Source organism: Panicum hallii, chromosome 4, assembly GCF_002211085.1.
Source record: "Panicum hallii strain FIL2 chromosome 4, PHallii_v3.1, whole genome shotgun sequence".
In the NCBI taxonomy this organism is placed as follows: Eukaryota; Viridiplantae; Streptophyta; class Magnoliopsida; order Poales; family Poaceae; genus Panicum; species Panicum hallii.
The window spans coordinates 38982747-39092559 of record NC_038045.1 but is presented as its reverse complement, the minus strand read 5'-3'; the positions used below and the strand labels follow the sequence as shown (position 1 = coordinate 39092559).

Genomic DNA, 109813 nt, shown 5'->3' with positions numbered 1-109813 from the left:
CATCGGGGATCTTCATATATATGTCTGAATCTAGTGAACCATATAAATATGCGGTCACGACATCCATCAACTGCATAGATAGACGCTTTTAAATTGCCAGTGATATTAAATATCGAAACATAATTCCACTTATGATCGGAGAATATGTTTCATTAAAATCAATGCCGGATATCTGCGTGAACCCTTGTGCTACAAGCCTCGCCTTATATCTCACCACCTCATTGTTCTCATTCCGCTTCCGGATGAAAACCCATTTGAAACCCACAGGGAAGGTTTTTGGAGGTGTAGGTATCACTTATGAAAAACCTCTCTTTTATTTAGGGAGGCTAACTCTGCTTCAATTGCTTCCTTCCATTTGTTCCAGTCTGAGCGCTTTTTGCACGCTACCATGGATTTTGGATCTGGATCATTTTGGATGGTTTCTGCAACTGATAAGGCAAAGTATATGTTGACAATTATAGTCTTACGATCGAATGATTCTCCAGAATCAATATAGTTTATGGAAATTTCATGTACCCTACTTGACGGGTCGGAGCGTCGGGGCGTTCCAATATCCCATCATCAGAAATTGAGTGCACTGTGGATGTGGGAGGTGGATTGGATAAATCCACTTGGTGTCTCTCAACTTGAGCTTGAGTTTCATTTAAAGGATTCTTTCCTCTGTTTCCTCGTGCGCTTGCGAGGATTTGCCGTACTTCTCCCACTTTCTTTTGAGGTATGGAGTTGAATAGTTTTGTTTGGTACCTCTATTCTTTCCGGCACATTCCTTGCAGGAACGTATGATTTTGGGACACTCTTACTCACAGTAAATGAGTCTGGCAAATTGTTTGCAGCAATATGCAAATCAATGGCCCTCTGAACTTGAAGTTCAGATTTTGTGGTACGAGGATCCTCCTTTAGGGTGTCTAAGGCATTCCAATTTATTTCCAAGCATTCTACGTGATACTTGAATTCTCCCCCTGATGCCGGGAAATGTTCTTCATTGAAGATACAATCGGCGTACTGGGCTGTGAATAGATCCCCTATAAGAGGCTCCAGGTATTTAATGATCGACGGAGATAAATGCTCCATGAAGATCCCCATTTTCCTGTGAGGGCCCATTGATGTATGCTTTGGTGGTGAGATCAGTACGTATACAGCGCAACTGAATTTCTGCAGATAGGAAATAGTAGGAGGATCACCACGAACCAATTGCAGCGGGGAAGCTGTATGGTATGCAGTTGGGTGCAATTGTATTAAGTCACCAGCGTGTAAGACTGCGTGACCCTAACATGAGGTTGGTAGGTTACAATTTTGCAATAGTGGTCTTGCAATGAGCTTAATTCTCTTGATAAGAGATTCAGCTAAACCATTCTGAGCATGAACATATGATACAAAATGTTGAACTTCAATTCCTAAGGCCATACAATAATCATTGAAAGCTTTGGAAGAAAATTCTGCAGCATTGTCCAGTCTGATTGATTTTATCTGGTGTTCAGGTTGACTTGTTCTAAGTCTGATGACTTGTGCAATCAATTTTGCAAAGGCACGGTTCCGTGTCGATAATAGACATACATGAGACCATCTTGTGGATGCGTCTATTAGGACCATGAAGTACCTGAATGGTCCAGATAATAGTTGAACAGGACCACAAATATCACCTTAAATGCGTTCAAGAAACTTTAGTGGTTCAGCCTTTATTTTGAGATGTGAGGGTCTCAAAATTAATTTCCCAGTTGCACATAATGTGCACACAAAATCTGAGAATTTTGGGAATTTTCTGTCGCTCATATCATGTCCACTTGAATTGCTCATGATTTTTCTCATCATTCGGATGCCGGGATGGCCAAGGCATTCATGCCAAGTTTTGAATATATTGACATTCTGAAAAATCACTTTGTATGCAATATGTGGTACGGTTTTGATGTATGTATAGTACAATCCAGACGGGAGAGAAGGCACCTTTTCAAGTGTCTGTTTGCCATATCCAATATCTTTGGTGAAGAGGAGGAACTCATTGTTTTCTTCATATGTTTCCACATGAATTCCATTTTTTGGATATCTCTATAACTTAGTAGGGTACATGTTGAATCGGGATACAATAATGCCTCCTCGATATGTATTTGTGTACCCATTGGAAGTATGATAGTAGCCATTCCAGAACCAACAATCATAGCATCGCGTCCCGCGATGGTCAAAACTTGTCCTTCTCTCTTTGTGAGAGTTTGGAAAAATTTGACTTCCCTAAGTATAGTATTAGTGGTACAACTATCCACTAGGCACATCCCTTCTTCTATTGGATTGACTCCCGTAACAATCTATATAATGCAGAATTAAATTCATAAGAATAAATGCAAAATATAAAAAAACACATATGAATATATTAAGATAGCACGTGCAATATTACAACTGATAAAAAGGGTAGCAACATCATGTCTTTATTACAAGGAATAGTTTTGCAAATTTAAACACTAAAGCCATGGAGCCTATCTGAGGTCTCCAAAAATGTCGTTGGAAGCGTATTCCATGAGCATGTTGTCGATGTTCATAGAGCCTTCCTCTTCACTTGGCAGAGTCTTGGTGTTGCTCGGTCCTGCTCCTTCAGGGTTGGGGTCCATAGCTCCAGTCTCCAGCACTTGAGAGGCAAAGTGTGCTTCATACTTCTAGGTGTTCTGTGTACGACTCATGGACTTCATGTATAGATCAACAAGATGCTTCGGGGTCCTGCACTTCTTAGCAATATGATTATAGCAACCACACCTAAAGCAGGCAGTCTTGTTGCTACTATCATTTTTGGGCTTAGAAATGCCTTTTCCCTTTTGGATGTTCCCATGTGGCTTTTTGGCTCTCTTGCGCTTGCCCTTGCCTGAGGAATTTCTAGTCTGTGTGTTCCCATTGGGACCATATTTCTTCGCGTTCGCATGTACTTTAGGTAGTGGTGCAGTGCCCCATGAGCGCTGGTTTGAGTTCCACACAGTGAGCTCATGGCTCTTTTCTGCTTGTTTCAATGTGTGAATGAGCGAAGAATAGACTGTGAATTTCTTCTTCCGATATTATTGAGTAATGATCCTTTTTTTATAGGAGCATTGTAGACAAAGTCTTTTCAATTTTCTCCGCTTCAGAAGGTTCTTTCTCACAAAATCGGAGCTTAGAGCATATCTTATGAACAGCATGGTTGAACTTGTTTACAGTTTTGACTTCCTGTAGGCATAAGTGGTTCCACTCATGTGTTGCCTCTGGAAGGATAATAGCTTTATATTGTTCATATCTATTTTTAAGAGCTGTCCACAAAGCACGTGGGTCCTCCTCATACATGTACTCCATTTTCAAATCCGGATGGATATGATCCCTCATCACTTTTAAGGTGGAATAATTGGACATGTTGGAGGGGGTAACAGTCCCAGTAGTTGTTTCATCTATACATTTGTATAGTCCAAGTGTTGAAAGATTCACTTTGACATCCATCGCCCAAGAAGGGAAATTGGAACCATCAAGAGCAAGGATATCAAACTCTTTGGTTGCCATCTCACCTACATTGTAATTGCCAACAATTTTGAGAAATTATGGCATTTTTATGCAATTTTATGGGAATTCAAAATGAACTCAAACAAAGAAGTAAATCCTCTATTTTTAGTAGAAAAATTCTGAGTTGGAGGGAAAGTCGCAATGCTGAGGCATGCGTAGATCCATATGATCTCAAACTTCAAAGAATTCTTCCACTTTAGAGGGTAGTATTGCATTGAATTAAATTAGGGTGAGAATATAAATTTGCAAAGTACTTATAAAAGTAAAGGATATGGGAATACATAAAGTGCTGAAACAAACTCATATATATAATAACAAAGAGTTACAGGGTGCTAATAGCAAATATATTCTCTCTGATTATTTGCGGAATGTAAATATATCAAAGTCTAGGGGCTGGAATGTAAATTTCTACTAAAATTAAAATTCTGAAAAATATAGTAAGATAACTGGGCGGTGGGCCGAGACAATCTCGGTTTCAGCCCACCGCCGCTTTGGGTCCAGGAGGCCAGGTGGGGGGGTGGGGCGTGCGGGCCGGCGTAGGCAGTTGGGCCGATGAAACCGGCCCATGCTAGTCGTGGCCGCCGTGGCCTAAAGGTCCAGGTCGAGTGGGAGTTAGGGTTCATCCTAACCCTCACTCGCCGCCGCCCCAGCGCCTTGCAGCCACCGCCACCGCCACCGCCGCCGCTGTTGCGCGTGCCGCCATCGGTGCGTAGCTACCGCGTGCCGCGGCGCCAACACCGCCCACTGCTTCCGCCGCCGGTCCGCCGTCGCCGCCGCGCGCGCATCGGTCTGGCGCCGCCGCCAATGTGTTGTCGCGTGGGCCAATGCCGTGTGGTCCCCCACCAACCTGACCTCGTCTCCCCCTTTCCCCGCGCTCAGGCCTCCCCCTCACCTGAGGGTGGGGGGTGGCGGGCCTCGCCGCCGTCGCTCATCTCGGTCGGAACATGCCCGGTCTTGATGATGCGGCGAAGGCCGGGGCACGCGTTGGCCTCCACGGCTACGGTCAGGCGGCCAGGGAACCAAGGCGCTGGTGGTGGGGATGGAGGTGCGAGTTCGGGCTCGGCGAAGCCGTCCATCGCCGGCGCGGCCATGCTGCTGGATTCACCCGCGGCCATGTAGAAGGGCGGGACGCCACGGCGCGCGGCGATGGTGCCTCTAAGGAGGAGCTCCGGCGGCGTAGCCGGTGTTGGAGAGTATAGAGGCGTTGTCGGCATGTAGCCCGGCAAGATGGCGCGGCGCGGCGAAGCCATGCTCTGTTGATGAAGGACCGGCGTCGCAGCGAGCGTAGTTTGTCCAGCCATGGCGAGGATAGTACGACGTCACCATGTCCAGCACCTCTTGCGGCAGCCCTGTCGGGCTGCAGCCGCACCCTTGCAGTCCACCCATGGGACTCGCAGTGGCGCGGCGACTCCACCAGAATGCGTTCTGGTGCAGTGCATGTGTCGGGCATCACTGGAGGTCCTCGATGAGTCGCGAGGGTGCTCGAGTCGCTGCTAGCAGCTCTGGTGGTTCTGCGGGCAGTGATGCCGTCGGTCACGGCGTCATCCTCCATGGCTAGTGAAGCCAACAGGAGGAGAACGGGGGCCACGGCCCCTGCCACGTCGAAGACGGCGCACTGGAGCCCGGAGAAGTTCGGCGTGTTGCTAATGCATGAGGCGACAAAGATGGCAAGCACGAATGTTGCAAGGAATAGAAGAACCAGCATCAAGGGAAATCGGCAAATTGCGAGCCATCTTACCCTTCAAAGTGGTGATCTCTTCACCTCTTTGTCTCTTTAGTTCAGTGTTTAGACTGTGAAATAGAATTGTAGAGATAGAGAGACAGAGAGAATAGGGAGTTGGTATTTCTTATTAATCTCAAGGTTTCCTTATATAGGGAGATTATAAGTCTAGTTAATCCTAGGCATTAGTACATCAGTTTCTCATTCTAATGGCGGCAATAAAGTTGATCCATAACCTAACAATAAGATCAATTTATGTTCTTAAACCATGGCTGTTACCATGGCCTTGAATCCCTTGTGGCTGCATTGACGAGGTTAAATAAAGATATTTTGTAACAGGCGCAACGTGCAGAGTCAGCCAGCCTGCTCGGTTGGTCTTTGTCGCGGCCTCGCTACTATTCTGGCAACTGGTGAGTACCGGTGATGGAGTGGTACTATTACACAATAATTTGCGTTGCCCCCAGGCTTCATTAGCAGGGCCAGCTTGGTGTGGTATTACTATTAAGAAAGGGGGTATTATGTGTTTGTTCAGCCAGTTGTACCTTGCGATTCCGTTTACTAATAATACCGGACATTCGATTAGTTTGTTTCTTGATGCTCCAACCCCCGGCGGTCCTACAATATTTTCTTTTCAGAAAATGGAAACAAATCAACTCTGAATTCGACTAGTCTAGCTCCATGTCACCAACTTGTTGTCTCTTCTTTTTTATTATTAAAAAAAGAGTGCTCTTAGATTTTAGCTGGGGCAGTAGCATATTAGCCATATACCCTTCTTTTAAGAAAAAAACACGCTTGCAAATCAAAATACAGCTCATTCTTGGTCAGTCAATGGCAACAGCTAATGGACATTCATACTTAAATGGCATGGTTGGTGGCTGGTCATGGTGGGGTCTAGGGAGCACCGTTCCCTTTTGCGTCACTTTGTGGGGGCATTGACTTCACCCGGTCTTCTCCCTTTGCCAAATTCGTTTTCTCTGCTTTCTCTTGTTCACACATTGCACGGTTCTTCAGTGGCTGAGCTTCTTGGAGTCCTTACAAGTGTGCTCGCCAGTCCGAGCAGCCATCTGTCTCTGTGTATGCGATCTTAAATTTGCATCCTCAGCTACGAATTGATCATATCATATAGCTGCTGGGGGACTTTGTCCGTGTAACTTTTTGATGGGCGGTGCAATGTCTTCCCCGTCGGTATGTCCTCCTTTTCCTTCCTGCGTGTTTTACTTAATTTGATTTGTAAACCTGGATGTAGCTTAGCATTGCCAATAGCCTACAGTTTCCGGTTAACATCTTTCATGATTGTGATATGTACAGTAAAAATTCTAAATTTTTTTCTTACAATATGCTATTAGAGAACTATTGTGGTATACATACACAGTAGAACTTCTAAAGATTTTGGCAATATGATCTTTTTTTTTGACACAACCCCAGTACGGATTCTAATTATGGACTGGGCCTCACTTGTACTAATCTCACTCTTTTATTTCTTAGCTACTGAAGCATACACAATAATTCATTGCTACTGTTTACTTTCTTTATGTTGGTGAGAGTGACTTCACTCTTCACCAAGTTTTCTCTTCCTCCCTGCACCCATTCTTTTACATTGTTCTTCTTCCAGAAATCAGAAAAATCCTTGAGTAATCTGTGACTCTCAATCTTCCAGATATCTTCTCACATCCAAAGAGCTGTTTCATGCAGCTACAAATGCAAGAGTAGAGGGTGGCTGAGACTTGCAGTATCAGTTGTGGAACTACCATATGGCTACTGCTGCACAAACAGAGCACGCCGTTGCTCCAACTGGCACCACAACTACTCCAGGAGCAAGCAGTGATGAGATTGAAGCCAGCAACGCCCATGGAAACAACAATAATCAGAATTCCATGGTCAGTGGCCTTGGTGATGGTAGTGGCAAGGGGCAGGATTCCATGGATGATTCATCCCGGAGGTTTTTGTTAGTTGATAGCATCGATGATGATTTTGTTTTCTTGTGGAAACTGCAGAAGTATTTTGTACTGCTTGGAATCCTAGCTGTTGGTATGACATACAATTCTGGATTAACACCACCTGGGGGATTTTGGAATAAAAACAAGGATGGCTATAAAGCTGGTGACCCTGTCCTTCATGTTGAGTTCTCTCAACGGTATGAGGTATTCTTCTACTGCAATGCAACAGCCTTTGCTGCATCTCTTGTCTTAATAATCTTGCTTCTAAGCAAGAATGTGACCAGGCAGAAGTTATGGCTTCGTTCAATGCAATTTACAATGCTAGTGGACCTATTCAGTCTGATGGGGGCCTATGCTTCTGGGAGCTGCAGGGCTCTTAAGTCATCCATCTACACATGGGTCCTAGTCATTATTGTTTTTGCATATGTTTTGATTCATATCCTAGTATCCACAAGGTTTGTTCCAGAAACATTCAAAACAACGGTGAAGGAGATGGTAAATCGAACTCTATCCAAGTTGGGTATATATGATGTGGAAACAAGTAGTCATGGAGAGAAAAGAAACCTTGAGGAGGCTCGGAAGTTTATTCTGATGCTTGTAACTTTTGCTGCCAGTGTCACATACCAAGCAGGGTTGAGTCCACCAGGTGGCTTTTGGGCTGAAAATGATCATATCTCAGAGCAGCGTCCAGCTACTCCTGTTCTTCGCAGTCACTACCTACACCGTTATAATATCTTTGTTAGTTGCAATTCAACCTCCTTTGTGGCATCTTTGGTTACAATTATATTGCTTCTGAGTCCAGAACTGAGCAGGCATGGAATAAGGACCAAAGCAGTGCTTGTTTGTGTGGTGGCTGACCTGTTATGCCTAATTGGTGCCTATGCTGCTGGATGCTGTAGGGATGTAGCAACATCATTCTTTGTCATCTTTATTATAGTCATAGTTTTGATCTGCATTGGGTTTTTAGCTGGGATATTTGTTTACAAACCTGTAGCAGACTTGCTAGAGAAGATCAAAGCACAAATTATGCAGTGCATGGGTGTACTAGTTCGAGCACTCTCACTGAAATCTAGGAGTAACAGATCAATCAATTCAAAGCGAGAGAGTTCTCTTGGAAGTCATCAGAAAGAATCAATCCATGCATCTGTTGCACCAGCAGAAGACAGTGCATGTGAACCAGGACTCCAGACTGCAGTCAATCAGCAAGTTTCAAATGCCACAGAAGTGGAATCCAGTGGGGAGCATCCACCTGAAGACAATCAGAAGACAGAAAATACAGAGTCACTCTCCAACTCTCAGAATCCATCAGACAGTAGTTCACAATCAACAAACACCAAGTATCTTATGTCCAATCTGGAGTGTGAACTAACCGACTCCAAGCTAGGTGCAAACACGACACAGTCTCTGTCCAGCCCAGAACATCCATCATTCAGCTGTCAGCAAAGGGATGGTATGTTTGCAGACAGCCAGCTAGTTTCAGGTATGGAGCAATCTTCAACTGATAACATCAGGACTATTGATATGCCAGAAGAGGGCTCATCTGAACCAAATGTGTTAGCTGGTGACTCCATTGAGGATGGAATGCCTTCTTTGCCTACGGAAGTCAGTGACACTGTGGAATCTGCAGAAGAACACAATTTGATTAGACATAATAACCGTGACATTGAAAATGGTGGCATTGATAACAATGCAGAACATGAGAATGTCTGTATAGACTGCTATCAAGAATCGCGTGAACTAAATTATTCTCGCAATTCAATTGAAGAGCATCTGGAGAAGACCCGCACATATTTGCTACTCCTTGCCATTCTTGCAATATCACTGACATACCAATCAGGTCTGAACCCACCAGGTGGCTTCTGGTCAAGAAGTGAGAATAATCATTCTGCTGGTGATCGCATCCTTGAGGACAGTGACCATCCACGCTTCATTGCTTTCTTCTATCTCAATGCAGTTGCATTTGTGGCATCTATTGTGATCATCCTTATGCTCCTGAACAAGAGTATGAGCAAGAAGGTTACAAAACACCGTGTCTTGCATATAGTTATGATAGTTGACTTACTTTCCCTAACCGGTGCCTTTGTCATGGGAAGCAGCAGGGATGCAAAGAAGTCTATTTCCATATCAGTGTTACTGTGTCTTGTTCTTGCTTATGTTGCTCTGCATGTTCTGATAGCAATTCATGTAATCCCTCCAGAGTGCAAAAGGCAGCTTTCAGATAAACTAAAGAACTTCTCTTGTGGAAATGTGTGGTCAGCTTTGCCTCAGTTATGCCACAAGCAGACAGGGAAGCAAACTAGTCCAAAGGAATTGGAACGCAGACGTATTCTACTACTGACACTTGCTATTCTAGCTGCAACTGTCACATACCAAGCTGGCATCAACCCTCCAGGTGGTGTATGGTCTGATGACAAAGATGTCAGTGGCACACCAGGAAACCCAGTCCTTCAGGACAACCATCGAAGGAGATATGATCTGTTCTACTACTCAAATTCAATCTCATTTGTGTCATCTGTTGCTATCACAATATTACTTGTGAATAAGGAATCCTGTGAGCATGGAATCAAATCTTACGCACTGCGAGTGTGTTTGGTGGTGGGTTTACTTGGCCTCTTGATTGCATATGCCGCAGGAAGCTGCAGGAATAGAAAGCAATCCATCTTTGTCATCGTCATTGCCGTGGCTGTTCTCATATCCCTTGTGATTCAAGTCCTGCTATCTTCCATGTATGAAACGCTAAGAAGACCATTGGCTAAACTTATGGAACGTCTGCAGAAACTTGTGGAATATCTCCAGAACTGGGTTTTTGGAACCGAGACGGTTAGACGAGAAATTACTTCCGAGTCACCGGAAACTAAAGATTGTGATGAACAAAAAGCAAGAAAGAGGCATAAGTATCTCATGCTTTGCCACTTTATTAGCAGCCTCAATCACATACCAAGCTGGTCTGAACCCGCCTGGTGGCTTCTGGTCCGACGACGACATCCATTTTGCCGGCGATCCACTTCTCCTTGATATTAACCACCTACGCTACAAGACATTCTTCTGCTTCAATGCTATCTCCTTCATGGCATCTATTGTTGTGATAATGCTTCTGCTGAGTAAATCTATTAGGAAGAAAGTTGTCCCACTTAAGGTATTGCTCTTGATTATGATACTGGACCTGCTATCTCTCATGACAGCTTTTGCTGCAGGAAGCTGCCGGAAACTAAGTACCTCAGTCTATGTCTTTGTACTAGTAGCTGGTGTAGTGATATATCTTGTGGTTCTTATTGTTTTGTCAAGGGCTATTAAAAAATATCTGAGAAAGTGGAAGATAAGTGGGATTTTCTGCTCGAGATATATTAGATGTGTTTCAAGCACAAACACAACAAGGGTACAAAGAGAGCAAGTTTGAAGAAACCATCCCTGCTGTTATTAAGTCAGTATATCTTCTTTTTCTGAGCGCGGTGCAGAAAAGCCTCACCACTCTTTATGTGTTCAAATTTACTTGCAGGATGGTGGTGTTCTATGTTACTATACAGTCGTTTACGAAAGTCGAATTTGGACTAAACCATGTTAATATTTTTGTAAGTGTCATGTAATCCGCTGGATACTTCATGAAAGTGTTATCACCATAATTTGACTGGGCCAAGGGATGGGCCGAGAGCAACATGAGCTGAAGGAAATCATCGTAATAGTCTGCAAATCGGCTGCTGAGCGAACGTGTCGAGGGCTAGGATGGCCGTATATCTAAAGATAGTTTAAATATAGTAAGTTAGAGATTGTACCGTAATCAGATAGGATTAGTTAGAAAAGATTAAGTCTCCGGACTATAAATATGTATCGTGAGATCCAATAAAAGAAGAATCAATCATCCACAACAAACTCTCGGCGCATCGCCACCCCTTTCCAAGGGCTTTCTCCAGCTAATTGACATGCTGCTCCGATCATGTCCTGCATGGTCGGAGCAGCATAGCGTTTATCTGTTTATCCTTGTGTTATTCGTACTGAAGCGTTTTTGATGGCGAGTAGCACTAGTTATCTTAAGCGATTATGATGCTGCAATAATTCTGAACAGTAAATCTATGCTTTGCTTGCTGCTTGTAATCATTTAGCTGTCCTTATGTTCGATTTCGGGCGCAGGGGCAGCGCTTTGCTCTGTTTTTGCTTAGTAGATCTAATCTGTTATGGTAATTCTTTGTGTTACAAAGAATTGGTTTAATATCCGTATGATTAGGCCCTTCAAACGGGTTAAATATTCCGGCTGCATGTTTGGTGCCTTATGATAACCTGACGAGGGATTGTTCCGGGAATCGACTTGTTAGTTGGTTTTTAGGCCTCTTTTGGGTTAGCATACTGTTATCTTTCATGTTCGTTAGGCTTAACCACGCGTAGGATGTTCCAGTTGTACGGTGAAAGCTTTCACCATCGCAGATTGAATTAGCTTGGTAATTACAGAGCATGTTTCTATCCTTTCTATCGGATTTGTGCAAACATTCATATGTCTAGTAGATCCGATCTGTTAAACATGGCAATCGGCTTCTTCTAGCCGATTCTGATAAGTACCCGAAGGTCCAACCTGGTATGAAGACAGGTCCGACCTAGTACAGTGACTCCGTCGGCTTCTTTGGCTGATCTTGGGAGTCATTGTAAGAGCCGATCACGGCTCGGACTAACGTTTAACATGTCTGTGCATGCAGGAAGATAGCTGACAAACGACTTCTACACCTTCCTGATCAGGTATAGGTCAGGTGGCACGCCTAGCACTTCACCAAGCCAGTGCGTGTGTCGGACTCTTGGGCCGTTGACCGAGGGACTGGGGCCCACCAGCAGTCCCGGAAGCCTCCCGGCTCCTCGTGTTGCCTGTCGCTGCTCGCCGGTGGGTTTTGACCGACAACACATTCTGGCACGCCCGATGAGACCACATCGACTACTTCATCGACTTCACTGATTACATCGACTACTGCATCGACTACATCGACTACTTTAATGACTACTTCGACTACATCGACTGCAATCGGCTACATCATCTTGTTTGGCTTCATCGACTTCCATTGTCAAGATGCCGAATGAGAACCCGATTACTTATGAAGAGTTGTCTGAAGAGCAGAAGCAAAGGTATAATGAAATAAAAAATGCTTTTGAAGCCGATCTCATCGGCTCGTTTGAAAGAACTCGACACCACGGCATCAGATGGAAGGGGTTTTCATCTGAGGGTGCATTAGATGAAGTGGATCTGTCTACTCCTACGGAAGAACGTACGCGAGCTCTTCGCCAGGAAGTCAACTACATGGTGGCTCACTCATTGCATCGACATTCTGAGAGTCTGGTGAACACCCTTGAGCGCGTTGCGCTGCGCGTGGTGCAGGAAATCATGAAACACCAGTACTCTCCAACAGGACCTGCTTTAGGGAGTCACAGGGGGGAGTTGCCTTCTCAAGCCAGGCCACCAGTGCCTTATGCATTTGCTGCCCCAGAGCAACAGAATTCTCCAGCATATGTCATATACAAGGTGGGAGGTGACACTGCTGATCACCAATTCTTCAGCGAACCCCCCAAGGAGGTGCCGCACGGATATGTTTGTGCGTATATACCAGATGGTGGTCACCCGGCGCAACCTACGCAGAGAGCAACTGGAGGAACATCTGTAGTCGATGCCGACAAACAGGCATGGCTGGCTACTTATGCGACGAGGCCGAGTCATGAAGGTACGCACTCGGCCCCAGGAATTCATTCTGTAGATCAGATTAGTACCATTTTGAGAGATCAATTTGGCATTCTCCCAAGAAGGCGAGCGATCGGCTACACCAAGCCGTATCCAAGTGACTACGACTTGATTTCTCTGCTGCCCAAGTATCGGCTACCTGAGTTCACTAAATTCAGCGGAGCATAAGGATCCAGCTCCATAGAACACATAAGCCGATATCTAGCGCAGTTGGGAATGATTTCGGTATTAGATCCGTTGCGAGTAAGGTTCTTCTCGCAGTCTCTCACAGGGCCGGCTTTTGGATGGTACACATCATTGGGTCCTAACTCTATCCGCACTTGGAAGCAGCTAGAGGAGCAGTTCCATATACAATATCATTCAGAAGCTGCAGAAGCTGGGATTGTTGATTTGGCACAGGTCCGCCAGAAATGAGGAGAAACAGTGGCGGAGTACATTCAGCATTTCAGAGAAGTCAAGAATCGATGCTACTCGATTCGAATTTCAGAGAAAAAAGCTGTTGAATTGGCAATCTTGGGATTGGTAAAACCAGTCAGGGATTTGGTTTTCCAGCTGGAGTTCAACTCTTTGGCACATCTGGTACAAAAGATGACAATATACGAGCAACGCCATCCAGAGTTGTACCAAGACAAGTTCAAGCGTCAAGTGGTAATGGTTGATGCTGAAGACTCTGAAGACTCTGAGGATGACCCGGAGATTGCAGTTGTGGAGTGGGCACGGGGGGCAAAGCCTGTGCCCTGCAAGTGGGTGAAACAACAGGGCCCTCTAAAAGGTTTTGATTTTGATGTAAGTAAAGTCGAGCAGATATTCGACTTACTCCTGAAAGAGAAGCAATTGAAGTTCCCTGAAGGTTTCAAGATCCCAACAGCCCAGGAGCTTCAGGGGAGATTATACTGCAAGTGGCATAATTCTTTCACCCACAGTACCGGCGACTGCAAAAAACTCCGGCGACAGATACAATCGGCCATTGAGCAAGGCCGATTAATCTTGGGGCAGTATGCCATGAAGGTTGATACCCAGCCGTTTCCAAATGTAAATATGGTAGAAGGGTATGACCGATCAACGTGTCGGCAGCTTGATTTTACGCTTGGTATTAACATGGCAGGACAGACGTCATGACAACATTCAAGGAGGCAAGAGGCCGATTCCCGCAATCGGCCCAAAAAGAAGAAAGAGGCTATATCACCGAAGAATAGGTCAGGCATGTCAGGAATCAACGGCCGATTTCTTCTCATCTCCTGAGAAAATACCAGTATCAGTATCAACAGCGTCTCCAATACGAGACTGAAGAAGAAGAATATGAGCGACGCACTGGGAAACGCCTCAGAAGGCGAGAGGATACACGGGATCATTGGCATTGCCCGTTCTTCATATTCTGCTGGGATTCTGGTATGAAAAGACTATCTACCCTTGAAGATTGCCCAGAATGCAATTCTCAGAAACAAGATACGAGAAGCACCTCAGTTTTTCAGTGCTTGGGACCAGGGCAATCTCGCCGTGAACAAGACAAGTCGACATATACGGTGGGAAATTCAGAAGATGAGGAGGACAAGTATCACCGGCCACGCTGGTGTCCTGATGGGCTCAACCGGTCCCAGAAGCGAAGGGTGCAGCGGCTGCGCAGCTTGGAAGAAGCCGAGGCCCAGTACTTGGAAACATTAAGGAAGGCGCGGCCAGATTTGGCAGAAAAGGTCCACAATCTTCGAAAAGTAGAGAGTTCTTCCAAGAAGGTATGGCGGCCCAAGAAGTCGAAAACCGATGAGAACACATCGGCTAATGCACACATGGTGTTTGTTCTCCCTGCAGAGTTCCATGTACCAGGCCGTGAAGAAGTACCAGTGGCTCAGCTTGACTTGGGGCCACGACCAGTTATATTCGAGAAGCCCCGAGAAAAGAATTATAGGCACCTGAAAGCTTTATATCTAAAAGGATACATCAACGGCCAACCTGTCAGCAGGATGTTAGTCGATATGGGAGCAGCGGTCAATATAATGCCGTATTCAGTGCTGTGCAAGTTGGGGCATTCTGTTGGGGACTTAATCAAAACCAACATCACGCTAAGTGATTTCAACGGACAAACATCAGAGGCGCAAGGAGTCCTCAGTGTGGATCTGACGGTGGGAGGTAAAACTGTCCCTACGTCGTTTTTTGTGGTCAACAGCAAGGGCTCGTACACCGTTCTACTTGGGAGAGATTGGATTCATGCCAATTGCTGTATTCCTTCTACAATGCACCAATGTCTAATTCAATGGGATGGAGATGAAGTAGAAGTAGTCCACGCGGACGATTCTGCCGAAGTTTCACATGTTGCCATGAGTGTCTAGGACGCAGAGGATCAGGAACCAATCTCAGGGATCAGCTTGGAGGGCTGAGACCGTGTGGAGGCTATAAAAAACGGGGTGAGGCTAGTCTTATCCACTGGCCTTATAGAGTAGATGGGGTGCCAAAGCCAGTTTGCACCAAAGAAATAGGAGAGGCCGATCCCCGCGATCGGCCCCAAAAAATAGAACTCGAGTTGTTTTTGTCATCCATGCTACATTATTATTCAGTTCACAAAGAGGCCCACTCGAGCAGCTGGCCATGTGTTGATTGTAAAGAAGCACAAGTTAATGAAAAGAACAAGTCGGCCGATCCCTGCGATCGGCCAAATACTTTTACATCATATTCATTGTTTATTTATAGTATCGACTTGATGGATGACGGAAAACTAGGATATGGATTTACATCTGCTGACGAGCTGGAAGAAGTCGACATTGGTCCTGGGGATAAGCCACGGCCAACAGTTATCAGTAAGAAGTTAAATCTAGAGTTAAGAGAGACGATGATATTATTGCTAAAAGAATATGCAGATTATTTTGCCTGGGACTATACAGAGATGCCTGGGTTGGACAGAAGTATTGTTGAGCATCGGCTCCCTCTCAAGCCAGGATTTCGGCCGTTCCAGCAACGAGCGCGGCAAATGAAGGCCGAAATCCTGGAAGAAGTCAAGAAAGAAGTCGAAATGATGATAGAAGTAGGCTTCATCAGGACTTGCAGGTATGCTGAATGAATTTCCATTGTTGTACCTGTACAGAAGAAGGATGGCCGGTGGAGAGTCTGTGTAGACCTTAGAGATCTCAACAGAGCGACACCAAAAGATGAGTACCCGATGCCGGTTGCGGAAACGTTGATTAATGCGGCCGCTGGTCATAAGATGTTGAGTTTCATGGATGGCAATGCTGGTTATAACCAGATTTTTATGTCTCCAGAAGATATTCATAAGACCGCATTCAGAGTACCAGGTGCAGTGGGGTTATTCGAGTACGTGGTCATGACTTTTGGGCTCAAAAATGCCGGTGCTACATATCAACAGGCCATGAACTACATGTTTCATGATTTAATCGGCAAGCTGGTGAAAATCTATATTGATGATGTGGTGGTGAAATCTGCATCAGCTGAGGGGCATTTAGGAGATCTACGGCGAGTTTTGGAACGAACTAGGAAGTTCAGGCTTAGAATGAATCCTAAGAAGTGTGCATTTGGTGTATCGGCCGGTCAGTTCCTGGGTTTTCTGGTTCACGAACGGGGAATTGAGATCAGCCTAAAAAGTCAAGAAGCTGTAAAATCAATGGTGCCACCTACTACGAAGAAGGAGCTCCAACAACTCATTGGTAAGATAAACTTTGTTAGGAGATTCATTTCCAATCTGTCAGGAAGAATCGAGCCATTCATGGAGTTGTTAAAAGTTAAAGCAAATGACGAGTTCCGCTGGGGGGCAGAGCAACAACAGGCGTTCGACGAAATCAAAGAATACTTATCCAAACCGCCTATGTTAGTCCCACCCTAGCACGGTAAGCCATTCTATGTTTACGTGTCAGTAGGTGCCACTTCCATTGCTTCAGTCATCATACAAGTGCAGGATGGCAAGGAAAGAGTTATTTTTTATCTCAGCAGGAGGATGCTAGATGCAGAGACAAGGTATCCTGAAATTGAAAAATTATGCCTTTGTCTATTCTTTACCTATACAAAGCTCCATCATATCCTGCTTTCTGCCGAGACAATTGTCATCTGCAAATCAGATGTTATCAAGCATGTGCTGTCGGCCCCGGTGTTGAAAGGCCGACTCGGTAAATGGATGTTCGCTCTATCGGAATTTGATATCCGGTACCAGCCTGCGAAAGCAGTCAAAGGGCAGGCGCTGGCTGACCTCGTTGCTGAAAGAACCAGCTCAGACATAGCGGCGCTTTCCATCCATGCATGGGCAATGTATTTTGATGGGTCGGTCTGTGGAGATGGTTCTGGCATAGGTATCTTGCTCGTATCGCCTCGGGGGGCAGCATATTCCTTTTCAATCAGATTGCCAACACCTTGCACCAATAATCTAGCCGAGTATGAAGCGGTGCACAGAGGTATGGAGTTACTTCTCGAAGCTGGAGCAGAAGCAGTAGAAGTTTTTGGGGACTCCAAACTGGTTATCTCTCAGCTCACGGAGACATACCGATGTGAGAGCGAGTTGTTGTTTCCCTTGTGGAGACAATGTCAGGAGCTAATGGCCCAGTTCAGATATATAAACTTCTACTGGATACTAAGGGTGCAAAATTCTGAGGCCAATGATCTTGCCCAGATGGCTTCCGGTTACAAGGACACGGCGGATGAAGCTTGTTTTCCAATAAACCTGCATGATCAGGGGGATTGGAGAGCTGATATCTTCAATTATTTGAAGGATCCGGCTCGGGGGGCACCTAAGAAGATATGTTACAGAGCTATGAAGTACGTCCTGATAGGGGACGACTTGTTCTACAGGACGCTGGAACGGCTATTACTTAAGTGCTTGGGACCGATTGAATCCAATCGGCTTTTACATGAAGTCCATGAAGATACGTGTGGTACTCATCAATCAGCTCACAAGATGAAATGGTTGATCAGGCACTCGGGATATTATTGGCCTGATGTGCTGGAAGATTGCTTCAAGTATTATAAGGGATGCCAGGCCTGTCAGAGGTTTGGAAAAATACAAATAGTACCAGCATCAGCAATGAATCATATCATTAAACCTTGGCCATTCAAGGGCTGGGGTATGGACATGATCGGTAAGATTAATCCTCCATCAAGTAAAGGCCACCAGTTTATCTTGGCCATCACAGATTATTTCACCAAATGGGTAGAGGCTGTGCCTATGAAGTCGGTAACATCAAGGGACGTCATCAATTTCGTCAGAGAACATGTTATTCATAGGTTTGGAATCTCTCAGACCATTACAAAAGATAGAGGGTCGGTGTTTATATCTGATGAATTCAAAAAGTTCGCTGCCGACATGGGGATTAAATTAATCAGGTCATCTCCATATTATGCTCAAGCAAATGGACAAGCCGAAGCGTCCAATCAAAGCTTGATCAAGTTAATCAAGAGGAAGATTGATGAATATCCACGGCGTTGGCATGAGGTATTGTCAGAAGCGTTATGGGCTTATCGTGTTTCATGCCATGGGGCAACAAGAACTTCACCATATCATCTGGTATATGGGCAGGAGGCCGTATTGCCATGGGAAATTACGGCCGGTTCAAGACGAATAGAGTTTCAGAATGAGCTGACTGCTGAAGAATATGCAGCGCTAATGAGCGACAATGTGGAAGACATTACAGAACTCAGGCTTTGGTCGTTGGAAAAGATCAAGGAAAATAAGACCAAGGTAGCCCGCGCGTACAACAAGAAAGTTAAACCGAAGGAATTCCAAGTTGGGGATTTAGTATGGGAAGCGGTGTTACCATTGGGGACTAAGGATGCGGCGTATGGTAAATGGTCTCCAAATTGGCATGGGCCTTATAGAGTTGATCAAGTTTTGCCAGGGAATGCATACATGCTTGAAGAATTAGATTGCGTTAGATTTCCAGTGGCTGTCAATGGTCAACATCTCAAGAAGTATTTCCCGAGCATGTGGGAGGATGAGTGATGAAGCCGATGTAATGCATCAGGCTATGGACTAGTATAATTAGGGTATTTGCTAGGATATAATCGAGTACTTTGCAGTACATCGAGTTGATCTAATCGGGTACCTTGTAGGCTGCAGGACAGCATCTGTCGGGTACTTTGGAAGCCGGTGCAATGCATCAGGCTGCAAGGTGGAACGAGATGAGCAAGTCAGATCTGTGGAGAAAAAGTAGCGCCGGTCCATACACAGAATTGAAGGTTGAACAGCCAGTGTTAAACCATCGACTTTAGAAGGAGTACTTGGGCCTTGCCAATTCTGGGTCTTGATAAAAGCAGAGAGGATGATTGCAAGAGTCCCTTGATCTTAAAAGAATAGGTTCGACTTCTTCGTGGGGTTTTCCTGGTACTCATATTGTTTGACCCGATTGAGGAATGGGATCCAACAATAAGCAAAGAAGTCGACTGCAGAGTACTCAACAAGCAAAGAAGTCGACTGCAGAGTACTCTTGTTATTGGCAAGATCATTTGAAAGGTACTCGAGTTCTTGGGATTTTTCGACACGGAATAAAAGAAAAGGCTTGAGATTGGATCAGATAATTCAAGGGAAAGGGCCGATGCGATGCCATCGGACTTTAATATTAAATGTCAGACATTGGCTTGCTGAAATAAAAGGATTTATTCACAAAAGATGATTACAAAAGAAAGCCGATCTACCAGCTCTGCGCTCAATGGCGGAAGATCCTATGAACTACCACCAGTAAGTTCCTAAGATCTTGCGGCGCTTGTACGGGGGGGACGCGCTGGTGTCGTTGTCGCTGCTGCCATTGCTGCCGCCGGTGCTGCTGCTGTCGCAGCCATCATCGCTGGTGCCGTCGCTGGTGTCCCCGTCGTCTTCTGAAGTCGACGATCCACCGCACAGGAACCCTCCTGCTGCTGAGTCGTCGTTGGTGGAAGTGTCCTCGGCATCTTCTCCTGAGAAAGAGGAGAAATCATCATCCCAGGAATCTTCGTCGTCGCTTTCTTCTAGACCCCCATGAAGGAGAGGCTGGAGGTCCTCATCGTCGGTCAGGGGTTCATCGTCCTCTGACCAAGTGCTGAAGTCCCACTCCTCCGCGTCCCAATGCAGAGGAGCGAGAGCTTTGTATGAAGCTATTGGATCGAATTCCAGCGTTGCCTCTTTGGAGGTTTCGGAGTTAGGGGAAGTGATGGAGATGATGGAAGAAGACGAAGGAGAGTTGGAAGAGGCAGAGGAAGAGGAAGCCATTGTCAGGGGATGCAGAGTGTGCTAGTGCGGCTAATACGTAGAAGAAGAAGATGGATGGAGGTAAATCCGCTGATGCCGGTTTATAAAGGCAGAGATGGAAGGCGAAGCGGCATTATCGCGATTCCCGAGGGAGAAGTCGAAGGGTCGCGCCCAATGGGATTGGAAGGCGGCGCGTGTGTACAGGCCTTGGAAGTCGAAGGGCCGCGTCTAACGGCATTGGGAGCAGTATGTGCGTGCACAAGTCCAAGAAGTCGAAGAAGCAATGGTTTTGGAATTATCATTGCCAAAACCAGGAGGGCATGTGTTATTGCCTTAATTTGACTGGGCCAAGGGATGGACCGAGAGCAACATGGGCTGAAGGAAATCATCGTAATAGTCTGCAAATCGGCTGCTGAGCGAACCTGTCGAGGGCCAGGATGGCCGTGTATCTAAGGATAGTTTAAATATAGTAAGTTAGAGATTGTACCGTAATCAGATAGGATTAGTTAGAAAAGATTAAGTCTCCGGACTATAAATATGTATCGTGAGATCCAATAAAAGAAGAATCAATCATCCACAACAAACTCTCGGCGCATCGCCACCCCTTTCCAAGGGCTTTCTCCAGGTAATTGACATGCTGCTCCGATCATGTCCTGCATGGTCGGAGCAGCATCGTGTTTATCTGTTTATCCTTGTGTTATTCGTACTGAAGCATTTTTGATGGGGAATAGCACTAGTTACCTTAAGCGATTATGATGCTGCAATAATTCTGAACAGTAAATCTATGCTTTGCTTGCTGCTTGTAATCGTTTAGCTGTCCTTATGTTCGATTTCGGGCGCAGGGGCAGCGCCTTGCTCTGTTTTTGCTTAGTAGATCTAATCTGTTATGGTAGTTCTTTGTGTTACAAAGAATTGGTTTAATATCCGTATGATTAGGCCCTTCAAACGGGTTAAATATTCCGGCTGCATGTTTGGTGCCTTATGATAACCTGACGAGGGATTGTTCCGGGAATCGACTTGTTAGTTGGTTTTTAGGCCTCTTTTGGGTTAGCATACTGTTATCTTTCATGTTCGTTAGGCTTAACCACGCGTAGGATGTTCCAGTTGTACGGTGAAAGCTTTCACCATCGCAGATTGAATTAGCTTGGTAATTACAGAGCATGTTTCTATCCTTTCTATCGGATTTGTGCAAACATTCATATGTCTAGTAGATCCGATCTGTTAAACATGGCAATCGGCTTCTTCTAGCCGATTCTGATAAGTACCCGAAGGTCCAACCTGGTATGAAGACAGGTCCGACCTAGTACAGTGACTCCGTCGGCTTCTTTGGCTGATCTTGGGAGTCATTGTAAGAGCCGATCACGGCTCGGACTAATGTTTAACATGTCTGTGCATGCAGGAAGATAGCTGACAAACGACTTCTACACCTTCCTGATCAGGTATAGGTCAGGTGGCACGCCTAGCACTTCACCAAGCCAGTGCGTGTGCCGGACTCTTGGGCCGTTGACCGAGGGACCGGGGCCCACCAGCAGTCCCGGAAGCCTCCCGGCTCCTCGTGTTGCCTGTCGCTGCTCGCCGGTGGGTTTTGACCGACAACACATTCTGGCACGCTCGATGAGACCACATCGACTACTTCATCGACTTCACTGATTACATCGACTACTGCATCGACTACATCGACTACTTTAGTGACTACTTCGACTACATCGACTGCAATCGGCTACATCATCTTGTTTGGCTTCATCGACTTCCATTGTCAAGATGCCGAATGAGAACCCGATTACTTATGAAGAGTTGTCTGAAGAGCAGAAGCAAAGGTATAATGAAATAAAAAATGCTTTTGAAGCCGATCTCATCGGCTCGTTTGAAAGAACTCGACACCACGGCATCAGATGGAAGGGGTTTTCATCTGAGGGTGCATTAGATGAAGTGGATCTGTCTACTCCTACGGAAGAACGTACGCGAGCTCTTCGCCAGGAAGTCAACTACATGGTGGCTCACTCATTGCATCGACATTCTGAGAGTCTGGTGAACACCCTTGAGCGCGTTGCGCTGCGCGTGGTGTAGGAAATCATGAAACACCAGTACTCTCCAACAGGACCTGCTTTAGGGAGTCACAGGGGGGAGTTGCCTTCTCAAGCCAGGCCACCAGTGCCTTATGCATTTGCTGCCCCAGAGCAATAGAATTCTCCAGCATATGTCATATACAAGGTGGGAGGTGACACTGCTGATCACCAATTCTTCAGCGAACCCCCCAAGGAGGTGCCGCACGGATATGTCTGTGCGTATATACCAGCAGTCCCGGAAGCCTCCGGCTCCTCGTGTTGCCTGTCGCTGCTCGCCGGTGGGTTTTGACCGACAACAGAAAGATCGTGGATTTTGTTTTTCATTATATGTTTCTGTGCTTTGTGTTTTTTTTTTCTATGGTAAAGCCGGATCACCAAGATACTGAAAGGTTTATAGTGGCTTTAGAAACTAATAGTATACATTTTCTCATCTTAACTAATGTTGTAGCGCCATTTGTTTCTTTCTCAACAAAGGTTTTTTCTGTTGCATTATTCACCATCATATGGGATGAAGATGTCAAACTTTAAATATTTGATGAATGCAGCCAGTGCTTCAAACCTTGTATGTCCCTTTTTTTCTCTTTGCACAGATAATCATCTAAAAGAAGGTGATAGTGTCTCGATCAGGTTTTGTAATTTTCTCATTCATACTTGTTTCTAAAACAAACTGTAAAATATGTCTACTTCATTACCACGATCATGCGTGACGAAGATGTAGAGTTTGCATTGCCTACCTCACATGAGAGTATGACACTACTATTATTATGGAAGTTACTCTCTTAATCCCTTGTGGTCGTTGAACAACTTTTAATCCAAGTATAGAAGAACCTGCGTGAACTTTCTGAAACTAGCTCCGCTCCATACGTTTTGGATTGTTGAAGAATATGTATTCTTTTTTACAGTGAGGCATTCCCTTCCTCGAATTGCACAATAGACTTCATGCATCTATTTCTCTAATGGCATGGTGATGTTCAAGAGAACTTGTGGTTTGAGTGTTTGACAGTTTGCCATTTCTAAGCCTTGTAGTCGGTTTTTGCTGTGATTGCAACTTTTTTGTGCTGAGAGGCATCGCAAGGGGTTGGCCGCGCTGCGTGTGATAAAGACCTGCAGACACGGTATGGTCCGGCAGGGTGCAGCCGTGGCCGCCCGGTGTATGTGTGTGGTGGGCGCATAGTTACCCGGAACGTGGTACGGTGCTATATTTCTCGTTCCGGGAACGTCATTCCCGTACAGAAAACGTGGGTACATTTTTATTCTAATAGTATTAAAATCACTCTTAAACAAGATACCACGTTCCTCGATCTATCGATCCGGAAATTTATATGACCGTGGATGGACTGCGGCCGGGGCAGCATCCTCCATCCATCGGACCTGATCAACTTCGTCCGAGGTACTGGGCTGTGGCGCCGTGCCACTGGCCTGAATCTCTGGGCCAGTGGTTCGCACAAGGGCTCCCATCGAAGCGGCCAACTCTTCCTGCCCACCCGGCGTTCGACGAAATGCCGGCTCAGGTCCCGGGGAACCTCACCGTCTCATCCGTGCAAGGGTGTCGCAGGCGCGGTCCCATGTTGCGCAGCAGAAACGTCAATGCGGCGCAAGAGGACGTCCTCTGCTTATCGCAGCCAACAAATGGGACGACCTGCGATGCGTGCCGGTCGCGCTCGCGCACCAGCCAGTCGGCCGGGACATGGCAATCGACCGTCCGCCGATTGGTTTTGTCTCGACGCCGTGCTGCTGGTGTGTGCCGATCCGCTGGAGGCGCCTCCGCATTGCCTATCCGGTACTAAGATACTTACCACCAACTAAAGATGTCAACGGGTACCCGATACCCGAAACCCGACGGGTAAAAACCCTATTAGGGGCCGGGTTTGGGTAAGATTTTGTACCCATGGGTATGCAAACGGGGAAAAACTCATGCCCATCGGGTACAACGGGTATGGGTATGGTAACTAAGAACCCATCCCCGTTTACCCCTACCCGATTAAGGGCATGAATCTCACAACAAATAGCCCATTAAGAAGCAAGCCCAAGAAGCCCATTAAGAAGCGAACCCTAACCGAGCACCTCAACTCCTTCCCAGCTGTACGAATGTTGACATTTTGAATCTCTGTTGAATGCTGAATTTTAATCTCTATTTAATGCTAAATTTTAATCTTTTGAATGTAAAATCCGCGGGTATAGAAAACCCGCGGGTACCCGTTACCCATGTGGATATGGGTACGGGACGAACTCCTACCCGCAGGCGGGTATGGGGATGGGTACAGGTACAGGTTTGCCCTGATAGGTATGGGTATAGGTTGGCAAAACCCGCGGGTATTATACCCGTTGACATCTCTACCACCAACTCATGTCCATATCTATGCGTTCTTTTCTGAAACTAAGGTATCTATGCCCATATGGTATTAAGTTATTTAACGATGGAATGCATGTTAGTGCAAGTTGTTTATTTCACTGTTGCTTTCTTCAGATTTATTTGACGTCAAGCGATTGTCGGACTGAAATCCGTCAAGCGAATCTGTGGATGTTTTACTCATATAAGAAAAGTGTTCCTTGTTCAATAGAAATATTCTGCAAACTGATCTGGACGGCCCAATTGTAGATCTAATGGCGCAAAAAAGTAACCAGCCCAGAGTTGTTTTTGACTTGATGCTCTCTGGATTTGAGGTGGCCCTGCCATGTTCCGTATTTAAAAATCTGGATGCCAACGAGTGTGGATGAACTAGGCCAAGTACGAGTAGCTTTTTTAAAAAAAATGGAACCAGCAAGATAGCTGCCCGTTGTATTATTATTAATAAAAGAGGGAGACTTTAGCTAGTTAGCACAAAGCAAGAAAGTGCGGAGCACTTAAAACATGTACGTGAGCTCACACTCTACCAATAAAACTGTGCCAGATGCTTCGTGCCGGCCACAGTCCGCAACGATACCACAGGCCGAGGGTGTTTATGTACAATTGAAAATGCGAGCATTGCGCTCCAACCACACTTCTTAGCCTACAAGGATGACTAGAGATTTTAGACCTTTGCGCACAACTTTTTGTGTCCCGGCTAATGCCGACCACCACTCATGGAGTGAGGCTGTTTGTTCCAGTTTGTTGGGTGCAGCGACAGTTCTGCCAACCAAGTAGAAATATCATCCCAAATACGTCTGGTGAACCTACGCTTGGAGAAAAGGTACATTCCAGTCTTAGAGTCTTAGAAACCTGCGGCAAAAAGAACATAAGCCGGGTTATGCGTCCAACCTCTCGCCTCTTACAGTGGCGGAGCTAGGATTCCAGAGTTGGGTATTCCCAGCCCCTATCTCCAAAAAAGAAAAGTTTAATTTTTTTCCCGTATGTCAATACTGATAATCAAAGAAATAAAGGTACGAGTTCTTCAATTAATCAATTCTAAGATATCCATAAAACGAAAAGAACTTACAAAATGTATAAATAAAATTACATAGTAGCTCTAACTTTCTGTTGCTTCATGGCTTCTAAGGGTAGCTTTAACTTTTCTAAACCTTTCATCTCTACGCATCTAAGTAAGGAAGAGTCTAAGTGCAGATGGAAGATGGTTCATCTCTGAGCTTGAGAAATCACTAGGATAAAACTGAGCAAGCTTAATCAACTTATCTTTGTCCCAATTAGCAAAGTTATCAAACATTTCATTAAGCTCATGTAGTTGTCTATCAATGACACTTAAAAACATATCGATTTCTTCTTCATTTTGCAACTTCTTCATTTTGCAACTTTCTAAGATCTACATAAAGACATACACTGATTCTATCATTGTTTGAAGGAAGGACATGTCCAGATAGGTCATACGCATAGAGGATTGATGTGCTCACCACACCTGGGCGTTGGCCCTCCGCTGGTCGGCCGCTCGCCGCTCGGCCCCTCCTGGCCTCCACCCTCGGCCCTCGCGAGTCGCGGCCTCGGCGCCTCGCCTAGTCCTCAAGCCCTCCTGGCCGCAGCCAGCCGCCGGCGGCCGGCCTTCCGCGGGCGCGGCAGGACTGGGACTGGGGCGCGGACGCAGGGAGCAGGACGGCGGCCGCTGGGCGCCTTTGCGCCGCGCGCCAGCCTCTAGGGTTCTTGATTTGGGGAGGGGTTCCAATTTTGCGATTTGGGGGCAGTGCAGCAGGGAGAGTTCCGTGCATGCGTTACGCGAATCGAGAGGGAGAGAGGTTTCGTGGGCGCCAGGGCTATACGTCGCTTGTGCGACAAAACTGCGATCCGTCACCTGAAGCATGGCAGACGGGCCACCACGGGGAGTTGGCCCAATAAATTTCTGCCAGCCCAGCCCAGCTTGTAGGTCCGCTTAGATGCATATGCATGTCAACCTCGCTGCGCTGTCCACGCAGCATGCATGCATGTGGATATTTTGGCCCAATAAAATAGATGGGGCTCCTAAAATAAATTTCTGCCAGCATGCATGCACGCATGCTCGGCCCAATAAATCTTTGCATGCATGCAGCATGCATGCAAAGCTTTAGCTTTTTTTCTCTTTCCTTTATTTTTTTCTTCTCTATGTTTTGTACTTTTCCAATTTTTTCTTCCTTCTTTACTTTATTTCTAATCTAATCATAGATAATTCTTCGATAGTCTGTCTTTCTTTCTTTCTTTCCTCTTCTTCTCTTGGTTTGTTTTTCTTTCTCTATTCTTTTTCTTATGTCTATTCCTTTTCCTTATTGTTTCTTTATAAGTTTGTGGATATTTTTTCTTGGTACAGTAGCTAGCAACAATTACTGATAAATTTTATATTTTAAATTACTCTACCACTACTTGTTGCTAATGACTCATTTATTTACTATGATGACTCATTTATTCATTATGCATTTCTTCTTCATGTAAAATATTTGTCTGCGTGTAACTAATTTGTTCGCAACACCAAATTATTTGTTCGCTTTGTAGATTAAATTGTTCCGTAATATTGACTCATTTGTTCGCAATATTTATTTTTTTTTATTTTATACAATCAAATGTTCGCGATGCATAATATTTTTTTATTGTATACTATTATTTGTTCGTTTAAATTTTTGTTCATAAAAAATAATTATTTATTCGTGTCGTTAAAATATTTATTCCCAGTAGCCGAAATTCATTATTGAATACTAAAAAAATATTTTTTAAAATACCATGCAAACATAAGCAAGTGTGGTCTTATTTTAAAGATCTTGTCATAAGAAAAATAATGGTGCAATTAGAATTTAATTTGAATGCTCTGTTTAATACTTATAGCTTTTTTTAGTTTCAAATTTGCATGGGTGACGTCATCATCCCTGTCCTCTTTTGCATGCATAGAATGTTTCCTCTTTAGATGGAAATATAGCACACAAACAGTCAATCATAAATGGGCTTAATTGCAGCCCAAAATACCATCCGCCGGTGCGCTTGAGCCTTCGGGTGATGGTTTGGGAACCATCACCTCAAGCTATATAATCGCACCCTTTCGTGGGGGTTGGTGGGATGTGTAGCCCTTTGATGGGCTAGTTTTGCCATTAAGTTGCAGTGGCCTCGCCTGGTAGGGAGTAGGAGATGAGTTAATTTGGAGCGATGGGCTACATTTAACCCAAGGAATGAAGAAACATGCCCAACTTTATGTATATATGTGTATAAACTTGAAGTATACTTAATTTTTTTAAAGAAAGTTGAGTATTCCTAGGAATACCCAGGCATCACCGTAGCTCCGCCCCTGATAGTCTGTCCGCAGTTCAGATTCTATCTTGAACCGCTAGCCAAGTGAAGAATTTGCATTTTGGAGGTGTCCAAACCGACCAGATGATTTAGTTGCCCCTATGAATTGCGCATGGTAAGCTGAGCTTGTCGAGAACTGACCGGACTTGTTAAGATTCCATGAGATTTTACCCTGGATGTGCAGCCTCAAGTTCACCTGTTGAATATTCTTCCAAAGTTGCATGAATTCCGCAAATAGCCTTTGCGGAGAAAGACGGGTGCAGGAGGTCCAAATCCTTGATCCATGTGTTGCCTGTTAATGCCTCCTATAGCATTCTATTCTTTTTCTTTGAGATTGTGTAGACAGATGGTGCCAGTTCCTTTGGATGGAGGCCCTGAATCCATGCGTTGTTCAAAAAAATATTTTCTCTCCATTTCCAATTGTGATGGTTATTGCTGCCGTAAAAAGATGCTGGTTCGTTTCATTGCAAGGAAGCTCGTTGCCGACCCAAGACTTGTCCTCCGGATTCCAAGCTCCATAGCCACCTGAGGCGAAGGTCTCTCATGAATTTACCTAGATGTAAAATATCTAGACCTCCATTTTTCTTTGATCTCGCAGCCCATGTCCAATTCACCTTGCATTTGGCCCCTGTAATTCTTTCGGTGCCGACCCAAAGAAACTGTTTGCGCCTTGCGTCGATGTCTTGCAAGGTTTCCTTTGGTGCTCGCAGCGCTGTCAAGAAGTAAACAACCTGTGATGTGAGGACTGCTTTGACCAATGTGAGCCGTCCACTGTAGTTGTAGTTTAGGTTCCGGCCATTCCAACTATTCTTTGCCACCATTTTATCGACGAGCGGTTGAAAATCCACCCTTCGTAGGCGAACGGTGGTTAGGGGGAGGCCCAAATACTTGATTGGGAATTGTGTCCTTTTTGCCGGCAAATCCATAAAAATAGACGTGATGTTGAAGCCATTGCAATGGATGGGCACCGCTGTTGATATCTGAAAATTTATCTTCAGCCCTGTTGCCTCTCCAAACAGCGTCAGCAGCTCTGCAAGGGTGGACACTTCTTCTTTAATCGGTGCTACAAAAAGTGCGGCGTCATTAGTATATAGGGAAATTCGGATACCCGGTGTTCGGCCTCTGATTTTACTGAATAGCCCCCTTTCTATTCCCAAGTCGAGGAGCTTTTGCAGAAGGTCAATGGCAATGACAAATAACAGTGGTGAGAGAGGATCGCCTTGACGCAGACCGCGGCCATGACGAATTGGCCTTGTTGGAATTCCATTTAGCAGTACTCGTGATCAAGAGGTTGAGAGGAGGTGGGCTATCATCTCCCTCCATCGGGCAGGAAAACCCAACTTCTGCATTAGAGTTAGCAGGAAGTCCCATCTCACATAATCAAAAGCCTTGGCGATATCCAGCTTGAAGAAAAGGGTTGGGGTTTGATTTCTATGAAAGCATCTTGCCGTGTTCCTAACTGACAAAAAGTTGTCATGGATACTTCTCTTCTTGATAAAAGCGCTTTGATTAATTGCAAGACGAGAGCAAGTGCCTTTGTGATTATCTTGACAAAGGAGTGAATTAAGCTGATTGGTTGAAACTTCGTTATCGCAGCATTACCCTCTTTCTTTGGTAACAGGACAATGTTGGCTGAATTGATGATTTGTAAGCTGGAACATTTGAGGGAGTAGATCGAGTTTGCTGCAACAATGATGTCATTTTTTATGATGTCCTAGCATGACTTGATAAAGGACCCCATGAATCCATCCGATCCTGGTGCCTTGTCCGATGGCATTTGGTTGATCACATTTTTTAACTCGTCTTCCGTAAAAGGCACATCTAATCCCCTTAGATCATGTTGTGCAATGCCGAGGGAATCCTATTTGAGGTTGGTGGTTCGTTGCGGCGGGCGTCCCATGATTTCATCAAAATGTGTTTGGATTACCGACACCTTCTCCTCATGTGTGACCGTCCGGCCTTTCCTATTTTTTAGCCTTTGTATATGATTTTTCCTTCTTCTCATGTTTACCCTCCTGTTGAAAAAACTTGGGGTTTGCATCTCCCGGTTTGAGATTAGCTATTCTGGACGCTTGCTTTTTCCGAGCTCTTTCAACTGCCGCCAAGCCTAGAACGCGGGTCTTCAGTTTCTCTCAGGTGTAATACTCCTTCAGACAATTGCCAGCGTTCTTGCGCCAAGTCTAGCCTTAGAATGATCTCAAGTGCTATGTGCAGCTGTAGCTTTGCATCTGAAATAATAAAGTTACTCCACTTTCTTAGGGCCTTAGCTGTTTCTCCCGGTTTGTGATAAAGTTTGTGGAAGGGCTCATGGTGTTCTGAGTTTACTGTCCCATGCAGCAGCCACGACTTCGCGGAAGTCCGGCAACTTGGTCTAGAAGTTTTCAAACTTGAAGGAACGAGGCCGTCGCGGTCCACTTTGGCTAGACAGGAGAATTGGGCAATAATCTGATAGGGAGGTGGACAGAGCGTGGAGCACATGCGTATCGAAGACTGTGTCCCACTTGGCATTGCAGAAGACACGATCCAACTTCGCCAAGGTGGGGTTTCTCCTCTTGTTGCTCCAAGTGATTTTCCGGTTTTGTAATCTGATTTCCCTAAGATCACACTCCTCAAGGGCGTCATGAAATTGTCCCATTAGCCTGCGATTTAGGTTGCAGTTGTTCTTGTGGCTCGTATTGTAGATCATGTTAAAGTCACCTAGGATTAGCCACTGTATCCCCCCATCGGTTTGGTATTGGTAATCTCCTGGAGGAAAGCTTGTTTTCTTGTGTATCTTGACGGCCCATAAACAACAGTGAGGAGGAAGGAATTTGAATTTTCTCACAAGATGATCGTTGCGGAGATATGGAACACCTGAATGACTATGTTCCTCAGGTCTACATAGTTTTCATTCCACAACAACAAAATTCCTCCTTGTGTCCCACTCAGTCCGCCAGCAGGTTTGTACGCAAAGTTGTTAAGACGATGCCCTCCCTAGTATGATGCTGTGAACTGATCAACGGTGCTCAACTTTGTTTCTTGAAGACATGCAACGTGACCGAGTGTTGCAGCTAGCAATTTATGAACAGCATCACGACGTGCAGGCCGATTTAATCCTCTAACGTTCCAGCACAAAATGTCAATATTTAGTGCTATCATTTTGAAATATGCAGAGGCACAGTAGGCAGGCACGCCCAAACAGAGAGCACGGGCGTGGCCGGTGATTGTTGCGGAACAACAGCGCCAGACGGAGTGGAGCGACACAATAATTTGTAGAGTCTGGAAATACTGGTTTGTATACAGCTCGATTTACGTCTCCCTAAGCTCGAGTACATGGCATGGTTATCGCTATTGGGACTAGCGAGGTAACGGTTAATTACCTTGTATCTGTGTTGCTGCTCTTTGGGGAGTTGACATTGACTTCACCAAGTATCCTCCCTTTGTCATCTTCTTCAGACTCCCGCACCAATAGCAGCTTCGCGAAGTCTTTACAATCGTGTTCACTGGTCTGATCTTTGCAGCCAAGCCATCTGTCGCCCTGGATGCAAACTCAAACTTCCAACCTCAGCTTGGAGCAAGAGCAACCATATCATACAGCTTCATGAGCATTCTGATGTCTTCCCCGTAGGTACCATCTCCTTATTCATCTTGTCTGTTTACTTGTTTGGTTGATAGACATGGATGTAACTTAACACCTCCAACACCCTAATATGCTTCGGTTAAGGTCAAGAACTATCATGCGGGATCTGGTGTGACTTGACCGACTAATGATCCTATATATGTATCCTTTTAACCTGTTTTGGTATATACGATGGGATTTATCTAGTAAAAGACTTTATTACTACTTTCACTTAGTTCGTTCCTCAGCCAGCAGAAGCATACACAATAATTCATTGCCACTGTTTTCTTTCCTTTTATTGTCGGATACTCTTTCGCCATTCTTCACTTTGTGAGCCGTTCTTGTCCAGGAATCAGAACAAACCTTGAATAACCTTTGAACCTTTCAGATACCTTCTCGCATCAAAAGAGCTATTTTTTCCTCTACTGCACGTGCAAGGATAGAGAGGGCAGCTAGGACTTGTACTTCGTTGGGAGCCTGCCATATGCCATATGGCAATCGTGCAACACTCACCAGGACTAGGCAATGGCACCAACAAATGAGACAGGTAACACCCATATTGGTTACGAGCACCTGTGGAAACTGAGGAAGTATTTGGTACTCCTGGGAACCTTAGCAATTAGAGGCTGTTTCAATCCAGAGACTAATTTTTAGTCCGGATCACATTGAATATTTGGATGCCAATTAGAGGGACTAAACATGAGCTAACTATAAAACTAATTATATAAATGAAGATTAATTCACGAGATGAATCTATTAAGCCTAATTAATCCATCATTAGCACATGTTTACTGTAGCACAATATTATCAAATCATGGACTAATTAGGTTTAATGGATTCGTCTCGCGAATTAGTCTCTATTTATACAATTGGTTTTATAATTACCCTATATTTAATGCTCCTAATTGATATCCAAACATTCAATGTGACGGGGACTAAAGTTTACTGTGGGAATCCAAACGGCCCCTCAGTGTGACATACAATTCTGGACTAACACCACCAGGGGGGATTTTGGTATAAAAACAAGGATGGTCATAAAGCTGGTGACCCTACCCTTCATGCTGAGTTCTCTCAGCGGTATGAGGTATTCTTTTACTGCAACGCAACAGCCTTTGCTGCATCTCTTGTCTTAATCATCTTGCTTCTAAGCAAGAGTGTGAGCAGGCAGGAGTTATGGCTTCGTTTGATGCAATTTACAATGCTGGTTGACCTATTCAGTCTGATGGGAGCCTATGCTTCTGGAAGCTGCAGGGCACTTAAGTCATCCATCTACACATGGGTTCTAGTCTTCGCTGTATTCGTATACCTTTGGATTCATATCCTAGTATCCACAAGGGTAGTTCCAGAAATACTTAAAAAGGAAGTGAAGAAGGTGGTAACTCTAATTCTATCCAAATACGTTTTCAATGTTGGGCAAGCGAGCAGCCCTCAAGAAAAAGATACGGAGGAGGCTCGCAAGTTTATTTTGATACTTGTAACTTTTGCTGCTACTGTTAGATACCAAGCGGGGCTGAGTCCACCTGGTGGCTTTTGGGCTGAAAATGACTATGCCTCAGGATCTTCTCCTTCTTACAAGAATCGTCCAGCTACTTCTGTTCTTCGTAGTCACTACCTGCGCCGTTATAACAGATTTGTCTGTTGCAACTCGGCTTCTTTGTGGCATCTTTGGTCACAATTATACTCCTTCTGAGCCCAGAATTGAGCAGGCATGGAATAAGGTCCAAAGCAGTCTCTGTTTGTGTGGTAGCTGACTTATTGTGCTTAATTGGTGCCTATGCTGCAGGATGCTCTCGGGATTTGGCAACATCATTATATGTCATGTTTATTATTGTCATATTGTTGATCTGCATTGCAGTTTTAGCAAGGATCTTTGCTTACAAACCTGTAGCAGAGCGGCTACAAAAGATAAATAAAGGCACTGCGTGGTATGTCGGTAAAGTGGTTAGGGCACTCTTTTGCAAGTCATCATCAAGACTCAGTCCACACTTCTGTTGTACCACCACAAGACAGTGCAAGCAATTAGCAAATACCAAATACCACAACGAGAGTCCAGTAGAGAGTGTCCACCTGCAAACGAAGACAAAGAAACTAGTACTAAGGAGGCTTTGTCCAGTTCTTGGCATCCATCAAAGTCAGAAAATACCAAGGATTTCATGTCCAACCAGGAGAATCAGTCTACAGACTGCCAGCTAGATGCAAACACAATGGAGGCTCTGCTCAGCACAGAGCAATCTTCAACCGACGACGTCAGAACTACTGATATTCCAGTGCAGGGCTCTTCTAACCACAGCAAAGCCAGGAACAATCTCAACAAAGTAGGTAATGATGCAGAAGATACTGAGGACCTGTTTGGTTTGGTTCCAGGGACTAAAAATAAGTCCCCATCACATCTGATATTTGGACACCAATTAGAACTATTAAATATAGGCTAATTACAAAACCAATTGCATGAATGGAGGCTAATTCGTGAGATGAATCTATTAAGCCTAATTAGTCCATAATTTAATAATATTATGCTACTGTAAACATGTACTAATGATTGATTAATTAGGTTTAATAGATTCATCTCGTGAATTAGTCTTTATTTATGCAATTAGTTTTATAGTTAGATCATATTTAGTCCCTTTAATTGGTATCCAAATATCTGATATGACACGGAGTAGAAATAAGTCACTGCATCTAAACACCCCCTGAGAATGGCCATACTCAAAGCAGTCCAGATGCATCAGACCAAAATGCTCTTTGCAAACAACCTGAGAAGCATCTGAAGAAGACCTGTACCTGTTTGCTTCTTCTTGCCATTCTTGCAGTATCCCTGACATATCAATCAGGTCTGAATCCACCAGGTGGTTTCTGGTCGTGTCACACCCAGTTTAGAAAAGCTAACCGAATGCATCCCATATGTGTGCCAGGATCAAGTTCCGCACATACAGTAGACGTCATAAGCGAATATCCGAAGCAATGCATTAACGAAATAGAGTATAATAGTACTTTATTACATGACCGGCAGTCTTAAGCTTAAGCGAATAAGTAAACGTCGATAGATAGCAGCGGACTTCAACTTCACAGGCAGTTGACTGGGAGACATACGCCTAGTATTCTTCGAAATCTTCAAGAAACGCCGGACAATTATCTTGTTCTGAGCAGCATTATTTTTAATGAAGCAAGTGTGAGTACACTTATGGTTGGTACTCAGCAAGTGGAGTAAATTATATGACATGCAAGGCTATAACCAAGGAAAAGCTGACATGGTTTGACTGCGATACGCATTTTTAGTTGGTTAAGTTTTAATTATGCAGGCATTAGCTAAGTGTAAGTATATACCAACCCTTAAATAAACTATCTGAGGTGAATCAATCCATAATACAGAGATAAATAAACAGAACTAACAATTTAGATCATCTTTAAGTTTAATTATCATGTGAGGGTCCAAGCCGCTCTTAACCGTGAGCACGGCTGATATATCAGTTTTCACTCTGCAGAGGTTGTACACTTCACCCACAACTCGTGTTTCCCTTGATGCCCGGGTTTGTAAGCCCCTTAAACACTTCCAAGGTGAGTGGCAGAGATTCACTACGAGGCCTTTACAAAGATTCCCTAACTTCATTGGTCCGCTAAGGTTTCAAGCTGTAGTGGTCATAACCCTCCCTAATGAGGAAGACGCCTTACCCAGGATCATATCTACACCTCAAGAGAACCGAGCTATACCCCATCAATGCACTCCCCTCTTGCCCTTTCGGTAAGACCTTTACAAGCCAAGGTTTCTAATTAATTAGCCAAAACCAGAGCCATGTAGTAATTGTGGTTGTACTGTTTTCCTGGGTGGTTCTCCATGTTCCAATTAATTCAATAATCTTATTTATCACCAAACAGTATTCCAGAATAGGTAAAATATTATCATGATATCCAGGTTATCCAACCAAAATCTATATAGAAGCAATTAGCGTAGCTACAACAGAAATATAGATCCCCAGGTTTAATCAAGAAGGTTCAATTGAAACTAGGCATGTCCTTAACTTGGGATCCATCATATTCTAGACACATGCATGCATATAAAGTAAAAGTATAATTGTAATATTAATAGGGCTGCAACATGATCAAGAACCACTTGCCTTCGTTAGCAAACTGCTGCTGTTCAGGAAATTCTTCAAAGCTCGGCTCTTGCGGACCCTCGAACTGCGTATCGTCTATCGTCGTACACAGTCACATACAAGCAAACAAGTGCAAATAATAAGAAACAGTACACCAATCAATATAAATAGAACAAAATAATATAATAAAACTAGTGCTCATGCCGTAAGGATCGCATGAGCGCAAGAATCGATGAAAACGGACTTAAAACGGAAGAATTAGGGCTAAAACAGGATTCCAGGGGCTTATTTGTGATGGTTTTAAATCTAAAAGGGCTCTGACAGAAGAAACCAAGGGCTAGATTTAAATTAAACCCTAGACAGAGAGGTTAGACTGCAAAACAGAAAGGTCTGGACGGCGGGTTCTATTTTGGAAAAGTACAGGGGCTTAAACAGAAGAATAAGGACCTAAACACGATTACTTTTGAACTGAGGTGGACTGCGGGTTGATTTCCAGAAATCTTAAGGGCTAAACTGCAAAACCGCCTTGGTTGACCGGTACTCAGATCTGTTGACTCGGGTCTAGTTTAGATCTGTTGACTCGGGTCTAGTTGACGCGGGGGAGGGCTCGAGCGGCGGCAGCTCCGGACGGCGGCGCGCGGCCGAACTTCGCCGGAGAAACGCGATATCGTATTCCCGGACTCGGGTTTGGCTTGGGTTTTGCCCAGGGGATAGAGCGCGCGAAGGAGGACCCAATTAGGGGGTCACGAAGGACCACCGGGGGCCGTAGGAGGCGGCCGGCGGCGAGAGGCGGCGCGAACACGACGGTGAGGCCGTGCGGGCGTGGGGAAACAGGAGAGGGGAAAAGAAGCAGTGGCCGGAGGTCCTCACCACCGCGCGGTGCTCCTGGAGGACTGGCTCGGCGACGGGGAGCGGCCAAACAGCGGCGCGGCGGCGGCCTGAGGCGCGAGGCGGCAAAGGTGGCGGTGGGAGCGGGCGCTAGGGTTTTTGAGGGCAAGGCGGCGGCTGCGGCTAGGGGAGCGGGTTGGGGTACGGGCGGCGCTTAAATAGGGGCGGCTGCGCTCCTGGGCGTGCGGGCCCGAGGCGGAGCGCGGCCGGGAGGGCGCCGTGTCCTACCCGGCCTCGAGCCCGAGCCTGGCTCGAGGTCGGGGACGACCCTGGCGGGCGGGCCCCACTGGTCGGAGAGCGAGAGAGAGAGCGGGGCGCAGGGGGGGTGGTAACGGGCCGAGGCGAGTGGCCGGCCCAGGAAGGAGAAAGGAAGCGGGGGAGAGGGAAAAGGAGGGGGCGCGCGCGGCTGGTGGGCTGAGCGCCGACTGGTGGGCCGCGTGCGGGAGAGGAGGGAGAGGGAAAGGAAAGGAGAAGAGAGAAAAGAAATGGGCCTCGCGAGAAGACTGGGCTGCGCAGTGGGGGAGGAAAAGAGAAAGGGACAGGGAGATGGGCCAGCCCGAGAGAGAAAGAGAGAGAAAGAAAGAAAGGTAAAATTGCAAATTCAAATGCTTTTGAACTTTGAATTCAAATTTGAATTCAATGAACCACATCCAATGAAATAATGCAAAAGGGCATGAAATGCACATATCCTATTTGTTCCTTATATTTCTTTTTATAGATAAATAAAAATATTTTTAATTCACGATAACCATTCTGAATTCAAAGGATTTAAATTAAATATTGTGAATTCTAAATAAAATTTAACCAAGTTTATTTTAAACTGCTGGTTTGAAATTTAGGGTGTTACAAACCTACCCCCTTAAAAGGAATCTCGACCTCGAGATTCGGTTGGGCTAGCAAAAAGCTAGGGAAAATCTACCTGTAACTCGTCCTCTCGTTCCCAAGTAGCCTCATCCTCTGCACGGTGATTCCACTGAACCCTGCACATCCGTATTCTCTTACTCCGGGTAATTCTCTCTGCTGTGTCCAGTATTTTGATCGGGTGCTCCTCATAAGTCAAGTCCTCCTGCACATCCAGTTCTTCTAGTGGCAACTGCTCTTCGGGTACCCTCAAACATTTCTTCAATTGTGAGATATGGAACACATTATGCACGTCTGACAACCGTGCAGGTAACTCTAGTTGGTAAGCCACCTCGCCCTTTAGTTCTAGGATCTTGAACAGGCCAATGTAACGAGGCGATAGCTTCCCTTTGACCTTGAACCTGCGCAAACCTCTGATAGGTGACACCTTCAGATACACATAATCTCCTTCCTCAAAGGTCAACTCTCGTCGTCGAGTATCCGTATAGCTTTTCTGCCTCGACTGAGCCACCTTCAAGTTCTCACAAACAACCTGTACCTGTCTTTCAGCCTCTTTAATGATCTCAAGCCCGAACAACTGACTTTCACCTGTCTCACTCCAATACAACGGAGTCCTGCACTTCCTGCCAGATAATGCCTCGAACGGTGCCATCTTTAAACTGGCCTGATAACTGTGGTTGTAAGAGAACTCTGCGAACGGTAAGCTCTTATCCCAACTACCTCCATATTTTAGGGCATAAGCCCTAAGCATATCTTCCAACACTTGGTTGGTACTTTCTGTCTGTCCATCAGTTTGCGGATGATAAGCGAAGCTGAAGTTCAATTTCGTGTCCATTGACTCATGAAACTTTTGCCAAAACCGAGACGTGAACTGAATGCCTCGATCGGACACTATCTTCTTGGGTACCCCATGCAAACACACGATCCGGGAGATATACAAGTCCGCTAATCGTGCCCCAGTGTAGGTAGTCTTCACTGGTATAAAGTGAGCCACCTTGGTCAATCGATCCACTATAACCCATATAGAATCATAACCATCTCGGGTACGTGGCAATCCCACGACGAAATCCACACCGATTTCTTCCCACTTCCATTCTGGCACCTTCAATGGTTGTAACAAACCGGCTGGTCTCTGATGTTCTGCCTTGACCCTCTAACACACATCACAAAGCATGAGCTGCAACATCACGTTTCATACCGTACCACTAATACTTCTCCTTTAAATCCTGATACATCTTAGTACTATCAAGATGGATAGAATAAGCCGAGTCATGAGCTTCCTGCAAAATTTTCTCTCGGAGGTGATCCACATCGGGCACACATATCCTCTTTCTAAACCATACTGTTCCATGTTCATCTTCGGTAAAGTCTAGTGCCTTGCCTGCTTCTATCATCTCCCTTATCTCCTGTACCTTAGGATCCTCAAGCTGACCCTTTCGTATATCTTGCTCGAGGGTCGGCTCTACTTCTATAGTGATTCCTTCCGTATGAGCGACGAACCCTAGATTGAGCTGTTCAAACTCTTCGCACAATTCCTGAGGCATCTGGCTAACCATGATCGCATTCACATAACTCTTGCGACTCAAGGCATCAGCAACCATATTTGCCTTCCTTGGGTGATAGTGTACCTCCAAATCATAATCCTTGATGAGCTCTAACCATCTTTGCTGTCTCAGGTTGAGGTCATTCTGAGTGAAGATATACTTCGGTCTCTTATGGTCGGTGTATATCTGACATTTGTGACCTAACAAATAATGCCTCCATATCTTCAGAGCATGTACTGTCGGTGTTTAACCGGCTGCCCACCGAGGGATATACCCAAGGTGGTAAGTTTTGGGTGAGGAGACGCCGAGATCAGGAACTCGAAGGTGCAAGGAACACAAAGCTTAGATAGGTTCAGGCCGCAAGACGCGTAATACCCTACGTCTTGTGTAGTGGTTTCTATTGCCTTTTGTGTGAATGATCTAGAGATCTTCTGTTTTGAGAGGGGTCCCTATCCTCCCTTATATATCCGAGAGGCCAGGGTTACAAAGATACTAACCAACACCAGCTAAGGATTATATCTCGAGTAGATTCCTCCTGTATCGGTTAGCTCTATCTCCTACTTAAACGGGATAAATAGGAGATAAACAAGATGAATAAGAGATAAGACGGACTTAATCTCTTAAATCTCTTTAAACTACGTTATGTACACAGTCCCATGGCCCCGGGTCTGACAAGCCCCCGAGCTCTTCGTAGCTGAGTACTGCAGGCTTATCGAGTACTTTCAAAGTAGTCTTCGGCTTCTTTGAAGCTTCATCTTGAAGTCCTTCTTCGAGTACCTGTTTGGCTGCATCGAAGCTATGAGGTGCTCATGCCCCGAATTATATTTTTAGTATGGTGTGCGATTGAAAAATTGCACTCCATATGCAGTAGCCCCCGAGCCTTAGGTTGAATCGGAGAATCAGGCTAAGGGTCAAATTAATCTTGAATCCTCCTTACTCACTTTTCAAATAAATTTGAAAAAATAAGTAGTCGATGCCACGTATCCCGCAGCCCCCGAGCCTTGAATCCAAATCCTTCATATTTAGAGATAAGGATCCAAAAGTCATGGCGTACGGTGCAGAAATATACACACAGCAAAGTACCAGCATGATGACACAAATGATGGAAGTTAGATCTGAACTTCGAAAACCCCCTTCTTTCAGGCTAATTAACCCTGAAAAAATGATTAATTGAATATTTAATCCAAACAGTCCACCAAATGACCCCTCATCTTCGGAATATTCCCAAAAACGACTCTTCCACTTCGAAACAGTAAACTTTTTCCCAACTGCTGGTTATTTAACCCCACGATAGCAATAAGAAAAGACTGTGCTTCCGATCTGCAATTCGCCAAGAACCGCAAAAATTCCCTAATAGAGCCACACTCCGCCATCTTCTTCCCGAAGAAATCCCAACCCCCCAGATCTCCCCGCCCCTCTCCCCGTAGCCCCCGAGCAACTCGTGGCGAGCGGATAAGGAGATGGCGCCCAAGAAATCTGAGAAAGAAGAGAAGAAGAAGAAGGCCGTCAAAAAGAAGTCTGCGCTATAAGTTTGCACCTGGTTGTACAATGAAAATTCTGCTCTTTTCGACTTGTATGATGACTGTCTCGACTTCATTAGGGCTGCAAGCACCGTGAACCTCCAGCTGAAACCAGCCACAACTACTCCAGCCCCCGGGTCATCGACCCAAGAAGAGTCTACAAGTGCAGGGCCAGTCATGGCTGCGACAGCCCCCGAGCCGTCAGCCCCCGTAGGGCCGACGCCCGCGGGGCCAGCCCCCGAGGCGGACGCGACGCTGCCCGACTTGCCGCCCCTTGAGCTCCAAGAAGGCGAAGCTGGAGCCGGTGGCAAGGAACAAGTCAAGGCCCCTGTTGCCGCTCCTACGGATGGCGCAGGTAAGCATCTGACCACCCACGGCTAGCTGCCAAGACCCAGGCGCAATGTGCTGAAGACATTTGTACTTGTAGGTGCCCAGCATCCGCCACCTGAAGAAGCCGCGAGGACCTCGGGGGATCCTCGTGAAATACTGAAGGCTGGGCCCGGGTACAAGAATGTCATCAACACCGACCTGGTGGATGACCCCATGCTGACGGCCGAGAACATAAAGACCTTCAAGAGGACCTTCAAGGAACTGTACAATTTTGCCATGGTAAGACCTGAGTATTGTTCTGCTTGTACGTACTTGACAAGCTATTTTGACTCAATCTCCGCCGTTACGTAGAATGTGATCACTTACTCCCAGAAGAAATCGGAGAAGCTGAACGCGGTTGTGAGTGGTCACCAAGAGCTAGCTGCCCTGGACAAACGCATATCCGAGGAGCTTACGAAGAACGGCCTGCTAGAGAGGAAGCTCCAGATGTTGGAGCACGAAAGGACTCGGGAGACATAGCTCCTCAAGAATGATCTGCGAAACCTCGAGAAAGCCAATGCCGAGCTCCAACAGCAACTCGAAGAACAAAAGAGGGCGCTCGAGGAGCAGAAGAACGCGCACCAGGAGCAGCTCAAAGAGCAAAAGAAAGCGCACCAAGGTAAGCTATTGCTTCCCTCGAGTACTTTCCTCGATCAATTTATCCTGAATTCTGAAAAACTCTTCACCACAGAACTTAGGAAAATCTTAATGTGTAAAGGAGAGCTACTTACTGATGTGAAGAACCTGTTGTATCACCATACAGATGACATCGAGAGGTTGCAGAAGGTGATCGTCGACTGCCTTCAGCAAGTCAAGACGCTGAGCGAGAAGGACGAGCAGCGACAGAAGGAGCTGGAGGACCTCAGGGGGGCCGCCCAGGAGCTGGTGGACATGGTGGGTCCACCAGAAGAAGGTGAAGCGAGCCGGCGGCCCTTGCTAGAGCGACTTCGCAAAGCCCCGAAGAAGGTGCTCAAATTCCTCTCAGAAGCTCCGGTTGCGTGCGTCAGCAACACCCTCGCGTTTGTGAAGTCCTTCTTGCCAGACGCGCAGCTGGAAATATTTGCTCAAGGAATGGCAGCGGACTGCACCGAGGGACAATTCGATGAGTACCTCCAAGAAGCCCAACCTGTAGCAGAACAAATAGTACAAAGTGTGCTGCAGGATTAGGGTGTAAGAAACAAGTACTCATTCTCCTGTATATATATTGTATTCGATGTCTCTACTTGTATGTGTGTGTCTTGACTGAATTGGAATCTAGGCTTAAAGGCTAAGTAGTAGACACTACCCTGGGTGCAGCGACCCGGAAGGTTGCCATAGCTCCAAGTAGGAACTCATCTAACAAGTTAGCCATAACCCGATCGAGCGGGTCTAAACTGTTAGGAAGGAACGCGAGCATCGTCGCGGGAATGCCGTGCTTAAGGCAGAAAAACAAAACTACCCCGAGTGCATCGACTCTGGATGTAGTCAAGGTCGCTTCTCATATGAGCGCGCTCCACAAGTTAGGTAGGACCCGGACGAACGGATCGAACTTGTTGGGAGTGAGTGCGGGCATCGCCGTGGGTCTGCCGTGCTTTTGGCAGAAAGCGAGACTACTCTGAGTATAACGACTCAGGATGTAGTCGAGGTTGCTCTTCATGCGAGCCCATCCAACAAGCTGGGTGTGAACCAGTCGAACGGATCGATTTTGTTGGAATATATGCCGTAGCGAGCGACCATCCAAGGTCGCGGCGGAAGTCGATTTGTAGAAAGTAAGAACGGAGGCGAGGCTTCCATCAAAACATGAAGTCGATAAGATACAAATGTGGCCATAGCCTCCGTATAATTCATGACATGAAGTCAATTTATGTAAATACTGCCCGTGGCCGTAGCCTCCGTATGTTCATGAAGGATTTTACAGCCTGAATCTTGTGGCGCACAGCATCCAAATTGATTCGATAAAGAGAGACCGCCTAAGCCCCCCGAGATTCAGCTATCTTCGGAAATCTTCTCATGGATAAAACTTGCGCAGGTTCTGGATGTTCCAAGAATTCGGAACATCTTGACCCTCGGGATATTGTAGTCGATATGACCCCGGTCTTGTAACCTGTTTGACGATGAACGGGCCCTCCCACCTTGAGTTGAGCTTGTGTGGGCCGGATTCGTCCTGAAAGCGACGTAGGACCAAGTCACCGATGCTGAATGACCGTTCCCTCACGTTGCGATTATGATATCGCCAAATCCCCTGCAGGTATCGGGCTGACTGAACAAGAGCGATGCAGTGAGCCTCTTCAACAGAATCGAGCTCTAACTGCCTCACCTCGTCCACCTCGCCTTCGTTGTACATTTCAACCTTTGGGGATTTCCACATGATATCAGCCGGCAAGACAGCTTCAGATCCGTACACGAGAAAGAAAGGGGTCTGTCCTATGGCTTTGGACAACTGAGTCCGAAGCCCCAGACGACATGTGGCACCTCATGTATCCATTTGCCTCCCTTCTTGCTGTTTTCATCATAGAGTCTCTTCTTGAGGCCATCGATTATCATGCCGTTCGCCCGCTCGACTAGTCCATTGGCCCTTGGGTGTGCAACAGAGACATATTTAACCTCAATGCATGCATTCTCACAGAACTCCCAGAACTGGGTGGCCGTGAAATTTGATCCCAAGTCCATGATGATGGTGTTCGAGAAGCCGAAGCGATGCAAGATGTCGGAGATGAAATCAATAACCCGATCTGGTGTGAGCTTGGCTATCAGCTTGTACTCGATCCACTTGGTAAACTTGTTGATAGCCACCAACACATGAGTAAAACCGCCTGGCGCCATTGTGAAGGGCCCAATCATGTCAAGGCTCCAGCAAGCAAAGGGCCAGGATGGTGGTATGGTGATGAGGCTGTGGGCTGGGACATGAGACTGCTTGCCGAAGAACTGGCAGTTTTGGCACCTGCGCACCAGATCCTCAGCGTCAGATATTGCAGTGGGCCACCAGAAACCGGCCATGTATGCTTTCCCCACCAGCGTCCTCGAGGCTGCGTGGTTGCCGCAGACACCTTCGTGTATTTCCCGCAGTATATCATAACCATCTTCCTTTGTGACGCACTTCATGAGAACGTCTGACCGGGCACCGCGCCGATAGAGCTTGCTGTCAACTAGGACGAAACCCTTACTTCTGCGCATGACGCGTGCCGCCTCGGCGCTCCTTGCATCGATTCCTGCCGGTAGCCTTTGATCCCGGATAAAGTCGATAAAAGCCTCTCTCCAGTTCTCGCCCAGCATCATGACCTCCCGATCGGGTTGTTGAGGACCCGCATCGGTGGACATCTGGGGCGAAGACTTGATGGATGGCTGCTTGAGCTCCTGGACAAAGACTCCCGGTGGGACCTGAGCACGTGTTAACCCCAGTTTGGATAAGATATCTGCACCAACATTGTGCTCCCGTAGCACATGATGAACTTCCAGGCCGGAAAATTTATATTCCAACTTACGCACTTCCTGTACATAGGCGTCCATCGTCTCCTTGTTGCAATCCCACTCTTTGTTGACTTGCTGTACGACAAGAAGAGAGTTGCCATACACAAGTAGTCGCTTGATCCCTAGTGATATTGCCAAACGAAACCCGTGAAGCAAGGCTTCATACTCGGCTTCATTATTGGATACCGCCCACAGGAGCCTTTGTCGTTGCGGTTGTCATTTGGGCGCCTAAGATTGCTATCTTGGTGCCGCGAGAACCGCTCCCGCATCTTCTCCTCCTGTTCGGACCAATCATGCATCATATCACGAAGGCTCGCAACAGTCTTCGGCCTGTTCCGCCCAAAATCCCTGTAGATGCCTGGGTCGGTGATGCCGTTGTAGAAACAGTCGATGATGTCGTAACAGAGCCACTACTGAGGAGCCTGCTTGCCATCGTACTTAGTGATGCTGATCGACTTGATGCCCTCTGGGTACTTGTAGCTACTGAAACGTACGGAGAAAGCTGAGAAACGGTCGCTACAGTCAGTACCTTCGGTTTCGACTTCTTCGCGGACCTTGCGCCTGGAGGAGATCACGGACCGCGCGTCGCGGCCTTCATTAATGTGCTGGCGCAAGTCCTCTGGAGGAGGTCGATGAGTGGCCTGTCGCGGGTTACCCCCTGGAGGTGGCTGCTGCCTCCCGCCAGGGGCCTGGCTTCCGTGAGCGTTGTCGTTGTTGTGGCCGGACTAATGTCGAGGACGACCGCCAGCTGTTCGGCTGTGAGCCTGGCTCCGACTCTCACCCACGCGCTCCTCCCTGAAGGTGGACGCCGGGTTTTGCTGATCCAGCTGGATCTAGGCCCTCTGCGCATAAAGAAGTGCTTGATGCACGTCAGGATCATTACTGCGCTCGAGTATGGCCGTCACCCTGGCAATGTTGGCCACCGGGGTCCTAAAACCCCGTTCGCTTACGGCGGCAAACTCAAGGTCAAGCTCGCGATGCATAGATCGCCTACGCTCGTTGGCCCTCCTCCGCCGGATTGTGCGGGCCCTGTTCCTGGCTCGCTGCACCTCACGATCGGCGTCGTTCTCGTCGTCGGTGTTGGCTGTGGCCTCGTCTTCGGAGACCGCTTCAAAATCGTCGATGGGGAAACCACCATCGTCCTCGCCTTCTTCAGCCATTAGCACCTGACGGGAGACGAGCTCATCAGAGCTCGCATCGACTAGCTCAGTCGACCCCTCCGCCATAGTGACTAGCGGCCTTCCCTCTTGAAAAGGCAAAGGTTCGAGGTGGGCCACAAGCCGACCCTCAGCCTCGAGTAGATCGGAGAGCTCCATGCCCTTCCAATGTATGAAGCGTCCCTCCAGTACGGAGGTGATCATCAGATCACTGGCGCCAAAACAACCCGAAGCCCCCCGACACGCAGTGGCTTCAGGCCTTCCAACCTAGAGTAGAGAGTCCAGGTCTTCTTCTAATGCAGAGAAGAACTCGGACAAGTTGGCCCCCTGAAGATCAGTGGCCAAGTTGCGTGAACCAAGTCGAGATCGGTTATGCGAGTCCTTAGATTGAAATGAGTCCAACCCAAGGGAAGTTGCCGCACTACTTGATGAAGTCGAGCCTGGAGCAGACTCCACCTCGATCTTTGTTGCAGAAGCATGGGTCGACAAGTCGTCGAGATCATCGATGAACTTGTCGAGGTCGCTGCGGGGATCCGCAGCGGAGGTCTTTGGCTTCATGTCGACGAGGAATCGCCGGAAATCGTCTACACCATCTGCGATGCAGACCCATGAGCCAAAAACGAATGTCGTACCCCGAGAGGGAACTGACTTGGAGAATTTGAAAGATGCCATCGAGCTCGCCGGTGGATCTTCGACGCGCTCCCCTACCTGGCGCGCCAGCTGTCGGTGTTTAACTGGCTGCCCACTGAGGGATATACCCAAGGTGGTAAGTTTTGGGTGAGGAGACGCCGAGATCAGGAACTCGAAGGTGCAAGGAACACAAAGCTTAGACAGGTTCGGGCCGCAAGACGCGTAATACCCTACGTCCTGTGTAGTGGTTTCTATTGCCTTTTGTGTGAATGATCTAGAGATCTTCTGTTTTGAGAGGGGTCCCTATCCTCCCTTATATATCCGAGAGGCCAGGGTTACAAAGATACTAACCAACACCAGCTAAGGATTATATCTCGAGTAGATTCCTCCTGTATCGGTTAGCTCTATCTCCTACTTAAACGGGATAAATAGGAGATAAACAAGATGAATAAGAAATAAGACGGACTTAATCTCTTAAACCTCTTTAAACTACGTTATGTACACAGTCCCGTGGCCCCGGGTCTGACATATACCACTGCTGCTAGCTCCAAGTCGTGTGTAGGATAGTTCTGCTCATGTTTTCTCAACTGACGGGACGCATATGCAATCACATGTCCTTCTTGCATCAACACACAGCCAAGACCCTGCTTAGAGGCATCACAATAGATGTCAAAACTCTTGTGAATATCGGGCATAGCCAACACCGGTGCGGTCGTCAGCCTTTTTCTCAATTCATCAAAACTGTTTTGGCATGCCTCTGACCATTCAAACTTCTTGTCTTTCTCTAGTAGCGAAGTAAGAGGTTTCACTATCTTAGAGAAGCCTTCTATAAACCTCCGATAATATCCCGCGAGTCCCAAGAAACTCCGGATTTCCGACACTGTCGTAGGCGGCTTCCAATTCAGCACATCTCTGACCTTCCCTGGGTCTACTGCAATACCTCCCCTGGTGATAACATGACCAAGGAACGAGACCTCCTCCAACCAGAATTCACATTTGCTGAGCTTCGCATACAACTGGTTATTCCTGAGTTTTTGCAAAACAAGTCTCAAATACCCCTCATGTTCCTCCTCATTCCTGGAGTACACCAGAATATCATCGATGAACACCACCACAAACTTATCAAGATACTCCATGAACACCTTATTCATTAGATACATGAAGTAAGCTGGAGCATTAGTCAACCCAAATGACATGACTGTGTACTCATATAGCCCATATCTGGTAGTGAAAGCTGTCTTGGCAATATCTGAAGGTCGTATCCTCAGCTGGTGATACCCTGACCTCAAATCAATCTTGGAGAATACCTTAGCTCCCTTCAACTGATCAAACAAGTCTTCTATGCGAGGCAATGGATACTTGTTCTTGATAGTCACCTCATTCAAGGCTGTGTAGTCAACACACATTCGCTGTGTACCGTCTTTCTTGTCCACGAATATCACTGGTGCTCCCCAAGGTGAAGAACTAGGATGAATGTACTGTTTATCTAACAATTCTTTCAACTGTTTCTTAAGTTCTTCTAATTCACCGACTGACATTCTATATGGCCTTTTAGCAATAGGTGCAGTACCAGGTAGAAGATCTATGATGAATTCTATGTCACATTCAGGGGGCATACCTGGCAAATCATCAAGAAAGACATCCGGGTACTCGCAGACAACTCTGATGTCCTCAATCGAAGTTGCCTTCAACTGATTTACTGCACAATCTGCTGCTGATGGGAGTGTTGCAACGAACTCGAATCTTTCACCTTCTGGACTAGTGAGAACCACTGATCGCTTGGAACAGTGAATCACTACGTCGTACTTCATCAACCATCCCATTCCGAGAATAATATCAATACCACTTGATGGCAAGACTATCGGGTTTGCACAGAACTCCTTGCCCATGATCTATATTTTTACCCCGAGACATCGATACACAGCCCTCATATTTCCCCCAGGTGAATTTACTAACATGGAACTAGGCATGGTGCATAGGGGAATAGAGTACTTGGCAACGTACTCAGCAGAGATGAATGTATACGATGCTCCAGAATCGAATAAAACTGATGCAGGGGCTGAGTTGATAAGAAACATACCGAACACAACGTCCTGAGCCTCCTGGGTTGTCTTTGCGGCGACATGATTTACACGCCCGTGGACGAAGTTCTACTGACCCTTGCTGCTCTGCGGCGTCTGGTTGTTGTTTCTAGGTTGTTGTTGTGGGGTCTGCCTCTGTCCGTTGTTGTTGAACTGGCCTGGAGTGTTCTGGCCATTTTCCTTCGGACAACGGTTGGCATAGTGTCCCGCTTCACCACATCTGAAGCAAGTATTACCACCGGCGGGAGCAGGGGCATTGTTTCTCATCGGTGTGCCCGTAGGAGTGCCCTGGCGATTCTGCGGAAAGTTGGAACGCTGCACTAACTGTCCGGCATGCTGAACTTGCTACTGCTGTTGGCCCTATTGGTTGAAGCGCTGGTACTGACTCTGCCCGAAGTTGACGTTCTGTCCTCCTAGGCGAAAAGGTGTTCCTTGCGGGGGCGTGTAACGAGGGCGGGTATTGTTGTTGATCTGCCCTGAGGGCTCAAACTTCCTTTTCTGCTCACCCATCTCCTGGCGAGCACGCTCCACTAGGATGGCATTGTCCACCATTTTCTGGAAGTTCTCGAAGGTATGCACCATCAGCTGATACTTGATAGGACCGATCAGACCCTCCCTGAAATGATCCTGCTTTTCTTCGTCATCGGGTACATCTGCGGGAGCGTAGCGAGACAATTGGATGAACTTGTCTCGGTACTCACTCACAGACATAGACCCCTGTTTTAGTGCAAGGAACTCCTTCTTCTTGAGCTTCATCAGACCCTTCGGTATGTGGTGTTCCTGGAACCGATTCCTGAACTCCTGCCAGGTGATGGTGTTGGGAGTGTCGTGGGCTGCGGTGTAAGCATCCCACCAATCTACTGCGGTCCCTTCCAACCTGCCCGAGGCGTAAAGGACCTTCTCTCTGTCAGTGCACTGAGCGATGTTCAACATTTTCTCCGCTGTCTTGATCCAGTCATCAGCTTCAAGAGGATCAGATGAGTGAGAGAACGAGGGAGGTTTGTGGCTCATGAACTCCCTATGTCTGTCCCTTGCTGGTGGTGGTGGAGGTGGTGGAGCTTGGTTCATCTGAGCCTGCATGTTGGCGATGGTGCTCGCCATTTGGGTAAGCAGCTGAGTCTGGGCGGCGAGAAACTGCTCCATCCCGGCGGGTGGCGCCTGGTGTGGTTGACTTGGTTGCGGATCGGGGTTGGTGTTGTTGTGCGTCCTCCATCACGGCACTGCAGGCTGATCAACTCCTGACCCGGACCTGGTGTTCACCATCTGATTGGGTTAGAAAAAGGAGGCTCATGAAATCAATCATGGAAAAAGGGTAGAAACAAGGGTAAGATAAAGATAGTAAAGAAGTAGACATCCCCAAAATTTTACTAAACTATCTATTTGTATTAATAGCTTGATATGATTGTGGTCATCACTCCACAATCTATCGCAATCATTACAAAGATCCAAATCACACCATTTTCACAAAACCAAGCACACCTTCACATTAATCTAATTTAACACACTATTAAGATCGTTCGAACTAGCAATTACAAAAGACTCTTAGAAACTTCTATCTAGAAGAAAATACACTCCTATCTTAATTCCTAAATCTATCCTCTCTAACGATAGCTGGTGCGGTAGCCGGGCTCTCCATAGTGAACACGCTTGCGAGGGGGTGACTCAGGCAAGTACTCCCTCGGCTCGTCGTTGTCGTACTCCGGGGATAACACTGGATCTCCTCTCAGCCGAGCCTCTAGAATTGCCTTCTCCCTGATGGTCTTCATCAGCTTTTTCTTGACCTCCTGGATCTCTGCCCCGGCTGCGTCTAGATCCGTGCTGAGAGCGGCGACCAGCTCCTGCGTAGTGTCCATGAGCAGACTCCCTTCCCCAGGGGGTGGGGCAGGAATCTGTGCACAAGTAGCTCCCCTCTTGCGCCGTGGAAACTGATGAAACTCAGTGCCCTGGAGCTCATCCTTATAAGCATGGCAGAGGTAGTAGAGTGCTCTCTTGGCAGCTTCACTAGTCCCTGCGGCCAAGGTCCTCCTGGGCACCTCGTCAATGTGTTTGGAGTACTCCACCCAGCAGCCAGGTCTCTCATCCGGGACACAGATCACCACTGCCACCAACCACTCTTCCTCCTGCTGTGCATTCCTGAACAAGTGGGCCTCATAACGCGGCTTCCGCGGAAAGCCAATCCTCTGCATGGCCCTCCAGAGAAGCGCGGGGAATGGACCCTCAGCAGAGTCCAAGTGAAGTATCTGCTTCTCATAGTGAGGCTCAGGTGGTGGTGGGTTTGTGGCGGCGGCTGGCTCTGGATCATCATCTGGATCGTCGTCGTCATCTCCTGGCGCACCTGAGTCATCATCACCATTCTCATCCTCATCTCCATCTGCGGCACCTGAATCACCACCATCTCCTCCTGCAGGGCCCTCATTGCTACCACTTGAGACCTCAGGATGGTCCTCTGGCAACTCCATGGGCTCCTCCTTAGTGTCGGTGTCCACCCATCCCCCATTAAGATGGTTGTAGTAATAGTAGTCGTCCTCTAGGTCAGACACCTCCTGTGAGTGATGGATCGGATGCGGTGGTCCACGGGTGCTCTTACGAGCAGTCTGCTTGTTTCTGGCCATCTGTAATAAAAGTGAGGGCAGCGTAAGATAGAGGACATTTAGAAAAATGCTATGGATGACCTTAAAGCAAGATGGTATTTTTGTAAAAACATCAACACACTTGAGAGACAAGCATGAATTCAACGGGAAAAAGGTAGTGACTTAATCAAGAAATAAGCAGTTTTCAAAAGCAAGCATGCAGAAGCTTGGTTACTAAGCGAGATAAGACTTAAAATTCGACCATTACTAACTAGGCTAACGTCCTACAGTTAACACGGCTCTGATATCACTTCTGTCACACCCGGTTTAGAAAAGTTAACTGAATGCATCCCATATATGCGCCAGGATCAAATTCCGCACATACAGTAGGCGTCACAAGCGAATATCCGAAGCAATGCATTAACGAAATAGAGTATAATAGTACTTTATTACATGACCGGCAGTCTTAAGCTTAAGCGAATAAGTAAACGTCGATAGATAGCAGCGGACTTCAACTTCACAGGCAGTTGACTGGGAGACATACGCCTAGTATTCTTCGAAATCTTCAAGAAACGCCGGTGAAGCGTCCCCCCATCAGGGAAGACTTAAAAGTGTCACTTTATCAGTCCCAGGAGGCTGATAACACTTTTATTTCATCAGATGGTACATCACCGTACAACTCTATGCGGTAATGGGCAGTGAAGCGCCACTATCGCGAGGATTACAACCAGAACCCACACAACTACACTAGCTACGAACAAAGGATCATCGGAGTCTTGCGCCATGCGGAGCTCCAACGGTGACCTCACCCACAGGCAAGACTGGGTGCAGGACGGAATCCTACTCGTCGTTCTCGGGGACGTAGTCGGGATCCTCCACTGTAAAGTAAGAACGGGGTGAGTACAAACGTACTCAGCAAGTCCAATCACACCCATGGGGGGGGTTATAACAGAATTAGATGCACAGGATAATCCAAGGATAAAGTTACGGTTCTTTTGCGGAAACACAATTATATGCAGGGGTTCGTTTTAAAAGCATTTTTCAAAACAAGTCTTCAAGTGTCTAAGAACACACGATGTCAACCTGTACGGATCCAAGTTTCAAGCCGCTACCGGACTCCCCGTCCATTGTAGCACACGGCACCAATGCCGGATACTTTTCAAACAACTCACACCAGTCCAACCCTCCCAGAGAGAAACACTAGTTATGTGACCACACCGTAACATGCTCAATGCCGTGAGCACGGCTATTCGAATAGGTTTTAACTCTGCAGAGGTGTGCAACTTTACCCACAGGTGGGGTACCACAGCACGAACACCTTAGTGCCGGTGCAGATCCCATCGAGGCCCTTACCCATCGTAGCTAGACCTGACTAGCCATCACGGGATCTATCAAGGGGTCATTCGACCTGTCACCGAGGTTTAACCGGGGCATAAGTCACACAGAGCTTATCCCGTCCCCTTGATCACCCGTTGCTCCCAGCTCTCCTGATGGCTATCAGACTAACCAGTGGGGTTAGGCCAAGCCGTTGCCCATACAACGGTCAAGTGGTTCGCACTACGAGAAGCTAGGTGAGATGTCACATCAACTCGGTCCTTAGGGGTGACAAGATGGATATCTCCCATCCACGCTCAACCACACAGGTACGAGCACACCAACGGCAATTCACACAGAAATGCCATCCATCTCATCTAACTCGCTTTTCAAAACCACATTTTATCCCTTCCCACACACACGCATTTTCTTTATAAATCAGGCAGTCAAAGTATGGTTATTTCAAACAAGGGTGGCTATCCTACCGGGTTTCCAGCACGCAAAACAATGCAATTTTATAAAACAGGCCATTGGGTCGTGTTTATAAAAACTAGGACAGAAATATGCATCAAAGGGCGGAATTGAACTTGCCATCGTCAAACCCTTGCGGAAAGTCCTGATCGGAGCACTGTCCTTCGGGTTCGGGGTCGCAGTACTGGTCCTCAGTTGCTTGGTCGCGGTCGGGAACCTCGTCGTTCACTCCGTGTCCTACGACGCAAACAAACAGACACACAATCAAGCGAAAGAACTAAAAGCTTTTATCGTTGGGCTTGAATCGGAAATAATTTAGTTACGGAGTTAGGGGTGGTATCTCTAGGTGGTATCTTAATGGCATGGCTGAAAACTATACTAGAAAGGGTGTGGTAAAGTTTCGGGTCAATCGGAGGTCGTTTCGCACATAAAATGACGCGCTAAAGGTGGTTTCCGGGCTCAAACGGGGGTTCGAGGGCTTGTTCATAAATATCAGAAAAGAGTAGGGATCTATTTGCGAATCTTAAAAATATTCTAGGCATGCTAAAAGGTTGTCAAGTATATCTAGATGTATGCATTGGAGGGTTTGAATTGAAATACAAAACAGGCGAGGTTTCATTTGTAAAACGGGAACGGATAAGGGTACTCTTAGAGAGGGGGGGGTTTTCTTTGGAAAACAGAAAAACAGCAGGGGGGTTTTGGGCAAAATGGTTTCTTCCTCCTCTCCTCCCCCGTGACAGAAACAGAGGAGGGATTGGGGGGGCGCCGGCGGCCCAATCCCGGCCGGCAGGGCACGGCGGCGGTCCGGGGGGTGGGGGAAAAGAGGGAGGGGGGCGCGGGGAACCCATCCCCGGCCTCACCTTGGCTCGGGCTGCAGCGGGGGGGGCTGCCCACGGGGGCTTGCGGCGGCGGGCAGAGGCGTCCGTGGGGGCGGCGCCGGGCTGGGGGATGCGAGGGGCCGGGTGGTGGAGGTGGTCGTGGTGGTGGTGAGCCACGCGGGCGGCCTATTTATAGGCCGAGGGGAGGGGCGGCGAGGTGGGGGAATTGAGGCGGCCGGCGGGCGGTGCGGGCGCCATTAATGGCGTCCCGGCCGCTTTCTTTCGTCGTGGCGTGGCGTGCGGGCGAGCACGGGGCTGTGGCGGCGTGCGGCGCGTCGGGGCGGGTGCGGCAGCGGCGGACGGCCCGGCCCGGCGCGGCAGCGGCGGCGGCTCAGCGGGCGGCGCGGCATAGCGGCGCCGGGTGCGGGCGTGTGCGCGTACGGCACGCGCGGCGCGGGCCAGGGGCGAGGCACGGGCGACGGGCGCCGCGGCGCGCGGCGCGTGAGCACGCGGGGCACGCGGGGCGCGCGGGCGGGTGCGTGCGCGTGCACGCGGCACGGCCGGGGGTAGCGCGGGCGCGGCGCACAGGGCCGGCGCACGGCTGTGCCGTGCTCGGGAGCAGGGGGGAAAAGGGAAACAGGAAGGAAGGGAGGAGAAAGGAAAGGGAGGAAAGGGAAAAAAAAGAAAGAAAAGAAAAGGGGAGAAAAGGAAAAAGGAAAGGGGAAAAGAGAGAAAAGAAAAAGAGGGAGGGAGAAGGGCCGGCGCCGGTCGCGGCGGTGACCGCGGCCGGTCGGCCACGCGGGGAAGCGCGCGGTGCGAGGGAAAAGAAAGACGCGTCGGCGCCAATCGCGGCGGCGACCGCGGCTGGTCGGCCACGCGTGCGCGGCATTCGTGCGCCGAATCGTGCCGGCGCTAATCGAGGAAAGCGGTCGCGCAAGCTACCGAGCGGTGGAGGACCTGGTTAGGGTTAGGGTTTCGTCGTCGGGTGGTCTCTGAATGAAGCACCCTAGCGCGTGTTTTAATTTGGTGGATTTTCAGGGCGTTACAAACCTACCCCACTTAAATGAATCTCGTCCTCGAGATTCGACTGGCTTCTAAACAAATGGGGAAATTCCTTCTTCATGTCTGCTCCATTGAACCCTGCATATCCGTACTTCGGAGTTTCTTGTCCTTCTTGTGACAGTGTCTAGAATCTTGACCGGTACTTCTTGGTATCGCAAATCCGGCTGCAGATCTATTGTTTCCGCCAGCACGTGTTCTCCCTCGGGTACTCTCAAACACCTTCGTAATTGCGATACATGGAATACTGGGTGTATATCTGACATTTCTCTTGGCAACTCCAGCTGGTATGCTACGGCTCCGACTCTCTTCCGAATTTGATACGGTCCAATGTATCGGGGGGCCAATTTTCCTTGTACTTGAAACCTTCGCGTTCCTCGAATGGGTGAGACTTTGAGATAAACAAAATCTCCTGGGTGGAAACTTATCTCTCGCCTCTTTCTGTCTGCGTAACTCTTTTGTCGGGACTGAGCTGCTTTCAATTTCTCGCGGATCTCCGCTACTTTTTCTTCTGCCTCTTTTATAAAGTCGGGTCCTTCTAGGGCACGTTCTCCGACTTCCGACCACATTAGGGGAGTTTTGCACTTTCTTCCGTAGAGAGCTTCGAACGGCGACATGCCCAGGCTGGCTTGGTAGCTATTGTTGTACGAGAATTCCGCGTAGGGCAGACTCTGTTCCCAATCATTCCCGTAGGTTAGTACACATGCTCTCAGCATATCTTCCATGATCTGATTCACCCTTTCGGTCTGACCATCCGTCTGTGGGTGGTATGCGGAGCTAAAATCTAACTTAGTGTCCATGGCTTTATGTAGGCTTTTCCAAAACCTAGATGTAAATTGGGTCCCTCTATCCGAGACGATTCTGCTGGGCACTCCATGTAACTTCACTATATTTTCCACGTAAAGTTTTGCCAGCTTTTCTCCGCCATAAGTGGTCCTTACGGGTATGAAATGTGCTGATTTAGTGAGTCGATCCACAATTACCCATATGGAATCGTGTCCTTTCTGTGTTCTGGGCAGTCCCACTACAAAGTCCATGCCTATCTCATCCCATTTCCAAACTGGAATGGGTAGGGGTTGCAATAATCCTGCCGGCTTTTGATGTTCGGCCTTGATCCTTTGGCAAGTATCACACTGCGCCACAAATCGCGCAATATCCGCTTTCATTCCATTCCACCAATATTTTTGTCTTATGTCCATATACATTTTAGTGGATCCTGGGTGGATGGAGTAGGCCGAGTTATGGGCTTCGTCCATGATCATCTGCCGGAAATCTCCATTTTGGGGTACGCAAATCCTATCCTTGTACCATAATGTCCCCTTATCGTCTACTCTGAAACCTGGCGCTTTGTTTTCTCCAGTTTGCTTGCAGATCTTTACTAACTCCTGATCCGAGCTTTGAGCCTCTCTAACTCTATCCTCTAGGGTTGATTGGACGCTTAACACATGGCTGGAACCTCGAGGAACAATGTGCACATTTAATCGTGCCATTTCCTCGCGCAGGTTGACATCCTTGGGCCCATAGGATTTCCGGCTTAAGGCGTCGGCTACCACATTCGCTTTTCCGGGGTGATACTGAATTTCCAAATTATAGTCCTTGACCAACTCCAACCATCTTCTCTGCCTCAAATTTAAATCCGGCTGGGTAAAGATATACTTCAGACTCTTGTGGTCGGTGTAAACCTCACACTTATTCCCGATCAGGTAATGCCTCCAAATCTTAAGGGCATGCACTACGGCTGCTAGTTCCAAATCGTGGGTCGGATAGTTCTGCTCATGAGTCTTGAGTTGGCGGGAGGCATATGCAACGACTTTCCCATCTTGCATCAGTACGCATCCTAAACCTTGTCGGGATGCGTCACAATAAATGACAAAGTCCCGATGAATATCCGGTAGGGTCAGCACTGGGGCGGTTGTCAACCTTTGCTTTAATTCTTGAAAACTTCTCTCACAGGACTCTGTCCAAGCGAACTTTTTCTCCTTCTTAAGAAGTTCCGTCATGGGTCGGGCTATCTTGGAGAATCCCTCGATAAATCTCCGATAGTACCCAGCTAACCCAAGAAAACTCCTGATTTCACTAACATTAGTCGGTTGTTGCCAGTTGGATACTGCCTCGACCTTTTCTGGGTCCACTGCTACACCTTCCGCGGTTAGAATGTGACCAAGGAAAGCTACTCTCTCCAGCCAGAATTCGCATTTGCTGAATTTTGCATATAGTTTGTGTATCCTTAATTTTTCCAACACTACCTGCAGATGTTGTTCATGTTCCTGAACACTCTTGGAGTAAATAAGTATGTCGTCGATAAAGACCACGACAAACTTATCCAGCTCGTCCATAAACACTTTGTTCATGAGGTTCATAAAGTAAGCAGGGGCATTGGTTAGTCCGAAGGACATTACAGTGAACTCAAACTGCCCGTAGCGGGTGACAAAGGCTGTTTTAGGGATGTCACTTTCTCTAATCTTGAGCTGGAAGTATCCTGACCTTAGATCGATCTTGGAAAAGTACTTGGCTCCCTTTAGCTGATCGAACAGGTCATCAATCCTGTGAAGAGGGTACTTGTTCTTAATGGTAACCTCATTCAGTGCTCGGTAGTCCACGCACAACCTCATACTCCCATCTTTCTTCTTGACAAACAGCACTGGGGCTCCCCATGGCGATGAGCTTGGTCTGATGAAGCCAGTCCTCTGCAGTTCCTCTAGTTGCTTCTTTAATTCTGTCAATTCAGAGGCGGCCATCCTATAGGGTCTCTTGGCTATCGGAGAGGTTCCGGGAATAAGGTCTATGACGAATTCTATATCCCTGTCCGGCGGCATACCAGGAAGCTCTTCAGGAAATACATCTGGGTATTCGTTTACTACCGGGACTCCTTCTAAGGGCTTGGTTTCCATGCTAAATACCATTGGGTCATATTTACTATCCCGGGTACGGCAGATCACTTGTACTCCTTCGTGGTTGGTTAGGTGGACCACTTTATCAGAGCAGCCTATGAGACCATTGTGTCGGCTTAACCAATCCATCCCAAGGATCACGTCTATTCCCCCAGGCTTAAGTACCACCAAATCTGCTAGGAAGTCTACCCCACTTAAATTGATCTTAACCCGTGAACACCCTAATTGGCAGTTGATGTCGCCTCCAGGCGTCCGGGTTAATAGGGGTGTTTTTAGTAGTACTGTAGGTATTTTGTGTTTCTCCACATAGCTCGAGGATATAAACGAGTGTGATGCTCCAGAATCAAATAATACTGTCGCCAGAGCTGAGTTGACTAAGTACTCACCGAGCACTACGCCCTGAGCTTCTTGAGCCTCCTGCGCGTCGATGTGATTGACGCGGGCTCGTCCAAATGATTGTTGCTTCACCTGCTGGCTGTTGTCGTTGTTGCGGACGGGCACTCGGTTGGCACCGGTCAGGGCGGGTCGGGGCCCATTCACTGTGTTGGAGAAGGTCGACGTTGCCGGCTTATTCTTGGCGTAGGGGCAATTGGCGATGAAGTGCCCTGTCTCTCGGCAGTTGAAACAAGCCCTAACATTGTTGTTGTCGGGGGTGGCCTGACTTGCATTGCTTTGCGGGGCCCTCGAGGTACTCTGGCTTCTAGGCGGGGCCTGTGATCCTGTCACCTGGGACTGAGTTCTATACTGCATTGGAGCCTGAGTTCCTGGTGCAGTATAGCTGGAATTTCTCGGCTTCTGGAAACGGTCTTGCTGGCGAGCCTTACTTTCCAAGAACTTGCGTTTGTTGTCCTTTCTTTCTTCGGCCTTGGCCCTTTCCGTGAGGATAGCCTTGTTCATTAGGGTATTGAAGTCCGGATAGATCTGGGGAGTAAGCAAGGTCCGGAGCTCTAGGCTTAGCCCCTTCTTGAACATGTCTTGCTTTTTGTCGTCGTCGTTCACCTCTTCCGGCGCATACCTGGCCAACTCTATGAACCGGTGGGTGTATTCTTCCACCGTCATATTCCCCTGTTGTAGTGCGCGGAATTCATCCGCCTTGCGCTTCATAGTGGCCGAAGGGATGTGGTAGCGGCGGAACTCCCTTACAAATTCTCCCCAGGTGATGGTAGAGGCGTCTTCGGCTGCAGCACAATAGTTTTCCCACCAGGATAATGCCGTTCCGGTGAGCTGATGGGCCGCCAGAAGGACTTTATCCCGGTCCTGGCATTCGAATGGTTCGAGCTTCCTCTGGATTACTCGCAACCAGTCATCAGCATCCAATGGGTTGCAGGATCCGGCGAAGGTTGGTGGCTTGGTCCTTAGAAAGGCCGTCAGCTTGTCGTTCATATTCTGCCCTCGCGGTTGCCGGTTCATGAGGGCGTTCGCCAGAGTCTCCAGTATGAGGGTCTGGTTATGGATGATCTGCGCCAGGTCTCCGAGGGGTGGGGGTGGTGGTAGTTGTTCTCCCTCTTGACTTCCCCCTCGGTTCTGGCTTACTTCTTGTTCCCCTTGAGGAAGATCTTGTTCAACGGGATGTGCTCCGACACTAGCGGCTACGGGGTTCCGGCCGCGGGAGGCCCTCGCAACGTTCCGGGGGGTCACCTGTCGATTGGGTAAATCGGGGTTACGATTATGTGGTGTTTAAGTTGTTTAATTTGTATATATAAGGCAGGATCTACCTTCTGCCGGTATTTATATAAATAAGCAGCACACAACACACCAGCACACGACATCACAAAGCATCCAGCATCAACTATTTTATTAAGCGGGGAGGGTACAACTTAGGGGTACGACTAAGCCTCGTGCTATTCGGCCAGGGTCTTGCAAAAGTGCGCGTCTTAAACAGAAAGACTGGGATGGGCATCACTGGGATGGCGTCGACCACTCTACTTGCGCGGTGTGTCTTCTTTCGGGGCGGACAGGGTGAGAGGTTCTCGCTCGCCGTCTTCTGGGTTCTCATCGGTCAGGGGCTGCATTGCAGCCTCCCCTTCGTCGGTGGCAGCAGAACTTTCAGGGTTCTCGGGTGGGGCTCGTGTGCTCCCGAAGAGTGATCCCCACCCTATGACGGGTGTCCCGAGTAACACGTGGTCTTCCCCTATTGCCGGGACGGGTGTTCCACTTTGGGTCCAATCTTGCATACGCCGGTCTCGGGCCTGTCTAAGGCTTTCTTGGGCGACAGCTTCGCTACTGACCGCGGCTGCGGCTCTCGCCTCGGCATGGGCGGCTCGGATCTGCTGTATCCTCACCGCGAGCTCTGCTTGCTCGGCTCGGTGAGTCTGCTCCCTCAGAAGGTTGGCTTGCTCGTCAAAGAGTTGGTCCAGGGCGGCTAGGTAAGTGGCCACTTGGTATAGGGGGCCTTCTTCGTGGCGACGTCGCTCCAGGTTTCTCATGCGCGCTTCCCAGACTGGGGTTCTGATGGCCGGCGGAAAGAACTTCGCTGGTGTAGGGGCGAGGTGTTCTTCAAAAATCCGGCACAAGTAACGGAGTGCTTTTCTGATGGCCAAGGGGTAGGTGTCTTGGTGTCTGAACCCTGTGGCGGTCGCCCGCCAGGGCTGGATGTCGGGGTAGCGGTTGCTCCTGGCGATGACCAGGATCACCCTGCAGCGGAGGGTACCATGGTGTTCGTACTCTCGGCTGTAGTACCTTGGGCGCTCCGTAACGCCAAGGTCCTCCAGGGTGTTGATCAAGAGGCTGGGGAATCCAGGTGCAGCTTGGCAATTGCCCTGGGTCCATCCTTCCTCAGCCATCTGAAACAGAAGTAAGGTAAACAACATGGTACAGGTGCAAAAGCGAGTAGATGATATTTATTATTACAACAAGGGTGGTACAGTTTTCATGGATACGTGGTCATTAGGGTAGGGTTTTTGCTAGGGGTGCTAATCCTATCATGGAGATTCTTCCTCGGTCCTGATAGAGCGCTTCTTTATTGGAAGGAACCGATCCATCTCGTTTTCGGTCTGAGTACCCTTGTCCCAATGGGTTTCCATGGGTTCTTCTTCTTCTTCTTCGATCCATCCACCTATTCCGTTGCGGGTCTCGTATTCTTGCATCTGGGCTTGGAGGGCGGCCAAGGAATACTCGGCGGTTGCAGCTCTTGTCCGTTGTTCCTCCAGCTCCTGGGTTATCTTTTCAATCCCCTGGATTAGCTTCTTTAGTTGTGCCGACTGCTCGCGGCAGAGTGCATCCAAGCCAGTGAGGTAGATGGACAGGTGGGAGACCGTGTCTTCCAGGTCTTCCTCTTCACGTCCAAGTCCCCTCATTCGGGCAATCCAAGTGCGCCCTCTTCCCTCAGCGGGCGGGAAAAATCCCATAGGGGTCCGCTGAAGGTGGTGCCTGTAGAGCACACGCAGTCGCCGCAAAGCTTTACGAGCGGCCTTTCGATAGGAGTCGGGGAAGCGAAAGCCAGAGGTGGAGATGAACCAAGGGTCCACATCAGGGTAACGGGTGCTTTTCTCCACAAAACCATTATGTCGCACCGAAGGGTGCCTCCGGCGATGTACTCACGGTAGGCATACTCCGGTGGTTCCATGACCCCGACGCGTTCCAGGCTGAGCAATAGTAACTTGGGGAGGCCGGGCTCTGCGTGGCAGATTCCGCTAACCCATCCATTGCCAGCCATCTGGAACAAGGCAAAGACCAGTGGTGAGTGTTTGTGCAGAAAGATATCTAAACCAGGATAAGTTCTAGGGTTTGAAAAGGGTCTCGCTCTAGGATTACGTCCTACGGCCAGCCTACGGCTCTGATACCACCTGAAGCGTCCCCCCATCAGGGAAGACTTAAAAGTGTCACTTTATCAGTCCCAGGAGGCTGATAACACTTTTATTTCATCAGATGGTACATCACCGTACAACTCTATGCGGTAATGGGCAGTGAAGCGCCACTATCGCGAGGATTACAACCAGAACCCACACAACTACACTAGCTACGAACAAAGGATCATCGGAGTCTTGCGCCATGCGGAGCTCCAACGGTGACCTCACCCACAGGCAAGACTGGGTGCAGGACGGAATCCTACTCGTCGTTCTCGGGGACGTAGTCGGGATCCTCCACTGTAAAGTAAGAACGGGGTGAGTACAAACGTACTCAGCAAGTCCAATCACACCCATGGGGGGGGTTATAACAGAATTAGATGCACAGGATAATCCAAGGATAAAGTTACGGTTCTTTTGCGGAAACACAATTATATGCAGGGGTTCGTTTTAAAAGCATTTTTCAAAACAAGTCTTCAAGTGTCTAAGAACACACGATGTCAACCTGTACGGATCCAAGTTTCAAGCCGCTACCGGACTCCCCGTCCATTGTAGCACACGGCACCAATGCCGGATACTTTTCAAACAACTCACACCAGTCCAACCCTCCCAGAGAGAAACACTAGTTATGTGACCACACCGTAACATGCTCAATGCCGTGAGCACGGCTATTCGAATAGGTTTTAACTCTGCAGAGGTGTGCAACTTTACCCACAGGTGGGGTACCACAGCACGAACACCTTAGTGCCGGTGCAGATCCCATCGAGGCCCTTACCCACCGTAGCTAGACCTGACTAGCCATCACGGGATCTATCAAGGGGTCATTCGACCTGTCACCGAGGTTTAACCGGGGCATAAGTCACACAGAGCTTATCCCGTCCCCTTGATCACCCGTTGCTCCCAGCTCTCCTGATGGCTATCAGACTAACCAGTGGGGTTAGGCCAAGCCGTTGCCCATACAACGGTCAAGTGGTTCGCACTACGAGAAGCTAGGTGAGATGTCACATCAACTCGGTCCTTAGGGGTGACAAGATGGATATCTCCCATCCACGCTCAACCACACAGGTACGAGCACACCAACGGCAATTCACACAGAAATGCCATCCATCTCATCTAACTCGCTTTTCAAAACCACATTTTATCCCTTCCCACACACACGCATTTTCTTTATAAATCAGGCAGTCAAAGTATGGTTATTTCAAACAAGGGTGGCTATCCTACCGGGTTTCCAGCACGCAAAACAATGCAATTTTATAAAACAGGCCATTGGGTCGTGTTTATAAAAACTAGGACAGAAATATGCATCAAAGGGCGGAATTGAACTTGCCATCGTCAAACCCTTGCGGAAAGTCCTGATCGGAGCACTGTCCTTCGGGTTCGGGGTCGCAGTACTGGTCCTCAGTTGCTTGGTCGCGGTCGGGAACCTCGTCGTTCACTCCGTGTCCTACGACGCAAACAAACAGACACACAATCAAGCGAAAGAACTAAAAGCTTTTATCGTTGGGCTTGAATCGGAAATAATTTAGTTACGGAGTTAGGGGTGGTATCTCTAGGTGGTATCTTAATGGCATGGCTGAAAACTATACTAGAAAGGGTGTGGTAAAGTTTCGGGTCAATCGGAGGTCGTTTCGCACATAAAATGACGCGCTAAAGGTGGTTTCCGGGCTCAAACGGGGGTTCGAGGGCTTGTTCGTAAATATCAGAAAAGAGTAGGGATCTATTTGCGAATCTTAAAAATATTCTAGGCATGCTAAAAGGTTGTCAAGTATATCTAGATGTATGCATTGGAGGGTTTGAATTGAAATACAAAACAGGCGAGGTTTCATTTGTAAAACGGGAACGGATAAGGGTACTCTTAGAGAGGGGGGGGTTTTCTTTGGAAAACAGAAAAACAGCAGGGGGGTTTTGGGCAAAATGGTTTCTTCCTCCTCTCCTCCCCCGTGACAGAAACAGAGGAGGGATTGGGGGGGCGCCGGCGGCCCAATCCCGGCCGGCAGGGCACGGCGGCGGTCCGGGGGGTGGGGGAAAAGAGGGAGGGGGGCGCGGGGAACCCATCCCCGGCCTCACCTTGGCTCGGGCTGCAGCGGGGGGGGCTGCCCACGGGGGCTTGCGGCGGCGGGCAGAGGCGTCCGTGGGGCGGCGCCGGGCTGGGGGATGCGAGGGGCCGGGTGGTGGAGGTGGTCGTGGTGGTGGTGAGCCACGCGGGCGGCCTATTTATAGGCCGAGGGGAGGGGCGGCGAGGTGGGGGAATTGAGGCGGCCGGCGGGCGGTGCGGGCGCCATTAATGGCGTCCCGGCCGCTTTCTTTCGTCGTGGCGTGGCGTGCGGGCGAGCACGGGGCTGTGGCGGCGTGCGGCGCGTCGGGGCGGGTGCGGCAGCGGCGGACGGCCCGGCGCGGCAGCGGCGGCGGCTCAGCGGGCGGCGCGGCATAGCGGCGCCGGGTGCGGGCGTGTGCGCGCACGGCACGCGCGGCGCGGGCCAGGGGCGAGGCACGGGCGACGGGCGCCGCGGCGCGCGGCGCGTGAGCACGCGGGGCACGCGGGGCGCGCGGGCGGGTGCGTGCGCGTGCACGCGGCACGGCCGGGGGTAGCGCGGGCGCGGCGCACAGGGCCGGCGCACGGCTGTGCCGTGCTCGGGAGCAGGAGGGGAAAAGGGAAACAGGAAGGAAGGGAGGAGAAAGGAAAGGGAGGAAAGGGAAAAAAAAGAAAGAAAAGAAAAGGGGAGAAAAGGAAAAAGGAAAGGGGAAAAGAGAGAAAAGAAAAAGAGGGAGGGAGAAGGGCCGGCGCCGGTCGCGGCGGTGACCGCGGCCGGTCGGCCACGCGGGGAAGCGCGCGGTGCGAGGGAAAAGAAAGACGCGTCGGCGCCAATCGCGGCGGCGACCGCGGCTGGTCGGCCACGCGTGCGCGGCATTCGTGCGCCGAATCGTGCCGGCGCTAATCGAGGAAAGCGGTCGCGCAAGCTACCGAGCGGTGGAGGACCTGGTTAGGGTTAGGGTTTCGTCGTCGGGTGGTCTCTGAATGAAGCACCCTAGCGCGTGTTTTAATTTGGTGGATTTTCAGGGCGTTACAGCCGGGCAATTATCTTGTTCTGAGCAGCATTATTTTTAATGAAGCAAGTGTGAGTACACTTATGGTTGGTACTCAGCAAGTGGAGTAAATTATATGACATGCAAGGCTATAACCAAGGAAAAGCTGACATGGTTTGACTGCGATACGCATTTTTAGTTGGTCAAGTTTTAATTATGCAGGCATTAGCTAAGTGTAAGTATATACCAACCCTTAAATAAACTATCTGAGGTGAATCAATCCATAATACAGAGATAAATAAACAGAACCAGCAATTTAGATCATCTTTAAGTTTAATTATCATGTGAGGGTCCAAGCCGCTCTTAACCGTGAGCACGGCTGATATATCAGTTTTCACTCTGTAGAGGTTGTACACTTTACCGACAACTCGTGTTTCCCTTGATGCCCGGGTTTGCAAGGCCCTTAAACACTTCCAAGGTGAGTGGCAGGGATTCACTACGAGGCCTTTACAAAGATTCCCTGACTTACATTGGTTCGCTAAGGTTTCAGGCCGCAGTGGTCATAACCCTCCCTAATGAGAAAGACGCCTTACCCAGGATCATATCTACACCTCAAGAGGACCGAGCTATACCCCATCAACGCACTCCCCTCTTGCCCTTTCGGTAAGACCTTTACAAGCCAAGGTTTCTAATTAATTAGCCAAGACCAGAGCCATGTAGTAATTGTGGTTGTACTGTTTTCCTGGGTGGTTCTCCATGTTCCAATTAATTCAATAATCTTATTTATCACCAAACAGTATTCCAGAATAGGTAAAACATTATCATGATATCCAGGTTATCCAACCAAAATCTATGTAGAAGCAATTAGCGTAGCTACAACAGAAATATAGATCCCCAGGTTTAATCAAGGAGGTTCAATTGAAACTAGGCATGTCCTTAACTTGGGATCCATCATATTCTAGACACATGCATGCACATAAAGTAAAAGTATAATTATAATATTAATAGGGCTAAAACATGATCAAGGACCACTTGCCTTCGTTAGCAAACTGTTGCTGCTCAGGAAATTCTTCAAAACTCGGCTCTTGCGGACCCTCGAACTGCGTATCGTCTATCGTCGTACACAAGCACATACAAGCAAACAAGTGCAAATAATAAGAAACAATACACCAATCAATATAAACAGAACAAAATAATGTAATAAAACTACTGCTCATGCCGTAAGGATCGCGTGAGCGCAAGAATCGATGAAAACGGAGTTAAAACGGAAGAACTAGGGCTAAAACAGGATTCCAGGGGCTTATTTGTGATGGTTTTAATTCTAAAAGGGCTCTGACAGAAGAAACCGAGGGCTAGATTGAAATTAAACCCTAGACAGAGGGGTTAGACTGCAAAACAGAAAGGTCTGGACGGCGGGTTCTATTTTGGAAAAGTACAGGGGCTTAAACAGAAGAAAAAGGACCTAAATGCGATTACTTTTGAACTGAGGTGGACTGCGGGTTGATTTCTAGAAATCTTAAGGGCTAAACTGCAAAACCGCCTCGGTTGACCGGTACTCAGATCTGTTGACTCGGGTCTAGTTTAGATCGGGGCCGTTGGATCTTGATCCGACGGTGGGGACGTGGGGGAGGGCTCGAGCGGCGGCGGGGTGACGCCGGTGGCAGCTCCGGACGGCGGCGCGCGGCCGAACTTCGCCAGAGAAACGCGATATCGCATTCCCGGACTCAGGTTTGGCTTGGGTTTTGCCCAGGGGATAGAGCGCGCGAAGGAGGACCCAATTAGGGGGTCGTGAAGGACCACCGGGGGCCGTAGGAGGCGGCCGGCGGCGAGAGGCAGCGCGGACACGACGGCGAGGCCGTGCGGGCGCGGGGAAACCGGAGAGGGGAAAAGAAGCGGCGGCCGGAGGTCCTCACCACCGTGCGGTGCTCCTGAAGGACTGGCTCGGCGGCGGGGAGCGGCCAAACAGCGGCGCGGCGGCGGCCCGAGGCGCGGGGCGGCAAAGGCGGCGGTGGGAGCGAGCGCTAGGGTTTTTGAGGGCAAGGCGGCGGCTGCGGCTAGGGGAGCGGGTTGGGGTACAGGCGGCGCTTAAATAGGGGCGGCTGTGCTCCTGGGCGTGCGGGCCCGAGGCGGAGCGCGGCCGGGAGGGCGCCGCATCCGACCCAGCCTCGAGCCCGAGCCTGGCTCGAGGTCGGGGACAACCTTGGCGGGCGGGCCCCACTGGTCGGAGAGCGAGAGATAGAGCGGGGCGCAGGGGGGTGGTAACGGGCCGAGGCGCGTGGCCGGCCCAGGAAGGAGAAAGGAAGCGGGGGAGAGGGAAAAGGAGGGGGCGCGCGCGGCTGGTGGGCTGAGCGCCGGCTGGTGGGCCGCGTGCGGGAGAGGAGGGAGAGGGAAAGGAAAGGAGAAGAGAGAAAAGGAATGGGCCTCGCGAGAAGACTGGGCTGCGCAGTGGAGGAGGAAAAGAGAAAGGGAGAGGGAGATGGGCCGGCCCGAGAGAGAAAGAGAGAGAAAGAAAGAAAGGTAAACTTGCAAATTCAAATGCTTTTGAACTTTGAATTCAAATTTAAATTCAATGAACCACATCCAATGAAATAATGCAAAAGGGCATGAAATGCACATATCCTATTTATTCCTTATATTTCTTTTTATAGATAAATAAAAATATTTTTAATTCACGATAACCATTCTGAATTCAAAGGATTTAAATTAAATATTGTGAATTCTAAATAACATTTAACCAAGTTTATTTTAAACTGCTGGTTTGAAATTTAGGGTGTTACATCAAGACATGAAACTAATTTGTGGCATCTTTTGTCATGATCCTTATAATCCTGAGCAAGAGTTTGAGCGAGAGTTTTACAAAACGCCGTGAGTTGCAAATAGCTATGATAGTGGATCTGCTTTCCCTTACGGGGGCTTTTGTCATGGGAAGCTGCAGGGAAGCAAAGAAGTCCATCTATATATCAGTGCTATATGCGTTGTGCTCACTTATGTTGGTTTTCATGTTCTACTATCTATTCATGTAATCCCTATACATTGCAAAAATTGGGTGTCAGAAAAACTGAAGCACTTTTGGTCAGCATTGCCTCAATTATGTGGCAATCAGACAGGGAATAGTACTAGTGAGAACGAATTGGAACAGAAGGAGTTAGAAAGGAGGCATAATCTATTATTGATGCTTGCTATAGTAGCTGCAACAGTTACATACCAAGCTGGTATAAACCCTCCAGGAGGTGTATGGTCTGATGACAGCGATGTCAGTGACACACCAGGCAACCCAATTCTTCAGGATAACAATCAAGTACGGTATGATGTGTTCTACTACTCAAATTCAGTATCATTTATGTCCTCTGTAGTTATCACAATCTTACTTGTGAATAAGGAATCCTTTGAGCATGGAGTCAAGTCCTATGCTCTGCGATTGTATTTGGTGCTCGGCTTGCTTGACCTCCTGATTGCTTATGCTGCAGGAATAAAATACAATCTATTTTTTGTTATCGCCATTGCTGTGGCTGTTCTATTATCACTTGTGATTCAAACCCTTCTACCTCCATTGCATGACACACTAGGAAAACTATTGGATGCATTTGTCAAATTTCTTCAGAAGTGGGGTTTTCTTACCAAGAAAGCTGAGCCAGAAGTTTCTTCTTTTTAGATTATGGAAAAAGTTCCGGCCTTGATCATTCACATGCAAATGACTACAGCTTCTTGTACTTAGACTCTGACCTCAACTGAGGGATTACACAAAAACAAGAAAGAAAACTACAAGACTAAGGCCCTGTTTGTTTCCGGAGGGCTCAAGTTTAGCCCTGTCAAATCAAGTAAATCAAGTAGAGTCTTGCTATTTAGGAGTATTAAATAAAATTTGTTTATAAAAATTTTTGCAACAGATGATTGCTAATTCATGAGACGAATTTAATGAGCCTAATTAATCTACGATTTGCTACAGTGATGATGCAGTAACCATCCGCTAATCATGGATTAATATACCTTATTAGATTCATCTCGCAAATTAACCTAGAGGTTTTGTAATTAGTTTTATAATTAAATTTTATTTAATGTTCCTAAATGATAAGATTCTCTTAGATGAGATAGGGCTAAAGTTTAGCCCTCCGGAACTAAACACCCCCTAAGCTTCAATCCTCTTCTTCATTCCGGCTTCAACCTTGCAATGTCTTCATGCAGCACCTATCCATCGCATCTTTCGTCTGCTTAGAAACTTGATGCCCGAATCATGTGTTGCTTGCAAAATCTTTCACATAAACCTCCGCCTAGCGTATGGGTGTGAGGAGATGTCGATATCGTCTCTAGGGAGGGAGTGGCATCACGAGGTGTCACCGATGTTGACGCTAGCGTAACGCCAGATAAGGATTTTCTCAAATGGTTTCCCGTAGCACCCTGCACCAATACAGACCTGCAGATAGCGCATCGACAAAGCCACCAACAAGAAAAACGGCGCAAGAAGAGTCGCCATTGCTGGCCGGTGCAGAGCCGGGCTGGAATTTCTCCCTATGCTCTGCGCTCCCCCGTAGCCACCTTCGCCATCAGCTCTACGCGCTGCCGGCCAGATCGCCTACCATGAGCGCCTGCACAGGCGATGCCTCAATCACATATCAAGCTGGTCTAAACCCACCTGGTGGCTTCTGGTCTGATGACAACGACCATGTTGCAGGCGATCCTCTCCTTCATGATATTAATAACCGACGCTATATGACATTCTTCTGCTTCAAATCGTTCTTCTTCATGGCATCTATTGTTGTGATCATGCTGCTGCTTAGTAAATCTGTAAGGAAGAAATCTGTTCCCATTGAGGTATTGCTTTGCTTGGTTATGATACTAGACCTGCTGGCTCTTATGATAGCTTTTGCTGCTGGAAGCTGTCGGAAATTGAGGACTTCAGTATATGTCTTTGTGCTAGTAGCTGGCGCGGTGATTTCTCTTGTGTTTATTATATTTTTAACCAGTGCCATTGCAAAATGTCTGAGAAAATTGAAGAGAAGTACCTGCAATGCCAATCATTAAACTGCCACTTCTTTGATGGCAAAAGGAATCAAGTACCTGCTTCACTTCTGATCTTGTGCTGTTCAATTTGGTTTGCATGGTTATAAAAAGGATGTTCCTTGCATTTTATATTGCCATAGATTTTATGTGTTTGATAATTGACACTATACAAATGACGAGTGCTCTGACACACCAGTTCGTCGTAATACAGATGGTAGTGCAATTTGAGCTAAAGATTGAGTTTTCTCGGTTTAAAGGAGGACCAGTACATTTATTGTCTGTATGGCAAGCTCAACCTTATAGGACCCAATAGTCACAATGTACCGTGTTGTGAACTACACCTACAAATATGCTATGCATGAATGAAATTTGTTGCTTGTGCATACAGATACAGCCCAACATGGTCCGCCGCATACAACATTAATGTGATTGATTGTCTGGATTAGCATTTGGGCTGCCTCCTCCTGCCTGGCTCTACACCTAGGACCAAACATACATGTCTTGCATGCGTTGGGGCTAGCTCTCCGTGGCATGGAACTCCACAAACCAATCACCCCTTTAGTTTTGTTGTTAGCTGCATACTATTTGGTTATATTCTATATCCTTGATCACAATTTCTGTAGCTGATCCAAAACTCTAATTGAAGTTTCGAGAAGCCTCCTCTACAATAAGGGAATTTGATCAATGGGAGTGCACCTCATGGATTTTAGTACAGTTTTCAAGCTTTGGATCGTCTGGTTCCGCAAATTCAAAAATTTTGTGGTGAGACACCGCATTTAAACCCGCTAGTTTGAACTTAAAAAGCAATGCGACGGGGACTGAATAAAATAAGCAACTAGGGCGCTGAATGGGACGGCATGTAACGTATTGTACTCGGTCCATACGGCCAAATTAGGGTTCACGGATCCGGACATGGTACAGTAAAAAAATCTACTACTGTAGCAAACGAAACGAGCCTGCAAAAAGTTCTGACCGTGCCCGGCCAAATTCATCCCGGCACGGCACGAGCCTGCAACTCGTTAAGCTTGCTGCCTCGGTTTCGCTGCCCTGCCTGCTGCTGTCCGCTGCATTTGGGCTCCGCTAGGGAGCGCGTAACTGGACAATACTTTACTGAATTTTCTGCAGGTTGGAGCACAAATGGAATACTACATTTCAAATGATATAGGAGTAAGGCTCCCATATCATCTACCAGCCAACGATATAGCCGATGCATATAATAGGCTCGTTAAGAGGTTGGCTGTATTTAAGATGGGGATACTTAATGCTCATGCGATTTATTGTGATCAACATCTTTGTGGTCAGCACATATATATACTCAACACACAGTAAACTAGCACACGGGATCGGAGGAGGATAGGACGCGGCAGTTTCTGCGCCGGTATCCAGCTGACAGTGGCGGAGCCAGCATTTCGAAGTTGGGTTTTCCGTTTCCAAGTCAAAATAAAATGCTCAATCGATAACCTACCTTCCGTGTTTTGAGTTCTTAAAGTTCATCAATTTATTTCTTCTTCAATTTATAGAGCTCTACAATATTCAGAAATAGCACAAACACTAACTAAATAAATTAAGCTAGCAAAATAAAAAAAATAAAATTTTGCTCATTCGATACTCTCTCGTTTGATGCCAGACCGCCGTTGGGCGCTGGCTTGCCGCCCTAGCGCCCTTGTGCCAATGCTCCTGCGCAGCTCTCAAGAGGCTTAGCTCTAAGCTTTTGGCAACCAGTCGCTTCTGTTGGCCGGCTGTGCTACCACCGGCTGCCTCTTGCTAACACTCACAGTTCGGACCTCGGGTGTAGTCACGTAGGGCGCTCCCACCGCTCCGGCGCTGGCTCTCGTCGCCGCGCTCCGCTAGTGGTCATTCGCGCCGTCATGGTATAGGTTTGGCTCAAATTAATTGGGAGATGAGTGAGAGATGTGCTGCATCCCTAGATATGGTTTTGTGGCTATTGGCAGTGGGCTCGCTTGCGGACTGCGAAATCAGGTGGGCCGAGGAAATATTAGAATTACGCTTTGGACTGAATTATAGGAAACGGAGTATTTGGCTCAACATAATTTATACTCATGTATATATTTGAGATATACTCGATTTTTCTGGAGAAAGTTGGGTATTCGAATCAATGTAGCTCCGCCCTGCCAGCTGGGAGCTGACGTTTTCGTCTCGAGCCGCGTGATTCAGCCGGCGAGTGGTGGAGCGCCCGTTCCGCTTTCTCTCTCTTCTTCTCTTTCTGCCAGCGGAAGTTTTTCTAACGTGGACGTGCATACCATACCGCCCGTCTCGTTGGCACCACAAGGCTGACTCCAACAAAAGAAACTATTCGGAGCAGGCAAATACACGTTTTGGCTACCGGTTAGAAAATAGCTACGGTAGTTATTTTTTCTAACCTCCAACGGTATAGGCAAAAGCATACTGCATTCCACTGGTAGTTGGCTCCCGCCAGCGGCAAGAAATCTCTCTCCTCCCGAACCGGCGAGTTCTCCCTTGCTGCACAACATTCTCTCTTCTCCCACCCAACTGACCGTTGATCCAGCCGCGGATGGCTTGGTCTGGCAGAGCATGCATTTTAACTTCGCTCTTCTCTACTAGTCAAAATACCTTGCCTTTATGCCTACTCTATTAGAGATGAATATCTAGTGCTACAGTACTCCTACAGTAACCATTTTGCCTTTGCCTAGCCGAATGGCTCGCCTGTTGGAGTCAGCCGAATACTTGCTATAACCGAACCGACGACCAGGAAATCCGACAAGATCAGGCCGTTTGTCGATGAAACGATTTGTTTCTCAAAGGACAACCGACTGGATTTTGTTGCTGCAGTCGTTTTTGAAAAAAAGAATTTTTTTGTTGTAGGACGCCCGGGCCGTGTCATTCGGGACAAACAGATGAGAGTGAGGAGAGGAGGCCATGTCAGCTGGAGTCCGCCAAACATCGAATCATTGTGCGGTATCCTTGAACGAATCCATAGCAGTCTCTCGGAGAGAGAGAGAGAGGAGGAGGAGGTGAGAGAGAAAGCTGTAGCTTTTCAGAACTTGGCACGTTGCCGTTTCCTCTCCCTCTCTCCCCCGCCGTGTTCGGTCACCACCCTGCTCCTACACTTCGCCCACCCACGCCCTGCAAACCCTGCACGCATGACGCGCCGCAGCAGTCGTCGAGAGATCCCCGGTCAAATGCGACGCTGACTCCATCCATCCCCCGCGCCGGCAGGTATCGTCGGACTCCGCTCCTCCGGCTTGGTTCGTGGAATCGCTCCCGTGGCCCCGTCCACAGCTTCGATCCATTCAGGTGAGATTTCTTCTCCAGTCAAGTTCTTTCTCTAGGGATTCGCTCCCCCCCCCCCCTCCCACTTGGCCATTCCATTCATTTTCCTTTCCCCCATTTGCTGTCCTTGCAATGCGATTTCGCCGCCCAGTAGATCTGCGTCGACTGGACTGGACGGGTTCGCGGGTTCGTGCCTCTCTCCCTTCCTTCGGTCCTTCCCTCCCTCCTCCGTACGATATGAGCTGCAAAAGATTTTCGCGCCCCAGCATTTCGCAGAAAGAAGAAAGGGCGTCCTCAGCTTTCGGGCCGTCCTTTAATTTTTCTCGCTTTCGTTCCTCGCCCTTTCCGCCAACAAAAGCTCGCCTCTTGATGTGACCGGAGCCATCAGTAGAATAGCACCCCTTGCCGCGCCAAAGGGGCGCGCCATTGATCTCCAGACCTCTCTGCTTACGTGTTTCACCGGCGGCATTGCGCCCGCAGGAAACTAAGCAGAGGGCCTAATTCTGGTGCGGGTGATGGCGGATGGGAGCCACCGTGCTCCCCTTTTCAGAGCAAAAGATGGCCCCTTTGACAGGACAAGCCATCTTTGCTGATCCCTAGCGCTTTCTTTATTCGCGGTGTGGGGGAGTGCTGGATCTGTAGGGCTGTATGATTGCGGTTAGTGGGAGGTTGGGCAGGATCGGCGGTTTATTAAGGCCATTGGAGTCAGACATCAACCGACTTTTTCAGTTTGGGGGGGATGAACTCTGCAAGTGTGGGTGTACAGTGCGCATAAGGTTGTGAGCTGAGAAGTCTCGCTGTGTTGGAGGGTGGACGGGGCTGGAGGTTATTTTGTTGATTTCGTTTTGGTATTAGGTTTTTGTTTTCTTTTTTGCTCATGGACTTTATTAATTTCTGTTCTTGTATGTCAACTTATTGTATCTTTATTCTTCTGTGCAGGTTTTTCTGAATCGAAGGTTGCATTTCAATTATCCAGTGCAGTGCCAAGCTTGAATCTCTGATTAAATTGTGCTTGTAGAAGATCTTTTGTACTCTGCAGGCTGATTCAGTGTATAATTTGGTCTGTGAGATACAATGGCTACAGAGGCATTGCCTCAAGCACCCCCAGCAGTCCCTGACATTCAAACGCTGAAGCTGCATTCTCAGATTGGTTCCTCTTTGGAGGCTGCTAGGCTGAATAAACCCAGCACATCGGTGCCAAGAAAGCTGCCTGAACTAGATAACTTGAGCAAACCAAGTTCTGAAGTGGAGTCCAAGGAGCAGAAACCAGACCACCTTCCAAATGAGTCAGTTGATCGTACTACTTCAAACAAGATTTCTGCAGAGCTCATCCAAGACAAAATGGTTTCAGTGTGCCCTGTGGATGAAGAGAAGAAAATTGTGGACCATGATAATACAGGGAGAAGCTTGAAATTATCTTCGATATTGGATAAAGAGTGTAGTCTAACAAAGGAAAATGAAAGTGGCAGGCTGATCAAAAGATCTGAGACAGGAGAAAGAGGAACCAGTAGCAGATACAGGCCAAGCAATAGCAGTGATATCAGTGATGAGAGCTCGTGTAGCAGCATCAGTAGCATCACTAAGCCTCATAAGGCAAATGATTCACGCTGGGAGGCAATTCAGATGATCAGAACCAGAGATGGGATCCTTGGGTTGAGCCATTTTAAGTTGTTGAAGAAGCTAGGCTGTGGTGATATTGGCAGCGTGTATCTTTCAGAATTAAGTGGAACAAAGAGCTATTTTGCAATGAAGGTCATGGACAAGGCATCGCTTGCAAGTCGTAAAAAGTTACTTCGATCCCAGACTGAGAAGGACATCTTGCAGTGCCTGGACCACCCCTTTCTTCCTACATTGTATACCCACTTTGAGACTGATAAATTTTCATGCCTGGTTATGGAGTTTTGCCCTGGGGGAGACATGCATACCCTTCGGCAAAGGCAGCGTGGCAAGTATTTTCCAGAACAAGCTGTCAAGTATGTCTGATTTATTATGTCTTACCCCATGCAAATGATAAATAGGTGGCATAGAGGAGACAGTATGGCTTATTTTGAGTAATTTGTGGTGGAATATGGTCTGTATGGTATCCACTTGGCTGCATAATCTTGTGAAGTCAGCTAATATGAAATAAGTATATGCAAAGTTAGAATGCATGAATAGGAATTGATATAACTAATTAATTTACTGCAGCTTACATCCATATACCTTACTAAAGGCACCAAACAGCATAGAACAAACCCAATATATTATACTTCTTGAATTTGTCTATTTTGCAACTTATTTATTTATTTATGCTACGTGTAGTGCTTGTTCTTGCTGCACTGTTGAGCTGCTTTACTTATATTACACTTGTGAACTACAGATTCTATGTAGCTGAAATTCTCCTCGCGTTGGAGTACTTGCACATGCTTGGTATCATATATCGTGATCTCAAGCCGGAAAATATCCTTATCCGAGAGGATGGACACATCATGCTTACGGATTTCGACCTCTCCCTTCGCTGCGCAGTGAGCCCAACGCTGATCAGGTCAACAAACCCTGATGCAGAATCACTTAGGAAGACCAACCAAGCTCACTGTGCTCAACAAGCTTGTGCTGAACCATCCTGCATGATGCAGCCATCATGTACAGCTCCCACGACATGCTTTGGACCACGACTCTTCTCTAAGTCAAAGAAAGATCAAAAACCAAAGCCTGAAGTTGTCAACCAGGTCCGCCCATGGCCTGAGCTTATAGCAGAACCTAGTGATGCAAGATCAATGTCATTTGTTGGTACACATGAGTACTTGGCACCTGAGATTATCAAAGGTCACGGTCATGGTAGTGCTGTTGACTGGTGGACCTTTGGTATATTCTTATATGAGCTTCTCTTTGGAAAAACACCATTCAAAGGCTCAGGCAACCGAGCCACACTGTTCAATGTCATTGGTCAGCCGTTGCGTTTCCCTGAGTACCCAGTTGTGAGCTTCCCAGCCAGGGATCTAATAAGGGGTCTTCTTGCCAAGGAACCCCAACAACGATTGGGTTATAAGCGTGGTGCTACAGAGATAAAACAACACCCATTTTTTGAGGGAGTGAATTGGGCATTGATACGCTGTGCAAGCCCTCCAGAGGTACCTAGGCCTTTTGAGATTGGGAGGCCCCCAAAGCAGCCAGCGTTGACCTCAGAGACTGCTGCTTCTACTGGTGCTGCCCAGAAAGGTTCTGATAACTATTTAGAGTTTGGATTCTTTTAGAAGAATAGGACGACTTTTCTTTTGTTTGCAGCAATTGGATAAAGTAGGATTCTTGCATCTGTGTGTTTGCAGATGAATGGTGGGTAGAGTTTTTGTCCCTGTGAAATTGTTTCTTGGCTTTCAAAGTGAATGATTAATGTTCAGATTTCTGTTCCTCAACAACTCCTGTAGTGCAGCGTAAATTCCAGTTTTAGTTCTATGCATTTCATTCTGAAGTTAATGCTGCTCGACAATTCTATTGTCTTCTGTTGTATATTTGATGGATGCATTATAGTGTGCTTGGTTTGAATTACATTCTGTTAAAATCTTTTTGCTAACTGAAGTGTATGCTAGTATATTGCATTATAGTGTTTAATTCAAGTAGTGCTGTGAATAAACTAATATCGCAGATCAATTTGCACTTCCTTGTCTTGGCAGAGATGACTTAATATACTTGTCTTGATATCGCAGTAAATTTCACGGAATCGTCCTAATCCTTAAATAGAAGGTGTCAGCAAAAAATGTATACTAGATATTGATATTTGCCATAATGTCCCAGTTCACTTCTCTCAGTCAGGTTTCTTTCTAGGATGTTTCTCTCTCTCTTCCCCCCTCTTTATTACTATTTTTTGTCCACATTAGAATATGTGTACCATTCTCCTAGCCGTACCAATAAATGGTATATTTCTTGTATTTGATATCGGGACCAGCTGAAATTACTAAGCTTTCTTCAGGGAAAGCATACTCTGTGCTTCATGTGTCTTTTACGTATCACATCATTTGTCTAAATTTTTCTGTAATCAGGTACAACTCTTCATTTCATAAAAAAGAACTCTTCAATCACAAGAAGAATCAGTGAAATGTTGAGAAGTTTCGACATATGCAGAACATCTCTTTGTACACAATAAATCAATAACTTAAAAAAACGAAAGCAATGAAAAACTGTTAATACCAAACGTATGTTTTTCAATCATGATTAGCATCTCAAAAGATAATAATGAATAATCATAGCGAGAAGCATCCCAAAAACTTTGTGATGTTCTTTCTCTGGGTTCACTGTCTTTTCTGTTACCATTTGCAGCTGTGTTATCATGATTTGGTGTAGATAATGGAGGTGTCAGTGTCAGGTTGTGGGATCTGCTGCTGCTGTTGTTTACAGGAGAAGGTTACAGTGGTGGTTTTGCATCAGCAATCGTCTCTGTCATCACCACTTTGCCATCGCAGATGATCTTGACTTCACAGTAGAGGTGCACTCTTCTCTGTCCTGTTATTGTGTTTCCTCTTTTCAGCTACCGGTGTTCATTCCGATAAATATATTTGCATTAGCGGCAGGCAAATGATTTTATATTTTTGTTGATTCCATGCTGCCGGTTATTGAGCATCGTCTAAGAAGATTGACAAGGGTGACCCAAAACCAGTTTGGGTTCATGCCTGGGAGGTCGACCATGGAGGCGATTTTCTTAGTACGACAGTTGACGGAGAGATATAGAGAGGAGAAGAAGGACTTACACATGGTCTTTATTGACCTAGAGAAGGCGTATGACAAAATACCGAGAGACGTCATATGGTGGGCCTTGGAAAAACACAAAGTCCCAACTAAGTATATTATCCTCATCAAGGATATGTACAAGGATGCGATGACTTGTGTTCGAACATGTGATGGCGATACTAGTGACTTTCCAATTAAAATAGGACTACATCAGGGGTCAGCATTGAGCCCTTATCTATTTGCTTTGGTGATGGATGTGATCACAAGGGATATACAGGGTGATATCCCTTGGTGTATGCTCTTTACTGATGATGTGGTGCTAGTTGACGAGAGTAGGGCAGGGGTTAATATGAAGTTAGAGCTGTGGAGACACACGTTAGAGTCGAGGGGGTTCAGACTGAGTAGGACCAAGACTGAGTATATAATGTGCGACTTTAGCCCGACTAGGCACGAGGATGGGGACGTTAGCCTCGAAGGTCAAGTGGTGGCCAAGAAGGATACTTTCCGGTATCTAGGATCAATGCTTCAGAAAAATGGAGACATTGATGAAGATGCTAGACATAGAATTTCAACCGGTTGGTTGAGGTGGCGGCAGGCTTCGGGCATCCTCTGTGATAAGAAGGTGCCACAGAGGCTAAAAGGTAAGTTCTATAGGACGGCGATTCGCCCGGCGATGCTATACGGTGCTGAATGTTGGCCTACAAAAAGGCGACATGTCCAGCAACTGAGTGTAGCAGAGATGCGTATGCTGCGTTGGTTCTGCGGGCATACAAGAAGGGATAGAGTCCGGAATGAAGAGATTCGAGATAGGGTCGGAGTGGCACCTATCGAGGAGAAGTTGATTCAACATCGGTTGAGGTGGTTTGGACATGTACAACCGAGGCCTCCCGAGGCGCCGGTGCGTAGTGGAGTTTTAAAGCGGGGCGATAATGTAAAGAGAGGTAGATCTAAACTAACTTTGGACGAGACGGTTAAGAGAGACCTTAAGGAGTGGAATATTGCTAAGGAATTAGCTATGGATAGGAGCGCTTGGAGATTAACAATTAACGTATCTGAACCGTGACCTTTGTTACTTTTTGTTTAACCCCTAACTCTTCCTTTGGCTTGTGCCCTTTTTGTGTTTTTTGTGTTTCTTATTCTTATTTTATGTGGGTTTCATTTCTAGCCTACCCCAACTTGGTTGGGACAAAAGACTAAGTTGTTGTTGTTGTTGTTACCGTACCGCCCATTGGATTTTGAAATTCCTAGTCCTAGCTGTTTATGAGCAGGACAGGAATAAGTTTGTGGATTGTATCAGTGATTTGGTTGTTCTCGATGAGATAAACATTGATGGTAGCCTGAATATATCAAAAGAGTGATATTTGACTCTTCAATGTTGTCCTACGCTACATATTATTAAGAGTAATATTAACTACAAGTGTGATCAGAACTTGGAGCTGTTCAAGAAGTAGACCAGCTGCTTACCTGAAATTTGTGGCACTGGTTTAGGAATTTCTGCAGCATCTCTTGCCTCTTGTATCTCCTTGGTTCAAATAAATTTCAATCTGCTCTGTGCTTGCTAGGATCTTAGGCATCGTTCCTATTATTTCAGAGATCGAAATGCTCTGTATGTCAGGTTCCCCACAATATGCGCCTTGTACTGTTTAGAGGATTAGATGCAACAAAACATTCAGAACCACTGCCCAGGCCATGACTGTAGAGCTTCAGAAAAATATCTATTTTTTCCTTTTTTTTTACCTTTCCTTCTGTAGGTTGCTGAATGACCTGAAAGTCTATTTTCATGAAGTGGTATAGCGTCATTCATTGTGTTGAAGACTAGAAAAGCTGGCAGAATGGAATCCTACTGTGCTGATTTTGTTGACACTTCAGTGGCCGTCTAACGTACATCACATCGCTTCCTATCATTCACATCCTGGAGCTCTCAAAGGTTGTACATTATCTTTGAGAATACATTTGTTTAAATTTGTGTTCCTCAACAAGTTGTACAGTGCATTGGTTAATTTTCCAATGAGTCAAAATCCTTTAGCGCGGTATGAAGATCTAATTTATGTTCTATGCAACTTATATTTGTCATCAGAAATTCTTGCAGTAACTATGTTTCATATTCAAGTTAATACTGCTCTGTTATTATCTGTACGTTAAGCCAATGCATTATTATAAATTAAATTTTATCACGTTCTAGGTCTGAACCGCAGGGTAACAATCCTTGCACTTCTATATCTTGGGCTGATGACTTCAAATACTTAATAAGTTGACCAGATATGATGACAGAACCAGCATTCATATCTCAATATAACTTGCTGATTTGTCCTAATCTCTCAACAGCAGATGCCAGCAAAGAGAATGTGATTATGCTAAAAAATGGGTTGACTCTCTCCATTACGTTTCTACTAGAATGTCATATATTGTTTCTTTCTTTATTACATGGACTTCTGGACACATGTATAATAGTGCATTCTTCTGGCAGAAAACTGTTGTGTATTTGTGTTGCTTCTGCTTGCTATTCTGATCAGCCCAATAGTAAGCTTTCTTCAGAGGCAGCATACCTTTTAGTTTTATGCATATCTTACTCTTACCATGCTACCTCTATGTAGTTTTCGATATTTTACTAGTCATGTACAATTCTTCAATTCATCTCCTTAAGAAAACAGAAAAGGACATCTTAAATAAAAAAAACATTTCAGTGAAATGCTAAAAAGTTTCCACATATACATGGAGATCTCCTTTTGTACACAATAAATCAATAACTTCTAAAAACAAAAACATTGGCAAAACTTGTAACAGCAAAACATATATACGCTGTCCAATCATGATGCAATTACAATGTGCTAGCTGTGAAAAGTAACTGAAACAGCAATCAGATGGTAATCAAAACGAGAAGCATCTTAGAAACTTTGTGATTTTCTTTTGTTCTCTGCATTCACCGTCTTTTCCTTCACCATTTGCAGCTGCTTTATCATGATTAGGTGTAGACGACGGTGGTGTCATGTTGTTAGATCCGCTGCTGTTATCTACAGGAGAAGGTGATAGTGGTGGTGTTGGATCAGCAATTGTCTCTGTCGTCACCTCTTTGCCATCGCAGATGATTTTGACTTCACAGTATACAGGTGTGCTCTTCTGTACCTGTCCTGCTATTGTGCTTCCTCTCCTGAGCTTCCTGTGCTCATTCCAACAAATTCAGCATAAATTAGCAGAAGTGCAGGCAAACGATTTTGCATTTCTATTAATTTCATGCTATATGGTATAGGCCTTACCGTACATTGGACTTCGAAATTCCCAGCACTAGCTGTTTTATGTGCAGGACAGGAACAAGTTCAATGATTGCATTAGCAATTTGATCGCTCTCGATCAGGTAAACATCAACGGTAACCTGAATATATAGAAAAAGAACGATATTTGAGTCTTCAATTTGTCCCATGACTGAAAAACTTGTTCAGTGCTCAGAACTGTTAATGCACTGGTTCAGCTGCTGACCTGAAATTTGCGGCACTGATCCAGGAATTTCTGCAGCATTTCTCGCCTCTTCGATCTCTCTTGGTTCAAGTAGGTTTCGATCTGCTCTGGGCTCGCTCGGCTTTTAGGCATCATTCCTACTATTTCAGAAATTGAAGATGTGTCAGATTCCTCACAAAATACTAATTCTAACTGAATATTGCTGAAAGATCATCGGATGCAACACATGGACAGCAACACATTCAGAAAATTCAGCTCCTTTAGAAACAAATCCATGTTTTTGTTCTTTTCCTTCTGTTAAGTTGCTGAACCTGCTAGTCTATTTTCATTTGTCAGTGTCATTGTATCTAAAGACTAGAAGCTTGGAGAATGGAATCCCACTGTGCTGATCTTGTTCACACTTTAGTGGCAGTCTAACATCACAATTGACATCGCATACTATCATGCGCCCTACTCTACCAGGCATCTCACAGCTCCACTTTTTGGCACTTTGTATGGTACACGTATCTTGCTAGCATTCGCTACCTGGAGCTCAAAGGATGTATGTGATCTTTGAGAATAGATTCTACGAGCTTCACTGAAGGAAAGATCATGTTTGGCTGCTGAAAATACAGCTTTATATCAAAAAGAAAAAAAACATTAAGGTGGCACAGGTCACAACTAACGCATGATGGGTGGCTTTGTTCGTATCTCGGATCCTCTACCAGGTCCGCATCAGCCGCTTGGAATTTTTCTGTTGCAGCTTTGCGACGGTGCCAAACCTATTCTTAGGGGCAAGATGTTTACAAGGCTCCAAGGAAACTCCGGCGCATGAAGACGACACCTTTGAAAGTCCAAGAACTTCCCTTCGATCCTTCCATCACGACCATCTAGGTTCAACTAGTACGCCAAAGGCAGTTTTCTGGGACCCCAATTAATGGTGACCTGAAACAAGACTGCTTGTTTGCAAATTGCAACATTGTCCTCTTACTGGTTGTTGCAATGGTAGTCCTGATTTGACTCTTAATTTCCAATTGCCAAGAGAACGCTTTGTGTTCGAGTTCAGCTCAAAGGAAGAGTGGGCTATATTGTGACATTGGAATGGCCGATATTGGTGAGGATACAAGCCTGAATGTAACCCAAGAACCCTCACATGAAACACTAGTTTGATCTGATTCAATCCATTGGTACATGACTCCGGAAAAATTCTCGTGTTCTAAACGGCGCCATGCTAAATAACGCGAGCAAATCGGAGCAGTGTTATGATCGTGAATTGAACCGAGAAGATGGTGAGGTCAGGAGAAGCAGCAGATGGGGTAAGAGTAGTAGTGGAGATCGGTCACATACATGGTGTGGGGATGCTGTTGACGACGGGGAAGACGTGCACGAGGTAGACGAAGCTCCGGGGCCTGGTGAGCCGGCGCAGCGCCCACGACAGCGCCGCCATGCTGGACCCGCCCTTGCCGACCGCCACGTACACGTCGTCGGCACTGCCGCCGGAGGAGGCCGCCGCTCCGCCGCCGCCCTGGCCCTGCGCGTCGCCGCCAGCCGCGGAGGAGACGCCGCCGCCGCCCGCCTGGCGCGTCTCCTCGGGCTCCAGCTCCTCGATCTCCCACGTGCCGCCGCCGTTGCTGTGGCTCGGCTGGCCGCCGCCGCCGTCCCGGCCGTCCAGATGCTGGGTGGCAGCCGCCTCGGCCATCGTGTGCGCGCGCGTGCCCAGCTCGGCGTCACCCACGTACGGAGGCGAGGATGGCCGAAGAATAATGCCGAGACGAGTAGGGAGCGAGGCGTCGCCGTCCGGCGCCTCGTGCCAGTGTGTCTTGATGGCGGGGAGATGTGTTTAGTGGCCAAGAAATCAAGTGGTGGTGTCCGGATTTCTTCCAGTTTGCATTAACATTTTCGTGGGAGGTGGTACGATTGTTCCTTGGACCTGTTATAGTCTTTCGCTGCTACCTACTTCATTTCAAATTGTAGTTCAGTTTAGCAAACTAGCAGATTAGGATATATAAATTATATTATATATATAGACATAATAAAAATAAATATTTAGATACATAATAAAATCTATATATATATATCCAGATTTACCAAAACGACGACTGGACCAACGATTCAATTTGGAATGGACGGAGATGTCAAGTATATGTCAAGAGAAATACAAAATGGTTGGACACGTAGCAGGCTGGCCAAACAGTAACAATGCTCGGTTAGCTGCGTCGATTGGTAGGGTAGGGTCGTCCTTGGCTTTGGTGTGACTGATCAATGGAAATGGCCGGGTCGCCTTTTCTCCTGGCCGGCTCCTAGAATCCTAGATAGACAGAGAGGTCCTTGTTCCTGTAGTCGTAGGACACACGAGGGGAGTGACAGGAGTGTGCAAAGCTAGTCACACCACCTTCTCTCCGGGCAGTAAAAATGAATGAACTGGTGAATTGATCTCACAGAAAGAAAAAGGATCATTGCAAGGTGGTTTCTGCGCCGGGCCATGGACACGTCCGGGACTGTGTTGAGAAGAAAGGAAGAATAATACAGATACAGCACATCAGGCATCACGAGCAGGTAAGGGAAGCATCAGACAAATGCAGGGCGTGTATAGAATAATCGTGGATTATTGGTGAGAGCGTGGACCGGGAGCCGAATATGCTCGGGGATCGCGGCCGGATTCCTCTCCTCCTCCTCGACGGCGCCCGGGCGGTCAAAGCCCTGCTGCGGCAGACCACATCTTTGAACCGTCCGCCGGCCGGAGACAGACCGGCATCGGCGACTTGGGCGAGGGAGGGAGGGGATGGAGACCCACGACGTGGACGCTGGACAGGACAGTACAAGACAGGAAAGGCGGATTTCTGTTTCCTGCTGACAGGCCGCCTCTCACCGGTGGTGGTGTTGGTGGTGGTGGCGGTGTGTGTTTCAGGATGAGGGAGGGAGTGGGAGGGAGAACAGGCGCGCGGGCCGGCAGGAGCTACACGTTTTGTACGTATTGCTGCTAGGGTTAGGACAGTTTTAGGCCCAATGGGCGAGGTAGCAGTGTCTGAACGGAAAGGCAGGATAAGGCCCAGCTACGATATATGATGGTATAATTTAATAATTCCATGTATCATAGTCTAATAGCCCACTGGTTCTAATCATTGCAGCCCACCAACAATAGATAGTAATACACAGGAACATGCTATTTTTTTTCCTTTTGCCTTTATACATTTTTGTAAATCTATACATGCTTCAATATTTTATTAAACTTCATTCAATGATCAGGGTGAAATATAAATCAACATTTCAGATAAACCACTTGAATATTTTATATGAAAAATTTGAAACAATATGTTCAAAACGTCGAGCAAGTAAATTCAAAATGTTGGAACAATATTGTTCCACCTCTGGTATTTAAAATAATCATTAACAGCTAATCATCCGCAAAAGGATACCACTAGAATGATTTATTGTCACACGCTAAAATATTTAATTTTAGGTTATAAATATCTTTTACAATGTGTTCATCTATCGATAGGGTTTTCCGAGAATTTTAAAGATTTTTCTCGCAATTATTCTATTTATCCGAGAGCTAGATCCATTTTTATTTGGAAAGCTCTATAATTCTTTTTCATGAAGTCCAAATATTCTATTTGGATTTCTCGTGTCCTAAAATTACCTCCCGAGTTTTCCTCGGAATTTTTAGGATTCTTCCGGATATATTTTTCGTGGTTTAAAATATTTATCTGGACTTTTCTAGATTTATTTTAAACTTAAAAATGTGTTATGGAAAATATTTCTATTTTGATTCTCATCGTAGTCGGACCGAGCCGTATCTTTATTGTACATCCTTTTAACCTTATCCTCTTAGAATCTTGAAGATGTCCCATCGAGCTCCCGATCCTCTAACCATTCCCCCTGATCAAGTCATGCTTGAAAACGACGCCTCGTGGCTCGTCTTCGGTGTTTTTTCAATGATGTTCGATCGCCGGCAGACCCAACGACTCGGCCTGATCCTTTCCTTCTCTTTTCACGCTCTCGAATAAATGGTTCACGTTCAACCAGCTCTGTCAGCTCGTTTTCGTGTTCAGCCCTCACCCGATCCTGTTTCGGTCCATAACCGAACCCGCCCGACTTTTCTCTATCTCTATCTCCCTATCTCGTTCTATCCGCAATCGATCCTCGCTCTCCAACCGCCCGTCGGTTTGCGCCGGTGCGGTTCCACCTCCCCGTCTATCTTCTTTCCGCGGCCCAGTTCACGTTCCAGGCCAGCACCAAACGAACCTACTCGGCCAGCCCAGGTTCAGCTCTCGGCCCATGGCTGAAATTGTTTCGGCCCACAACCGAGCCCCTCAGCCTCGCACCGCTTTTCCCTGCTCGCTAAACCCTCCTGCGTTCCTATAAATCCTGCGACCTTCCTTTCTCCCTAAGCTGTAGCCCCTGCGTCCCTGTTGCACAGCCGCCGCCCCTGGCGCCCCTACGCAGCTGTCTCCTCGCGTGCGTCTCTCCTGCAGCACCGCTCGTCCCCTGCATCGCCCTCCCTGCGTCACATCCTGCAGGTCTCCCCCTGCCCTTCTCCCCTGCACGCCAGACCCCTCGGCGCCGCCACCTGCAGGTCTTCCCCTGCCCTTCTCCTCTTGCACCGAGCCGCCGCGCCCTCCTACCCTTCTGCCCAACGCCGTGCCCGAGCCCGTGCACCACAGGACATCATCGCCTCATCTACTGCACGCCATGGCCCCGCTCCTCCCTCTGTGCCGCGCCACATCCCCCTCCTGCACCGCCCTGAGGTCCTGCAGAGCCGCCATGAACAGGACAGAAGCCCAGGGACAGAACAGACCCACCGTCGCGAATTCCTCCGCGAAATTCGATCGCCACGATGCATCTCCGCGGTAAGTTAGGTATGGAATGGAATCCCCTCGTCGTCCTCTTTCATATGCCCCGCTCGGCAATTTGAGGAACAGTACCCGCTGCCACCATTGCTGCCTAATTTGAAGCTTTTACAATTTAGTCCCTGGAAGATTATGTAATTATCGCGTAAATTTCTGCGTCTTGCGAAATTTGCAGAAAACCCCCTGGATCTATTATATCTTCTCAATCCAGCCCCACCATAGAATTTTTCAGATCTAACCCTGAATTTTTCCTATTTTTGCAAGCACTATATTCTGTGTCCTGCAGATCTTTCCTGCTAACCCCTAAAAGCTATAGTTAATTACGTATAGGTCCCTACACCACTATTTCATGCGTAGTTTCCGCATTTTAGATCCGTTTCGATCCGTTCTTTTTGCAAAACCCTAAGCTATCGTTTAGTAGTGCTGTTGTACCATAATTCCTATTTTTAAAATTTTATATCAATTTAATTTGAATAATATCCTCTCATCTAGTGTTCCGAAATAAAATCCAATTAAGTCTTTACTCCGGTTTCATAACTAATGTTAATTTGATTAATATCAACTTAAATGTGTTTGTAATTTAATTGGTTAGTTCAACACGAATCATATGAAGTTATGCGTTTATATGTTCCCACTAGTTTCTTTTATAATTAATTGTTTAAATAGGATAATTTGTACATTGACAATTCATATAAAATTTGACTAAGTTGTCCTTCGTTTTTATAAATGCAAATATAATATGAGTCAATTATAATTAGGGATATTTCTCTTTTATATCTTTTACATTAGTTTTCTAAATTAAAATAAATGAAAGCCTATAGTTCTTTTATTTCTTTTATAATATAAATCTTCCGATAGTTGTTTCTTTTCAACCCTAGCTCCATTTCCTGCGTTCCTTTCGTTCTCGTGACTGTAGCAGCGAGTCCTATCCTTTTGTACACTCTTTTAAAGCTTTTCTTTTGTTTGCTGTACCCGTTCTTAGTTGTTCTTGTTTGTTTTGCTTGCTTGTATGCTTGGGCCCGATGCTTGTGTGACGTTAGAAGGAGCGTGATCGAAGAGTTTTGAAGATTTAGAGTTTTAAGAATAAGAGTTGAAGACTCTAAGCAGCTATTCTCTAAAAGAAAGGCAACTGGTTCTTGATCATACTTCAGTCCCAATAATATCATAAATACACCTTCACTTTATATGCATGCATGTGTCTAGAATATGGTGGATCCGAAGTTAAGGATATGCCTAGTTTCATTTGAACTTCCTTGAATAAGTCTGGGTATTTATATTTATATTGTAGTTACGCTAGTTGCTTGTACTTAGATGTTGGTTGGATAACGTGGATATTATGTTAGACTGGTTTACTCATGTTCGGGAATATTTGATTGGTGATAAATAAGATTATTGAATTAATTGGAACATGGAGAACCGCCTAGGAAAACAGTGCAACCGCAATGCTACATGGCTTTGGTCTTGGCTAATTAATTAGAAATCTTAGCTTATAATAATCTTACCGAAAGGGCAAGAGAGGTTGCATCGTTAGGGTATAGCTCGGTCCTCTTGAGGCATATTGCTATATGTGGTCCTTGGCTAAGGCGTTTCCTCATTAGAGAGAGTTATGATCGCTTTGACTTGAAACCTTAGCGGATTGTCATAAGTTAGGAAATATTTGTAAAGGCCTCGTAGTGAATTTCTGCCACTCACCTTGGAAGTGTTTAAGAGCCTTGCAAACCCGAGCATCAAGGAAAACATGAATTGTGGATAAAGTATACAATCTCTACAAAGTGAAAACTGATATATCAGCCGTGCTCACGGTTAAGAGCGGTTTGGACCCTCACATGATAATTGAACTTGAAGATGAATTAAATCGTGGACCATGTTTATGGTTATGGTTATGCTGTATCTCCTCTATCTCTTTTAATCTGGGTTTTGGTATGAACTTATATCTTAGTAATCAGGTGCTAATAAAATTTGACCAACTAAAATTGCTTATCGCAGTAAGCCAGTCAGCCTTTTCTTGATTTTGGCCTTCATGTCATATAATTTCCAACACTTGCTGAGTACCAATCATAAGTGTACTCACGCTTGTTATAATTGCTGCTCAGAGGAGAAAGTGATGTGAAGTCTTTTGAAGATGATGCTGAGTTCTAGGCTTGCGCAACCCCATGTCGATTGCCTGTGAAGTTTGGAGTCTTCGTTTCCAGGATAAGCTGTATAACTTTCTTTTAATTCTCTTCTCATGATACTGTTGCTGATTATTCACTGATGAAGTCACTATATGTATGGAACTTGATCCTGTCATATATATAGTTATGCATTCGGTTTTGTCCTTTAAAAATCGGGTGTGTCATTTATGTGCATTTTTGCATTTATTTTTTTGTGTGCTTCGAGTGCATGAATTGTTAATTTACAATTACAATTGCAAACTAAGTATGGTTTAAGCTAATTTTGCATTTAAATATTAATAAAAAAATTAAAAGGGTAAATATAATTTTTTATGCTCAAATAATGTTTAACATGTCAAATGCATCATTTGTGACTCATAAACATGGTTGCTAAATGGAACAAATTCTAATATTTAAGTTTAAAAATCACCCACTTGAAAACTACGTGTTGCTAATTCTAAAAGTATTTATATTGAACAACTATTTAAATTAATTTTTAACTAAACACTTGAAATTTGGTGAACATCAAATTGATAGACCAGTGTATATACTTTATCATGGATATGATCTTGTGGTTTGAAAACTTGTGTTAATAGTTCAAAATCACAGTCAAATCTTGGTCAAACCCATATTTTCAGCCTTCTCTAAATTTTGGCTTAGTCTATCAAAACTTACATGTAAAATTCTGTTGCAGTCTTATGTTCCAACTTGACATGGACAACAAGTTTGAATTCATTCCTTCATATTTTTACACTTGAAATCAATTTCAAAGTTTGCAAAAATGCCTAATCTGCACATCACTGAAAAATTCAGAATCCAATATGTTTTTGGCTGACTTTAGGGCACTATATCTTTCAAACCGTGCGCTTTTTATCCAAGTGAACTGAAACTTGTATACACGATTTCTGCCACCTCCCGCAGCTTGGCCTCCCCACCACGATGCAAGCTCCGCCCAGCCGTTGCGCCGCACCTGCACGCCCCACCCCTCCTTCACTCCGCCCTCTCCCTTCAATGCTCGTGATGAGCCCCGCTTTTACTCCCCCTCACGCCTCCTCTTCCACCTCTCGCCGGTCTGCCTCCCCACCTCGCGCAAGTCCTATCGGCCATGATGCTCGCTCTCCTTCACTCCCCCATGGTGCTCACCCAACTTCAATGCTCATGACGAACCACCATCACTCTCCCCTGCCCCCCTCGTCGCCTTCCCTCCCCTTATGCCGCTAACGGCTGCCACCATCAAAGCCACGACGGCCAGCTGCCACCAATGCCACCCCTTCCCCTACTCCCGGCCGCTCCGCTCCCTCCCTCGGTCTATAAGACCCTCAGAGCCCCACCGTGCCCTTCCACTCTCCCCTCTCACTCCCTCACCCTCACTCTCTCTCCACGCGCGCTTGCACCGCTGCCGTCTTCACCGGTCTCAGCCACGCTGTCAATCTGCTGCTCCGCCGCGTCATCATCGACTACGACCACCGCTGGAGCTTCGCCTTGGGTTGAGCATCGCCACCGCCCCGTTCCCTCCTCCCCCTCTCCCTCCCATGGGCGTAATTGCTCGCCGGAGCGCCTCGACAGCCGCTCGCCATCGAGCGCACCCTCCGGCCACCGGACCGCCATCCCAAGCCCTCCACTGAGTTCGCCGTCGCCTCCTCTTGCTCCCAGGCCAATCCCCGGCCTGAACCGTCACCGGAGCGCCGTTTTCGGCCTACTCCGGCCAGTCGCCGCCGCGCCAGCTCGCTTCCGCCCACCCAGCGCTGCCGCTAGCCCTCCGCAACCCGCTGCTGCCGTCGGATCGGGATCCAACGGTCCAATTCCAGTCCAACTCGAGTCAACCAAGTCAATACCGGTCAGCCTTGGTGTTTTTGCAAAAGAAGCTCTGCAGTTTTCAAAAATCAATCCGCAGTCCATGCTAATTCAAAAGTATTTACAAAGCAGTCCTTTCTTTTTTTAGTCCCTATCTTTTCTAGTTTTTGTACCCACAGTCCTAATCTCTTTGTTTTCCAGTCTAGTCCCTGTGTTTTAAGTTTTGTTAGGTTTTAGCCCCTAGTTTCTTTAGACCTAGCCCCTGGAAGTTCTAATCTCTCGCAAACAAGTCCTTAGAACCTTGTTTTACCCATATCTTCTTCGTTTCAACTCCGTTTTCAGTAATCCTTGCGCTCACACGATCGTTGCATCATGCTCTATATCTTTATCTCCTTATCTTTCAACGTTTATACTGTTTGTTGTTTGGTCTCTTATTTAGTGTATGTTTTTGCTTGTGTGATCGTGTAGACGACGTGAAGTTCGAGGAAGGATAAGAGCGGTAGTACGAGGAAGAGAACCAGCAGTTTGACGAGGAAGGCAAGTGGAGTTCTCCCCCTACATGTTCTATTTTATCCCAATAATAGCATGATAATACACTTTACTTTATGTCTAAATTGCATAAACTTGACGGGATACCTATTAAGGATTTACCTAGTCTTTTCACCCAAGCCTTGAACACCGGTTTAATCCTTTTATTGGGTAGAAATGCTTAGATGCTTTATCTTGGGATGGTTATGTTATAATCTTTGAAATATTAAACATGGCTTTATTTGTTGTTATACTTGGATAATTGGCAAGACCATTCTGTTTAAATGGAACATGGAGAACCACCCAAGAAAAACCGTACAACCACATTGTCACATGGCTCTGACCTTAGCTGATTAATTAGACGCGTAGTTAACTGGTAGTCTTACTGAAAGGGCAAGGAGGGGGTCGGTGATTGGGGTATAGCCTAGTCCTCTTGGGGTAACTGTCTTTGCTAAGGTGCTATCCATTAGGAAGGGTTATGGTTCACACTGCTACCGAAACTCTAGCGGGCTATCTAGTTCTCTATATGTCTTTGTAAAGGCTTCGTAGTGAACCCCTCGTGAGTCACCTCGGAAGTGCTTAAGTGCTTTGCAGACCCGGTCAACTCAGGGGAACATGATTTGTGGTGAAAGTGTACAATCTCAGCAGAGTGTTTTAAAACTGATATATCAGTTATGCTCACGGTTACGAGCGGCTTGGACCCTCACATGATAATTGAACTGAAAGAATGAATTAAATTGTGGTTCTTTGGCTATGGAATAATATTGTTTCCTTTAAGCTTAAGTGGGCTGGTATAAACTTACATCTAGTTAATAGGTGCTTACTAATAAAAATTTACCAACTAAAAATGCTAACCGCTATAAGCCTTTAGTCTCTCTTGCTGGCCTTGCATTCTTTCCCACTTGTTGAGTACCAACCATAAGAGTACTCACCCTTGCCTAACTGCTGTTCAGAAGAAACTGTGGAAGCTGAACACTACAGCGACTTCAAGGAGTTCTAGACGTGCGTTCACTAGTCACTTCAAGGAGTTCTAGACGTGCGTTCACCAGTCAATCGCCTGTGGAAGAAGTCTCATTGCAGATCCCGCTTAGGATATCGGTGAAACGCTTAAGACCTTGTGTCTATTTTATTCGGAGTGTAACAATGTTATTTATTTTATCTTGTTACTTTTCGAACATTGTTTTTGATATATTTCACTTATGACGTCTATCATATGTGTGTGAACTTGATCCTGGCGCACATATGAGATACATCTGGTTTCTTTCTGAAATCGGGTGTGACACGCCGCCACCGCCAGCTCGCCACCGAACTCACCGCTCCTATCCTCCTCTGCCCTAGCCTACCCTCGGAATTAGTCCCCCACCTCCCCGTGAAGCTTCTAGGCCCGGCCCCATCGCCTCTCCCTCGCCTGAGCACCGCCGGCCACCATTAACCTCGCCGGTGAGCTACTGCCGCCGTGGCCAGCCCGCCTCCAACCACCTCCCACCTCACCAAGGCCACCCACAGGTGCGCCTCGATCCCATGGTGCTCCTTCCCCTCTTCTCCCCCACCACTAGTGACCTCCCTCGCCGGAATTTGGATGGGAACCATCTAGCTCTGGCCACGCTAGTCTAGATAGAAATGGTCAAAATTAAGGATTTATTTTCTAGCAAAACCATGGCAGCTTCCAAAAATATCTTAATTTATCATAAAAATCTAATTTATTCTTTCGTTAGTATCTTAATTTTAAAACTTGTTTTATTTTCTCTGTTAGATGGCCAGGACCAAGCAGACTGCTTGCAAGCGCATCGGAGGCCCTCAGGTTCGCATCGCCCCCGCTCAGCCAGCCCCTCCAGCTCCCGCTCCAGCTCAGCTCGTGGAGGAGGTTGAGGAAGACTAGGAGGAGATATACTTCTTCATGGAGACTGAGGATGGCCTCATCATGGTGCTCAACTCAGAGGGAAACCTGAGGACTCCGACACCTTCACCAACCCCTACCTTGCCCACACCACCATCAGATGCACCACCCTCACCACCAGTCGCACCTACTCCTGATGCTCCAGCATCTGCCGCAGTAGGTGAGGACCCGGATGACTCCGGGGATGACAGCAGCGACGACGATGATGATGGCGCTGAGGATGAGGATGATGAGGATGAGGACGATGAGGAGCAACCCACAGCTGAAGATGACAACAACGACAATGATGGTGGGTACCAGGCTGATGCTCCTCACACGACTGGTGCCACGTGCGAGATTATCTCCTCAGTGGACGAGCATGGCCCCTTCCCCACTCTGCTCCAGGACGTTCTGCTATGGCTGGGCAACACCTTGAGGCCCCTCTGCATCACCAACAACATCTCTGAGCCTGGCCGTGACGACTACTACATCACCCGGGTCCATATCTGGGAACGTTTGGGGATCGCTAGAGACATGAGGACCATCTCGGCGCACGACTCCACCGCGCCTCACACCACCTATGCTGCCGCCATCAGCAACGTCGCCAGGAGAGCCCATGTGGTTCCTCTGCCACACTCACCACCTGGAGCTGAGCTTCACCGACTACTGCCACCTTCCTTGACGTACTAGTGGCACGGAAGAGACTGTGGTGGTGATGGGCGAAGAAGGGGAAGACCGCATCAACATTCTTGCCCGAGTCACTGCAGTGCTCAACACCGACCTCGAGGGTGCCACTGCTGAGTTGGCTAGGGCCCAAGAGATGCTGCTGGAGGCCTAGGCTAGGATCGCACAGCTTGAGGCCCGGCTCGCCGGAGAGGAGCCACCGCCGGCGCAAGGTGATGAGCCCCCTGCTCCTGCTATTTCACCACCGTGCAAGAGGCTTCGCTAAGACGCACCAGGCTCCATCACCGGTCTTATAGACTAGGTTCTTAGGCTGGTTTCTTTTAAAAGTTTATCTCGATAGAACTGTTCCTGCGAGGACGTGCCGTGTAATAATGCTTGTTTTGTGGACAAGTGTTTGCTTTGTTTTGTTTTGAGTTATTTTGAGAAGTTTTCTATAATTTAATTAAAGTCAGTTTATGTTCAAATCTTGGCTCTCTTCTACTTTACCCACCCTTATCACTACATCGCTCTTATCCAATACTCCTTTCCCTAACAATCAGATGGTAAGCACCAGGTCAGGTGGAGGTCAAGACATTCCAAGTCAGAGGCGAGCCCACATCATTAATTGGCAGGACCAAGCACCACCTCCACCACCCAATTCAACAATGGAGTAGTTTCTTGCAGCACAGATGCAACTGTTGCAGAACCTCACCGCCACTGTCCAAAACATGCAAGCACAGTAGAACTTGCAACCACTCCATGTTGCACAGGCACCTAGAGACAAACATAGGGAGTTCATGAGCCACCATCCCCCAACTTACCCTCACTCAGTGGATCCCCTGGATGCTGATGACTGGCTGAAAGTCATCAATAAGAAGCTGGACATTACACAGTGCAGCGACCGTGAAAGGGTCCTGTATGCTGCAGGACGTTTGGAAGGATCGGCAACCGACTGGTGGGATGCCTACACCGCTGCACATGCCAACGCTAACGGCATCACCTGGGAGGAATTCAGGACTAACTTCCGCTCACACCATTTAACACCCTAAATTTCAAATTAGAAACTTAAATAAATTTTGCTAGAATTCTCTTAGGATCCATAAGATTTTCATTCCATCATTTTGATTTTAGAGCATTTATCATGAATTAATAGTAATTTAATAAACCATAAAAAGAAATATAAGGAACTATAGTTTTGGTGCATTTCATGCCGTATTGCATTATTTTATTGTTTGTCTTCCATTTGAATTTAAATTTTAAATTCAAATTTAAATGCATTCAAAAGCATTTCTTTTTCTCTCTTTTATTCTCTTTGGGCCCGGCCCATTTTCTTTTTCTCCTTTTCTCCTTTTTTCTTATTTGCAGCCCAGCCCAGCTAGCCTCCTCCTCCTCCCGCACAGCCCGACCCAGTCCGACCTGCCTTCCCCTCTTTCCGGCCTAGCAGCCCACCGGCACCCTTCTCTACTTTTCCTTCCTCTCCGCGCAGCCCAGCAGCTCGCCTCGGCCCACTTTCCTCCGTGCGGCCCACTTCTTCTCCTCTCCCCAGTTCTCTCTCTGGCGAGCGGGTCCCGCCTGTCGGGGCCTTCTCCCTTCCCGCGCTCGACTCAGACTCGAGTCCGAGTCCGGCCGACGTACAGCGCCGTTCCGCGCCGCGAGGGGCTCCGAGCCCGCACGCCAAGGCCCCGTGGACCGCCCTATTTAAGCCCCCGTGCCCTAGCTCTTTCCCCCAAGCCGCAGCCGCCGTGTCCCGCCCGAAAAGCCCTAGCGCACCGATCTTTTCTGCCGCCCACCATTGCCGAGCTTCAGCCGCCCGTCGCGCCGTCGCTCCGCCGCTTCTTCCCCTCCGCAAGCCGCCGCAGGAGCTCCGCAGTGGGGTAAGGTTGCTCACCAGCCGCTTTTCCCTCTTCTCCTCTGCCTTCTCACGCCCATGCGACCTCGTCGTCGTTCCCGACCCGCCCCTCACCGACGGCCGTCGTCAACGGCCGCTACCGCCGCCTCCAGAGCCCCTAGATGGATTACCCGTGCTGCCCGCAACCCCCCAGTGCAACCCACGCTCGAAACCGAGGCCGGGAACGCATTTATGCATTACCCCGGCGGAGCGCCTCCGCTCGCCGCCGCGCCGCACCGCCCCGCCGCCGGCGCTTAGTGCCGCCGCCCCCGGGCCGCCCCCGCATCCCAGCCGTTAGATCTAGATCCAACGGGTTAGATTAGATCTAACCCGAGTCAATAGACGCAGATACCGGTCAACCCGAGGTAGTTTTGCGATTTAGCCCTAAGTTTTATAGGAATCAACCTGCAGTCCACGGTAGTTCAAAAGTATTCATGAATAGATCCTTTTTCTTCTGTTTAGGCTCCTGTCTTTTCCAAAAATAGAATCCGCAGTCCTAAGCCCTACTATTTTGCAATCTAGACCCTAGATCTAAGGTTTAATTATGATCTAACCCTAGGTTTCTTCGGTCAGAGCTCTTTTTAATTTCAAATCTTCTACAAATAAGCCCCTAGAATCATGTTTTAGCCATAACTTCTCCGTTTTAACTTTGTTTTTATCGATTCTTGCGCTCACATGATCCTTACGACATATGCAGTAGCTTTATTACATTATTTTGCTCTATTTATATTGATTGGTGTACTATTTATTATTTATTATATTTATTTGCTTGTATGTACTTGTGTGTTATGATAGACGGTACGAAGTTCGAGGGTCCGCAAGAGCCGAGCTTTGAAGACGTTCCCGAGCAGCAGCAGTTTTTTGACGAAGGCAAGTGGTCCTTGATCATACTTCAGTCCCAATAGCATTATAAATGCACACATTTACTTTATATGCATGCATGTGTCTAGAATATGATGGATCCCAACTTAAGGATGTGTCTAGATTCTATTGAACTTCCTTCATTAAACTTGGATTATTATATTGATGTTGTAGCTACGCTAGTTGATTTTACTTACATTTTAGTTGGATAACCTGCAAATCATGTTACACTGGTTTATACATATTGTGGAATACTTTAATGATGATAATTAAGATCATTGAATTAAGTGGAACATGAAGAACCACCTAGGAAAACAGTGCAACCACAATACTACATGGCTCTGGTCTTGGCTAATTAATTAGAAACTTTAGCTTATGATAATCTTACCGAAAGGGCAAGAGGGGTTGCATCGTCGGGGTATAGCTCGGTCCTCTTGAGACATATTGATATATGTGGTCCTTGGCTAAGGCATTATCTCATTAGGGAGGGTTATGATTGCTTTGACTTGAAACCTTAGCGGATTGTCATAAGTTAGGGAATCTTTGTAAAGGCCTCTAGTGAATCCCTGCCACTCACCTTGGAAGTGTTTAAGTACCTTGCAAACCCGGGCATCAAGGGAAACACGAATTGTGAGTAAAGTGTACAACCTCTACAGAGTGAAAACTGTATATCAGCCATGCTCACGGTTAAGAGCGGTTTAGACACTGACATGATAAATAAACTTAAAGATGATCTAAATCGATGTCCTTTATTTATTCATGTTGTTGAGTATTTATTACTGATATTTATTTATGGGATTGGTATATATATAGTTACGCTTAGTTAATACTTGCTTAATAAAACTTGACCAACTAAAAATGCTTATCGCAGTCAAACCATGTCAGCCTTTCCTTGATTGTAGCCTTGCATGTCATATAATTTATTCCATTTACTGAGTACCAACCATAAGTGTACTCACGCTTGCTTTATTAAAACCAATGCTGCTCAGAACAAGATAATTGTCTGGAGTTCTCTGAAGATTTCGAGGAATACTAGGCGTATGTCTCCCAGTAATTTGCCTGTAAAGTTGAAGTCCGTTGCTATTTATTAATATTTATTTATTTGCTTAAGATTAAGACTGTTGGTCATGTAATAAATTACTATTATACTCTATTTCGTTAAAGCATTGTTTCGGGTATACACTTGTGACGTCTACTCTATGTGCGAAAATTGATCCTAGCGCACATTTGGGATGCATTCGGTTACCTTTCTTAAATCGGGTGTGATAGAAGCGGTATCATAGCAGTGATGACTGTAGAACGTTAGCCTAATTAGTAATGGTCGAATTTTAAGGTTTATCTTTCTTAGTAGCCTCTTCTGCTTGCTCGTTTTTGAAAACTGCTTATTTCTTGAGTATAACACTATTATTTCCTCCTTGACTTCATGCTTGCCTCTCAAGTTTGTTGGTATTTTCGAAGAGCACTCATGAACCGCCGCATCCGATCCATCATCCGCAGGAAGTGCCCGACCAGGAGGAGTCTGAGCAGCCGGAGCCCAAGTACGTGATACTCGAAGACAACTGAAACGAACCGGATTCCCCAAACGAGGAATCCGACTCCCTGTATCATTGTGATAGTCTCTGGATCAAGCGCTATCACATACAGAACTCATTTCAGGCATAATACCTAGTCATACTCCGCATAAAGTCAAACATGGGTTTAGTTATTACATAAATCCATAGGATTTGTAGTACGAAAGTTATTACGAGCCTCTCGGCTAGAGCGGTTCAAGCAGAAAACGTAATGCGGTAGCTAGGCCTTCGGTCGTCCTCCATCTTCGGGGTTCTCCTCCACAGGCAACTCGAGTGTAGCTCGGGCTTCAGTCGTACCAACCATCATCGTTGGGGTCGAACTCCGGATCGAATCCTGCATCGTACCCGGCTATCCCCAAGGTATGGGATAGGTTCACGTCACCATCTGAATGCAAGCTTTATAGTGGACTATACTAAGGGTATACAAAGTTCAAGGATAAAGCTAGGGTTTCCTATGCATGCACAACATATATATATAAGTACACATATCTTCTTCCATCCTCGACTCGGGCCCTTCCAGCATTCCGGACTCCTGGTCAACGCACACCTTCCAAACCACCAAGTCGATGCGAGGACTCCCTCTCCTCGCATCTCAACTGCCCCCAGGCAGGAAGTTATTCTAGAGGGAGGTAGAAATCATGAGTAACACTAACTAATAAGAGGAACAGAAGAGTAGGGATGTCCATGATTGAGGACGCGGCTATACGTATAGTTTACACTCTGTAGGGGTTGTACACCTAGACCCACTCGAATCGGCACTAGTCGGAGATCAGCCGACTAAGAGACAAAACACCGGTCTACTGAAACAGAACTAGGAGCCACGACACCATCCGGCTTTCCTGGGTCTTGGGCGCATCCTCTCACAAGAGGTCACCCCGGGACTGTGAAGCCTCCCATGCATCTCGGGGAACGTGAGGTCAGCATCTCTTTCCCCTGCACCGATACTCGATCCTCCTACCGGCTTGGTACCGCACTTGCTAGCCCCAGACCGGGCCCACCCTCATAATGGGTAAGTGGTGTGCACGCTTAACATATTCCCACAAGTCATAGTTACTCTCACCCGATCCTTAACTACCGAAATGGGCATCTTCGTCATAAGCGTCTCCACCACGGTGGTCCGCGATTGCACCCTTGACGAGTGCCCCCAACACCTCAACCATATAACCAAAAAGTTGTACCCGCCACAGGTACCCCGTAGGGTGTGCCAAGATACACACCCCAAGCCCTCGATCCATGATCGAGTTAAGTTTGCCTGCTTCCGGCTAAAAGCCCTAAACACCAACTCCTGAGTAGTGCATCTCCATGCACGCCAAGACTATCCATCCATTCCCACACATACACATTCGAGATACAGCAAGTCATTTCATATATATATATTAATCAAGGGTGATAGGGTTGCAAGGAGTACGGGTAAATAAATAGGCTATGCAGGTTCATCTCGAAAGGATTACACAAGTAGCAGTAGCATATCTAGCAAGTAATGCCTAATAGGTATTCAGATCATAGATGGGCGTGAACCTGGTGTCTCTTCAAAGTCCTTCTGGGCTTCCGGGTAGTCCTGGCCGTCGGTCAACTCCTCATAGTCGGGTCCTATTCGTAAATACGAGTAAGGGCAAGGACCAAAGTGCAAAAATATAAAAATCTCATAAATTAAGATCCAAATCACCACAAAACCTACTCTAATGGCTAGTTCATGATTTTAGAGGAATTATAGAACTAGTTTCATAATTTTTGGAGGTCCGGTTGATTTATTATGAATTTTCTAAGGAAAAACCTATTTCTAAAAGTAATAAAAGAATTTTGAAAAAGAAAATGTTCAGCACTAACACGTGGCAGCACCAAAGCATGCCACGTGGCATGCTGACATCAGCATGACATCATTGGGTGGTCAGTATCTGCTGACGTCAGCAGTGGGCCCTGCTGACGTCAGCGTTGACCGGTCAGTGTTGACCAGTCAACGGTCAATGGTCAAGGGGGTCAGTGGGTCCCACTGATCAGCCTCACCCTGAGGCTGACAGGTGGGACCCTCGGTCAGGCCGGGTAAAAGAAAAAGAAAAAGGGAAAGGCTCGGCTTGTCTTCACGGGTCAGCTCGGTCTGCGGCTCAGCAGGTCGGCTCGGTCCTTGGGCTGGCTGGGCATGTAGGCCGACTCGGCTTAACAGGCTGGCCCACAGCCTACCCTCTCTCCCTCTCTCTCTGACAAGACGGGCCCTAGGGGCAGCGCTCCTTTCTTCCCCCGACAAGCGGGGCCCACTTGTTGGTCTCACTCCGAATCTAGTGTGGCTGCGAGATCCGGTGTGGTAGGCAGTGGTGTGTGTGTGCATGTGTAGATGTTGTGCGTGTGCGTTCGAGGGAATGAGCGAGAGGGAATGACCGAGAGGGAATGATTGAGAGGGAATGACCAAGGGGTCATGTGTGTGTTCGGGGGAATGACCGAGGGGTCATGTGTGTTCGAGGGAATGACCGAGGGGTCATGGCCGCGACGCGAACGCGATGTCATGGCCGCGTCGCGTGGTCACCGCGCACGGCAAGGCCGTGGCGGGGTCATGGCATGGCATGGTGAGGCTAGGGCGCGGCAGTGGTGTGGCCGTGGCTCGGCTTGACGGCAGCGCGGTGAGGCTGGGGCAAGGTGAGCCTCGCGGCACGGGTGTGCACGCACGCGCGCGGGTCCTGGTCTCCCAGGGCTGCCGCGTGGCCGTGCCATGCGCGGGGCACAAGCATCCCGGGCCCGCGACACGACGCAGCGGCGAAGGGCGACGGCGGCTGCGGGGCGTGACGAGCGGCGTGGTAGGCTCCTGCACAAGAGTGGCACGGCGGCCGGATGGGGAAAGGGATGTCCTAAGGCCGGCTACGGACGGATCATCGGCGGCCTGAGGCTGACGCCGGCAGCAAAGGAGATAGGGGAGGCGGCAGTGAAGCTCACCGGTGGACTCGCTGGCAAGGTCCTTGGCACGGTGACGGGCTGGTGCAGGCGGATCAGGGCCGTGCAGGACGTGCGGCTTCATCGTGGTCGTCGTACAAGCACGGGCCTGGCGGAGCTCCGGTGCGGCGACTGCCTTCTCCTGGCGCTCCTCCTCTCCTTCTCCTCCTCCTCTGGTGGTGCGGCGACGGCGGAAGGGGAAAAGAGGGGGCTGCTAGGGTTAGGGGAGCAGCTGGGGCTCTTATACTCGGTGCTAGGGTTTGGGGAGCGGCTGCGGCAGGGGGTCCTCGGCGTTCGGGATGGGACGCGTGGCGGCATCCTGACGGTGCGGCGCGGCTCTGTGGCCGACACGGGAGGCGCAGCGATTTCGCTCCCGTGTCGTGGAGCAGGGACAAGCGGGGCACGGCGCAGGCCGGTGACGCGAGGGAGCGGGGTCGCGGCGGAAGGGAAAAGAGAAAAGGGGGGGCGCGGCGGTTAGGCGCTCCTGTCGCGGAGTGGAGCGAGCGGGGCTGGGAGAGCTGCGGGGGCGAGCGGCGAGAGGAGGAAGAAGGGAAAGCTGACAAGCAGGTCCCGCTTGTCAGCTGCCCCGTGCGGGAGATGAGGGGTCGGGGCGTCCGGTGCGTCTGGCTGGGCTGGGTCGCGGCCTGCGGGGGAAGAAAGGAAGGAGTGGAGAGAAGCTGGGCTGGGCCGTGTGCTCGCAGCCCTGTATCACGAGGAGAAGAGGAAATGGGAGGTGGGCCGGCAGCCTGTTGGTCAAGTAGATTTAGGTAGTTTTCAGTATTTGAATTTGAATTTGATTGGGATGGCCCATTCAAATTCCACCCAATTGAATCAAACAAATTTGAAATCAATTCAAGTAAAATCCAATCAACAAATTCAAACAAGATAATTTGCAATTAAATCCAAGAGGCTTCAAATAATTACACTAACATCTTAATGGTAGTTGGTTTAAATAAAATTACATTGAATTTGCTACGATTTCGAAATGGAGGGAACTCATACTACTATTTGGGACTAGCTAAGGCACATACATGAAAAGTTTTTTCAATTTTAAAATTTTGAACATTGACAACATTCCGAGAGAAACCCGGGATGTTACAACAATGATGACGACTACTACTGCTACCATGAAGGAGGCTAGGTGGACACTGACACTGAGGAGGAGCCCATGGAGTTACCTGAGGACCACCCTGAGGTCTCAAGTGGCAGCAATGAGGATCCTGCAGGAGGAGACAGTGCCAATCCAGGTGCCGCAAGCGGAGACGAGGATGAGGATGGTGACGGTGACCCAGATGATGATCCAGAGCCAGCCATCGCTCCAAGCCCACCGCCACCTGAGCCCCACTATGAGAAGCAGATATATCGCTTGGACTTTGCTGAAGGTCCATTCCCCGCGCTTCTCTGGAGGGCCATGCAGAGAATTGGTTTCCTGCTAATGCCACGCTATGAAGCTCACTTGTACAAGAATGCCTAGCAGGAGGAGGAGTGGTTGGTGGTAGTGGTGATTAGTGTTCCGGATGAGAGACATGGCAGCCGGGTGGAGTACTCCAAGCATGTAACACCCTAATGTAATTTCCCCAAATTTTAAGGAATTTATTTGGGCTTAAATGAATTTTCCAGGCTTTTCTTAAATTTTTGTGGCATTTAAAGCAATTTATAACACAAGGAAATAAAATTTATCATAGGATTAAAATATTTGTGCATTCATGCTGCAGCATTGTTTTTCTTGTGTTGAATTTATAGGGTTTGAATTCAAACTTATTTGAATTCAAATAGATTGTTTGAATGGTTTGAGGGTAGAAAAGAAAAAAAAAGAAGAGAAGAGAAGGGAGCAGCAACCCAGCAGCCCAGCATCCCTCCCTTTCTCCCTCTCTCCCTCTCTTTCTTCCCACGGCCCAAAGCCGCCCGAGGCCCAGCTCCTCCCTTTCCCTCCTTCCCTCCCCCGCGTGGGCCTCCGCAACTTCCTCAGCCCAGCTCGCACGCACGTCAGCTCCCCGTCCTCTTCCCCCTCTCCTCCTTCTTCCCCGGCGCAACGGCCCCGAAACCTCCGGCGATCTCCTTCGCCTCGGGCCCGCTCGCCAGGACGCCGCGTGGCCGCCCTATAAAGCCCCGCCGCCTCTCTAGGGTTTCTCCTAAGCCGCCGCCGTGCCCCGTCCGCGCAAACCCTAGCCCCGAGCATCGCCGCCGCCGCAAGCTTCGGGTCGCCGCCGCGCCGGCTCCTCACCGCCTTCCGCCGTCGCCCAAGCACCGTGGGTTTGCCCCAGTGGGGTAAGGACCCTCTCCCGCCTTCCTTTCCGCTCGGTCTCGCCTCTCCGCGGCTGCGCGCGCTCGCCGGCGTTCCCGAGCCGCTCGCCGCCGTCGCTCGGCCGCTATGGCCAGCGTTGCCGCCCCCGAACGCCTCAAATCGTTTCCCTGTGTCCTCCTCTCTCTTCCCGACCGGATCTCGTCATCCATCGCCCGCAGAATTGCTCCATCGCGTGGTGCCGGCGAGCTCTCCGCTGCGCCCGTAGTCCCGCCGCCGCCGGAGCCGCCGGAGTACCCTCAGCCGCCCGATCCGCGAAGGACGCGTAGGATTAGATCCCGCATACCCTCCGCCTAGAGCCCTCCGATCGTGATCTAACGGCCGAGCATCGCCCATACCGGTTCGCCCCTGCGATTAAATCTGGGCCGTCCATCTCCGATCCAGCGGGAGGCATTAGATCCGCGCTAAGGAAGAGTCTGGAGCGTCGGATTGAGATCCGACGGCCGTTACGCGTAGATACCCCTTCGCGAGTTGCATCTAATCCGGGCCGTTGAGATTAGATCTGACGGTCCAGGATAAAAGCTACCGCTTCAGCCAGCCGCTTTGCTAAAGAGCCCCTGTCCTTTAGGGAAATCAACTCGCAGTACTCTTTAGTTCAAAAGTATTTATGTTTTAGTCCTGTTTTACTCGTTTAGACCCCTGGGCTTTCCAGTTTTCATACCCGTAGTCCATGCCGCGTGTTTTCACATGCTAACCCCTGAGTCTATGCTTTAATTACGTTTAGACCCTCGGTTTTTGCGCAGAAACCCTTGGAAGTTCCAGTTTTCTTACAAAAAGGTCCCTGGCTCTTGTTTTAAGCGTAGTTTTCGCGTCTTAGCTCCGTTTTAGGTGTTCTTTATATCCACGCGATCGTTGTAACGCGTAGAATAGTTCTAGCATAGTTTTGTGTGCTATTTCTATGTAATGTTGTACTGTTTCTTATATTTTGTCCTTGTTTGCATGTATGCGTATGTGCTGGACTGTGTTTTGGCGTTGCGATCGTGAGTAGACGCGGAGCCTTTGGATCAGTACCAGGAGCAGCCATCTTCTGAGCAGTTCGAGCAGCAGCCGGGAGAGTACGAGGAAGGCAAGTATAACATGAACCTCCTATCACTTTTTAATACAATTTCATACTGCATTTAAATTCTGTATGCCTATAAGGATTTCCTAGCCACTTTATATCCTTTATATATATCCTTTGGGTTGCATTTTGGTTAGTTGTGCTAGGCTGCTGCGCTATAACACACTTGGTCCTTTTTAATTAATTTGATTAATGGTCTTATGCAACCTAATTCTGGAGCCGACCCTCTGTGCTGTGTGCTTGAGTGGTTTGTGCGTCCTTAAAAGATGTTTTTGTTAGAAACTTGGTTTAGGGGGCCAGCACGGTGGTTAGTGCTTGGTTGGCCACTCTCCATAAGGACCGGTTCATAGAGCGACAACCTGGGACAACCGCGCAACCACAAGACTGGAATGGGACGGTCTTGACTTACTAATTAGGTCGTGTTGGTTCGGGAGTAACTTATCTGCGTGGGCAAGAGGGGTGGTAAGCTTCAATGGTCCCTGCTCCTCCGGCTTGGTCTGTGCTGTGTGTCTTGTACCCCCGGAGGTGGGCCCCATCGTTGCTGATCCAGAATCCTTAGTGGTTACACCTTACCAACGTGTCCTTTGTAACGGTCTCGTAGTGAGCTTGCTAGCCATCTCACCTAAGGAAGTGTGATGAACAACTAGCGTAGCCCACGACTTGTGGGTAAAGTTGTGCAACCTCTCGAGAGTGTAAAACTGATATATCAGCTGTGCTCACAGTCATGAGCGGCCCAGATCCTCCTTTTGATTAGTGGGGTTATCAACCTTTGATTAGGGAGATTCCCCGGGTGGTTTGGTTTGGATGGTTCTCAGTAGTTCTTAATTAATGTTGATTAATTTCTTATGCAATTGGGTTATGGTAATTCATCCACTGATAGTAAATAGTTTTAATAAAATTTGCCAAGACTAAAAGCTAATGCAGTTGAGTCAGCTAGCCTAGAGCCTCATAGTTTGTGTTATACTTGTTGAGTACTAGTTTGTACTCACACTTGCCTCTCCACTCTTCTGTTCCATTTCGGATATCTTCGACTGCTGCTCAGTGCCCGGCAACGTGGAGGACTACGTCAGCGGCTTCGACGACTTCTAGGCGTTTGTCTCCCAGTTGACGTCCCTGTGGCGCCCAGCTCTTCATGTATTCATTTTACGCTTCTGCATTCCTTGAACTGATTCTTGATTCAGTTGTAATAAAGATACTCATTTTACAGTTTATACGCTTTTATTCGTGACATGTGTTGTGACATCTTGATAATCTGTTGTATATATGCGTGACTTGATCCTGGCGCATATATGATTGCTCGATTTATGTTCTTATAAATCGGGTGTGACAAAGCACATTGATGATATGCCTAGGAGGACCTTCGACGCAGGGACTAGTGAAGCCGCTAGGAGAGCGCTCTACTATGTCTGCCACGCTTACAGGGATGAACTTCAGGCACTGAGTTCCAGCTGTTCCCACGGCGCAAGAGGGGAGCCACCTGTGCGCAGATTCCTGCCCTGCCCCTGGGGATGGAAGCTTGCTCATGGACACTATGCAGGAGCTGGTTGCAGCTCTCAGCACGGTCTTGGATGCTGCCGGAGTAGAGATCCAGGAGGTCAAGAGAAAGCTGATGAAGTTCATCAGGTTGAAGGCGATTCTGGAAGCTCGGTTGAGGGGAGATCCGGAGTTACCCCCGGAGTACGACAGCGATGAGCCTATGGAGTAACTGCCAGAGTCACCTCCTCGCAAGCGCATCCACTACGGAGAGCCTGGCTACCGCACCCGCTATCGTTAGAGATGATAGATCTAGTAGATAGAAGTTTTCTAAGAGTCCTTTGTAATCGCTAGTTCGAACGGTCTTTATAGTGTGTTTAATTTAGATTAATGTGCAAGTGTGCTTGGTTTTGTGAAAACAATATGATTTGGATCTTTGTAATGGTTGCGATAAATTGTGGAGTGATGACCACAATTATATCAAGTTTATAATACAAATAGATAGTTTAGTAAAGCTTGGGGTTGTCTATCTTCTTTACTATCTTTATCTTATCCTTGCTCCTACCCTTTTTCCATGATTAATTTCATGAGTCTCATTTTTCTAACCAATCAGATGGTGAACACCAGGTCCGGGTCAGGAGTTGATTAGCCTACACTGTCGTGACAGGGAACGAGCAACAATACCAACCCCGAACCTCAACAAAGTCAACAGCACCAGGCGCCACCTGCAGGGATGGAGCAGTTTCTCACCGTCCAGACTCGGCTACTTACCAACATGGCGAATACTATTGCCAATATGCAGGCTCAGATGAACCAAGCTCCACCACCTCCACCACCACCAGCAAGAGACAGGCACAGGGAGTTCATGAGCCACAAACCTCCCTTATTCTCTCACTCGTCTGATCCTCTGCAAGCCGATGACTGGATCAAGATGGTGGAGAAGATGCTGAACATCGTCCAGTGTACTGATAGGGAGATGGTCCTACATGCTTCAGGAAGATTGGAAGGGACCGCTGCAGATTGGTGGGATGCCTACACCGCAGCCCATGACACCCCCAACACCATCACCTGGCAGGAGTTCAGGAACAGATTTAGGGAGCACCACATACCCAAGGGTCTGATGAAGCTCAAGAAGCAAGAGTTTCTTGCCCTGAAACAGGCATCCATGTCTGTGAGTGAGTACCAGGACAAGTTCATCCAATTGTCTCGCTACGCTCCCGCAAATGTAGCAGATGATGCAGAGAAGCAGGATCACTTCAGGGATGGTCTGATTGGTCCTATCAAGTATCAGTTGATGGTGCATACATTTGAGAATTTCCAGAAGATGGTGGACAATGCCATCCTGGTAGAGCATGCTCACAAGGAGATGGGTGAGCAGAAGAGAAAGTTTGAGTCATCGAAGCAGTTCAGCAGCAACTCCCATCCTCGCTTCATACCCACGTAAGGAACACCCTTCCGTCCAGGAGGACAGAATGTCAACTACGGGCAGAATCAGTACCAGCACCCCCAACCAACAGGGTCAATAGCAGTAGCAAGCTCAGCGTGCCGGTCTGTCAGTGCAGCGTCCCAACTTTCCGCAGAACCGCCAGGGCACCCCTACTGGAACCCCTATAAGGAACAATGCCTCTGCTCCCACCGGTGGTAATACTTGCTTCATATGTGGTGAGGTGGGACACTATGCTAATGGTTGTCCCAAGAGGAACGTCCAGAATACTCCAGGCCAGTTCAACAACAGTGGACAGAGGCAGACCCCACAGCAGCAACAGCCTAGGGACAACAACCAGACGCCGCAGAACAACAAGGGTCAGGAGGACTTCGTCTATGGGCGTGTGAATCATGTGGCCGTGGAGACCGCTCAGGAGGCTCAGGACGTTGTGTTTGGTATGTTTCTCATCAACTCAGCCCCTGCATCAGTTTTATTTGATTCTGGAGCATCGCATTCCTTTATTTCTGCTCAGTTTGTCACAAAACATGGCATTCCCATGCATTCCATGCCCAACCACATGCTAGATAGTTCGCCTAGGGGAAATATGAAGGCCGTGTATCAATGGCTAGGCGTCAGTTTCAAGATTGTGGGTAGGGAATTTCGTGCAAATTTTTATGGTGCTGGATTCCAAGGGAATAGATATCATACTCGGGATGGGATGGCTGAGTAAAGTTGATGCAGTGATTCAGTGTGCCAAAAGATCAGTACTTCTCACGAGCCCTGAAGGTGAACGATTTGAGTTTGTTGCAACACTTCTATCGACAGCAGAGTGTGCAATGAATCAGTTGAAGGCAGATTCGATTGAGGACATCAGAGTCGTCTGTGAGTACCCGGACGTCTTCCCCGATGATTTGCCAGGTATGCCACCTGAACACAACATTGAATTCATCATAGATCTTTTACCTGGTACTGCACCTATTGCTAAGAGGCCATATTGAATGTCAGTTGGTGAATTAGAAGAACTTAAGAACCAGCTAAAAAAATTGTTAGATAAATAGTTCATTCGTCCTAGTTCTTCACCTTGGGGAGCACCCATGATATTCGTTGAGAAGAAAGATGGTACACAGAGGATGTGTGTTGATTATAGAGCCTTGAATGAGGTTACCATCAAGAACAAGTATCCACTGCCTCATATAGAAGACCTGTTCGATCAGTTGAAGGGAGCCAGAGTATTCTCCAAGATTGATTTGAGGTCAGGGTATCATTAGCTGAGGATACGACCCTCAGATATTGCCAAGACAGCTATGTGAATACACAGTCATGTCATTTGAGTTGGCTAATGCTCTAGCCTACTTCATGTATCTGATGAATAAAGTGTTCATGGAGTATCTCGACAAGTTCGTGGTGGTATTCATTGATGATATTTTGGTGTACTCCAGGAATGAGTAGGAACACGAGGGACACTTGAGGCTTCTTTTGCAGAAACTCAGAGATAATCAGCTGTATGCCAAGTTCAACTTCCTTGGTCATATTATCACAGGCGGAGGTATCGCAGTGGATCCAAGAAAGGTAAGAGATGTGTTGAATTGGGAACCACCAACCACAGTGTCGGAGATCCGGAGTTTCTTAGGGCTCGCGGTATGTTACAGGAGATTTATAGAAGGCTTCTCTAAGATAGTGAAACCCCTTACATCACTACTAGAGAAAGACAAGAAGTTTATATGGTCAAAGGCATGTCAGAACAACTTTGATGAGTTGAGGAAAAGGTTGACTACCGCACCAGTGTTGGCTATGCCTGATATTCATAAGAGTTTCGACATCTACTGTGATGCTTCTAAACAGGGTCTTGGCTGTGTATTGATGCAAGAGGGACACGTGATTGCATATGCGTCCCGTTAGTTGAGGAAGCATGAGCAGAACTATCCTACACGCAACTTGGAGTTAGCGGCAGTGATACATGCTCTAAAGATATGGATGCACTATTTGTTGGGTCACAGATACCAGATATACACCGACCACAAGAGTCTGAAGTACATCTTCACTTAGAATGACCTCAACCTGAGACAATGAAGATGGTTAGCGCTTATAAAGGATTACGACCTGGAGATACACTATCATCCAAGGAAGGCAAATGTGGTTGCCGATGCCTTGAGTCGCAAGAGTTATATGAACGCGACAATGGTTAGCCAGATGCCTCGGGAGTTGTATGAAGAGTTTGAACGACTCAATCTTGGGTTCATCGCTCATACGGAAGCTATCACTATAGAGGTAGAATCGAGTCTCTAGCAAGAGATACGGAAGGGTTAGCTTGAGGATCTTAAGATTCAGGAGATAAAAGAGATGATAGAAGCAGGCAAGGCACCTGACTTCACAGAAGATGAACATGGAATGGTATGCTTACGAAAGAGGATATGTGTGCCCGATGTGGATCATCTTCGTGAGAAAATTTTATAGGAAGCTCATGACTCAGCTTATTCTATCCATCCGGGCAGTACCAAGATGTATCAGGATCTGAAGGAGAGATATTGGTGGTATGGTATGAAGCGTGATGTTGTAGCTCATGTGGCACTATGTGATGTGTGTCAGAGGGTCAAGGTAGAACATCAGAGACCAGCCGGTTTGTTATAGCCGTTGAAGGTGCTAGAATGGAAATGGGAAGAAATTGGTATGGATTTCATCATGGGATTGCCATGCACACGAGATGGTTATGATTCCATATGGGTCATAGTGGATCGTTTGACCAAAGTAGCTCACTTCATACCGGTAAAGACTACCTACACAAGGGCACGATTAGCAGAGTTATATATCTCCCGAATTGTGTGTTTGCATGGGGTACCTAAGAAGATTGTGTCAGATATAGGTACTCAGTTCACATCACGGTTTTGGAAGAAGTTGCATGAGTCGATGGACACGAAGTTGAATTTTAGCTCCGCTTATCATCCACAGACTGATGGGCAGACAGAAAGAACCAACCAAGTGTTGGAGGATATGCTTAGGGCCTGTGCCCTAAAACATGAAGGCAGTTGGGATAAGAGTTTTCCGTTCGCAGAGTTCTCCTACAACAACAGTTATCAGGCCAGTTTGAAGATGGCACCGTTTGAGGCATTGTATGGCAGGAAGTGCAGAACTCCATTGTATTGGAGTGAGACAGGTGAAAGTCAGTTGTTCGGGCTTGAGATCATTAAAGAGGCCAAAAGGCAGGTATAGTTGTCTACGAGAATTTGAAAGTGGCTCAGTCGAGGTAGAAAAGTTACGCAGATACTCAATAACGAGAGTTGACTTTTGAGGAAGGAGACTATGTGTATCTCAAAGTGTCACCTATCAGAGGTTTGCGCAGATTCAGGGTCAAAGGGAAGTTGTCACCTCATTACATTAGCCCGTTCAGGATCTTGGAACAGAAAGGCGAGGTAGCTTACCAGCTAGAGCTACCTGCGCGACTGTCAGACGTGCACAACTTGTTTCACATATCACAGTTGAAGAAGTGTTTGAGGGTACCAGAGGAACAGTTGCCGCTGGAGGAGTTGAATGTGCAGGATGATTTGACTTATACGGAGCACCCAATCAAAATCTTGGACACAACAGAGAGAATTACCCGGAGTAAGAGGATACGGATGTGTAGGGTTCAGTGGAGTCACAATGCAGAGGATGAGGCTACTTGGGAACAAGAGGACGAGTTACAGGCAGAATTCACCCAGCTCATTGCTAGCCCAGCCGAATCTCGGGGACGAGATTCCTTTTAAGGGGGGTAGGTTTGTAACACGCTAAATTTCAAATTAGAAACTTAAATAAATTTTGCTAGAATTCTCTTAGGATCCATAAGGTTTTCATTCCATCATTTTAATTTTAGAGCATTTACCGTGAATTAATAGCAATTTAATAAACCATAAAAAATATAAGGAACTATAGTTTTGGTGCATTTCATGCCGCATTGTATTATTTTATTATTTGTCTTCCATTTAAATTTAAATTTCAAATTCAAATTTAAATGCATTTAAAAGCATTTCTTTTTCTCCTTTTTGTTCTCTTTGGGCCCGGCCTATTTTCTTTTTCTCGTTTTCTCCTTCTTTTCTTCTTTGCAGCCCAGCCCAGCCGGCCTCCTCCTCGTCCCGCACGGCCCGGCCCAATCCGGCCTGGCAGCCCACCGGCGCCCTTCTCTCCTTTTCCTTCCTCTCCACGCGGCCTAGCAGCTCGCC

At 47.4% G+C, this 109813-nt stretch overlaps 2 protein-coding genes, 1 long non-coding RNA gene and 2 pseudogenes across 6 annotated transcripts; 3 read left to right on the top strand and 2 right to left on the bottom strand.

Annotated features, from left to right (window-relative positions):
- The first annotated feature begins 6098 nt into the window (after nucleotides 1–6098).
- On the top strand, nucleotides 6099–10813 carry LOC112890106 (annotated as a pseudogene).
- A 14142-nt stretch (nucleotides 10814–24955) lies between these two features.
- On the bottom strand, nucleotides 24956–26230 carry LOC112890675. Its single transcript, XR_003228320.1, has 2 exons — nucleotides 25910–26230; nucleotides 24956–25283 (listed from the first exon to the last, which is right to left on the bottom strand). It is a non-coding gene; the product is annotated as an uncharacterized LOC112890675 (long non-coding RNA).
- Nucleotides 26231–31878: 5648 nt separating this feature from the next.
- Nucleotides 31879–67525, top strand: LOC112890468 (annotated as a pseudogene).
- A 4353-nt stretch (nucleotides 67526–71878) lies between these two features.
- On the top strand, nucleotides 71879–75549 carry LOC112890829 (protein kinase G11A-like). Of its 3 annotated transcripts, none has more exons than XM_025957692.1 (3): nucleotides 71879–72147; nucleotides 73063–74096; nucleotides 74483–75549. In XM_025957692.1, the coding sequence occupies exons 2-3, from the start codon at nucleotides 73198–73200 to the stop codon at nucleotides 75354–75356; spliced, it is 1773 nt and encodes a 590-aa protein (XP_025813477.1). In that variant the 5' UTR covers nucleotides 71879–72147; nucleotides 73063–73197; the 3' UTR covers nucleotides 75357–75549. The 3 variants fall into 3 exon arrangements, with proteins under 3 accessions (XP_025813477.1, XP_025813478.1, XP_025813479.1); XM_025957693.1 differs by lacking the exon at nucleotides 71879–72147 and adding an exon at nucleotides 72649–72948; XM_025957694.1 differs by lacking the exon at nucleotides 71879–72147 and having other exon boundaries at nucleotides 72649–74096.
- Nucleotides 75550–79589: 4040 nt separating this feature from the next.
- LOC112890830 (U-box domain-containing protein 33) lies at nucleotides 79590–82193 on the bottom strand. 2 transcript variants are annotated; one of them, XM_025957695.1, is made up of 4 exons: nucleotides 81604–82190; nucleotides 80299–80417; nucleotides 80079–80194; nucleotides 79590–79981 (listed from the first exon to the last, which is right to left on the bottom strand). In XM_025957695.1, exons 1-4 carry the CDS (start codon nucleotides 81953–81955, stop codon nucleotides 79693–79695), a joined length of 876 nt encoding a protein of 291 aa, XP_025813480.1. In that variant the 5' UTR covers nucleotides 81956–82190; the 3' UTR covers nucleotides 79590–79692. The 2 variants fall into 2 exon arrangements, with proteins under 2 accessions (XP_025813480.1, XP_025813481.1); XM_025957696.1 differs by having other exon boundaries at nucleotides 79778–79981; nucleotides 80084–80194; nucleotides 81604–82193.
- Between the last annotated feature and the right edge of the window lie 27620 nt (nucleotides 82194–109813).

What these genes read in the sequence shown, in the direction of transcription:
- LOC112890830 (XM_025957695.1), bottom strand. Translation starts at nt 81,955, where the DNA reads ATGGCCGAGGCGGCTGCCACCCAGCATCTGGACGGCCGGGACGGCGGC. An exon ending in CAACAGCATCCCCACACCAT is followed by an intron (nt 80,418 to 81,603) that starts GTATGTGACCGA and finishes TTTCTGAAATAG; the next exon opens with TAGGAATGATGCCTAAAAGC. An exon ending in ATCAGTGCCGCAAATTTCAG is followed by an intron (nt 80,195 to 80,298) that starts GTCAGCAGCTGA and finishes CTATATATTCAG; the next exon opens with GTTACCGTTGATGTTTACCT.
- LOC112890829 (XM_025957692.1), top strand. Translation starts at nt 73,198, where the DNA reads ATGGCTACAGAGGCATTGCCTCAAGCACCCCCAGCAGTCCCTGACATT. An exon ending in TTTCCAGAACAAGCTGTCAA is followed by an intron (nt 74,097 to 74,482) that starts GTATGTCTGATT and finishes TGTGAACTACAG; the next exon opens with ATTCTATGTAGCTGAAATTC.